This window comes from Aegilops tauschii, chromosome 6, assembly GCF_002575655.3.
Source record: "Aegilops tauschii subsp. strangulata cultivar AL8/78 chromosome 6, Aet v6.0, whole genome shotgun sequence".
NCBI classification, from domain to species: domain Eukaryota; kingdom Viridiplantae; phylum Streptophyta; class Magnoliopsida; order Poales; family Poaceae; genus Aegilops; species Aegilops tauschii.
Genome location: NC_053040.3, coordinates 222,098,988 through 222,243,166, shown reverse-complemented (window position 1 = coordinate 222,243,166; position 144,179 = coordinate 222,098,988). Strand labels below are relative to the sequence as shown.

General features: G+C 44.1%; 1 protein-coding gene across 1 annotated transcript; it reads right to left on the bottom strand.

Moving 5' to 3' along the window:
• Positions 1-114,165: 114,165 nt before the first annotated feature.
• On the bottom strand, positions 114,166-115,436 carry LOC141025979 (uncharacterized). Its single transcript, XM_073501917.1, has 2 exons — positions 115,090-115,436; positions 114,166-114,328 (listed from the first exon to the last, which is right to left on the bottom strand). The coding sequence occupies exons 1-2, from the start codon at positions 115,434-115,436 to the stop codon at positions 114,166-114,168; spliced, it is 510 nt and encodes a 169-aa protein (XP_073358018.1).
• Between the last annotated feature and the right edge of the window lie 28,743 nt (positions 115,437-144,179).

Here is a 144,179-nt window from a genome sequence, read left to right as displayed (position 1 = left end):
TACTTGGTATGTCTTGACTTGACTTGGCTTGGCATAGATCTCCCCGGCAACGGCGCCAGAAATCCTTCTTGCTACCTCTTGAGCACTGCGTTGGTTTTCCCTTGAAGAGGAAAGGGTGATGCAGCAAAGTAGCGTAAGTATTTCCCTCAGTTTTTGAGAACCAAGGAATCAGTCCAGTAGGAGACTACACGCAAGTCGCCTCGTACCTACACAAACAAATAGGAACCTTGCAACCAACGCGATAAAGGGGCTATCAATCCCTTCACGGCCACTTGCAAAAGTGAGATCTGGTAGAGATAATAAGAAAAATATTTTTGGTATTTTTTATGATATAGATTGAAAGTAAAGATTGCAAAGTAAAATAGATTGGAAACTTATATGATGGAAAATAGACCCGGGGGCCATAGGTTTCACTAGTGGCACTCTCAAGATAGCATAAGTATTACGGTGGGTGAACAAATTACTGTCGAGCAATTAAAAGAAAAGTGCATAGTTATGAGAATATCTAGGCATGATCATGTATATAGGCATCACGTCCGCGACAAGTAGACCGAAAAGATTCTGCATCTACTACTATTACTCCACACATCGACTGCTATCCAGCATGCATCCAGAGTATTAAGTTCATAAGAACAGAGTAACGCATTACGCAAGATGACATGATGTAGAGGGATAAACTCAAGAAATATGATATAAACACCATCTTTTTATCCTCGATGGCAACAATACAATACGTGCCTTGCTGCCCCTGCTGTCACTGGGAAAGGACACCACAAGACTGAACCCAAAGCTAAGCACTTCTCCCATTGCAAGAAAGATCAACCTAGTAGGCCAAACCAACCTAATAATTCGAAGAGACTTGCAAAGATAACAAATCATACATAAAAGAATTCAAAGGAGATTCAAATATTGTTCATAGATGATCTTGATAATAAACCCACAATTCATCGGATCTCGACAAACACACTGCAAAAATAATTACATCGAATAGGTCTCCAAGAGAATCGAGGAGAACTTTGTATTGAGATCCAAAGAGAGAGAAGAAGCCATCTAGCTAATAACTATGGACCCGAAGGTCTGTGGTAAACTACTCACACATCATCGGAGAGGCTATGGTGTTGATGTAGAAGCCCTCCGTGATCGATTCCCCCTCCGGAGGAGCACCGGAAAAGGCCCCAAGATGGGATCTCACGGGTACAGAAGGTTGCGGCGGTGGAATAGGGTTTCGTGGTGCTCCTGGATGTTTTGGGGTATACAGGTATATATAGGAGGAAGAAGTAGGTCGGTGGAGCTGCGAGGGGCCCACAAGGGTGGGGGGCGCGCCCAGGGGGGCAGGCGCACCTCCCTGCCTCGTGGCCTCCTCACTTCTTTCTTGACGTCCACTCCAAGTCCTCTGGATCATGTTTGTTCCAAAAATAACTCTCCCAAACGTTTCATTCCGTTTGGACTCTGTTTGATATTCCTTTTTTGCGAAACACTGAAATATTCAAGAAAACAACAATTTGCACTGGGCCTTCGGTTAATAGGTTAGTCCCAAAAATAATATAAAAGTGCTTAGTAAAGCCCATTAACTCCAAAACAGATAATATAATAGCATGGAACAATCAAAAATTATAGATACGTTGGAGACGTATCAGCAACCTTGCTAGGCTTGCCTTCGTTGCATACCCCGTTGATACTTGCATTGTTCATTACTCTATCCTTGTTTAGAGTTGTGTTGGTGGGTTGTAGAAATATGCTATAGTAGTTGGCTATGCAAAACGGGTTAGAGTTATACATAGAAAGAAACAAGTGTGGTTTGAAATACTTGCAGCTGGCCCTAATGGGTGCCAATAATGCCCCTGGGAGATGATGACGAACTAGGTCACTACTTGGTGGAGGTAGTGTACCGAGGCTTGGTGAAAGTGTTGTTTACAGAGACGGATTAGATTTAAGATTTGTTGACCGTCCCAACCCTACATGCGCGACCACTCTGCCCTTATATGGGAAACGTCATTATGATTACCTAGTTCGTGCTAACATCGATGCCCGCATTACTAGTGACGGGAGTGGTGTGGTCACTCTCGGGACGAGGTCGTGCCAGGTAGGGCGGCCATGACTGTTTTTATAGGGCACCGGACACACCGTTGGTACCACGTGCTTGTGTTATATGATGAATATGGGAGTATGAGTCCACAAAAAATTATTATGTGAAAATGTTGGCACGGGGGCTGCTACCAATCGAGTGGACTCCTTGTTAGTCACGGCTAGAGAAAGGTAGTGATCGAGTGCTTACCCCGAGTACTTGAGGTACGGCGGGTCGTGGATGACACGGAAGCTTCCCGGATCTTGTGTGTAAAGTGTGCAACCTCTGCGGAGTGTCAAACTATTCGAATAGCCATGTCCACGGTCAAGGACAGTTGGGTGGTACTACTTAGACTATGTCCATATGTTTCTGACAAACAACACGGTTTGGTAATATTGTTAATGTGATTCATGAGGAAGTCACGATGAGCTTGAGCATGAGTTGTTCATAACTCTTTCTCGATCTTGATGTTTGTAACCTCCTGATACTTGTTGGAGACACATTCATGTCCTTGACAAATGTTGATCATACTTTCATGAGAAAAACTAGCTTTCCGCAAAAATGCCAATTTAGTAGTAGTGCCTTGCATAATTATTCTGTTATTACTCTTGGGTTGCTTGTGAGTACATTCAAAGTACTCATTGGCTTGCCACCGGTTATTTTATTGGCCAGGCATGAAACAACATCATATAATGAATAGTACCTTGGTGATGAACATGCGAGCTAAGACGCTTCCCATCCAGAATGCCTGTAGGGTTAAGGCACATGGCATGGGTCCAAGTTGTTGACGAAGATTTCCGCTGCGATGATATACTCAAGACCTGACCATAATGGTCATAATTTGTATAAACCGGTATGTATGGATGTAAGACTCTTGTTATTCAGCTTATGTGTGTTTAGTGAGCATTGATCTCTGGGATCACTATACACATGCATTCAGTGATCGCGACTTACGAGTCAGGGTCCCCACAATCAACCTCGGGCATCTGCAGCATGAGCGCGCCCGTGCGGAGGCCGTGGTGTCCCTCGCAGCTTCTCGTGAGGCCTGTGCTCGCGCTCTGGAGGAAGCTAGGGCCACAGACTGCCACCATGAGGCGGCCAAGGAGTGGGAGAGGGAGCTTCCAGCTTCAAACGCCGCCCTTGAGCAGCAGGTCCAAGCGCATAGGTCCACCCTGGCGGCACCGCTGAGCGAGGCCCCCTTCGATGAGAAGGAGGTCCAAGCGTGTGAGGACGCGCTGGCGCTTGAGGTCTTGGAACACAGCATGGAGCTCGAGTGGCTGGAGGTGAGGGAGCGCCATGCAGCCACGGCTGAGGGCGCCGTTGACGCTCGGGAAGCCAGGGTCCAGCAGGAGATTGAGCAAAAGGTGGTGAAGATTTGCGCGGCTCTTGCCGACAAGCACCGCCAAGAGTCGAGGCTCCAGGAGACCTGCTTTCAACTGCAGCAGGTCGAGCTGTAGGGCAGGATCGACGCCCTCAGGGTGAAGCTAGCCGTGGCAGAGCAATGCGAGACGGCCGCCAAGGAGGCTCTGGCCTCCGCCCAGGCCGACTTGTCCTCACTTAAGTAGCAGGTCGCGGGAGTCACGTATCTTGTGGAGAATGCCACGAACGAAGCAAGCCACCGTTGGACGATGCAGCGCGAGCGTTCCTCGATGCTTGAGGACCTCATGGTCAGGGCCAACTAGGCCTTAGACACCATATGCGAAGAGAGCATATCCCGCCCACACGAGGATGATGACGCCGGCTACCTCCACTTCTTCACTGAAGTCGTGACCCGCCTGGAAGACCGGGCGACGAGGGCTCGCCAGCTTGACGAAGAGAGAAGCCGGGGCCTTCTTGGGCACATGTTCTCGCGCGTCTTCGGCTAACTTCTCAGCCTTGACCCCGACTTTGACTTCAATGCTGCGATAGCCCCCGTGCCCAGGGTTACCCAGGGCGATCTAGCGAGCTGGGTGAATGACCATGTGGATGAACTGGTCACGGAGTTTGCCCTCGAAGACGGCGTGGATGTGCTTGTAGCCGAAGAGGGCGGTGCGGATGGTGATGATGAAGACGATGACACCGACGACAGCGCGTCTCGCTAGGCTTCCATTTCCTTTCCTGTTCTGACCTGCATGCCAAAATTTTCGGATGCGGCCCTCTGGGGCGTGAAAGCATTTTTGAGGGGGCTCCCTTATAATGTATGAAATGATGATGTGCTTTTGAGATAGATATTGGAAAGTGCTGCCGTGAGCCAGAAGGCTCCCGACTAAAGTACCTATCGCGACTTATCTTTGGTGCTGGTGGTCTTGAATGGGTTCTTGTATCGCGGAGGCACTCCTCTCCCGTGGCGGGTCCTCCGGGGGCTCATGAGGGTTTAAGCTTCTTGGGGAGCCTGCGGACCCGCCCGAGAGCGTCGCGCGAGGAGCCGATTGCCGAGTTAAGCCCAGGTGTGCGTGCAGTGGTCCTGCGGCAGTTGTGTTCTTGGCCCTGAGGGGGCCGTGGCGTCATCCGGGCTAGCCCAAATGCGTGCATAGCACGCACACCACGCCCAGCCCCTGCTCGCGGGGCACTCACGGGCTAGAAAGCAGGCATGAGCCCTGCTTTTCAACACAAACCAAAGGGCAAGAAAACGCCATGAATCGAAAAAAATCCCCCTTTTTTCTTTGATAAGCACACGAAACTCCAAATCTCATTCCAAAAGACGGTAAATTGGGTTACAAAAAGAGGGCCAAAACGAACAGCCGCGTCCGGCACCTAGTCTAGTCTTCTCACCAGTGCGGAGCTAGGTGCTTCCACTGGGCGTGGGCATAGTCATTGGGGGACAATGTCGACGGCCGGAGCAGAGCATGGTGCTTCCACTTGGACGTGGGTGGGAGCCCCGTGAGGCTCGAGGGCGGCACTCAGGGGACTCTGAGGCATGTACAACCCCAACTCATTATTACATGAGAGTGTCACGAGGGAGATATTCACGGGTGTCCCCGGCGTCCTTAGCGCCTGGCGAGGGCCCCGCCCGGCGCCTCCCCCGACCACCGATGGGGCGTCTAGAAACCAGGACGAGACCAAGGGGCAAGGGGGTAAGCTGGCGGTGCCCTCCTCTGGGGGAAGGGCTTGTCGGTGCCTTCCCCGGTGGAGGACCTACGTCCATGCGGCGCGCGTCGCTGTCGTGGCGGCGCCTTGCTCCACGCGGCGTGGGGGAGGACCTAGTGTTGGGTTCCCCCTGCGCAGCATCCAGCGCATTCCGTCCGCTCGCGGCGGGGCCATCATCCTGAGGTCCACGGCTGTTGTCGTGGCTTGGTTCACCTGCAGTCCATGCTTAGCGTAATCGTGCCCCAGAGATATTGGTTATGCCTGGTGGCTGTTGTTGTCGAAGACGTCGGTGAAGCTCCGGGATGGCTCGTGAAGAGCCTCGGCTTCGCGCGGCCTCGATGCGCAGGCTGACGAGGGGGCGAGCAAGGGCTTCTTCTCGGCGCATACAGTAAGCATGTTGGTGGAGGCACAGGGGTGCCTGAACCCGCCATCCCTGAGTCGTCGCCCGGCCACCCGGCGCCATTGCTCGCCATCCTTGCCGCCGGGTTATGATGACCGTAGGTAGCATCTCGGCATGGTCCCGGGAGGGGCCGCCCGGCCCCGCCGCACCCGGAGGTAGCGTATCCTAGGCAGAGTAAGCGGCGTCATGGGTCGGGTTGGCGTCGCGAGGTCCTCCGGGCCCCCCGAGGGAGGGCAGGTGGGTGTAGCAGGAGGCGGCGCGCGCCCCCGGGAGTGCTTGCGACGTAGGCAAGGTGCAGAAGGGTGTTGCACCCTCGCAGGCGGCATTGAGCAGCTTGGCGACCAGGTCTTGCAAGGCGTCGTGGCCGCCTTCTGCCAGCCTGCATTGTAGCAGCTCCCGCGCCATGATGAGTGCGGCTCACGTGTTCGCCTGCTCTCAGCGGGTGTGTAGCGTCATCGCTGCGGAGTAGCCCGAAGATCATGCGGTGGCGCGGTTGCGGCGCAGTGTGGGAGTAGGCAGAGGTGGTCCGTACCACCCACGGCCGACGGCCCTGGCCGCCGTGCAGGCTGTGAGGAGCACGGAGTGGAGAGGTTCTTGGGCGGGAGGCGCTGCCCGAGCGGACCGAGCGGCTCAGTGCTCAGGTAAGCTTGAGGATCTCCCGCCATGGTGGTGATGGAGCAAGTGGGGGTAAGAGACTTCGACACGCCCCTACCCGGCGCGCCAAATGTCGGATTCGGGGCTCCGAAGACCCAAGAAAGATTCAAACTCTGGGATGCATGCGAAGAACTCAATCTTCCCAGTCTGCCAATTCTTCGATCTCATGACCTAGCTCAATGAACTGGAAAGGAATGGGACACGACAGTTTACCCAGGTTCAGGCCACCTTGCGGTATAAAACCCTACTCTTGCTTTGTGGTGGATTAGCCTCGAGGTGGGCTGAGGATGAACTAGTACAGGGGAAGAACAACCTCGGGAGGTGTGTTCTTTGGTTGGTGTGAGCTGGTGAGGGTGCGGATGGTCTGATCGATCCGTCCCGCCTATGGTGGTGGCTAACCTATATTTATAGTGGCCTTGGTCCTCTTCCCCCAAAATGTAGGCAAGAAGCGATCCCACAGCGGCCAAATTTGAAGGGAGACAACTAGTACATCTTATCTTGAGGAAAGGTGGTCTTTGCCTGCAAAGCTTCTGGCCGTGACGCTGTGGTGGGCTTGACGATGACCTCCGTCTTGTAGCACAGAAGTGGAAACCTTTGGCAGACTCCCCGGGACTCCACGCCTACGCTTGCCTTAGCACCAAAGAGGAAACCTGTTGTACTGCGCCCGCTGGCGCCCGCCTGGCCTTGGTCGTCATGGCTTGCGTCACCTTAACCTCAAGAGGTGAGCTCTTGCATAGGAATCTCCACTCCTCAGGAGCCAGCGTAGTGAGACCGCTCCCTTTAGAGGTCTTGGCGTCGTCCGCCTCGCGAGGGTCTTGTGTTGTTGATGCTGAAGACGGGCCGTACCAGGCCGTTGATGGAGCGACACCGTGGGCCGCAGGCAGGCAAGTCTAGGTACCCCAGTTCCCAGAACGCCGACACATTCGCACCCAGACTATGAGCGAAGAGGAACATCTGAGAAACCCATTGGAAACCTTTCCCTTGTTTCCCGTCGAAGATGGCCCGAATGGTCCGGCCTTTAACGAGTAGTTTCATCATTCGAAACTTGCATTCTTTGGAACTACCCCATATGATGGAGAAAGAACTTCCTTGTCACCAAGATTCTGGACAAAGGAAAAGGCCGTATACTATGCTCGTATTCTGTATGGCAAGAATCGCATTTTCAAGCACAAGATTCTGTATTCCGCAGAGCTCGAAAGTCTACCCTGCTTCCACCATACCATCGAGCAGATGGAACTAGTCTTACTGAAGAGCTTCCTTCGATTCAATCATGGCTGGAATTGTGAAGTGATTCTTCAGTTCTATGCCACTCTTTGTATCTCAGGGGACCTTGCAAATAGCATTACTTGGATCCTTGAATGGATGACGAGAGAAGAAAACATCAAATCTTGGGCTGAGCAGTTCTTATCACTGTTGAATCTTCCTCAGTGCGAATTTGATGCTACTCACGAACATAGACAAGACTACTGGGATGTATCCGAAGCTCAACTTCATCTGCTGATGGACCGCAAGCTTGTTGGAGATGAATGTACAGAGGCAAATCCAAAGAATTTGGCTCATGAGAACAAAGTGTTTTTCTATATCCTCTATAGCTCCCTCACGCCAACAAACAGGCCAGGAACCATCCATGGCATCATGGCAAATGCTCTTCTTGCCATAGCTCAGGGTATTCGTTTTGACATTCCGAATGTTTTTATCTTGCAACCTGGCCTATGCGGCTGATAGCCCTCAAGATTTGAAGCCATGTGCACCTTGGGTCATGTTTTCCATTGAGCAGCTTATTGAGGAAAAGTTTTTCTGCCCACATATCCTGAAAGTTTATATGCCAACAGTCTGCGACACACTCCAGATTGTGAAGGACATCGGCAAAGGGAAGATATCGATTGATGCTACTGTTTCTGGTTTCGGTGTGACCAATTCACTCTTACTCGGACTCACCAAAATCGTCTGATTGATCTAGGTTTTCAATCTCGGTGCTATCAATTAGACCAACTAGGCGTCATCGATTTGTTCTAACTGCATGCAGTTACATGTCTCAGTGCCACCAATTTGTTCCATTCTGTGCCACTGACAACAGTTGGGTATAATTTTTTCAAACGTCACGTTCCCTCACCCCACTGCTGCCGTCGCCCTCGTCTCTAGACTTCTCCATCGTGTCTAGAGCGCTCTCGCCATTGGACTCTGCCGCTGTCAACGTAAATCCCTCCCACCATTGCCGACGTAGGGGATTTGTGCCATGTTAGGGTAAAATCCCACCCCCTTTTGCTTCACTTTTTCCGATTCAATGCACTAGGGATTTTCCATGTATCTTGCTACGTTTGAAACACGTCTATCCACCTGATCGATTCCGCAGATTAGATGCGAGTTCAAATTTTAGGTTTAGGTTTCCGCCGAAAGCATCTCGAATTGACCAAATTGAAACTTTCGGTGCCACCGATTTGGCCCTGGCCATTGCACTAGTACGTCTCGGTGCCACCGGGAAGTACGAATTGGTGAGACCGAAAGTAACATTTCTATGAAACCCTAGCAACTCGGAGACACCGAATCACATCTCGGTCTGACAAAAACGATGTGTTTAGGTTCTATTGAGTGCTTTGGTATCATCGAGATTATCAACTCGATGGATCCGAAATGCAGTCTATGAAAACTTAACACTAGGCTTTGAACTCAATTTTCATAAAAACTATCTAATTTTTGTGATGACTCTTCTACAGTCCCTAGACCTATCTGTTCACAGGGTCTGCTTGCAAGATGTCTAGTGCTAGTGATAGCCAAAACATGTCAGAGTAGCATGAGAATCTCGGTGAAGGATCAAGTCCAGCTGAAAGTTTTCATGGAGGCAGCAGGAGCACTCCTAGCAATTTGCCTAAGGCTGCCAAGACAACAAGGAAAAAAAAGGGCTCGGAGATAGAAGATGAGGCCTTCCAACCTGAGGAAGTGACCTCTGTTGGTGCAATATTTGCCCTATTGTGTTTTGAAGATTGTTGACAGAAACACACATGGACTGATTTTTTGCTAGTGCACACAAAGAGAAATACTCCATGCAAAACTGAAGAGAATGTTGTCTTCGGTGTCAAGTTCGAGGAACTTTACCACAGAATATCTGCGTTGTAGAGACCAGTGAGCTACATCTATTGAAAACATGTAGGCAAGAAGATTGATGTGAAGTAGTTAACTCCTCGAAAATTTATTGCTGATGTGAAGCAATTGGTTCAGAGATTCTGTTCACAGAAAATTGACTGCAGCGAATGGAAGTCGAAGACAAAGTGAAGACGTAGTATTCATTTTGTTGTTCTTCTTTTATTCATTTTGAGTCATAGGACCTCCTTACTATTAAGAGGGGTATAGGTTCTCGAAGCTTAGATCCACTGTGACACTTACCCCAAAACCTATGCGAGACGCGGAGAAATCTCTTTCTGTTTCCAATGATTACTACCCAGCAGTAGATGTTGTTCTTCTTGCTACAGGAGATATCTTTCGAACTGAGGAGGTACCATTACTTGCTCCGAGAGGAATGTTACTGTTGTGCTCAATTTCTGACCGTTGGACTCGTGTCGTTCGGCCATTGGCTGCTCCACATGACCAATTTGGTCTTTTTCCCATTAGGGAAGGCTGCTACTATATATAGCCACCCAGCTCCAACGTTGCCCGTTGGCTGCTCCGCTTAAGATTTCTGAAAAGATTAATTGAGCATCCCCTCTCTGAGTGATTTGAGTTTAAGATCCACCAAGAGAAAAATCAAGAGCTGAAATTTAGACAGTGGTTGAGCATCACAATAGTTCTGAGTTAAGAGTTCTTCTACCTATTACTCTTGAGAGATGCGCACTCTCTAGACCGAGTGTTGAAGAGTTATTGTCTTCACCAAGCAAGATCTTCAGCAACATAGAGTCATTGTGGTTCGCGAAGAGGTCTATCGAAGGTTTCGACAGACCCGACAAGTATCTATGGCAAGTGAAATCAACTGGAGTCTGATCAGCTCCGAGTTGAAGGAGAATAGGGTGAAGAGAGTTTATCTTGTATGTTAAATTGCAACCCCTCCAACGAAATGTAGTCGTTTGGCAGAAGGGCGAACTGGTCTTCCAAATCCATATGTCGCCATCGAGCACCACTCATTCACTTTACATTACTGCATTACCTTCAGCAGTTTACTTTCGTGCTCTATGAAGATGGTTTATCTGATCATTCATTGACTGGTGCATATAATTCGTTTTTGTCATCTCTGTCGTTCCCATCTGTTAAAGTTCATTGCTTACCATGTTGCATTCTCATCATTCAGTTTAGTCATCCCAGTCGTATAATTCTCTCCGCGCACTTATCTTATTAAGACTAGCGTGATTTTCTTCTGTCGCTTTCTTGCACCTTGTGTTCTTGTTTTGTGCTTTTCCTCCGTAGTTCATACCTAGTTTTTCTCTCATGCTACTACATATGTTTGCATATTGCATTACCATCATTATTGTCAGACCTGTGATATCCTATGCTCAAACTATTGTTGCTTCCTACTTCGCTAGATTCGTTCCTAAAGAACGTACTTGATTAAGTTCATTTATACTGAACCTTATTTCTGCTGCTGCGTTTGGGATCAGTTCATATCACTCGCAAGAACTGTGCATCTCCCATTCACCCCCTCTGGTCGATATACTCTCGGTCCTACCAACAACAAGAAGAAGGTGCTTGCCGAGGAGTATGGCACAACAGCCAACACCAGGTCTTCAGGAAGTGCCAAGGAGAGATCGGCTGTGAGGAAGGTCCCAATCTCCAAGGTAGACAAAGCCACAGCTCCTAAAGAAACCATGACATTCACTCTTGAGGAGCCAAGTGATACAGAGGCTGATGCAGGCAAGAAGAATAAAAGTCCAAGGAAGAAAACTACTCGTGTTGTTGGCAAACCTCCATGGTTGCAGATGAGCATGATGTTGATGATGATGAGGAGGAACCAACTGCTGATGCACCTCCAGCCAAGACTCAAAATCTTATGTCAGATGCAATGAAGTTTGCTGCTACCTCCAAGCCCAACTCCAAGCCCAAAGCTCCAACACCTAAGAGGTCTACCAGGAATATCTCTGCCATTGAGAAGAACAAGGCCCCATGGATTGAGGCTGAAATTGATGATGAGCCATTAGTGCTCAGGAAGTTAAAGCCAAAGATTTTAGACCATGACAACTCTCATCCAATAGAAGAAAACATGTTGCTCAGGAAGGACAAAGGTCTGCGTCGGTGGAGGATGTCTGATCCATATTCTATCAGGAGGAGGACTGCATATGACTATCGCTTTCACACACGAGAGAAACATGATTTCTATGAGACCGTTCTGCTTGATAAGAAGCCCATAGTCAGTGAGATGAAGTGGGTAGACTGGAAGTACATTGATGCCAATGAGGAACACTTTCCCCATGTACATGAGAGCTTCAAGCTTGTAGGAGTTGACGCATTTGTTGTGAAGAAGCTCACCAAATGGAATGATGAGATGATCATGCAATTCTATTCCACGACACATTTCCATCCAGATGGCAAAATTGTATGGATGACTAATGGATACAAATACCAGTCAACCATCTCAGAATGGGCTGAATTTCTTGGTGCCCCAAGGGAAGAGCAAAATGACATTGATGTATGTGGCAAGCCCAGGATGGATCATAACTCTATGGCAAACATGTACAAGCCTATTCCCAAGAAAGATCTTGACATGCATAAGCTTGGTTCAATGAAGCATCTGCTTGCTCGTTTGGCCACCACCAACACAATCTTGAGGCACACTCTTTTGCGCAAGTCTAGAGATGACAACATGATCCGTGGCCACTCCATCAACTTGCTACATTTGTTTCACACTCCGCAAAAGTACAAAGTAATGAGCCTGATAGTCGAGACAATCAAGAGAACCGCAGCCGACCAAAAGAGATCATGGATTTGCTCCGCACATTCAGTTGCTCATCAAGTCCAAGGTTGGAACGAGCACTTATCTAATTGATAGTGAGCATCTCCCATTGCATCCCGAGTTTGAGGAAAATGTTGTTGTCGATGCAACAAACCCTGGGTCTGTTGCCTGGACCGTGCACATGCCTAAGAGCAAGATTGCAACATCCAAGACCAGACCAAGCACAAGTGATCAGCTCTTTGAAGAGTTAGAGTGCAGATCAAGAAGACCAAGTCAAAGCCAAAAGTGCAAGACACCACTAAGGGAAAACCTCCCTTGCCGGGCAGGCGAGCCTGGCAAGGTCAAGGTTACCCGGAAGCAAGCCTCAAGACCGTCCTGGCAGGCTTGTTGTGCCCTACGGAGGCGAACTACCCCGCCAAGGCTCCACCGCACCACCACACAGCCATGCAAGTTATCGATCGATGCGGTGTCAAGCCCAAAGTGACTAAGTGGCTGTTTTTTTTCCCACATGGCAGCCACTTCCTATGGAAATCACCTCCAAATAACAACTGTCCAGCGACGTGTCATGCAGGCAGGAGGGAAGGTGGCCGAGCAGCCCGGCAAGGCTTGCCGGGCAGGCCATGATGTGACACTAAGCGGCGCATTTAATGCGCTCTGCCCTGTCTGTAGAGTTAGGTATGATAGCACTGTTTGCTATCTAATCAGTATGCAGTGACTGATTTGCTACTGTGATGACCTCTTTATCTATAAGAGGAGGCCCATGGCAACCATAGAAAGGATCCAAACCCTTGTACACTCATACGTGTGTAGCTGCTCTTGCCCCGAGGCAACCCTACCGGGCTAGAGCGTTGCATTGCCACCACAATCCACCATCAATCCACATTAGCAGGAATACGGTTTTGCGCCTCGCGGGGGCCCAAACCTGGGTAAAACTGCCCATGTGATCTCTGTCGTGCTGCGCGACGCTCTCCGCTCTTTGTGCAACGCGCTTATCCCCCCTGCCGAACCACAAGGGGCTCATGGACCCATAGGTGGCCATGGTTTCCCATGACATCTTTGGCACGCCAGGTAGGGGGAAGCCCTTGCGCGAATATGAGAAGCGTATGTAGCGCGTCATCTTCATTGTTATTTTCTTCATCGACGGCTCCATCGTCCATGGCGCCCAAGAAGAAGCCCGGTGTCGCAGCTCACCCATCCACCTCGAAGGCCCCGCCGCACGCGACCACCGACGCCGCGAGGGCTACGGGGTCGCCTGGGGATGTGGACGATGCGGGGGATGTGGTTGACGCAGACGGCATCATCAGCACCTCACCTGTGGCCGAAACAGGAGTAGGAGGCACCAGAGAAGGACAACGCCAACAACATCCCAGCGGCCACACTCTACAAGGTACGGGTGGAGAGATCATTCCTTCTGCACCTCTCCGCATGGCCGAAGGGCACAGCCACAGCGGTGACACTCGCTCTAGGGTGAATCACAACCCTCCGGCCGCCCCCGTTGAGGGCGCAACCGTAGGGCATGCACCACCCTCGCAACAAGCTGACCCATCCAATGCACCAAACGGAGCCGCTTGTCCACAAGCGCCTCCAACCCATCACCAGGCCATCTTGGCGACTAGCTCACGGCGTCGAGAGTACGGTGCGACCACTACCGGCACCATCAGGAGCCGGGCGACATTACGATCTTCATCGACATCCATGCCAAGCACCGATTCGGAGGCCATGGCGTGGGCCCAACTAGTGTTGAGATTTCCGTGGGCAGCCGATCAGATGGATGAGTGGAGAGCCACCATTCAGAGCCTGATTGGTTTCGCCGAGGTGGGAGGATTGCAGCGAGCTGGCCCGCCACGGCCTCCCCAGGCCACGACAATGGCCCACGCTGCTGGTCGTGCGGAAGGGGCCACCCCTACGGTGCATTCCCCTCCATGGTAGCCAGCACGGGAGCTGCGCAACCAAGAACCCAGCAACGTCTCTATGGCTTCATCCGACCCTCGAGTGCATCAAGGCCAACGGCGAGTCCCGGAGGACAGGCACAGGGAAGGCGCGCATGTCACCATTGAGCGACGCCGCGACACCCACCGCGAGTCCGACAGGAGCGATGTCCCCAACGTCGACGAGCCCGCACTCGCCGAAGACGGTACCTGCCTTTCGAGGCTGGGTGCCCCGCCTTCACCCGGGAGTTACGGCAAGTCCATTAGCCATCCACTCACACGTTCAAGACAGAGATACCATAGAAGTATGATGGGAGACTGAACCCAACAGAGTTCTTGAGCATCTACACAATCGATGTTCAGCTGCTGGAGGAAGAGATGAGAAGATGTTCGCCAGCTACTTCCCTTTGGCACTCAAGCGAAATGTGAGGTCTTGGCTGATGCACCTACCGGAGAACTCCATTTTGACCTAGGCTGACCTATGGCATGAGTTCGTTGGTGCCTCCATGGGCGGCCATCAAGAACCAGGGCGGCCCATCGACTTGCAGCTCCTCCCGCAGAAAGAAGGAGAGACTCTGCGGAAGTACATGCAGAGGTTCAGCCGAATCCACAGAAATATTCTAGACATCCACCCTGCAGCTGCAATAGCTGCGTTCCAGTCCAACATGCGCAATTGTCGGATACGTTTCCAAGATGAATGTTCGATTGCCCAAGACTGTGAAGGAGCTTTACACTCTAGTGGATAAGTGTGCTTGAGTAGAGGAGGGGAGGAGGCTCCCTGGAGAAGAGGATGGCATCGACATCGACTCATAGGATGATGATGAGGCCACCAGTCAGAAGAAGAACAACAACAAGAAGCGCAATAAAAGGTGCAAGGATAAGGTAGTGATGACCGTTGAGGGATCAGGCACGCCTCGTACCAGCAAGGAGGCCAATACATAGGTACCCGGCAAGGAATTTTTTGCGTGCACTGCTTGCCGGGAAGCTGCGGTTGCCGAGACGGCTGGGAAAAGTTATGGGCCATATTGCAAGATCTATCGGACCATGGGCCACGATCTCCAGGAGTGTCATCAGGTTGAGCAGCTCGTCAAGAAACAGAGGGCTAAATATGAGAAGCGTGATAAGGAAAAAGGTCAGAATGGCGCTGGCGGGAAGAGCCACGGCGGCGGAGCAAGCCGCCCCGACAATGCTCCTCGGAATCAAGGAAAAACCGTTAGAGGCCGTGAGAAGGAGGATTGCAATGATGAGAGGGATGGAGGGGATGAAGAGGAAACCAGCGAGCAGGAATTCCAGAAAGCCACTGACGTCCTATGCATTGACGAGGGTGCGTCTCGGCACTCCTCTCACCGACAACTTAAACAGTGGGTGCGTGAATTCAATGCCGTGGAGCCAGCGGCAGAGTCTCGAAGGCCGCTCAAGTGGCCCTGCACGCCCATCATCTTCAATGACGAGGACCACCCTTACTGCACCACCGCGGTAGGGTGCTTGCCGTTGTTTGTCTCACCAAAAATCCGCAACCTCAAAGTGACAAAGAAGTTTGTTGACGGCGGGGCCGGGTTGAATCTGTTTTCTCCAAAGGTTATCAACAAACTTCAGATAGCAGAGGAAGAGCTCAAGGTTACTAGTATGTTTCAAGGGATCAACCCCGGCAGGAGTCTTCCTAAGGGGAAGATCACGTTACCGGTGACATTCGGGGGAGAGTTGAATTATCGGACTGAGAAGATTGTGTTTGATGTGGTCGACCTCCCCCTGCCGTACAATGGAATCCTTGGTCCCCAGCTCAGGACTAATTCATGGCGGCATCCCACTATGCCTAGAACACCTTGAAGATGCTAGGGCCGATAGGCGTCATTTCCATTCAATTAGACGAGAAGGACGCAATCATTTGCGTGGACAAGATGCACCAGGAAGGATTCGCGCCTGAGGCCGCTGAAGCCGCTGTTCCCTCCAAGGAAGGTAAAGGAAAGGAGAAAGCTAACAGGGACGCCAACAAGGAATCCAGGAAGCGTGCCTCTTTGGAGTATGCTACGCCTGTTGATGACTTGTCAGAGAGTTCCAATAGCAAGAGATCCAAGGATGCTATACCCGCTATGGAAAAGGTCCTGGCAGGGTTGGCTGGCGTTGATGGTACCTTCACTATCAGTGCCACCCTCGATGACAAATAGGAAAGCATGCTCGTTGCCTTCCTGCAAGCGAATATCTATGTGTTTACGTGGCAACCATCTGATATCCCCGATGTTCCCAGGGAGGTAATCGAGCACCACCTTGTTGTCTGCCCACATGCTAGACCCATCAAGCAGAAGGTCCGAAAGCAAGCCTTGGAGTGGCAGAAGTTCATTGCCGAGGAGATCAAGAAACTTGAGGCAGCTGGTCTGGTCAGAGGAGTAGTGCATCCAACGTGGTTAGCAAATCCTATGGTGGTATGCAAGGCTAATGGGAAATGGAGGCTTTGCATAGATTTTACGGATTTGAACAAGGCATGCCCGAAGGACCCATTTCCCTTGCTGCCCATCGACCAGATTGTGGATTCAACCTACATGAGTGACTTGCTCTCTTTTTTGGATGCATACTCTGGATACCATCAGATCACTATGTCCAAGGAAGACCAAGAGAAAACTGCGTTCATCACCCCGTGTGGCACATACTGCTTCGTACGGATGCCTTTTGGGTTGAAGAGCGCCGGATCCACTTTTGCAAGGGCAGTCCAGATTGGTTTTGAGTCACAGTTGCACAGAAACATTGAAGCTTACATGGATGATATTGTGGTCAAGACCAAGGACGAATTAACCCTCATCCAGGATTTAGAAGATACGTTTGCTAATCCGCGCAAGATCAACCTGAAGCTGAAACCGGAGAAGTGTGTGTTTGGCGTTCCTTCCGCCAAGCTACTTGGCTTTTTTGTGTCCCACCGGGGGATAGAGGCCAACCCCGATAAGATCAAGGCTATCGAACAGATTCAAGCACCCAAGACAGTTAAGGACGTAAGGCATTTGACTGGATGTGTTGCCTCGCTTGGCAGATTCATTTCCAAGTCTGCCGAGTGTGCCTTGCCGTTCTTCAAAATCTTGAAGAAGGCAGGACCCGTGGAGTGGACTCTAGAGGCAGACGCTGCACTGCAATTTTTGAAGGCCTATCTTTCCTCTGTGCCCACTTTGGTCGCTCCCAAACCACAAGAGCCGTTGCTGCTATACTTGGCGGCAACTAATCAAGTGGTTTGTGCAGCACTAGTGGTGCAGCGAGAAGTGGAAGAAGCGGGAGCCACAACCAATGTCCCCTTCGGAGAGGAAACTAAGCACACTCCGATAAGCTCATATGGAGATCAAGACACAGAATAGCAAGGCAGCGGAGGCAGCCCCAAGGTTGCCGCAAGGAAGAAGGTGGTGCAGCGCCCAGTATACTTTGTCAGCTCCCTGTAGCAGGGGGCTAGATCCAGGTACTCTGGCATGCAAAAGTTGATTTTTGGACTTATGATGGCCTCAAGGAAATTGCGCCACTACTTCCAAGACCATGAGATCACGGTTGTCACCTGTTTTCCTTTGCAACAGATACTCCGAAACCCTGACGGTACCGGCAGGATAGTGGAGTGGGCCTTGGAGTTATCCAACTTTGGTTTGAAGTTTGAGAGCACATCAACTATTCAGAGCAGAGCATTGGTAGAGTTTATTGCAAAATGGACATCAACTCCTGATGAATAAGTGTTGGAGACAGTTATTCCCGGCAAGGAAGCGCCCCAAGAATGGATGATGTATTTCGATGGTGCCTTCTCCCTACAAGGTGCAAGGGCTGGCGTGCTTCTCATTGCTCCCACTGGGGAACACCTGAAGTACGTCATCAAGATGCATTTTCCCCAGGAGAAGGCTACCAACAATACTGCAGAGTACGAAGGGCTCCTCGCCAGGCTCAAGATTGCAACAGAACTGGGGATCAAGAAGCTGATCATCCATGGAGAGTCGCAACTTGTGGTGAGACAAGTCAACAAGGATTACCAAAGTCCATTGATGGAGGCATACGTTGAGGAAGTGAGAAAGTTGGAGGAGCGTTTTGACTGATTGCAAACAGAGCACGTACCCCGTGCGGAAAAGAGCATTGCTGATCATCTGTCGAAGTGCACTGCGCAAAAGCTCCATGTGGAACTAGGAACTTTTGTTCTCCATCTGACTCAGCCCTCCGTATCCCCGGAAACAATGGCCAGAAAGTGTAGGAAACTGGACTCCGGTAGGCCTCTCCCGGTAGAACCTCTCGAGGCTCCCGGCAGAGAGCTTGTCGGGAACAACTCCCCTTCGGTCGCTGAGCTGCATCCTCCCGCCAGACCACCGGTCCATGCGGTTGTGGAATGCACTCCCACGAATGAGGAGGTGCCGCTAGTCCTCATTGCCGAGCCTCAGGCTCCAACATGGGCGCGGCAGATAGTCCGTTTCCTCCAAACTGGAGAACTTCCTGAAGACCAAGAAGAAGCTAAAAGAGTAGCCCGGAGGGCCAATATGGAAATTGCAGTGGCATTTCTCAGAAACACCAGATTTGGAGTGGCATTTATCAAATTATCCCAAAACAAAAATAACTGGGCGAGCTACTGGGTCCCTGGTGTCAGCCGCTCGTTGTGCAATTCTCTCGTTTATTGACTACGTTGACAATGGTATGGGACCTAGATGTCAGAAATCCATTAGGAGGAGCCATTTTTTTATTGGCTTGAAATAAGGAGGCACTTGCTGCGTACTGCCATGACCTTGGCGGGTCCCTGCTGTCATCCTCTCCACGTACAATCATCTCCTGATTGTGTACGCGTCAACTTGGTAGGCCCACAAGTCAGCCTCTAAACCCGTGGAGGACAAATACAACCCATTTAAAAAAAATAACAGGCCATTCCATACGGTCAAACGGAAAGTTCAACATTCAGAGCAAAGTAACAGGTCTGATCCACATATAGAGTACTGAACTTCCACATTGACAACCATCATAGCCAAGTTAACTATCTACTCCCACCAATACTCTAGTAGTGTACAAGTACTAACTTACTCTTAGCTAACTAGATGATGCCGGCCGCCATCTGTGGCACACGCTAAACGCCGGCACCAGCGTCCTCTGCCTCGCCTAGGACTTGCCAGAGGTGCGATAGGGCACGTTGCTCGCGCGCATTGGCCCTTTCCATGCCGGCGTGGTCCACCGAAGCTTCGGCTTCTAAGCGGGAAACCCACTCGGCGTCGCAAACGCATGTGTGCCCGATAGCCTCCAGGGCTATTTGCCGGGTGCCGGCCTCCATGTAGTCGGCCCAGTTGTGGGCGCTCTGCTCGCGACTCAGAGCGTCGGTGCTCTGCTGCGCCATGTCCCGCTGGCGCCGCAAATCGGCGATACGCTGCTCCTCCGCCAAGCGGTCGCGCTCCAACAACTCCTGCTCCTCCGCCAGGCGGTCGCGCTCCAACAAGTCCTCGATCCCCGCATTGCCATCTAAAGACCGATAGAATGCCGCCTCCCTCCGTCCGCCTTCCGGTGAAAAACCGAACACTAGTTCTGGCGCTGACCGCCTCTGGTGTCGCCTATCATGGACGGGCGGGGGCATGGCGGACGTGGCGAGAGCGAGGATAAGTGGCGAGCGACGTCGGGCCGGTGGGGGCTTATGAGGATAGGGCGAGTTGGGTGATGGTGCCACCGGAGAAGTCCGGGAAACAGTAATTATAGGCGGAAGGTAGGCGAACTAGGGTGTCGCGGGAAACGCGACGGTCATCGCGATCATCAGAATTCAATGCATAGGCAGGCATGGCTTAGCGCGCCGGCATGACGGTCAAACGAGTGCACTCGAATCATCTCCCTCCTTGTCAATAATGATTTCACGGATTTAAAAGGCCCGCAACAATTAAAGCGCATCTTTTTTCGCATCAGTTAGCTGCCTTAATTACGGTCGGCTGCATGCAGGCACTCAAAATCGCCCGCAGCCAGTACGGGGAGCAGCATGCAACGAGTCGCAGCCGAGGGCATTAGTTGATCAACTTTACCTGGGAGATAAGGCATTTGCGAAGATTTTCGCTGGCAGTTTCTTCAGATTCGCATGGCATTTTCTTCAGAGCAGCTTGTCATTTTCTTCAGAGGTAGGCATTTTTATTCAAAAAACTGCCACTTCGGATCTTGCGTCGTAACTAAAATTGCCAAGAGCGCATTAGTAGGCTAGCTAGTGATCGATCAGTAACTTGTAAACACTGAGCGAACAGAAATAAAGAACTGTTAATGCATCTCAATGATTCACAGATCATATACAAATATGTAGCTCCAAAAGCAAAGATCAGCCACTTCAGATCTTGCGTTGCAACTAAAACCAACTAGTACGATTCCCGTACATAAGATCAACATGTTAATGCATCTCAATAATTCACAGATCATATACAAATATGTGGCTCCAAAAGCAAAGATCTAGAAAAAACATCTGTTCTGCCTACTAACATGGATGCTTCTCTTGGCACAATCAGTACAGACTGAAAGACAAATTTGTTTGTGAAGTCTACAATTCCTCTTGCAAACGTAAGTGGTTTCACCAACAACTGGAACCATGAGAATGAACCACACATGATGGAGGAACATCCACTGCAATATGAGTTGGTCTTCTCTCGATCACATGGCGAGACTATTTTCGGAATACAAACTTTAACTTAGGCAAAATGATGCCCATTGTATAATCAGACCAAAGCAATGAAGCACCTAGTGTTGGCCAATAAATAGTACAGTACTACTTTTCTGCAGTCCATGAAGTGACTATCCAATGTTTCTGTGTCTATTTTCAAATGGCACTACATGTAGTGACTATACTATTCTCTTGTGCAGTTCAACCAAAATTGCGGTCACTTTGTGTGTTTGCCAAATAGCAACGGGCAGACATCTCTGTCTGCACAAATATCAAGCAGCTAGTAAACATATACCCCACCTTGTATTTTCGGTTTAAACATGTCTCTTCCACTTGGCATCTGTCATGTTTTGCACTGGACAATTTGATACAGTCATGTTTTGCCCTGGACAATTTCATACTGAATTGATTTGCTGGTTCAGAGCAGAAAATAGCGCCTACTCTTCATCAGACCAAGGATATCCATGTTCGCAGTGATGGAAGAGGTGAAATCGATACAACCGAAATTGAGCATCCAATCATTGAATCATGTCCTGCACCTCCAATGTAGGTCCACCCTGCCAATAAATTCACATGCAAACCACTAGTATTACTATCTAATGACATTACAAAAAGAGTAGCAAGATAGTAGCAAACCATGTACCTTCGTAATGAATAGCTCATAGTGCCACCAATTGGATATAAAGGTTTGGAAGAAAACATGCTCCTAATGTTGAACCAGTTGGACTTTTTGTGCAGTTCCACTAAAATCGAGCATCCCTGTTTGCATAGATATTGAAAGTGTGATTACTATAAAAGTGGCACTAGTTGAAGCATAGACTCACAAATATAAGCATTCCAATTTCTTAATGGGAAAAGGTAGCAAGACTGTTTCTAACCACCTGTTTGAAGGAATAAGTAAGGCAACAGCGGGTGATGTCAGAAAGGCATATATAGTTCTTTCTGAAAGAATGATCGATTCCTGACCATTCCTCTTCTTTTAAGCATATTTTGTGCAGTTCAACTAAAATAAAATGCCATCACCGCCTTGACAATTCAGTGACACTGTACAAAAGGAAATGACTTAACATTACATCATGATGTCAGGTATGTAGTCGACAGGCATTAGAGACAAACTTACAGACCTCCTCCAATAACATAATGAACATTAATTTTAAGAAAGGTGTGACTAGCGTTACCGGGATAATTTGAGTGAACTCTACACCCTCTGTTCCTTAATATAAGACGTTTTCGCGGTTCAATTTAAAGTACCCAAACGTCTAGTATTTAGAAAAACAGGTAGTAGTTTTCTTGAGCACATATCTGGGAAAGCTTGCCACACTTTATTTATGTCCATACGCTAATGCAACACCATTCAAAATTTTGAATACTACAAATATACACTAATCCAGTGGCTAGTGCAACACTAGAGTAGTTATTTTATTACAGGGTATAGTACAATGGTTTTACTGAACAGATTTCAATAAACTCTAGCACTGGAAGATTTCTATAAGAATTAACAATACAAAATGTAAAGGTAACACGTTTTAGCATTGGTATACTAGCTGTGCATGAGCATTAAACCAAATACAAAAGTCTGAAGGTAACTAGCATTATTAACTAATGACAGTATAAAAAAATTGCAGACCATGTACCTCCAAGGTAAAAAAATTAACTTATCTCATGAAAGTGAGGTATGTAATCTATAAGCATTAACAGTGCAAAAATCTGAAGGGAGTAACAAGTTTCATCGTTGGTATACTGGCTGTGCAACATCATTAGAATGCCTTAGCTGAAAAATCTTTAATACATCCACAATCAACAGCTAACCCTGAAATAATCCAGTGACATTAAATGGCATTGCTTAAATTTATCGGTGGCATTAGACTGAGTGCAGCATTAGTTAAATGTGGCATCACTTTAGAAGTAGCATTGCTTGACTTGACTGCTGGCGTTATACTAATAGCAAAAAAGTGACAACAAGAGCATGGGAGGCCCATTCGGACAGTGGGCGCACCAGTACGATGTACCTCCACGGACGCATAGAGTGGTGAGTCAGGTATGGTTGCCCAGAGCAACAAATATCCAGGCAGCATATGTGGATTACGTCCCATTTTTGTTATGTTTAGCCACCTTTTTCCTATGTGAGGACAACAAACCGATCGACCTAGTCATTCTCTATTGCGTTGTCATGCCTTTCTACCCTTCTTCAACCAAGAGACACGAGACTCGTTCCTTAGCTACTGATTTTTCCCTTTTCAACCTAGATGCGGGTTCGATGACTACTCTCTTGGACAGTATAGTCTCCCTTCCTTTCCTTATTCAACCCGGACATGGATTAGTCTGCATGAAGTAGGATTTCCTTTAATAGTGCAAATTAAGGTTTTCTTCTGCGTGACCAGCAGAGCAGAGGATAGCAAATTGGGAAGATGGTGGAGTGGAAAAATATCCACATGCAGCGACATGGCAGATGGGGCAATAGAACAAGGGTATGGTTCGAAAAGAGGTAGCATACCTGAGGGTCGGCGGGAAGTGGCTTCGCTCGTGGTCGTCGTCGTCCGCACGTACTACGACAGCGAGCTTGGGGACGGAGGCCATCCCGCGCAGGCGCTAGGTCTGAGAGGACGGCCTTGTCGTCAGTGCGTGACCTCGCTCGCCGACGACGAGTGCGTCAACGCTGCACGTCCTTTTCTTCCCCGGCGGATCTATGACCACCTGTGAGGAGGGAGAGAGAGGCCGTCTTTTTTAGATCCTGTGAACATGGGTGATAGTGTGAGAAGCAAGTGGGCAGCCCTTAGCAAGAAAGCTCTGAGGCTCCAGCCTATATATCTTTTTTATACTACTAGTACTAGAGGTGGAGTAGTGGTAGAGTAGTTTATATTTTCTCTGCAAACAGTACCAGTTAGTCGTGCTTCAAAACTGAATGGCACGCCATTAAAAAAATTAAAGTCGAGAAATAATACGACACTTCTGGCCAACGCGACCAGATCGCATTTTGCACGAGAAATTACACACCATGTTTCGTTGACATGTGGTCCCATTCCAACATGTCAGTGAGACGACGGCGACTCCTTTTGTACAATTTCCGAAAGGACGTGTAGGTCGGGGCGCCTCTTCGTGTACCATGGCAAACTGGCAACCGTCCACCGACTCTTCGCCTTTCCCTCTCGATTTGGAACTGCTGTCACATGCTCTTCCTCCCTCCTCCATTTGCCTTCACCCTTCCTTTTGCCATTGTTCGATCGTCTTCTCCATGGAGGGAAAAAGCTGGAAACGACCCCGTTATTCTTGCCTCGATCTGAAAGATGACGTGGTGGGGGAACTCATTGATCGGTGCGACGTCATCACCTCGGCTAGCATGGCAGGTTCGTTCAAGAACATTCTCGACCCAACTAATAACATCATTACAAGGAACCCAAGGGTCCAGGAGCGGTTTGATCTCCCTTATCTTCTTCGCTATAAGCCTGTTCGCATGGGCGGGGACGACGGAGGCCTCGCCTTGTGCAAGTTGATGCCGCTTGATAATGATACGTGTGATGTCAAGATGCCATCGCTTAAGGATAAGGCCTGGGCTGGCGCAAATGGAGATTGGGTTGTTTATATTGGGTACAATTGCGAGTGGGAACTTGTGAATGTGTACATTCGTCAGCGGATTCCACTTCCAAAATCTCAGAGTGCCCTGAGGTTGAGCACACAGATGATCTACATATGTTCAAATACGATCATGGTGGATGTCGTCTACGGAAGATAGCAATTTGTCGAGTTCCCAACCGCTCTTGGAATTACGAGAACTATGAAGTTGTTGCTATATTCAACAAGCTTGTTGCCGTCGTTACTGATTCCATGGTTCGTCCATGGATATTGCTCAAAAAATCAGTTTCTGTACACGGATGATGAGTAATATGATGCAATTAAATACGAGGATCTTGTGTTTTCTTACCCCACTCGTGGCATTGTTTTTGCATGGGATCCTCGTTGTTTCGGTACGTTTGTCTTCCACCGTAATTATAATTGTTTCATCCACATGCATGCGGGTTAGCAAGTTTCCATTTACTAATTAACCTTCTTCTTGTGTTTCCAAGGTGCTGTGAACATTCCACCACCTATACTTGAAATTTTTTATAACCAAGGCGGAGATGACGATGGTGATGATCACGATCATGAGGACGAGCAGGACTTATATACTCAGTGGCGGCTGGCAACTAATTCCGATGGATCACCTCTTCTTGTCTGTATACAGTGCACTGAGATTGTTACTACTGAGGGAGCACGTGTTGTCTCCCATGGTCGCACTCTCCGGACCTATTCCAACACCCGTTGCAGGGTATTCGGGATGGATACAGGTGTGCTAGCGCCAACACCTTCTCCCTGGTACAGTATTGATAGTCTTGGAGCAAACTCGCTCTTCCTTGGACCAAACTATCCAATGATGGTTAAAGGCGATCCAGCTGCTGTTGACACAACATTACTACCATTTATGAGAAGCAACTGTATCTATACCTCGGGCATTGCGGTGGTTCCCTACCCTACTCCTGATATATGCCGCTTCAGCCTGGATGATCAGTCCTGCGTTGCTCTCGATATTGACAATAGCTGGCCCTTCCCAGAGCACCTATGGTTCAAAGGAAGCGCTTCCAACGCCAAGGATTGGTCGAGTTGAAGTTCATTTCATTGCTTGTTATTTGTTGTGTGATGAAAACTTCAGTATTTACTAGAATGTTTTGTTGGAAATAATCTATAATCCAACATGTATCATCGTTGTCGTTCTGTGTTGATGACTTGTTGTATGTAATGAATGGTACATTTGCAAATGCGTGTCATAGACTCAATTTATGAATGGTTTTCGAGTCACTTCTTGGAGTGTGAGTACCGTAGTAGTATGGCCAGCATCCGGTTAATATATGAAGTTGCCACATCACATAGAGCCAACCTAATATTGGAGTACCAGATCTGAGATGCCACCTGTACCAGATGAATGACTCCAAGTTCGACCACCGTGATGCTAGGTGTGAGCCAAGGAACACTGTTGGAGAGACCCCCTCATAATTTTCCTACATTGGTTGTTTGATTCATAGGATAGAATGCTATAGGATTTTTTCCTATGTAATCATGTTTTAATTGGCAATCCAGCATCCACTCCAACTTTTGTTTCACTTACTTTATCCTACGAAGAGAGTACTTGCTCTAAATGATGTGTCGCTGCAAGAGGCGCCTATATTAATTAACCATGCTCTAAAAAGGTGGACCAGCTTTGGCTATAGTAGTATTGTACTAGGTTAGTAGGTGACCTTGCGCTTGGCTCTTTTGCTCTTTTGGAAGTCAAACAATAATGATGGTACTACTTCTGGTAATCTGACACCAAATGAACTGCTGCACGTCCACCGCTTGTAAGCAAAAGTTTCTCCTCGTGCTGCGAGCCACCGCGCATGCGTTGGCGAGGGAGAAGGCGTAGTAAGCAAGCTTCTCGTTGTTCTGCGAGTTGACAGAACACATCAAAGTTACGTATTTATTAGTACTCTCTTCAAAAAGGGCCGACCATGTCCATGGCTACCATCCCGTGCTCTGTCATTGAGTACGTGAACTATTCACGTGCCATCGAGAAGAAAAAATATTGCGTAGTACTAGGTGCCATCGAAGTGCACGACTCACTTACGCACTGCATATCTCCATTTTCTTGCATGACACACCACCTTGATGCTAGATGTCCCGCGTGTCATGGAGGCATATAGTATGATTTTGTAAAATGGAGGCATATAGATGTCCCGCCTGCCGGCAACAGGATGAACAAAGCTCATGTCTTAAACGAAAGAGTGGAAGAACATAGATTCCCGACGACCGAGAAGGAGCTACAAACCTCGGGGTGGAACGTCTGCACTCATAATATTTTATATTATTCAGCGATATAAAATCAACCAAATCTCTCCACGTTCCTATACCATTCTATAGTATGAGAATAACTTTGAACATAAGCCATTGATTCACTCTATTCAATGGTCATAGTTGGAAAATCCAAACAAAACCAAGCATTGGATCAACTCCTTTTTCGAGATCAACTCTTTTAGCACTTAGATTGTTGCCGCCTGCCTACCTAGCCCACCTATATATCCGCTCACGTGTGATGACCACATGAGCTATCCATTCAGATTGTATGCTAAAAAAATAAAGGTCGATAACTAATGCGGCACATCGGGCCAACGCGGCCAGATCGCATTTTGCACGAGAAATTACACACCATGTTTTGTTGACATGTGGTCCCGTTCCAACATGTCAGTGAGACGACGGCGACTCCTTTTGTACAATTTCCGAAAGGACGTGTAGGCCGGGGCCTCTTCGTGTACCGTGGCAAACTGGCAACCGTCCATCGACTCTTCGCCTTTCCCTCTCGATTTTGAACTCCTGTCGCACGCTCTTTCTCCCTCCTCCATTTGCCTTCACCCTTCCTTCTGCCATTGTTCGATCGTCTTCTCCATGGAGGGAACAAGCCGGAAACGACCCGTTATTCTTGCCCCGATCTGAAAGATGACGTGGTGGGGGAACTCATTGATCGGTGCAGCGTCATCACCTCCGCTAGCATGGCAGGTTCATTCAAGAACATTCTCGACTCAACTAATAACATCATTATAAGGAACCCAAGGGTCCAGGAGTGGTTTGATCTCCCCTATCTTCTTCGCCGTGACCCTGCTGACTGGCGCGGGGACGAGGGAAGCCTCGCCTTGTGCAAGTCATGCCGCTTGATAATGATACGTATGATGTTAAGATGCCATCGCTTGAGGGCAAGGCTTGGGTAGGCGCAAATGGAGATTGGGTTGTTTATATTGGGCACAACTGCGAGTGGGAACTTGTGAATGTGTACACTCATCACCGGGTTCCACTTCCAAAAATCTCAGACCGCCCAGAGGTTGAGCACACCGATATTCCACGCACGTTCAAATACGATCATGGTGACTGTCTTCTACGGAAGATAGCAATTTGTCGAGTTCCCAACCGCTCTTGGAATTACAGGAACTATGGAGTTGTTGCTGTCTTCGACAAGCTTGTTGCCGTCCTTCGTGGTTCGACTGGATGGATATTGCTCAAAAAAAGTTTCTATACACGGATGTGTACTGTGATGCAATTGAATACGAGGGTCTTGTGTTTGCTGCCACCACTCGTGGCACTGTTTTCGCATGGGATCCTCGTAGTTTCGGTACGTTTGTCTTCCACCGTAATTATAATTGTTTCATCCACGTGCATGCGAGTTAGCAAATTTCCCTTCTCTACTAATTAACCTTCTTCTTGTGTTTCCCAGGTCCTGTGAACATTCCACCACCTATACTTGAAAAAATTTATAACCAAGGGGGAGATGACGATTGTAACATCCCAAATTTTCAATTTGGAATGTTATGCATTAGATCATCATTGCATATCATATTTTATTGCATTTTGGCTTGATCCTAGAAGTTCTACGCAACTCAAGGACCCACGGAGAGAGTTGGGAATTTCGTTATTTTCAAATTTGAGTTTTTCTCAAATTTTGAAAAGAGGATCGTTTGATTTTAATTATTTTCTCTTCGAATATTTCTTTTACGAAAATAACAGAGAGATGATAAAATGACTTCCTCAAAATAAAGAAATATTGGAGATTTAATATTAAAATCAAATAAGAATTTTATTCAGAGTTTTATCGCTATTTTATTTGAATTAGGAAAAATATGCGTCTTCCAAAATTGCATTAGAGTCCCAAATAAATGTTCACCTTGTCCGGTAGATTTTTAGAGGATGGGGAAAATTTATTTCAAGATTTTTGGAGTTTGTTTAGTATTTCTTTTACTCGATTTTCTGCGTGGAATAATTAAAAAAAAGGAAACCGACTTTGGGCCGTATCCGCCCGAGACTCCGCCCGGGGGAGGCTTTATAAGCCGCGCCGCCCGAGGCTGCAACCCACCAGCCCGCCACCGCCCGCGCCAGCCCGCCGCCACCGCCGCCGCCCGCACCATGTGCCGCTGCTGCCGACGCCGCCCGCTGCTGCCGACGCCCCGCCGCCTGTCGCCGCCTGACCCCGCCGCCTGTCGCCGCCTGACCCCGCCGCCGCCGGCGCTATTCGCCGGATCTCGCCGGAGGTAGCCGCCGTCGCCCGGTTTTCACAAGAAAACTGATCGGTTTTTTCGAAACCCTAGATGCGTTTTTTTATTTTAGATCATTTTTTTATTTAGTTATTTAGCGAATGCCCGTTCGTTCGTTCGTTTTAACGAACGGTTTTCACCGTTTAGCCGCAGACAGCGAACGTTCGTTCGTTAGTCTGTTCGTCAGTTTTTCTTTTTCTCGGATTTTCCGCGATTATTTTCGATCGCGATTTCTGATCCGATTTTCGTTTTAGTTTATCTTTTCGCTCGTTTATCGGAATCAAGCGATGCAAGTGCCAAGAGTTTCTTCTCGAAGCCCTCTTCTGTTTAATCAACTTAAACAAGCTTTTGCTACTGTAAAAATTGACTTTAGTCCAGAATAGTAAACGAAGCTTGTTTCTTTCGCCGTTTGAGTTTTGTTGCTTCATTTGATTTGATTCTTTTTGCAAACCAGAGTTCTTAAGTTGAACTTTCTGGTTAGATCTATTATTTGAGTTTTACCCGTGCCCATGCTTGATTGCTTATTGTATGCTTGTTTGTTTGCGATAGAGTACCCGGAGTGCGAAGCGTGCTACTACGAGTCTCTAGTTTTCGCGGATCATCAGCAAGGCAAGTAACACTTTGATCATACCTCTTTACTACCTAGTTTTATTGCATTAGATCAATCCTCAAACAATTGCATGGTTAGGATCTGATTAAATTGTGGGTTTGGGAAGTAGTTGAGGTAGTACCTATTCAGCTGTTTATTATCAAACCTTTGGGAGTTACTTCTACGTTGCTTATATTGCTATGTTATGCTCGTAGACGTGGATTGGGTTTGAGCGCATTCATGACAGATGTGAGAATTGTTACTTAATGGTTAACTTAAGGTGTCAACTTTAATACACATCTGGGTGGATTGAGGCACCTGGGGAACCCAGTGTTGCCTGTATTTTTGGAAATCCCGAGGTACCGTGTGATTCTCCTATGGACTGCCACCCAGGCTCAAAGGGATCATAAGATTATTCATGCTAGAAACTTTCGCGTGCAGCCACATGCCATTATGGGCTCTGGCATGGTTGAGTAAGTTGTGGGAAACCTTTCCATGATGGGCTAGCAGATGTAGGAGATCGTAGGTGTACAGGCCTATCTATCGGTTAAGGGGACCTCTTCGGAAAGACTGTGTCTCGGTCATTCGTTTCTCAAACACCTTGTAGTGTGAGAAATCCAATGGAGGAGATCGATTCTTGCGGGTAAAAGTGCACAAACCTCTGCAGAGTGTACAAACTAATCATGGTTAGCCGTGTCCCCGTTTATGGACATCTTGAGTATCTGGTTCTTGGATTATCATGTGGATCTCATCAATCTAAATTAATTTTATTGGGTTATTAATTACCTTTTAATTGGGATTGAGATGGGGTTTACCATTCTCAATGTTTTCAACCAACTTTGTAGTTAAATAAAATTTATTCCTTTGTTGTAGGGAAAAATTGGCTTTTCGCAAAACATATTAACCATACAGCCTCCACCAGCCATATATGCATCTAGTGATAGCTTTATTCTATGCATTACTCTCTTGTGTTACATTGCCAGCATATGCCATGTGCTGACCCATTTTCGGGCTGCAATGTATCATGTTGCAGACTTTTCAGACGACGAGTAAGGAGCCTTGGGTCGTGGTCTTTCACTCAGTGATGTCGTTGGAGTTGATGGACTCACTTTATCTTCCAAGCCTTCCGCTGTTATCGTATTAGATGGCCTTAATCCATATTTATTGTAATAAGTTCTCTTCTGAGACATTCGATGTAATAAGTGTGTGATTGCTACTCTGTTATAAATCCTTCAAGTACTGTGCGTGTCAGCATTACCGATCTAGCGATGACACTGATGCACAGAGATCAGACTGTTTGAGGTCTGGTCGCTACAAGATGGTATCAGAGCACACGCTGACTGTAGGACACGGCCACTAAGCTAAAGCCCTAGATCACTACTCTCTTCTCATTTCTAACACCTCTCCATTTTCTACTCTTTAGGATGGCGGATGCAAGGATCAAGTTCACGCAAACGGATGAAGACACCCCTTTTGGACGCCACTTGAAGGAAGTTACTAAGTACCTGAACATCGGAATACCAAGCTTCACCGGGACTTACAACGCCACTTTACGAGAAGAGGAGCGCTGGATGATTCAAGTTCAAGTTCCAGGAAGGACAATCACGCCAGTCACTGAGCCCATAGAGTTTTCCTTTGATGCACCAACCTGGAGTCTAGGAAAGAGTATGGCAGCCCACATCACCATGGGACGCATTGGAGAAGTTTACCACAAGGATCTCAAGGATACTATCTACCAGATTTGTGGGCACCGAGATAAGCAATGGGAGATGATCAGCACCAGGCAGGATAGATCAATTGCAGCTTTCATCCAGGAGTTAAACTAGCACATTCGACGCCGGGAGAACCAGATGTGCACAGGCATGAGGAGGAAATCGTCATACTAGTGGAGAAGAATGACGACCTAACGAGGAAGATCGGAGTATTCATGGGAGACCCTGCGCTAGGAGGAGAAGATGATGGTTCCACTTGCCCGGAGAACTACATCATCATCGACGACACCGACTCGGACCCTGACGATAGCGATGATGACTGTGTAGATGAAGCTGGAGCGGATATCATGGAGTCTTCGACCAATCAATTTTTCTAGTCGACCACCATATCAGTAGTAGCATTCCACCATGTATATAGTATAGTCCGAGCACTTTTGTAACGATAGTTCTAGGCCGATTGTATGCCCTTGCTTGATTGATTGAGTGATATGTTTGTGTTTGTCTCATGTGCATACGGGTAGTGTTTTCTCCTAGACCTCATTCTATTCCGTTTTCTCACCTTTTCTAAATCCAGCAGATGCCTCTGAGATGCGACAATGGATTTGCTTTCCCACCGGAGCTCACTCAGTTGATCCAGCAGCAGAATGCATTGATGCAGATACTAGTCCAGAATCAGAACCAGGGGAACAACAACAACAACAACAACCCACCACCACCACCACCTGTTGATCACTTAGCCCATTTTCTAAGGCTGAAGCCGCCGGTGTTCTCCAGTAGCACCGAGCCGATAGTTGCAGATGATTGGCTCCGCAAGATTGGAAGGGAGTTGACCACTGCAGGATGCACAGATGCAGAGAGAGTGCATTTCGCTGCACATCAGCTTGATGGACCCGCAGCATCATGGTGGGAGAATTTCACAGCCACTTACCCAATCGACACTGTTACATGGGACCAGTTCTAGCAGGCTTTTCGTACTGCCCATGTATCAACAGGAGCTATGGCCATGAAGAAGCATGAGTTTCGCAACTTACACCAAGGAGGGCGCACTGTTGGCCAGTATGTGGATGACTTTAGTAAGCTAGCACGTTATGCCCTAGATGACGTTGCTACGGATGCAGCTAAGCAGGAGAAGTTTCTGGAAGGACTGAATGATGAGCTGAGCATGCAGTTGATGGTGGCAAATTTCAATAACTACCAGGAGTTGGTAGATAGAGCTCTCATGATTGAAGGGAAGCAGCAGCAGATTGATGATACGTCTCCAACGTATCTATAATTTTTGATTGCTCCATGCTATATAATCTACTGTTTTGGACATTATTGGGCTTTATTATTAACTTTTATATTATTTTTGGGACTAAGCTATTAACCGGAGGCCCAGCCCAGAATTGTTGTTTTTTGCCTATTTCAGAGTTCCGCAGAAAAGGAATATCAAACGGAGTCCAAACGGAATGAAACCTTCGGGAACGTGATTTTTAGGAAGAATATGATCCAGGAGACTTGGACCCTACGCCAAGAAACAAAAGAGGAGGCCACGAGGTAGGGGGCGCGCCCACCCCCCCAGGGCGCGCCCTCGACCCTCGTGGGCCCCCTGTTGCTCCACCGACGTACTCCTTCCTCCTATATATACCTACGTACCCCCAAACGATCAGATACAGAGCCAAAAACCTAATTCCACCGCTGCAACCTTCTGTACCCACGAGATCCCATCTTGGGGCCTGTTCCAGAGCTCCGCCGGAGGGGGAATCCATCATGGAGGGCTTCTACATCATCACCATAGCCTCTCCGATGAAGTGTGAGTAGTTTACCTCAAACCTTCGGGTCCATAGTTAGTAGCTAAATGGCTTCTTCTCTCTTTTTGGATCTCAATACAATGTTCTCCCCCTCTCTTGTGGAGATCTATTCGATGTAATCTTCTTTTTGCGGTGTGTTTGCTGAGATCGATGAATTGTGGGTTTATGATCAAGTTTACTATGAACAATATTTGAATCTTCTGAATTCTTTTATGCATGATTGGTTATCTTTGCAAGTCTCTTCGAATTATCAGTTTCGTTTGGCCTACTAGATTGATCTTTCTTGCAACAGGGAGAAGTGCTTAGCTTTGGGTTCAATCTTGCAGTGTCCTTTCCCAGTGACAGTAGGGGCAGCAAGGCACGTATTGTATTGTTGCCATCGAGGATAACAAGATGGGGTTTTTATCATATTGCATGAATTTATCCCTCTACATCATTCTTAAGGCGTTACTCTGTTTTCATGAACTTAATACTCTAGATGCATGCTGGATAGCGGTCAATGAGTGGAGTAATAGTAGTAGATGCAGGCAGGAGTCAGTCTACTTGTCTCGGACGTGATGCCTATATACATGATCATACCTAGATATTCTCATAACTATGCTCAATTCTGTCAATTGCTCAACAGTAATTCGTTCACCCACCGTAAAATACTTATGCTCTCGAGAGAAGCCACTAGTGAAAGCTATGGCCCCCGGGTCTACCTTCATCATATCAATCTTCCAACACTTAGTTATTTCCTTTGCTTTTTACTTTGCTTTTATTTTACTTTGCATCTTTATTATAAAAATACCAGAAATATTATCCTATCACATCTATCAGATCTCACTCTCGTAAGTGACCGTGAAGGGATTGACAACCCCTTATCGCGTTGGTTGCGAGGAGTTATTTGTTTTGTGTAGGTACGAGGGACTCGCGCGTAGCCTCCTACTGGATTGATACCTTGGTTCTCAAAAACTGAGGGAAATACTTACGCTACTTTGCTGCATCACCCTTTCCTCTTCAAGGGAAAACCAATGCAGTGCTTAAGAGGTAGCAAGAAGGATTTCTGGCGCCGTTGCCAAGGAGGTCTACGCAAAAGTCAACATACCAAGTACCCATCACAATCCCTTATCTCCCGCATTACATTATTTGCCATTTGCCTCTCGTTTTCCTCTCCCCCACTTCACCCTTGCCGTTTTATTCGCCCTCTCTTTTCCGTTCGCCTCTTTTTCGCTTGCTTTTTGTTTGCTCGTGTGTTGGATTGCTTGTTCGTCACGATGGCTCAAGATAACACCAAATTGTGTGACTTTACCAATACCAACAATAATGATTTCCTTAGCACTCCGATTGCTCCTCTTACCAATACTGAATCTTGTGAAATCAATGCTGCTTTGTTGAATCTTGTCATGAAAGATCAATTCGTCGGCCTTCCTAGTGAAGATGCCACTACTCATCTAAATAGCTTCGTTGATTTATGTGATATGCAAAAGAAGAAAGATGTTGACAATGATTTTGTTAAATTGAAGCTATTTCCCTTTTCGCTTAGAGATCGTGCTAAACCTTGGTTTTCGTCTTTGCCTAAAAATAGTATTGATTCTTGGAACAAGTGCAAAGATGCTTTTATCACTAAGTATTTCCCTCCTGCTAAGATCATCTCTCTTAGAAACGATATTATGAATTTTAAGCAACTTGATCATGAACATGTTGCACAATCTTGGGAGAGGATGAAATTAATGATACGTAATTGCCCTACTCATGGTTTGAATTTGTGGATGATTATACAAAAATTTTATGCCGGATTGAATTTTGCTTCTAGAAATCTTTTAGATTCGGCCGCGGGAGGCACTTTTATGGAAATCACTTTAGGAGAAGCTACTAAGCTCCTAGATAATATTATGGTTAATTATTGTCAATGGCACACTGAAAGATCTACTAATAAAAAAGTGCATGCGATAGAAGAAATTAATGTTTTGAGTGGAAAGATGGATGAAATTATGAAATTATTTGCTACTAAGAGTGTTTCTTCTGATCCTAATGATATGCCTTTGTCTACTTTGATTGAGAATAATAATGAATCTATGGATGTGAATTTTGTTGGTAGGAATAATTTTGGTAACAACGCGTATAGAGGAAACTTTAATCCTAGGCCTTATCCTAGTAATTCCTCTAATAATTATGGTAATTCCTACAACAACTCTTATGGAAATTTTAATAATATGCCCTCTGAATTTGAGACTAGTGTTAAAGAGTTTATGAATTCGCAAAAGAATTTCAATGCTTTGCTTGAAGAGAAATTGCTTAAAGTTGATGAATTGGCTAGGAACATTGATAGAATTTCTCTTGATGTTGATTCTTTAAAGCTTATATCTATTCCTCCTATGCATGATATCAATGAGTCTCTCAAAGCCATGAGAATTTCCATTGATGAGTGCAAAGAAAGAACCGCTAGGATGCGTGCTAAGAAAGATTGCTTTATGAAAGCATGTTCTTCAAATTTCTATGAAAATAAAGATGAAGATCTAAAAGTTATTGATGTGTCCCCCATTAAATCTTTGTTTTGCAATATGAATCTTGATAATGATGGGACTGAACACGATCCACCTTTACCTAGAAGGCGTTCCAAAAATTCAGAGTTTTTAGATCTTGATGCTAAAATTTATAAAAGTGGGATTGAAGAAATCAAAACCCTAGATGCTAATAAACCCACTATTTTGGATTTCAAGGAATTTAATTATGAAAATTGCTCTTTGATAGATTGTATTTCCTTGTTGGAATCCGTGCTAAATTCTCCTCATGCTTATAGTCAAAATAAAGCGTTTACTAAATATATCGTTGATGCTTTAATGCAGTCTTATGAAGAAAAACTTGAGTTGGAAGTTTCTATCCCTAGAAAACTTTATGATGAGTGGGAACCTACTATTAAAATTAAGATTAAACATCATGATTTCTATGCTTTATGTGATTTGGGTGCTAGTGTTTCCACTATTCCCAAAACTTTGTGCGATTTGCTAGATTTCCGTGATTTTGATGATTGCTCTCTAAACTTGCACCTTGCAGATTCCATTATTAAGAAACCTATGGGAAGAATTAATGATGTTCTTATTGTTGCAAATAGGAATTATGTGCCCTTATATTTTATCGTTCTTGATATAGATTGCAATCCTTCATGTCCTATTATTCTTGGTAGACCTTTCCTTAGAACGATTGGTGTAATTATTGATATGAAGGAAGGGAATATTAGATTCCAATTTACATTAAAGAAAGGCATGGAACACTTCCCTAGGAAGAAAATACAATTACCATATGAATCTATCATTAGAGCCACTTATGTATTGCCTTCCAAAGATGGCAGTACCTAGATCTATCCTTGCTTTTATGCCTAGCTAGGGGCGTTAAACGATAGCGCTTGTTGGGAGGCAACCCAATTATATTTTTAGTTTTTTTCTTTTTGCTTATGTTTAGGAATAAATATTTGTTATAGCCTCTGGTTAGATGTGTTTCTATGTTTTAATTAGTGTTTGTGCCAAGTTAAACCTATAGGATCTTCTTGGATGATAGTTATTTGATCTTGCTGTAATTTCCAGAAACTTTCTGTTCACACAAACAATTGTTAAAAATCACCAGAACGTGATAAAATACTGATTCCAATTGCTGCTGATCAATCAACAAATTGTCTAGGTCGTCCTATTTTGGCAGATTTTTTGGAGTTCCAGAAGTTTGCGTTAGTCACAGATTTCTCCATACTGTTCTGTTTTTGACAGATTCTGTTTTTCGTGTGCTGTTTGCTTATTTTGATGAATCTATGGCTAGTAAAAGAGTTTATAAACCATAGAGAAGTTGGAATACAGTAGGTTTAACACAAATATAAATAAAGAATGAGTTCATTACAGTACCTTGAAGTGGTCTTTTGTTTTCTTTCGCTAACGGAGCTCATGAGATTTTCTGTTAAGTTTTGTGTTGTGAAGTTTTCAAGTTTTGGGTGAAAGATTTTGATGGATTATGGAACAAGGAGTGGCAAGAGCCTAAGCTTGGGGATGCCCATGGCACCCCCAAGATAATGTAAGGACACCATAAAGCCAAAGCTTGGGGATGCCCCGGAAGGCATCCCCTCTTTCGTCTACTTCCATCGGTAACTTTACTTGGAGCTATATTTTTATTCACCACATGATATGTGTTTTGCTTGGAGCGTCTTGTATGATTTCAGTATTTGTTTGTTAGTTAACAAAATCATCCTTGCTGTACACACCTTTTGAGAGAGCCATACATGATTTGGAATTTGTTAGAATACTCTATGTGCTTCTCTTATATCTTTTGAGTTATATAGTTTTGCTCTAGTGCTTCACTTATATCTTTTAGAGCACGATGGTGGATTTGTTTTATAGAAACTATTGATCTCTCATGCTTCACTTAGATTATTTTGAGAGTCTTAAATAGCATGGTAATTTTCTTAAATAATCCTAGTATGCTTGGTATTCAAGATTTGTAGAAACTTTCTTATGAGTGTGTTGAATACTATGAGAAGTTTGATGCTTGATAAATGTTTTGAGATATAAAGATGGTGATATTAGAGTCATGCTAGTTGAGTAGTTGTGAATTTGAGAAATACTTGTGTTAAAGTTTGTGATTCCCGTAGCATGCACGTATGGTGAACCGTTATGTGATGAAGTCGGAGCATGATTTATTTATTGATTGTCTTCCTTATGAGTGGCGGTCGGGGACGAGCGATGGTCTTTTCCTACCAATCTATCCCCCAAGGAGCATGCGCGTAATACTTTGCTTTGATAACTTGTAGATTTTTGCAACAAGTATATGAGTTCTTTATGACTAATGTTGAGTCCATGGACTATACGCACCCTTCTTCCTTCCACCATTGCTAGCCTCTCTAATATCGCACACTTTTCGCCGGTATCATACACCCACCATAAACCTTCCTCAAAACAGCCACCATACCTACCTATGATGGCATTTCCATAGCCATTCGGAGATATATTGCCATGCAACTTTCCACCGTTCCGTTTATTATGACATGCACCATCATTGTCATATTGCTTTGCATGATCATGTAGTTGACATCGTATTTGTGGCAAAGCCACCATTCATAAGTCTTTCATACATGTCACTCTTGATTCATTGCATATCCCGGTACACCGCTGGAGGCATTCATATAGAGTCATATTTTGTTCTAAGTATCGAGTTGTAATTGTTGAGTTGTAAGAAAATAAAAGTGTGATGATTTTCATTTTTAGAGCATTGTCCCAAGTGAGGAAAAGGATGATGGAGACTATGAGTCCCCCACAAGTCGGGATGAGACTCCGGACGAAAAAAAAGAGGCCATAAAAAAAAGAGAGAGAAAAGGCCAAATAAAAAAATGAGAGAAAAAGAGAGAAGGGACAATGTTACTATCCTTTTACCACACTTGTGCTTCAAAGTAGCACCATGATCTTCATGATAGAGAGTCTCTCATTTTGTCACTTTCATATACTAGTGGGAATTTTTCATTATAGAACTTGGCTTGTATATTCCAATGATGGGCTTCCTCAAAATGCCCTAGGTCTTCGTGAGCAAGCGAGTTGGATGCACACCACTTAGTTTCTTTTGTTGAGCTTTCATATACTTATAGCTCTAGTGCATCCGTTGCATGGCAATCCCTACTCACTCACATTGATATCTATTGATTGGCATCTCCATAGCCCGTTGATACGCCTAGTTGATGTGAGACTATCTTCTCCCCTTTTTTGTCTTCTCCACAACCACCATTCTATTCCACATATACTGCTATGTCCATGGCTCACGCTCATGTATTGCGTGAAGATTAAAAAAGTTTGAAAACGTCAAAAGTATGAAACAATTGCTTGGCTTGTCATCGGGGTTGTGCATGATTTAAATACTTTGTGTGGTGAAGATAGAGCATAGCCAGACTATATGATTTTGTAGGGATAACTTTCTTTGGCCATGTTATTTTGAGAAGACATGATTGCTTAGTTGGTATGCTTGAAGTATTATTATTTTTATGTCAATATTAAACTTTTTTCTTGAATCTTTCGGATCTGAATATTCATACCACAATTAAGAAGAATTACATTGAAATTATGCTAAGTAGCACTCCACATAAAAAATTATGTTTTTATCATTTACCTACTCGAGGACGAGCAGGAATTAAGCTTCGGGATGCATGATACGTCTCCAACGTATCTATAATTTTTGATTGCTCCATGCTATATTATCTACTGTTTTGGACATTATTGGGCTTTATTATTCACTTTTATATTATTTTTGGGACTAACCTATTAACCGGAGGCCCAGCCCGGAATTGTTGTTTTGTTGCCTATTTCAGAGTTTCGCAGAAAAGGAATATCAAACGGAGTCCAAACGGAATGAAACCTTCGGTAACGTGATTTTTAGGAAGAATATGATCCAGGAGACTTGGACCCCACGTCAAGAAACAAAATAGGAGGCCACGAGGTAGGGGGGCGCGCCCTCCATCGTCGTGGGCCCCCTGTTGCTCCACCGACGTACTTCTTCCTCCTATATATACCTACGTACTCCCAAACGATCAGATACGGAGCCACAAACCTAATTCCACCGCCGCAACCTTCTGTACCCACGAGATCCCATCTTGGGGCGTGTTTCAGAGCTCCGCCGGAGGGGGCATCCATCACGGAGGGCTTCTACATCATCACCATAGCCTCTCCGATGAAGTGTGAGTAGTTTACCTCAGACCTTCGGGTCCATAGTTAGTAGCTAGATGGCTTCTTCTCTCTTTTTGGATCTCAATACAATGTTCTCCCCCTCTCTCGTGGAGATCTATTCGATGTAATCTTGTTTTTGCGGTGTGTTTGTTGAGACCGATGAATCGTGGGTTTATGATCAAGTTTATCTATGAACAATATTTGAATCTTCTGAATTCTTTTATGTATGATTGGTTATCTTTGCAAGTCTCTTCGAATTATCAGTTTGGTTTGGCCTACTAGATTGATCTTTCTTGCAATGGGAGAAGTGCTTAGCTTTGGGTTCAATCTTGCGGTGTCCTTTCCCAGTGACAGTAGGGGCAGCAAGGCACGTATTGTATTGTTGCCATCGAGGATAACAAGATGGTTTTTTTATCATATTGCATGAATTTATCCCTCTACATCATGTCATCTTGCTTAAGGCGTTACTCTATTTTCATGAACTTAATACTCTAGATGCATGCTGGATAGCAGTCGATGAGTGGAGTAATAGTAGTAGATGCAGGCAGGAGTCGGTCTACTTGTCTCGGACGTGATGCCTATATACATGATCATACCTAGATATTCTCATAACTATGCTCAATTCTGTCAATTGCTCAATAGTAATTCGTTCACCCACCGTAAAATACTTATGCTCTCGAGAGAAGCCACTAGTGAAACCTATGGCCCCCGGGTCTATCTTCATCATATCAATCTTCCAACACTTAATTATTTCCTTTGCTTTTTACTTTGCTTTTATTTTACTTTGCATCTTTATCATAAAAATACCAAAAATATTATCCTATCATATCTATCAAATCTCACTCTCGTAAGTGACCGTGAAGGGATTGACAACCCCTTATCGCGTTGGTTGCGAGGAGTTATTTGTTTTGTGTAGGTACGAGGGACTCGCGTGTAGCCTCCTACTGGATTGATACCTTGGTTCTCAAAAATTGAGGGAAATACTTACTCTACTTTGCTGCATCACCCTTTCCTCTTCAAGGGAAAACCAACACAGTGCTCAAGAGGTAGCAATTGACAACTGCAAGAGGAAGTATGGACAAGGGAAGTATAATTCTGGAGCCCAGCACAGACCCCGTTTCACCCCGAACCCGGGAGGACCCCATCAGCATAACCATGGAGGTCACAATCACACTGGAGGAAGTTCGCACAACCATAGTGGCTCCAAGAACGGGAATGGTAATGGAGGAAGCAACGGATAGAACCATTCCAACCCGGCAACGCCCGCTAAGAAAGACCTAAGCCACCTTACTTGCTACAAGTGCCGGAAGACCGGACATTACGCTAATGAATGTCCTGAAGCTAAGAATGGAAACGGCAATGGAAGCTCTGGGAAGAAGCCCAACCCTTTCAACAGGGGACAAGTGAACCACGTTAACGTGGAGGAGGTTGAAGCCCAACCAGATGCAGTAATAGGTAAGTTTTTGGTTAAGTCATTTACTGCAGTCGTTCTTTTTGATACTGGTGCATCGCATTCATACATATCAAGGGGATTTGTCGATAAGTATAAACTGCCCACCAAAGTTCTTAGTACACCTATGTTAGTAAGCTCGCCAGGAGCAGAGTATATGGCAAGCCAAGGATGTTTTCAGATGCCATTGACCATATGTAGGCATGTTTTCCCCTCAGACCTCATAATTTTGGAGTTGCAAGGTTTGGATGTGATTCTGGGTATGGATTGGCTATCGATGTATGGAGGAAACATCGATTGCGCCACTAAGACGATTTTGCTCACTACCCCAGAAGGAAGAAGGAAGAAGGATCAAGTATGTATCCTGGCATGTGCCGAATAGGACTCAAGTAAATTCCTTATCAGGAGTTGTACAGGAGGAAGTACCAGTCGTGAAGGATTTTCCGGACGTATTTCCAGAAGAGTTGCCAGGCATGCCACCGGATAGAGACATTGAGTTTTTGATTGAGCTTTTGCCAGGTACAGGGCCAATATCTAAGAGACCGTACAGAATGCCCGCAAAGGATTTGGAGGAAATTAAGAAGCAAATTAAGGAGTTACTGGATAAGGTTATATTTGCCCAAGTTCGTCACCTTGGGGATCGCCAGTGCTTCTAGTGGAGAAGAAGGATGGATCATTGAGGATGGTTGTTGATTATCAAGGATTGAATGAGGTGACGATCAAGAACAAGTACCCACTGCCGATGATCAATGATTTGTTTCACCAACTGCAAGGAGCTAAGGTGTTTTCTAAGATCGATCTGCGATCAGGGTACCACCAGCTAAAGATTCGAGAGCAGGATATACCTAAGACAACTTTTACCACGAGGTACGGGCTATATGAGTATACCGTTATGTCATTTGGCCTGACTAACGCACCTGCCTATTTTATGAACATGATGAACAAGGTGTTTATGGAGTTTTTGGATAAGTTCGTCGTGGTATTCATTGATGATATTCTGGTCTACTCGAAGAATGAAGAGGAGCATAAAGAGCATTTGCGTTTAGTACTTGGGAAGCTCAGAGAACATCAGCTATACGCCAAGTTCAGCAAGTGTGAGTTTTGGTTGAAGAAAGTTGGATTCCTTGGACATATTATATCCGGAGAAGGAATAGCGGTAGACCCCACCAAAGTTGTCATTGTGACAAATTGGGAAGCACCCACGTCAGTTGGAGAGATCCGGAGTTTTCTTGGACTCGCAGGATACTACCGGAGGTTCATTGAGAATTTCTCGAAGATTGCAAAGCCTATGACGGAGTTGTTAAAGAAGGACACCAAGTTCAAATGGACTGAGGAATGTGAGGCCAGTTTTCAGGAGTTGAAGAAACGCTTGGTTACATCACCAGTGTTGATTCTGCCAGATCAACGCAAGGATTATGAAGTGTATTGTGACGCTTCTCATCGAGGACTTGGAGCCGTGCTTATGCAGGAAGGGAGAGTTGTTTCATATGCCTCACGACATCTTAAACCCCATGAGTTGAATTATGGTACACATGATTTGGAGTTAGCAGCCGTAGTGCATGCGTTGAAGACTTGGAGACATTTTCTCATCGGAAACCATTATGAGGTATACACGGATCACAAGAGTTTGAAGTATATCTTCACGCAGAAGGAGTTGAATCTCAGGCAGAGGAGATGGTTGGAACTCGTTAAGGATTATGATATGAGATTGCATTATCATCCCGGAAAGGCTAACATGGTAGCCGATGCGTTGAGCCGCAAGAGTCATGTCAATACACTCATGACCGGAGAGTTACCCAAGGAGTTAGCAGAGGATCTTCGCGAGCTATGTTTGGAGATAGTTCCGAGAGGCTATATAGCAGCATTGGAGATTCAATCTACTTTGATGGATAAGATCAGAGAAGCTCAGAAGACGGACAAGGAGATAGCCGAGATAAAGGAAAGGATGAGCAAAGGAAAGGCTAAAGGATTTCGTGAGGATGAGCACGATACCTTATGGTTTGAGGACCGCGTATATGTGCCAAATGATCAGGAGATCAGGAAGTTGATTCTGCAAGAGGCCCATGATTCGTCATATTCGATTCACCCAGGTAATACCAAGATGTATCTGGATTTGAAGGATAGTTTCTTGTGGACCGGAATGAAGAAGGATATTGCGGAGTATGTAGCAGTTTGTGATGTATGTCAGAGAGTGAATGCAGAGCATCAGAAGCCAGCAGGATTGCTACAACCATTGCCGATACCCGAATGGAAGTGGGATAAGCTAGACATGGATTTTATCACGGGATTGCCCAGGACTCGTTCAAGCTATGATTCGATACGGGTTGTAGTCGATCGTTTGACGAAAGTAGCTCATTTCATCCCAGTGAAGACCACTTACACCAGTGCTAAGTTGGCAAAGATATACATGACCAGGATCGTATGTCTACATGGAGTTCCGAGGACCATTGTATCAGATAGAGGAACCCAGTTTACCTCAAAGTTTTGGAATCAGTTGCATGAAACTTTCGGAACCAGGCTAGAGTTTAGTACAACTTTTCACCCGCAGATGGATGGACAGACTGAGAGAGTCAATCAGATTCTGGAGGACACGTTGAGAGCTTGTGCATTAGACTATGGATCTAGTTGGGACGACAATTTGCCTTATGCAGAGTTCTCTTACAACAACAGCTATCAAGACAGTTTGAAGATGGCCCCTCTCGAAGCTTTGTATGGAAGGAGGTGCAGGACACCGTTGTTGTGGGATGAAGTTGGAGACCATCATTTGTTTGGACCAGATTTGATTAAAGAGTCTGAGGAGAAGGTTAAGCTGATTCGTGATAGACTCAAGGTAGCCCAGTCCAGGCAGAAGAGTTATGCGGATTCTAAACGCAAGGAGACAGTTTACAAAGTTGGAGACAGAGTGTATCTTCGTGTATCCCCACTTCGAGGAGTGAAGCGCTTTGGAGTTAAGGGAAAGTTAGCACCACGTTTTGTGGGACCATACAAAGTTTTGGAACATATGGGAGAAGTTGATTACAAATTGGAATTGCCCGAAGGATTGTCCGGAGTTCACGATGTGTTCCACGTTTCTCAGTCTAAGAAGTGCCATGCAGAGATGGTTGATATTCCTCTGAGAGATATAGTGCTGCTGGAAGCGATATAGTTGGATAGCGATTTGACCTACGAGGAGAAGCCAGTCAAGATTCTCGAGTTTGCCAGCCGAGTCACACGCAACAAAGTTATCAAGTTCTGCAAGGTTCAGTGGAGCCACCATACCGAAGATGAAGCCACCTGGGAACGAGAGGAAGACCTACGGAAGGATCACCCTCACCTATTTTCTAGCCAACCCGAATCTCGAGGGCGAGATTCATCTTAAGGGGGGTAGGTTTGTAACAACCCAAATTTTCAATTTGGAATGTTATGTGTTAGATCATCATTGCATATCATATTTTATTGCATTTTGGCTTGATCCTAGAAGTTCTACGCAACTCAAGGACCCACTGAGAGAGTTGGGAATTTCGTTATTTTCATATTTGAGTTTTTCCCAAATTTTGAAAAGAGGATCGTTTGATTTTAATTATTTTCTCTTCAAATATTTCTTTTACAAAAATAACAGAGAGAGGATAAAATGACTTCCTCAAAATAAAGAAATATTGGAGATTTAATATTAAAATCAAATAAGAATTTTATTCGGAGTTTTATCGCTATTTTATTTGAATTAGGAAAAATATGCGTTTTTCAAAATTTCATTAGAGTCGCAAATAAATGTTCACCTTGTCCGGTAGATTTTTGGAGTTAGTTTAGTATTTCTTTTATTTGTTTTTCTGCGCGAAATAATTTAAATAAAAGGAAACCGACTTTTGGCCGTATCCGCCCGGGACTCTGCCGGGGGGAGGCTTTATAAGCCGCGCCGCCCGAGGCCGCAGCCCACCAGCCCGCCGCCGCCGACGCCGCCCGCTGCCGCCGCACCGCCGCCCGCCGCCACCCACCGGCGCCGCGCCGCTGGAGCCGCCGTCGCCCCGCCGCCTGTCGCTGCCCGACCCCACCGCCGGAGCCGCCGGAGCCGCTGCCGCCGTTCGCTGGACCTCGCCGGAGGTAGCCGCCGCCACCTCAGTTTTCGCGAGAAAACAGATCGGTTTTTTCGAAACCCTAGATGCGTTTTTTTTTATTTTAGATCATTTTTTTTTGGTTTAGTTATTTAGCGAACGCCCGTTTGTTCGTTCGTTTTAACGAAGATTTTCACCGTTTAGCCGCAGACAGCGAGCGTTCGTTCCTTAGTCTGTTCGTCAGTTTTTCTTTTTCTCGGGTTTTTCCGCGATTATTTTCGATCGAGATTTCTGATCCGATTTTCGTTTTAGTTTATCTTTTCGCTCGTTTATCGGAATCAGGCGATTCAACTGCCTAGAGTTTCGTCTCGAAGCCTCTTTTTGTTTAATCAACTTAAACAAGTTTTTGTTATTGTAAAAATTGACTTTAGTCCAGAATAGTAAATGAAGCTTGTTTCTTTCACCGTTTGGGTTTTGTTGCTTCGTTTGATTTGATTCTTTTTGTAAACCTTAGTTCTTAAGTTGAAATTTCTGGTTAGATCTCTTATTTGAGTTTTACCCGTGCCCTTGCTTGATTGCTTATTGTATGCTTGTTTGTTTGCGATAGAGTACCCGGAGAGCGAAGCGTGCTACTACGAGTCTCTAGTTTTCGCGGATCATCAGCAAGGCAAGTAACACTTTGATCATACCTCTTTACTACCCAGTTTTATTGTATTAGATCAATCCTCAAACAATTGCATGGTTAGGATCTGATTAAATTGTGGGTTTGGGAAATAGTTGAGGTAGTACCTATTCACCTGTTTATTATCAAACCTTTGGGAGTTACTTCTACGTTGCTTATATTGCTATGCTATGCTCGTAGACGTGGAGTGGGTTTGAGCGCATTCATGACAGATAAGAGAATTGTTAATTAATGGTTAACTTAAGGTGGCAACTTTAATACACATCTGGGTGGATTGAGGCACCTGGGGAACCCAGTGCTGTCTGTATTTTTGGAAATCCCGGGGTACCGTGTGATTCTCCTATGGGCTGCCACCCAGGCTCAAAGGGATCATAAGATTATTCATGCTAGGAACTTCCGTGTGTAGCCACATGCCATAATGGGCTCTAGCATGGTTGAGTATGTTGTTGGAAACCTTTCCATGATGGGCTAGCAGATGTAGGGGATTGTAGGTGTACAGGCCTATCTATCGGTTAAGGGGACCTCTTCGGAAAGACTGTGTCTCGGTCATCCGTTTCTCAAACACCTTGTAGTGCAAGAAATCCAACGGAGGAGATCGAGTCTTGTGGGGAAAAGTGCACAAACCTCTGCAGAGTGTACAAACTAATCATGGTTAGCCGTGTCCCCGGTTATGGACATCTTGAGTATCTGGTTCTTGGATTATCATGTGGATCTCATCACTCTAAATTAATTTTGTTGGGTTATTAATTACCTTTTAATTGGCATTGAGATGGGGTTTTCCATTCTCAATGTTTTCAACCAACTTTGTAGTTAAATAAAATTTATTCCTTTGTTGTGGGGAAAAATTGGCTTTTCGCAAAACATATTAACCATAGAGCCTCCACCAGCCATATATGCATGTAGTGATAGCTTTATTCTGTGCATTACTCTCTTGTCTTACATTGCCAGCATATTCCATGTGCTGACCCGTTTTTGGGCTGCAACGTATCATGTTACAGACTTTTCAAACGACGAGTAAGGAGCCTTGGGTCGTGGTCTTTCACTCAGTGATGCCGTTGGAGTTGACGGACACACTTTATCTTCCAAGCCTTCCGCTGTTATCGTATTAGATGGCCTTAAGACATATTTATTGTAATAAGTTCTCTTCTGAGACATTCAATGTAATAAGTGTGTGATTGCTACTCTGTTATAAATCCTTCAAGTACTGTGCGTGTCGCCATTACCGATCCAGGGATGACACTGATGCACAGAGATCAGACTGTTGGAGGTCTGGTCGCTACAACGATGGTGATGATCACGCGCATGAGGACGAGGAGGGCCCATATACTTAGTGGCGCCTGGCAACTTCCGATGGATCACCCCTTCTTGTTTGTATACAGCCCACTTCTGATGTTACTACTAAGGAAGCAGGTGTTGTCTCCCATGTTCGCACTCTCCGGACCTATTCCAACACCCGTTGCATGGTATTCGGGATGGATACTACTATGCTAGCGCCAACACCTCCTCCCTGGTACAATGTTGATAGTCTTGGAGCAAACTCGCTCTTCCTTGGACAAAACTATCCAATGATGGTTAAAGGCGATCCAACTGCTGTTGACACAACGTTACTACCATTTATGAGAAGCAACTGTATCTATACGCCGGACATGGCGGTGGTTCCCTACCCTGGTCGTGATATAGTAGGTTGCTTCAGCCTGGATGATTTGTCCTGCGTTGGTCTCGAGATTGACAGTAGCTGGCCATTCCCAGAGAATCACTTGTGGTTCAAAGCAAGCATTTCCAACGCCGAGGATTGGTTGAGTTGAAGTTCATTTCATTGCTTGTTATTTGTTGTGTGATGATAACTTTAGTATTTATAATGTATCCTCGTTGTCGTTGTGGGTTGATGACCTATTGTATGTAATAAAATGATATGCCTGTGATGAACTTACTAAATTTATGAATGGCTTTCGAGTCGCTTCTCTGAGTGGGTGCTGCGACGAGGCAAAAAATATTTTCCGAATACATAATTGTATGTGCATTGCAACAGGTTATCGGATGAGGCCAATCAACAATAGTACACTATTTGTACTAGCTTCACATGCTGCACTATCTCTACGTCTACGTACGTAATACAACAAGTTTTAAACTTGAGACCAGCCACCCATCCTCACAAAGAACACTTTCTTAACCTAGCACAGACTCCAGGAAATTTGGCCACAGTGTGAGGTGGGCCATATGTTAATGTGTTCGCTGTACGGAACCAGCACCTTGAATCCTCGATACTACTACTATAAGTAGTAGAAGTAGTAGGGTGGCATGGGCCAGAACAAGCATTCACGTCCAGGAGTACGGCACACGCCACCAGCACGACTTCCATCTGACACCATATTTGTTGGAGTCCGTGCTACATCAATCTCTTCAACCTCGTCGTTTCTCTAACTCAGCCATCGCGCGGCGGGCGAGGTGTGGGTTTGCCAATAGTCGGTTTCCTCAACTGCGGTCCCACTTGTAAGGCCAACTCCAACGCATGACCCCAAACGGACCTCCGTTTTGCCCGGATTCTGTCAGTTTGGGTAGGGCAATGGGGTCGTGTCCGAGCCATTTCTCGGATGCGGTGGCCGTGCGCCGAATGCGTGGACGCATCCCGGACGCGTACATTTTTCTTTGCAAGCACATATCTTTTTTTCATCATTGATTTTTTGGTACATGGAAATACATCACCAAAATTTTGACTAGAAAAACAAGAACCACAAGAATACATTTTAGAAGATATCCAACTTGCATAACTGCTCCTGTAAGTTGGATTAGTGCCTTCTCGATGCATTCATTGTTGATCTGCGGAGGCTCGATCCCGCGTGCTTCTTTCTTCTTCGAGTGGAAATATGTAGACGTGTTTAGCCTCTATTCTATCAACAAGTGCACTAGTCTCATCTCTAGCCTCTATGCTAGCTAAAAGTGCTAGAACATCTACGAAATTGCGCTCTATCAATATACCATTGTACTCTTCTTCCCAATACCAAAACTTGCGTCCATTCTACACAATAAAATTTTAAGTTAGCACAACTAGTCTAATCCGAGAGCACAACCGAAGATTTGGTCGAGTTCTTCCTCCTTTTGCTGACACGTGGGACATCCAGCATCCAGGTCGTGTCATGCAAGAAAATAGAGTGGTAGTTGAAGCCACGCGATGTGCTTCTTGGGTTAAACTGTAAATAGAATCTTTCTACTCTTGAGTAACTCCAAAAGCGTCCACCGAAGAACTTTATTGGATTTGTTTTTCATCACCAGCATGTCGAGGTGAAAGATGTGCAGGTTTAGTGGGTCCTCTTGCGTTTTCACTAACATGTGGGACCGCATATGAGCAAACAGACGATGGGCTCCGCGCGTCTGCTGGCAGGCTGAGAAGAGAGATAGAGGAGGGCTGAGCACAGACTCCAGGAAATTTGTTCTACGTAACCAGCACCTCGATATAGTGGAGTGGCATGGGCCCTAACTAGCATTCATGTCTAGCAGTACGGCACACGCCACCCACACGAGTCCCATCTGACACCAATTTTCTTGGAGTCCGTGCTACAACCATCTCTTCTCCCTCCTGTTTTCTCAGCCATCGCACGGTGGGCGGGGTGGGGGTTTGCCGATAGTCGGTTTGCTCAACTGTGGTCCCACTTGTAAGTGAAAATGCAACACAGCACGCATTCCCCCTTGAGGGTCGTGCCGGACCAACCGTGTCGGGGTGCGACGCGAACACGGCAGGCTTTTCCTTTTGAACTTGTAACTTGTAAAATTTGGTTCTACTCCATGGCGCGACCGATAGATAGAAATAACGATTTTCCCTAGAGTAATGAGAAGTTTGGTTCTGGCGCGGTTCATGCATGGAGTACGTTGGAAAATTATGAAGTTGATGCGAAAGGTAAGATAATTACTAGTAGTACCATATACTACTACATGGATTTGACGGAAAGATAAAGATACATACGGATCCATCAATGACATCCTCACGCCCTAGTGCATCGGGTTACCAACCGACGTGTGAGGAGCAGCGGCGTTGGCGGCAAGCTCAATGTGCTTCTGAACAATGCCGTCCATGGTTGCCCTGCGGTCCAAGAAGGCCAGCGTCCTATCATCCTCCTCTTGCATGTAGTAGTCCTTGTGGAAAATTTGCGCGTAGATGTGGGTGATTATGTCGATGGTGTCTTGCTGCGCCAGGCGCTGCGCGACAAGCGTGACCTCGAGGTGGACATTCTCCGGCGCGACGGCGGGCAGTCGCAGGGCCACCAGTGCGTCGAAGAGGTTGTCACCATAGAGGTCGTTGAGGGTGACAGGCATCGCAGGGCCTAGGCACGTGGGCTGGAGGCGTACGTTAAGGTCGTCCGCGAGCTTCTTGACGACAGTGAACTTGTCGAGGAAGCCGACGAGGACCTCGTCGAACAAGGAGACGAAGTTGTCATTCAAGCGGCCCCTCGCCCTGGCGGCCTCAAGCACTACTTGGAGACGTTCCTCGGTTCAGGGCCGCAGGCCGGTGTCGTGGACCATCTGGCACAGCCGGCTGATGCTCGCGCTCATCGCCTCCATGGGTCTAGCTTCTAGTCAACTAATCTTGCGATTGGAGTGATCACTCTTGCCCTTGGGTGCGTAGGTGCGTAGGATTTCGTAGATTGGACTGGCGGGAGCCTTTATATGAGAAGTGCAGACTGCGTTGAATTCACGTGCATGTTGGCCATCTACTCCTCGCCCCTCTACTGCACCTGCCTTTGGCTGTATGACAGGTTGGCTAGCCACCCGTTGGGCCCACGTGTCATACACCCAAAGGCAGGTGCAGTAAGTCAATGAAGCTGCGTCCCCCTCCGTGCCCGTGCATGCTTTCAATGACTTGAGACTACGAAACACCACATGCAGTGGTTAGTTCATTGCATGTAATCCTATTAAGTAGCAAAAAGACATTAAGTTATCTCGCCGATAGGAATAAAACAATACACCATGTATTTATTTGCAGAGGGAGTAGTACATTTTTTGTGACATGCATTACTAGATATTGCTAGTCAAATACTAAATCCAGATGGACGTGCTAGTACTACTAAATCCAGACGGTGGTGCTAGTACTAGTAGTACTAGTACTACCAATGTAGTAGCACTATACTACCCGTTGGTCAAATTATTACGTGCTGCTCCTCATAGTGAAGTGACAAGACCCTACGCCGGAGATGACACCTGAGTATAGGCGCCGTGTTCGGCATACCATAGTCAGCCTCACCGTCTGCAGTCACTATCATCATGGCTGTAGACTTAGCCTGCTTACAACTAGCCGTGTTCGACATAATTTCCCGTGCGTAGATGCCCGTGCATTGCACAAAACACCAAGATTGGGGGGTGGACGGCGCCGACAGCAGCCATCGCGCCAGATTTTTCCATGGCCTTCTAGATGTGGTGGGGAGGAGATAAGGCTGATTGTGAGAGACAAGGAGTTGTTTGTAAATAGGGAACACGTGCGGGCATCTTTTTGCAAAGCTGGAGAAGTTTGGTTTGTATGCGTCAGATCTAGATCCGACGGCTATTGGTGACAGATGGCAGGCACAACATCATCACCAACTCAGGACCTGTTTGATTCGTAGGATTTTGAAAACGCAAGAATAGGACACGGCAATATTACAAGTTTTAAACTGATATTACAAATGTTAGGAGTAATGTTGCACCTATGAAGAGGGAATTACTAGGAAGTTTATGTAAGAACTTTCGTTACTTTAGCAGGATGCAGCATTATCGTACAAACTAAAATCCACCGCACTGACAAGTCACTAATGGGCAAATAAGTTTTCGAGTCTCTGGCCACTTGATAATTCAAAAACAAATTCAGCTTCTGCAAAGGCTTTGTCATTTAGGCTTAGACCCTTGCGGTGATCAGCACGCCATTCATTGTTGCGCCAGAGAACGCCAAACCTCATTACCTTGAACACACTTGCCTCCAGAACAAAGAACCTAGCCAATTTAATCTCAGATGTGCTGCCTCGGTAGTCGATCAAATCAATTTCTATAAGATGGAGATCAAGGCATTCGATGAGATTGTTATAGTGCCGTGCATTTTTCACTTTCGGGTTTTTTTATCTGCAAAAGAAGAGAACATATTAGAGCAGCTGGCTGTATAAGATTGCCGTGTTATCAAGAGGTACCAATATCATTCGCTCATACGATAGGGTTGGCTGGCTAGTGATATTTTTTCACTCTCTCTCTCTCTCTCTCTCTCTCTCTTTCCTCTCTTTTACCTAGGAGTACGTGAAGATCTTGGGCATTTGTTACCTTCCACTATGTGGCCGATGCCATATTTCGCAAAAGTATGCCACATAATACGCACCGATGTCAAATCAAAAGATTTTGGCACCGCTCTCGCGATGTGAGAGAGTTGGCACCGCTGTGCACACAGACCCACATGTATAAACAAATCAATCAAACCAACTACACCAACCTCTCACTCTCCCAAACAAGTGTTTTTTATTGCCTTGGTCCTATCTCTCTCCCACGCAAGTGTTTTTTCATTGCGTGAGTTAATTTGGCACCGGAACAAAGTAGGTGATCCAGATTGGGGCACCAGGTGAGCAATGGAGGGGCATCAATGCCAAATGCATCACAAGTGAGTTTGGCACGTGTTTTGGCCTACATAGTGGAGGGCCGTTATAGCCCACTTTTGTACTACCTCTTATTTAGTATAAAATTTTGACCATATATTTATGTAAGAAAATGCCAATGCATGTCACTAAAAATTACACCATTTGAAATTATGTTCAAATACAAATCCAACGATATATTTCTTAGTGACATGCATTAACATTTTGTCAGTGAAATCTATGGTCAAATCTTGATACTACAAAATAGGAAGAGTAAACCAGGACGGAGGTAGTGCTTGCTCTTAGGGTAACCATAGAGTTACCGGAGTAGTCTAAGTTACTTTCCACTATGACTAGCCTAGGCTACTATAGTAGTACAACAAAAAAACGATGCAGGTGATCACGTGAGAAAAAAATACTAAAAACATTTCTTTTGGTGCAGTGCGTAGATGCAGTTTTGAACACTACACTTGTCATCGTAATTTGGGAAAATTACGAAAAATTTGAGCTACGTTGTGATTACTGTTTACTAATAGGAAAGAAGTTTCACCTCGATGAGTAGCTTCTCCGTGCACGGAAAGCATGTAAGGAATCCAACAACTTGATCCAGATTGGGCCGATAGATTTTATTGCCAAGATCTTCACTGTGCGCATAGACTGGGTCAAGTGTGTGGGAATCATTTTCTGGAAGACGGTCGTAAATACATCAAGAAGAAATTTAGAAATGTGAATTTCAAGAATACGGAGAAGAAGTTGAGTGCCGTACCTGAACGATTACGGATCCAATAAAGAGTTCGGAGAATTTGGCAGACGAGTGCACCAATGCCGTCGCGTCAATGACCCTGATTTTTGTTGGACATTCTAGATCCGATACAAGCAATCTCTCAAGGAAAGGCGCATTCTCAAAGACCATAACTTGGAACAGCTGGAGTGATCTCTTCCCAATTGATGTCTTGTTGCGGGGCCAGCAAGACACATAAATCCATCAAAGATTCGTCGAGGCGATGTGGAGGCTAATGAACCCGTGGATCTGCTCAAGACGAAGGTACTCGAGCGCAGTACAGCTGCGGAGCAGGTGCTCCATAGCATTCTTTGAGATGACAACATCAAAGAGGTCGAGCTGCTTGAGTTGAGGGAGAAGAAGGGCGGGCGCGACATTAATCTCGGGAAGATAGCAGGAGCTGAAGCTGGCGCGGCGCACCGTTGGCGCGAGGTGGAGCGCGGACGGCGGCATAGAGCGACATCGTCCAGCTTCAAAGCTGAGCTCCTCGAGCTGATCTAGGGCGGGGGATAAGAACCACTCGTCGAACTTCTGTTGGACCTTGTAGTTGGTACTGAACATGTGGATGTCAAGGCGTCTGGCTGTCCCAGGGTGCGATGAAAGGATCTTGGAGACTGCGGCCATGCGTTTGCAATCCCCGTCGCAGAGGCAGCTATCGACGGTGAGAATGACGGGACGCGGCGCCAGAGGGGGCGCCACCGCTGGGAGAGCAGGGCGGTCCGCACGGTAGATTTGGTGGGGAGGAGGCCGATGATGACGAGCAGCATGTCGTCGGGGAGGCTGCTGATGAAGTCCAGGCTCACAGGATGCGGTTTTGGCTCGAGCCGCCTCTGCTTGTTGGCCGCCTCGCTGTCCATCTCAACCGGCGGCGACGCCGGTGTACACGTGTGCTGGTGTGTGTTGTGTGCTGGGTGTGCGCGAGTGCGTCCTTCTGTGCATGCCGCCGTGCAGTGGTGAATTGTGCGCGAGTGCGTCCTCCACGCGAAAGAAGTGTGTCCCCAATGCGCCCTCAATTTACTAGCGTGCGGGGTGCTACCCCGAGTGGTTTCAACTTTGTTTACTTCACCGCGTGTAAGATGGGCCTCTAGTTTACTTATTTTTACCCACTGCCACATGGGCCATCACACGAAGATATAGAACACGAGCTGACAAGGCAGCATGTGGACTGGTTGACCGGTCAACTAAAGAATATACGGAGCTATACGCTGACACAGTGAGCGTATAATCCGTCGGTATAGAGTGTTCGTGTGAGAGGGGAGGCCCGTGAGAGATAGCAGAGAGAGGGGGAGAAAGAGCTACTCCCTCCGTTCGATAATGTAGTTCCAACATTTTTTTAAAAGTCAAACTTTTGAAACTTTGACCAAGTTTATAAAGAAATTACTTATATCTACAATACCAAAGATAAATGATAGTATGAAGTAAGTACATGTTGTGATGAATCTAATGATCTTTCCAGATGTAAATGTTTTTCTCCACATATACCTGGTCAAACTTTTCTGAGGTTTGACTTTTCAAAACATCCATATGCTTATGGACGTGAGAGAGTCCCTAACTAGAGAGAGGGAGAGAGAGAGTGAAATAGAAAGAGTGAGTTAAAAAAGTGTGTGTGCGTGTGTGAAAGAGACATGGACTACACTCTATAAAAGTCGAGAAAAAACGTGTGTGTCTTATGCAAACATATGACACATGCATCTTCGACAATGGAAGCAAGGTCAGGAGATAGTGTGTGGTTGTTTGCAACTGAGAGAGCAAGACCCCTAGCACGTGGCCAAGAGGGGTCTGACAAACAAGGGAGAGAGGTCGAGAGAGATGTATGGAGAAAATGCAGACATGGGGAGGAGAGAGTGTATGTTTGTCATAGAGAGATCCCCTGGAGATCGTGATGGGACTACATGGGTGGGAGATCGAGTGACAAGGTGTGTGCGCGATAGAAGATACCCCGAGAGATATCGAGATAGACGTATGGATGGAAGGAGACAATACGTGTGTTCCTGATGGCTAGTGAGAGATAATCATACTTAGGGGGGGAGTGCTTGCACCTATGATGGAGTGAGGGATTATGGTACTTATTAGGGGGTGCGTGTCACATAGAGAGAGAGAACAAGGGCGGAGAGTGTTGGATGGGTCTATATGTATAGCGCGAGCGAGACATGTGTATGTGTGAACCAGGGAGATATAAATTTGATAGAGATTGAGGAGCCCCGATAAGGCTGAGTGGTGCGTCAGATAGCTGAGAGGGGGAAAGAGATATTCCATCCGCTCGATAATGCAGTGCATGTATTTTTTTAGAAGTCAAACTTTGGAAACTTTGATCAGGTTTACACCAATGTTATTTATATCTTCAATACCAAAGATATATCATACAAAACTACATCTCATGGTGAATGTAATGGTATATGTTTGCCGTTCCAGATGTAATTGTTTTTCTCCACGTACATGGTCAAACTTTGTGATGTTTGACTTTTCAATAAATCAATATGCTATGGACCAAGGAGAGTGCCTAAGTCGAGAGGGATCAAGTGCGTGTGAAGGAGAATGAGTAAGTGTGCAAAAAGAGTATGTGTGTGAAAGAGAAAGTGACAACAAACGATAAATTAGAGAGAGAGTATGTTTTTTCGCTTCGTAGGCGAACATATCACGCATGCATCTCTGAGGTAGAAAAGCGAGGCGAGGAGATACACGAAGATAGCTAGTGTGTGATTGTTTGCAACGGAGAGAGACACCCCTATATCACATGTCCAATAGAGGTCTGGCCAACAAGGAACAAAGGTCAAGAGGGACACATGGAGAACATGGACGCATGGGGAGGGCGAGAGGGTGTGTTTGTGATAGAGAGACCCCCTAGAGATCGTGAGGGGACTATATGGGTGGGAGATCGAGGGAGGTGCATGCGCGATAGAAAGATGCCCCGAGAGAAATCGAGATAGACCATGCACAGTTTGTGATGGAGACTAAGATTAGCTAGTCATATACATATAGGGGGGACTGCGTGTGCCTACAATTGAGTGAGACACCATCATACTTGGCTAGCTAGGCATGAGATTGTGTGTGTGTGCGTGTGAGATGGAGAGAGAACAAGGGAGAGAGATAGAGTTTTAGATGGGCCTATCGAGTGCGAGTGAGATATGCATGTGTATGTGTGACCCACGTAGATGGAGAGTTTGAGAGAGAGGGGGAAGAGCTCCGAGACGATAGAGTGGTGCGTGAGAGAGTTACGGGCAACGAGCCAAGGAATTTGTGTGCGTACGATGAGTGCACCCAAGATATCTAGCTTGGACTAGAGAATCATACATAGTGTGCGAGAGAGACCTATAGATGGAGTATATATGCATGCGAACTAGAAAGACCCCCCCCCCACGCACACAAACAAAGAGAGAGAGAGAGAGAGAGAGAGAGATGGAGAGAAAGAGAGAGGACCAACAAGGTTTGTGTGTTGGATGCGTGCGACAGAATTGAAGATTGTCGGCGAGAGAGAGAGAGAGAGAGGACAGGAGTCCAGGAGAGGGGGAGGTCGCGTTTTATGCATCAAAGACTGATATAAACCATGTTTCGATATAAACTTGCATTCAAATATTTAAATTGGAGAACATGTTGTCTGCAATCCACACATGAACAGATATATGCGTATATCAAACAAGTTCATTAATTTGACCTTCAACATGTTCATGGAGTACTATAATACTGTACAACATGCTATTCGATTGAGGTGTTCAATTTTGGATTTAGTTCACTATTTTGACCTGGTGAACGAGCTATTTCATTGAATCGAGATATTTCATTTTGGGTTTGATTCCCATTTTTGAGAGGGTCAACTATTTGCCATATAGTAAATCGCTAGCAACGAGCATGTAAAAACACATTACTGCCGAGCATCATCTCTCCATCTAAAAAAGAAGTGGCAAGCTAATATTTGAAAATTTGATTCGAATCGACTTGGTAAGGTAGACGTGGATGCTCGTTCTCCCAAATTTTGAACGAACTGTTAAACATACTCTGCTCGGTGGAATTGGCCCGAGCAAATAAATGGGAGACGCGAAATTACCCTCCTATGTGGGAGACGCATTAATTGGCCCGTTGTGCATCGAGGGTAGGTTCGTAACTTCATCCAAGCGCGCCTTCTCCTCGGCCGAAATGACATGTGCCGAATAATTCATAAACCATTGTCGGCAAAACACGCTCTCCTCGCCCGAAATAGCTCGCGCCCACTATTTCAAAACACGCTCTCCTCGCCCGAAATCACTCTTGCCAACTATATTTCAAAACACGCCATCCTCGCCCGAAATCGCTCCCGCCCACTATTTGGGGAGAAGCAAAGTTACTCTACTATCGCCGACCCTCAGTACACAGACCCAAGCCGAGAAGCCTAAAGGCAGGGGTAGAACTATAACTCCCCCTCACATTTCAGACAAATGCGTCCGTAAAACATGGTTCCACTCCCCTCCCAATCCCCCCCCCCATTCATATCTCGTGGGCGCCAAATCACCTTCTCCCCGGAAGCTCCCTTCTCCCGAGCCCCGAAACCTCAGCCCCTCCTCCATGGCGCCCCCACCGCACCAATTTCACAGCCGCCCTCCTCCCTAATGCAGGAGAAGCTGTCCATTTGCCGTCGTGCACTGGGCCGTGTGCCTCTTACTACGTGTTGCTGGAGCTGCCTCGACGACGGCCGCGTCAACCGTACCGGAGCCGATTCACCCCCGCCATTCTTCACGGCGCCGGAGCGGCTCCAACTTCGGATCCGTCCGGAGTCCCGGCTGCTTCCCCGTAGCCGTCGACCGTCGCGACATCGCTGTTTCCCTGCCGCCGGTGGCCACCGCAACCGCGCCGGCCTCACCGACTCGGCAGCTGGACCTGCCTACTTCACCATGCCGCTAGATAGGTCGCACCCTCATCTCAAATCACTTTATTTAGGCATCCGTTGTCTGAATTTCTATTCTGGGCCAATCGATTCCCAATGGGAAGCAGCATCCCTCGAGGCGGCGGAGCTCCTAGGCTGCCGGTTGGCTGGTGCCTAACGTAAGGGTGCGGGGCCGCAAGTTCGCCGCGGAAGCAGCGCTTAGATGGCTATCTTAGAGTTTTGTGGGTTGAAGGTACTGCCGTCGCCGGATCTCGATGACGGGGAGTCTTTGTGGACTGGCCCGGGGGCGGCGCAACCACGGCAGTGCGGTGGGGCGGGGAGCGGGGTTTTGGCCGGGGCCACGGATGGTGGAGGCAAGCTGCTCTGCCGTTGGTCGCTAGCTCTTCCGGGAAGATTCCTAACAGTGTCAGCCGGGAGGCACAAGACGGCCATCAAGCCATCCGGCGTAGATCGGACAGTACCAAAATAAAATAAAATCGTGTGACCCCAATTTAGTCTCAGTCAACAGACGTGTGACCACTCTCGTACCTTGCTGTTGATCTCTTAGTGTATTTCTTCAGATCAAAGAGATGTGTCGTTCTTAACATTACGCGTTATCTGCATCTTCAGTCACACCGTCTTTCGACTCACCGCAGCTGCTCCAACAAGGGAAGCATACACCAGAAGGGAGCTATAGTCCCCACTCAACAGTTCCCTGCATCGAATGCGTGTGCCCGACATGGACAGCCACAACAACTGCAGGCCCATCGACAAGTCAGCACATGATGCTCACTCCTAAGGATGGCGGCCAGATAGGTTGTACCCTCATCTTACTTGTGTGCAAAATTTATGGCTTTGTTATCCATCTAAGCATGGAAAATAGATTATCACATTTCACTGTATATACATGCTGATCTCTTACGGGTCTTGTTCAGGAGTTAACGTTGTTCCATAGTTCAGCTAAGATACTTGTTCTTTAGGTAACGCTGTTCCATAGTTATCATACATTAGCCAATGCTATCCCACAGGCTGGTGATTATAGTATTATACCACTTCTAGTATTACCTATGTTGTTCTTTAATACTTTTGTGTGCCATCTAGTTAATCTCGAGTACAAACGATACATTTTCTGTAGCTTTCATCTGTGTTCTCCCTTTAGTTTTTGAGACCTTTTGCTGCTAGTTAACCCCAGTCCTACTATTTATGTCGTCTCCTACAGGGACTCATTACATAAATCTAACTACTAGTTGTCTTCCATGCATGTCAGATATAATTGCACACACTGATATATCCACAAGAACCTCACGGAGCAATGTAAAGGCCAATAAACTTGATGCCAATGATACCCAATATGATGGAACATGTAAAGGCAGTTCTTCAGAAGACTTGCAAAAAGATGTTGAATCCTCTTCACCCCACAAGGTCCTTGCTCTAACTTGGCCCGTGATATGGGTACAACATGCATATAATGTCCTAGAGTGTATCTACTCTGTTGCAATGCCATGTGCTTAGCATGCTGATCATGCATGTAAATATGTCATGCCTTCCTATTTTTCAGTACCTATTCCATTCATGATAACATGTTTTCAAATTCAAGTACTGTCATTCTACTCTATCGCAATGCCATCTGCTTAATTTGGACATCATGCTTCTGAATATCTTATGCATTGTTATTCATCAGTATGTACATCATATGTCTACCATACCATGTTTTTTTACATTGAAGTGTTGTTCTAGTGCTCTGTTGCAATGCCATCTTAGTTTCCCAATCATACACGTGTATGTTGCCTTAGTTTTTTTTTCTGTACGTATTCCGCTAGCATATAGTTTTACATTCAAATAGTGTTTTTTTACTGTGTTGTCCTGTCGTATCCCTAGCTCTTACACCATACTCCCTCTGTCCGGATTACATGTTGCCGAAATGGATAAAAAAGGATGTATCTAGAATTGAAGTACGCCTAGACCCATCCATTTTTTTCCGGATTGAGGGAATACATGTCAATGTGTCATGCCTTTCTATTCTTCGGTACCTATTCCATCTCTTTGCTGTAGCATGTTTTATAATTGAAGCACCATTCTTCTATACAAGGCATGTAAGGGGAAGACGACTATGTTAGAATCTGAAGGGTTACAAACCAGGTCTTTGCAAAAGATCCAAACGCCAGGAGATAATAGACCAACTCCAGTTTTTATAGATACTGCTCCAGCACAGAGAAACCCAACTCCTACTGATAATAAGCAGATTTGAGTGGCCAAAGAACTAATCCGCTCCAGTCCAGCAAAAATATGTCAACTCCATTCTAAGAAGCGTGTGTGTATCCTTGCATCATGAAATTTTATAGCATGCTGATCATATTTTCTACATGTTTCTTACCCATCTCTCTTTTAGAAAATAAGCTTAACAGATAGAAGAATTTCTGCACTGGTATCGTCTGTGAGGAAAGATTCTTGCAGGAATTCTCTGTACTCCAATGCAGATGTAAGTACCTCTTGTATATCATTATATTTTTACATCAGCATGTATTTTGTTAATCGGCGTGAATCCAACCTTTATCTGATCTAAATTTAGTTGTAGCAAAATGTATGATTATAGGCCACAATGTTGATTTTTGTAAGGAAAACTGCCTGGTAGTTTTGCATCCTAAGCTGCATGAGTGTACTATCTCATATCAGTGGGTTTGATTACTTTGGTTCTGCAGTGGGTTTTCAATGTTTTTTTATTGTGTTGTCCTGTCGTATCCCTAGCTCTTACATCATACTCCCTCCGTCCGGATTACATGTCGCAGAAATGGATAAAACTGGATGTATCTAGAACTTAAATATGCCTAGACCCATCCATTTATTTCCGGATGGAGGGAATACATGTCAATATGTCATGCCTTTCTATTCTTCAGTACCTATTCCATCTCTGCTATAGCATGTTTTATAATTGAAGCACCATTCTTCTATATAAGGCATGCAAGGGGAAGACGGCTATGTTAGAATCTGAAGGGTTACAAACCAGGTCTTTGCAAAAGATCCAAACGCCAGGAGATAATAAACCAACTCCATTTTTCATAGATACTGCTCCAGCACAGAGAAACCCAACTCCCACTGATAATAAGCAGATTCCAGTGGCCAAAGAACTAGTCCGCTCCAGTCCAGCAAAAGAATGTCAACTCCATTCTAAGAAGCGTGTGCGTATCCTTGCATCATGAAATTTTATAGCATTCTGATCATATTTTCTACATGTTTCTTACCCATATCTCTTTTGGAAAATAAGGTTAAATGATAGAAGACTTCCTTCATTGGGATTGTATTCGAGGAAAATATCTTGCGGGAATTCTCTGTGCTCCAATGTTGATGTAAGTACCTGTTGTATATCACTATATTTTTACATCAGCATGTATTTTGTTAATTGGCGTGAATCTAACCTTTGTCTGATCTAAAATTAGTTGGAACAAAATGTTGAAGGCGCCAATGTTGATTTTTGTAAAGAAAACTGCCTGGTAGTTTTGCATACTGAGCTGCATGAGTGTACTATCTCATATCATGCACATTACTGAATTGTAGTGCTGCTCTGGTTGCTCATTCATTCATTGTGTCAATGTTGCTTTCGTATTACCTTACCTGGCTGATGATAGCTGTGCCATATTGTGTTAATTTGGTGTTGGCTAGTTGCCCAAACCTTCGTTGTGCCAATGTTGCTTTCCTATTATCGGACTTGGCCAATGATGGCAATGCTGGTGTCTTAATTTGGTGCAGGCTGCTGAAGATAAGAAGACAAACTCTGATAACAGCAAGGCAACCCCATTGTTTCTTTCCAATAAATTTAGGCCAGGTAATATGCCAATAACTCATGATTAATCTGTTTGGTTCCCCTCCTAATTTATGTTATGATGCAGTGGTCGAGACACTCTCCACTATCAATAATACAAGCCTGCCAAAATCGCCATCTGAATCTGTTCAGTATCCTCTGTCTCGAATGCAACGGAAAAAATGTATGTTTGTGAACCAATTAATGGCTGAAGGAATGATGGAAATGGTGGAGCAATCAGAGGTGCAGAGTCGTGCGAGACAACAACTGATCAATGTTTTCAGAGACAGTGTAGCAAAGCAGCAAGAACTTGCCCACATGCTTATGGGTGTCATCCGTGCTGAGGTTGCAGATTGTGACGTTGTAGATCGTTAGGTTCTGTTCATTTATTTGCACTGGCATCAACCTTTGATTGCCGAGTGGATGTAATTTCCTGTAATATATGTTGGATGTGCAACATTTTTTCCTGTATGCCGTACCTTTGCTTGATCGGTTTTGGTCCTGTGCATAATTGCTCATCGTAATGGGCTCAAATTATCTAATTTGGCCTAAAGACATGTACGAACTTTAGTGGGCCCATTAAGTTAATGGGCCGTTACCAGGCCGAAAGTTAATGGTCGGCCCTCTTAACTCCCGGGTCGTTAACAGGCTGACATCGAAGAGGGCAACAGGTGGGCCCAATTGATTTCACGGGCCGTTAACAGGCCGTTACTAAGTTCGGGCTACATATGGCCCAACTATACCGTGGGCCTTTAGCAGGCCGAAAGAGACAGCGGGCTTGTACTGGACCATGAAGAGCATGGGCCGCTAAGAGGCCGAAAGTCAGGTCATATTGTAAATGGCCCAACTGTGTTGTGGGCCTTTAGCAGGCCGACAGAGAAACCGGGCTGGTATTGGACCATGAAGGGCATGGGCCGTTAAAAGGCCAAAACTCAGGTCCGACTACAAATGGCCCAACTCATTTATGGTCCGTTAACAGGCTGAAACACAGGGCCAGGAATAGGCCCAACACTTAAATGGGTCGCTAAAAGGCCAAAACTCAGGTCCGACTACAAATGGCCCAACAGATATATGGGTCGTCACCAGGCTGAAAGACACACCGGGCCGGAAATTGGCCCAACACTTAAATGGTCTCTAAAAGGCCGAAACTCAGGTCCGACTACAAATGGCCCAATTGATTTATGGGCTGTCAATAGGCTGAAAGACACACCGGGCCGAAAATTAGCCCAATATTTAAATGGGTCGCTAAAAGGCTGAAAAATGTACATCGTGAAAATTGGCCCATCCACTGAATGGGTCGTTAACAGGCGAAAATCTGATCGGGCCGATATTGAGCCCAAATATATAGCGGGCTGTTAACAGGCTCGAACTGACGATGGGCTGCAATGGTGTCAAATCTTTAACGGGTCGTTGACGGGCCGAATTGGCACATCTCGTATGGGCCGTGGGCTTAAATGGACCTGACACAAGTAGGCCTTATATGGGCCGGCCTGCTATTTTTTACCAGGCCGGCCTTTTTCACCGGAATGGGCCATTGTTGGGCCGTGCCACGTGTCGACCTATCATAGGCGCCTCCTGTCCAATGAGTGGATGACATCTGTCCCAACGGTGAGGCAACACGTGTTTCCTCCGGCCAATGATGATTTTACACGTGGAAAATCCCCATTGGTCCGGGCTGTTAACGGGTTATCGGATCCAAAACCGGACCCGATAGCTTAACGGCGTTCCGTTACGGTGGATGCCACGTGTCCGTCACCCTTGACGAAAGCACTTCTGTGACACGTGATTTATCGTCATGGAAGTGGACACTTCCGTGATGATAATTTTGGTAATGTCATGGAACACTTCTACGACAGCACATGTATGACTATCTTGATTCTGTCATAAATTTGTCATGGATGTACAAGCATGACAGAAAACGTGACCTACTGTGACAAACACGTATCATCACGGAAGTGTATTTTTTTGTAGTGCTAGGGCAACCAGATCTGCTGCCGTGCCAGTTGTAGACAAGAGGACCACTCACTCTGCACCTGCTGCCACTGCCACTGTACCACCTCCACTATCTACGCCACCAGCTCAACACACATCAGTCAAAGCCTTTGCGGATGCACTTCTCTCCATGCCATATACGCACACTGGAGCCACCATCCAGAAGTCACCTTCAGGAGCTGCTGAGGATTGTGCCTAGAGAGACGTATAGATCTATACCTATTCGAACTTTTTGGTACTTGTTGCCAAAGGGAAAGAATTTGTATAGATCATTAGGCTTCGAGAGAGAGAGTGTGTCTCGCTTTTATTCGTTGGTTTCTCTTTGAGTTCTTGCTACTATTTATGTTTGATTTGTGCTACTTTGTTCATTATGTGTGTGAGATACTATGTTTGTTACGTGTGATTGATCATACTATGCTCCATGTGATGCTTAATGCTTATACCGACCATTATTTGGTCAAGTAGTCTAATCAGCCCCCTCTAACATACTTTTGATCCTACACCTTGCAGTTGTGACTGAGGAACATATGTATGATATGGAGCCATTGGTGGTGCGAACGCCTCAGACAGTGGAAGAAAACAAGATAAATCCAAGGTCCAAGCCTTTAATATATCCAGGGCTGGTGTTCAGCTCAATGCTAGATACGAAGACATGGCTACAAGAGTACGCAGTGTGACACTATCGGCCTTACATAGTCCGCAAGTCAGACAAAAGAAAGAGATTCGTGGTGTGGTGTGAGAATAGGGAACATGGTTGTCCCTAGAAGGTCTGCGCCAGGAAGCACAACCAACACAACTTCATCAGCGAGGCCGAGCCAGGAACAATCCCTAGCAGGCGACGACGCGGCGTGCCACGGAGTCGCATGCGGAGGCGAGTCCGTAACATGACTTGCCCCCATTATCTTATCTTTTTAGGGGAAAACCAGCACCGCACCGAGGGGCATAGTTGTATTGACACAGCTTCCTTGTATGGACTTACCCCCATTATCTATCTTAGGGTTTGTAGGTGCATGGGGGGGATAGAATAACCGCACTACGCCTATCAAACGAGCGCACTGCCGCGTTAGCGCGAGGCCGAGCTGGGGGGAGGGGGGTCGGGACCCCCTTCCCCCATCCTGGCAAGGCCGAGCCAGGAACGAGCCATAGCAGGCGACGACGCGGCGTGCCGCGGAGTCGCATGCGAAGGCGAGTCCGTAACATGACTTGCCCCCATTATCTTATCTTTATTTAGGTGAAAAACCAGCACCGTTAAGAACTATTATTTCAATTGTACTTTTTTGATAATTTTTATTGTACTGTTATGAGTTATTATTTGTACTTTAGTTGTTTGTTTTCTCCTTCTATATTAATTTTTTATTGTAAATTTTTGCTGTTATCTTTAGTAACTGCCCAGAGATAGTGGGATTTTCCTTCTTTTATTTTTCTTCCACGATTGTGGGCTTTAACCGTCGGTTTTCCCCCACTCACCTTTTAACCTCCGCTCTTCCCCGTTCCACTCCCCTCCCCTCCACAAATCGATCCCTTCTTTATTCCCCTCCTCTCCTCTTCTCGCATAGAAGTTGCTTCTCCTATTTCGCCGCGGGACCGTCGGCCGGCGGGTTGAACTCCAGGGGTGGAGGTCTGGGTGCTTTGTTTGCTACTTTTGCTCTGCCATCGACTCCCCTTGCGTCCCCTTATGTACAGATTTTTCCTGTATTTCTAAGTTATTGCTCTCGTGCTGTCTCAGGCTGGATTCACTAGGGTTCCATTTCTCTTGAACGAGCGGTTCGCATCAGTGATACTGGATTCGGTGGTGGATTTTGTGTTTTCTGGTAAGAGTTTTGCTTTGTTTGTCGTGCTTCATTTCTGAAATAGGTAAGGACCCTAATTTTTGTTCATGTGTCTTGCAGTTCTGGTTCGACAGATTTTAGGTCTGTAGATCTCAATGGGTACATCATCCAATCCAGAAAAGTTGAATGCATGTAATTTTTCCAGTAATTCGGTTGATGTTTTATTAGATCTGGTGCTTAATAGGTTTTTAGTTGTATAGGTGTTGTCATATGGACTTTACAAGTTGTATGGATTTTTATAGTTGTTAATTTTTGCCCTAGAATGTGTGGTGTGTCTAGTTTTTTGGTTGCTGTGACCTGCAGACGGGTTGGAGTACTGATCACCATGTGTAGTTTGAACTGTTGTCCACGCATTTTAATAGTTTGTAGCAGTCTGAGAAGAACTACTACGATCTTGAAAGAGTTGTCATTTTGAAGTTTGGTGTGCCAGTGGTGGGGTGATATTGTTTTATTGTTTGCACTTGTATTGTTCATAGTTCAACTGATTGCTTGTTCATGTATTTTTCTTTTTTTTACTTTTTTGCTGATTATGATGTTGTTGCAGATGTTGGAATGCAGGTGCCTCCTGATTCTGACAAACCAAAATGCTTTCAAGATCTTGTGAATGTTATTTTTGAGATACCAAATCCTCTAGAAGAACTTGTGAGTGTTGTTGGTGTTTCACTTATATTTGCTCTTTTTTAACTGCCTTGCTTACATAAATGTGTTTAGTTACATCAATTGTTCCTTTTATTTGTGTCTGATGCTATGCGCCTTATTTATGTTGTCGCCGCAATGTTAATTGTGTTTTAATTTTATATGTGTGTGCATATGTTATTGGTTTATGCACTTAATGACAGCCATGCTGCTGCTGAGGACATTGCTGATGTTGTCAAAGATATTAATGATGGAATTTATTCTCTTAACTTTGGTGATGGTGATGGGAGCTTGCAGTAGTCTATTACTCAGTCACAGAGTGTTGATGGCACTGAGCCTATTACTCAGGCTGAGGATGTTCCTATGCAGTTACAGCTCGAGGATGAAAGGATAAGAAAGAAGTAGTGTGATTTCCAGGGGAGAAAGGAGTTGGAACGGCGTCAAAAGGCTGCTTGCGTGCAACGAAGTGATGAGGATGTTGCTCAACTCCTAAAGGTGTAGGTGATGAAGGTGGTGACGCGGCCTTTTCAACTGTTGATGTTGGATCTCATGGAACTGACATGCCTGTGAAGACAAACCTGTTGCAGACTCGTTTGACGCAAGTGTTTACTCGTGATGAAGTTAAGGAAAAGAAAGCTGTTTTGAAGAGGAAGATGTCAGATCCAAATCCTGATGGCACACAGAGGCGTAGCCCACGTGTGAAAGCTGGTTCCCAACCTGGTAATAGCAAAGCTGATGGAGATAGTGTTGCTGTGAAGATTGGTCCAAGCACACTTGGTGGCTCTCCTGTTCGTCGGAGTCCACGAGTTTTGTCAAATAAGAAGCCTTCTTCGTCTGCTCTTCCAGAGCGCTCTTTGCTGAAGGAAAATAAGAAGCGTAAAGTTGCTCCTGCGAAGGTGAACAAAGTTGTGAAGAAGCGTGCTCGTGTCGAAGCTGAAGATCCTGTATATGAAGAAGATGATATCGAAGTTGATTCTGAAGATGAATATGTAGTGGTACGTGTTTGTACTGTATATGACTAACTAGTTGTACTTGCAATGATTTAATTGTGTCTGGGTTGGTATGCTGGCCAGGTGAGGGCTGATCATTGTTTGCATCAATTGAGGGTGGTACTGATGTTGTTTTAAGAGTTGAACTTGTGCAATCTTTCTTTTTTCTTCTTCATATGTTTGTTTTGTTTTCTATATTCATTTAATTAAGCCGTGCCTTCTTTATTTTCATTTACAGCCTGTTAGCGTTATGGGTCGGGTCAAGCCGGTGAGAGGCAATGCCGGAAAAGTTGCTTTGGATGAAGGTGACCTACATCGATTGAACATAACTGTGCGATGCTCGTTGAGAGAGATTGATGCTTGTGCTAAATTGCTTGAGAGTCGCCATGTGGCTAGGGTTCATGCAGCTAGTTTTGGTTCTATCTTCAAGTGGAAGGTCAAGTCTAACATTTCCCGCCCTCTGATGGGAGTTTTGTACCTGAAGATAGATCCTGATACAATGACTCTTGACATGGGTGAGGCTAATAAGAAGCTTCACATCACTAGCTTTGGTATACAGCAACTATTTGGGTTCCCTCGTGGTGGTCGTTCTGCACCAAGGCCATCAGAGGACAGATATGACGATGCTCTGATGAAGTTAAGATCAGAGCTTGACATTAGCAGGAACAAAGATATCAAGACAAAGGATTTGAGGGATAGGCTCAAGGTGCTTGTCAAGGATCCTAGCAAAGATGACCTTGCTCTCAAAGTGTTCTTCATTACTGTGTTTATGAAGGTTGTGTTGCCTGGTGCCGCCCCGCGTGTTTCCAGAGAGGCAGCAATGTTTGAGGATCTCGTCATTGAGGACATGGCTAATATGGTTTATTGCCAGCTGATGGTTGATGAGCTTGGAAGGGCTATTGTCTGGTACCAAGATGGTGTTACCCTTGGGAAGGCAATCACAGGCTGTGTTATAGGGCATGTACTAATGTACCTTGACTGCCTTATCCGTGGCAAGACTGCGGATCCTGACATGCGAGTCCCCCGCATATGTTTCATGGATCCTGATAAGCTTTCCGATCTGGCAGATGCAGATTTGATAAGAAAAGGCAACGCAGATCCAAAGACTTGGGTGTTTGGGAAGCTCCCAGTGAGTTTTATTTCTATTGTGTCTTGCAGACATTTTTTTAGGTATAGCTATTTTTGCTGGAGTGAACATGTGTACTGCAGAGTTACCTGTTTAGATTTTGTCATTTCTTAAGCTTTGTGAGGTTTAGTTATGATTTTTAGTACTGCTGTGTCATGTGTGGTTGAATTGCATCTCTTTTTTAACTGAACTGTTTGTATATACTAATGAATTGGCACTGATAGTGAAAGGTCGTTAGTACTGTGGATTTAAATCTATTAATATTGTTTATTTTTTCCTGTGTGTTGCATTGATTAATTAACTCTTTTCCCCTTGTTTGTAGTGGAAAACTCAAGAGGAGGTTGTCTTTTTCGAGTGTATAAACAGCCAGTCCTGGAGATGCCATCTCAGGTTCCGAAGATTTCATCTCTGCACGATGAGTTTTGAGATGGTCGTGGTGTTGAGGGTGCTGGTTATGTTCCCCTGGCCCTAGTAAGGCTAGTACTTCACAGAGGCAGGGTTTTGGTATTGATGTAGCTGTTTCTGTGTTGGAGCATGCTGAGCATATTTTTAGTAATGTGTGTTCTAAGATGCAAAAGGTCCCAACTACAGTTGAGCGTCTGAGCTGTATCAATGGTATGCTTCCTGAAGGTCATCAATTTAATGCTGAGGAAGCAGCGGACTATATTGAGATGGAGAGAATTTTAATTAGTGATATGCATGATGGTGCTGCTCAACTAATTTAGAGCTCGGTTCATCTGTTGAACAACATGAAGCATTTCAAAACTATGCAAGACTCTCGCTGCAAGCCATATGAAGAAAGTGCCAATGTTGTTATCAGGCAGATTGAGCAGGATGAGGCTGTTGCCACCGATAGCATGGCTGGTGATGGTACTGAGGCTAATTTTTCTGACCACCATACGAATGATGCTGGCTTGGAGCCCCCTGTTGTTGATGTGAGTTAGTCCTTGATGTTTGCATTTTTTTACTATGTTGTTCTGCTGTCAGTATTGTAGTTGAACTTTATCATGTTCATCCGTTTATTAATTTTTCTTTCATGTAGGAGACCAGTCATGATGTTGAGGCTGCTTTTAACTATGGAGTTAATGATCCATCTACTGATAAGTGCAAGGTTATTTTTATTTTTATTATGTTTGTATATATTCTTGAATTTTCATGCACACCAATGTGCCTTACATGTTCATTTTTCTATCCCATACCTTTAATAGTTTGTAGGTGATACCTACGTTTTGTTAGTGTAGTTTAATTCCTTGTGTTTATTGTTGCTAATAATAGCATTGGCTTTTGCTTCAGTACTATGAATCAGGGTCCTGTTGTTGGGACGAGCCTTGTTCGACCATTGGTGATGTTCCTTTGAATGTTAGTAGTACCAAGATCGGTGATGTTGCTGTGAATGCTGCTAAGGTTTGTTTTTCTGTGCTTGCATTAATTTTATATGCAGTTTTCGCTGCTGTTTCTTTTTAGCTGTAATAGTTAGCCTGTGAACATCTTGCTAGCTTTTTTTGATTGTTAGTTTTGCTTATATTATTCACTTTTTCTGACTTTGTATTTTTTCAGATGACTGATGTTGAGTGTGAGGCTGCCGTTAGTGTTGGAGATGATGCTTGTGGTGTTCCATTAAGTAGTGGGCGCGATGTTGGTAGCAAAGTTGCTGATGAGGATGTTGGTGCTGCCAGCATACTTGATGCCAAATCATCTGGTGTTGGTATTGCTGAGAATGAAAATCTTTCTGATTATGAAGATTTGCCGCCGGAAAATTTCCCGCGTGGAGGGCTTGATTACGGTGATGCATTGCAAGATGCCGATGTGTCTTAGCGTGGAGGTGGTGCCATCTGAGGATGATGATTTACTTATGTCGATTTCTTTTGGCCCCTTGACGTAGGAGGCACTCCTGTCATCCCAGGATATTCTTTCTTCAGACCCTGAAAGTGCAACCATATTGCTGTCCTCACAAGATCCTCCATCATCAAACCGTAAAACTAGAGGCATATTGGTGACATCATAGGAACTCCCGTCGTCAAACGCTGATAGTGCTGGTAAGGACATGTAAATGAGGCGTACTTCTAATTTATGGCATTTTGGACATGTTCACTTGTAGTGCTTGAACTTATTATTTTTCTTCTTTTTCTGCAAGCAGAAGGTGCTAATGTTGCTAAGGTTGATTAGTTTTTCTTCGCTGTTACGAGGTTGCACATGAACCGTGGGAAACGGTTAGTTAGGGATTTTGCTTGTATCATTTCCGTCTCTTTTTCTTTCTCTCATATGACTATTGTTGTTATTGCAGTAGTTTTAATCCAGGTCATCTTTTGTGTTTTCCTAGTGAAAAGACGATGTTTCAAAATAGCGAATGTGATGCCAGTGTTGGTTCTGTTGCTAAAGTGTTTGTCCCCACTAGCATGCTCAACTCAGACACTGCTGACGTTGTTTTATATTCTCTACGTCAGAAGTACCGAGACACTGACAAGTTGATAGTTCCCAGATGGGTGACGGTCAGTATTTTGCTTTCTACATAGGATGATAAGTTATTTTGGCAATTTTCTAACTGTTGTTGTTCTTTTTGTACAACAGACCATGATTCGTGATGGAAATATCACTACTACAGGATGCTGCTAACGCGACACTACGATCAGAAACCCTTCGACAAAACTGTGTGCGATGCAATAATAGCAAACGGTGGTGTAGAAAAACCGTCAAAAAAGGTGCAAAACGTTTGCAATGACGGATGCATCAAACACGGTTCAGATTTTAGTTGCGTGTGCGATTCAAGGCATACGATTCAGTTCAATTAACCATTTTCGATGAGGAGCAACAAAATAAACGGGCAGCCAGATGAAGGTGTGTGTGATGTACAACATAGGGTTCACTCGGATGAACTGTTTGTGATTAGGCAACACAAAAGAAACGGTCAGCCGGATCAAGGTGTGTGCGATGTACAGCATACAATTCACTCGGATGAACTGTTTGTGATTAGGCAACACAAAAGAAACGGTCAGCCAGATCAAGGTGTGTGCGATGTACGACATGCGGTTCACCTGGATGAGCTGTTTGCCTTGAGACAAGTGAACAGAAACGGTTCAATATAACAAGTACCATAAATATTGCAAGGTTCAAATTCAAAGATTACAACGCCCAAATTAAAACATTGCAAGCTGCGTCATTTCTGAAAAGGGATCAGCCGCTGACAAGTCATGTATGGGTTTGACACAATGACTTCCAATTGCTTTGCCATATGCTCTTCCAATACGAAGTTTGGCATTTTTGGAGGCACTTCCATTCCACAATACCTGCCGGCTCTGATAATCATACCATTGATCTTTCCTAATTAAATGTGTGTTCAACCTCAGTACCATCAGCACCTTTGCTCTGGCAAGAAAGAACCTGGCGAGTGTAATCTCCAGTAAGGTCCCTCGGTAGGATTTCAAAGTAATATTTGAGAGATGCAAATCCAGGCATTCGATGTGATTGTCGTTATAAACATTATCCACCTCCGGTCCTATTATTATCTGCAAAAGAAGAGAATGTGTTAGTGCCTACATGCAGTTTTGAACACTGCTACACGCCCATTTGGTTTGCAGGATTTGTAAAATGCACCAACGTGCCATCTTCGATCTGGTATGATTAATATGGGCATTTGATTACAATCTACAAACATGCAGCCTTCTTCACCAGAGGTTCGATTGGATGAAATTTTCCCTAAGAAAACTAGTACAAATGAATCCAAAGGAGAAATGCTTATGGACGATTGTAACCATATGAATGAAGCAACCAATATGGGGTGGGGGTGTATGTCCTAAAATCCTCCAAAATTCCTTCAGAAATCGTAGTACATTGTCATTGTAAACTTGGGAAAAGGTGCAAAAAATTGAACTCCCTTCTGGTTAACATTTAATAGGAAAGGAACATCACCTCAATATACAACTTCTTCGGGCACGGAAAGCATCTCAGGCAACTAACAACTTGGTCCAGGTTGGGGCTGGCAGATTCTAGTGCCAAGATCTTCATTGTGCCCAAAGTCTGGGTGAAGCTTCGCTGGATGACGTTCGAACATACATCTTCAAAACTAAAAATAACGTTGATATCAAGAAGGAGAGGTATATAAGGTGACTGTTGTACCTGAAAGTTGTAGTATTGTACAGATGAGTGGCCCACCACTTTCAATTTCGGTGCAGAAATGACATTGATTCTTGTTGGACCTTGTTGATCAACTACAAGTAATCTCTCAAGTGAAGGTGTGTCCTGGATGACCATATTGTGGTCCACCTTTTGTGATCTCTCGTTGCAGCACTAGCAACACACATAAATAGTCCGGAGAGTCTTGGAGGTGATGTGCAAGGTACTCGACCAATTCATCGCCTGAAGATGAAGGAACTCGAGTGCAGTACAGCCGCGGAGCAGGCACTCCATGTCATCCTTTGGGATGCGGACGGCGACGAGCTCGAGGTGCTTTAGTAGTGGTAGAAAAAGAGCGGGCACGACATTAAGGGGGGGGGGGGTAATGGCAGTTCATGAACTTGGCGAGGCGCAGTGTGGGCGCGAAGCGGAGCACGGACGTTGGCAGCAAGCGCATATGCCCATCATTATAAATTAGCTTCTCGAGCTGATCTATGGCGGGGGATCGGAACCACTCGTCAAGCTTGGCTCGGTCCTTGCCATTGGAATGGAACTTGCCCGTGATAAGGCCTTTGATTGGGCATCGTGACTGCCGAGGATCTGGGAGGACACATCCAAGCTTTGGCGATAGCCATGGCAGAGCTCGTGGGCGTCGAGGAGGTCGACAGGGTGCGGAGCCATAGGGGGCGCCAGCGCCGGGAAGGGCGGTTGTCCTCGCCCAATATTTGATTGGGAGGAGGGATATGATGACTATCAACATATCATCGGGGAGGTTGTTGATGAAGTCTAGACCTGCTGGAGTCGATTGCGGTTCTTTCTCGACCCGCCTCTGCTTGTTGGCAGCCTCGTTCTCCACCTCGTCGGCGGCGACGGAAACCTCTGTCTCCATATTCACGCCGTGCTTCGGCGCTTCAGCAGCCCCAGCGTCGCCACTCCCTCCGATGGGTCGCTTCGGTGGCATCCTCGTACACTGACGGCTTTGAGGACTCAGAGCGGCGTCAAGGATGCGCGCGGAGAGAGACGAATTGTGTGTGTGGCGAGGATGGGGGTTGCGGCCGCTCGGCGGCGCCATTAATATAGACCAGTGGGAGCGAGGCGAGCAGCGGTCCAAGGCTGTCTCGCTTCCCGGTGAGAACAACTGCTTAATCTCCAGTATGAATGAAATCTATGCTTAATTACTGAATTTTAGTTGCAAACAATAGATAGTTCAATTGATTTGTAGCTGCATATTTTGAGAAATCGTATTGTCTCTTGGCTTAGCACCGAAGTCTGGCTTTAATTTGCATACCGTAATCTGAACCGTTTGCGTTGAAGAGATGCACAGATCCTGCGATGAACAGCTTGTACGCTTCCCGGTGAGCCTGCGCAACGGACTGCGCTCGCACGCCTCCGGTTCAGTCAAGCAGCTGTCCACACGGCACCTCCTATAGCCATTAAAACCAAGACATGTGGCCTCACGTGAATGGTTAACAGAACGCACACGGTTTGAATTATACAAAGGTTTGAGATATAAAAGTGGCGGCTATTTTTTCAAAATGCCTTCGTTGGCTGTCATTATTCGAGTGCGCGTTCTCTCATAATGGACACGAAAAATATCACAGCATGTCCGGTGCCCTTCCATGATAGCATGTCAAGTTTCATGAATTTCAGACGAGTTATAGATTCACTAGAAAAAACAAAGTATCTCAACGTTTTGCCGGCAATCAACAGTGCCCTGGTGTTTGAAATTCATTCCCATTTCTTGCATGCACCCAAGGAAACAAATTTGATTTTTCAACCAATTTATATGCACTGGGCATGTGCATGTAGTTCAAATTTGAATTATGCACATAAATGCATTAAAAACCCAGTTAATGCATAAAAATGTCCAAAGGAACACCGAAAAATCACAAAAATTGACACAACACTCCTGTTGTTCTATGTTGACTCGAGAAGAAATTTGAAAGCAATAAGAGGCAATGGATATCATTTCATCCCCAAAGGTGGGATGTTCCCTATCGAAACCACCATGCTTGTTGTGAGAAGCTCTGGTTCCTGAGAAGCATATACCCAAACCTGCCCCAAATGGGACAAAAAATATACCACGACATGTTCATGCCGCACCATGAGCATGCCAAGTTTCATGAATTTCAGACGAGTTTTGGATTTACTAGAATTAAAAAAAGGTATCTCAATGTTTGCGGACGAGTGACGGCAGCAGGGTGTTTGACATTCACTCCCATTTCTTCCATGGGACCTAAGCATGCACCCAAGGACAATGATTTGATTTTCAACCAATTTATATGCACTGGAGCATGTGCATGTAGTTCAAATTTGAATGATACACATAAATGCATTGAAAAGTCACTTAATGCATAAAAATGTCCAAACGAACCCCGAAAAATCTCAAAAAATAACACAACACTCATGTTGTTCTATGTTGACACGAGAAATTTTTTGAAAGCAATAAAAGGCAATGGATATTGTTTTGTCCCCAAAGGTGGGGCGTTCCCTACAGAAACCATCATGCTTGTTGTGAGAAGCTCTGGTTTGTGCGAAGCATATACCAAAACCTGCCCCAAATGGGACAAAAAAATTACCACGACATGTTGATGCCGCTCCATGATAGCATGACAAGTTTCATGAATTTCAGACGAGTTTTGGATTTACTAGAATTGGAAAACCGGGCATCTCAATGTTTTGCCGGCAAATAACGGTGCCCTAGTGTTTGAAATTCATTCCCATTTCTTACATGGGACCTAAGCATGCAACCAAGGACACATATTCGATTTTTCAACCAATTTATATGCATTGAAGCATGCATGTTGTTCAAATTTTAATTATGCACATAAATGCATTGAAAACTCAGTTAATGCATAAAAATATCCAAACGAACCCCGAAAAATCACAAAAACTAACACAACACTCATGTTGTTCTATGTTGACACGAGAAATTTTTTGAAAGCAATAAGAGGCAATGGATATCATTTCGTCCCCAAAGGTGGGGCGTTCCCTACCAAAACCATCATGCTTGTTGTGAGAAGCTCTGGTTTGTGAGAAGCATATACCCAAACCTGCCCCAAATGGGACAAAAAAAATTACCACGACATGTTGATGCCGCTCCATGATAGCATGCCAAGTTTCATGAATTTCAGAGTAGTTTTGGATTTACTAGAATTTAAAAACCTGGTATCTCAATGTTTGCGGCTAAGTGACGGTGGCAGGTTGTTTAAAGTTCATTCCCATTTCTTGCATGGGACCTAAGCATGCACCCAAGGACAAAAGCTTTGATTTTTCAACCAATTTATATGAAGTGGAGCATGTGCATGTAGTTCAAATTTGAATTATGCACATAAATGCGTTGAAAACTCAGTTAATGCCTAAAAATGTCCAAACGAACGCCAAAAAATCACAAAAAATAACACAACACTCCTTTTGTTCTATGTTGACACGAGAAAATGTTTGAAAGCAAAAAGAGGTAGTGGATATCGTTTCGTCCCCAAAGGTGGGGCGTTCCCTACCGAAACCATCATGCTTGTTGTGAGAAGCTCTGGTTTGTGAGAAGCATATACCCAAACCTGCCCCAAATGGGACAAAAAAAATTACCACGACATGTTGATGCCGCTCCATGATAGCTTGCCAAGTTTCATGAATTTCAGAGTAGTTTTGGATTTACTAGAATTTAAAAACCTGGTATCTCAATGTTTGCGGCCGAGTGACGGTGGCAGGGTGTTTAAAGTTCATTTACATTTCTTGCATGGGACCTAAGCATGCACCCAAGGACAAAAGCTTTAATTTTTCAACCAATTTATATGCAGTGGAGCATGTGCATGTAGTTCAAATTTGGATTATGCACATAAATGCATTGAAAACTCAGTTAATGCGTAAAAATGTCCAAACGAAGCCCGAAAAATCACAGAAAATTGACACAGCACTCCTGTTGTTCTATGTTGACACGAGAAAAAAAATTGACAGCAATAAGAGGCAATGGATATCATTTCATCCCCAAAGGTGGGATGTTCCCTATCGAAACCATCATCTTGTTGTGAGAAGCTCTAGTTTGTGAGAAGCATATACCCAAACCTGCCCCAAATGGGACAAAAAATTTACCACGTCATCTTGATGCCGCTCCATGAGCATGCCATGTTTCATGAATTTCAGACGAGTTTTGGGTTTACTGGAATTTAAAAACAAGCAATCTCAATGTTTCCGGACGAGTAGCAGCGGCAAGGTTTTTGACATTCACTCCCATTTCTTGCATGGGACCTAAATATGCACCCAAGGACAAAGATTTGATTTTCAACCAATTTATATGCGTTGGAGCATGTGCATGTAGTTCAAATTTAATTATGCACATAAATGCATTGAAAAGTCACTTAATGCATAAAAATGTCCAAACGAACCCCGAAAAATCACAAAAAATAACACAACACTCCTGTTGTTCTATGTTGACATGAGAAAATTTTTGAAAGCAATAAGAGGCAATGGATATCGTTTCGTCCCCAAAGGTGGGGCATTCCCTACCGAAACCATCATGCTTGTTGTGAGAAGCTCTGGTTTGTGAGAAGCATATCCCCAAACCTGCCCCAAATGGGACAAAAAAAATTACCACGACATGTTGATGCCGCTCCATGATAGCATGCCAAGTTTCATGAATTTCAGAGTAGTTTTGGATTTACTAGAATTTAAAAACCTGGTATCTCAATGTTTGCGGCTGAGTGACGGTGGCAGGTTGTTTAAAGTTCACTCCCATTTCTTGCATGGGACCTAAGCATGCACCCAAGGACAAAAGCTTTGAATTTTCAACCAATTTATATGAAGTGGAGCATGTGCATGTAGTTCAAATTTGAATTATGCACATAAATGCGTTGAAAACTCAGTTAATGCCTAAAAATGTCCAAACGAACGCCAAAAAATCACAAAAAATAACACAACACTCCTTTTGTTCTATGTTGGCACGAGAAAATGTTTGAAAGCAAAAAGAGGTAGTGGATATCGTTTCGTCCCCAAAGGTGGGGCGTTCCCTACCGAAACCATCATCCTTGTTGTGAGAAGCTCTGGTTTGTGAGAAGCATATACCCAAACCTGCCCCAAATGGGACAAAAAAAATTACCACAACATGTTGATGCCGCTCCATGATAGCTTGCCAAGTTTCATGAATTTCAGAGTAGTTTTGGATTTACTAGAATTTAAAAACCTGGTATCTCAATGTTTGCGGCCGAGTGACGGTGGCAGGGTGTTTAAAGTTCATTTCCATTTCTTGCATGGGACCTAAGCATGCACCCAAGGACAAAAGCTTTAATTTTTCAACCAATTTATATGCAGTGGAGCATGTGCATGTAGTTCAAATTTGAATTATGCACATAAATGCATTGAAAACTCAGTTAATGCGTAAAAATGTCCAAACGAACCCCGAAAAATCACAGAAAATTGACAAAGCACTCCTATTGTTCTATGTTGACACGAGAAAAAAATTTGACAGCAATAAGAGGCAATGGATATCGTTTCATCCCCAAAGGTGGGATGTTCCCTATCGAAACCATCATCTTGTTGTGAGAAGCTCTAGTTTGTGAGAAGCATATACCCAAACCTGCCCCAAATGGGACAAAAAATTTACCACGTCATCTTGATGCCGCTCCATGAGCATGCCATGTTTCATGAATTTCAGACGAGTTTTGGGTTTACTGGAATTTAAAAACAAGCAATCTCAATGTTTCCGGACGAGTAGCAGCGGCAAGGTTTTTGACATTCACTCCCATTTCTTGCATGGGACCTAAATATGCACCCAAGGACAAAGATTTGATTTTCAACCAATTTATATGCGTTGGAGCATGTGCATGTAGTTCAAATTTAATTATGCACATAAATGCATTGAAAAGTCACTTAATGCATTAAAATGTCCAAACGAACCCCGAAAAATCACAAAAAATAACACAACACTCCTGTTGTTCTATGTTGACATGAGAAAATTTTTGAAAGCAATAAGAGGCAATGGATATCGTTTCGTCCCCAAAGGTGGGGCATTCCCTACCGAAACCATCATGCTTGTTGTGAGAAGCTCTGGTTTGTGAGAAGGATATACCCAAACCTGCCCCAAATGGGACAAAAAATTTACCACGGCAGGTTGATACCGCTCCATGATAGCATGCCAAGTTTCATGAATTTCAGAGTAGTTTTGGATTTACTAGAATTTAAAAACCTGGTATCTCAATGTTTGCGGCTGAGTGACGATGGCAGGGTGTTTAAAGTTCATTCCCATTTCTTGCATGGGACCTAAGCATGCAACCAAGGACAAAAGCTTTGATTTTTCAACCAATTTATATGGAGTGGAGCATGTGCATGTAGTTCAAATTTGAATTATGCACATAAATGCATTGAAAACTCAGTTAATGCATAAAAATGTCCAAACGAACCCCGAAAAATCACAGAAAATTGACACAACACTCCTGTTGTTCTATGTTGACACGAGAAAAAATTTGACAGCAATAAGAGGCAATGGATATCGTTTCATCCCCAAAGGTGGGATGTTCCCTATCGAAACCATCATGCTTGTTGTGAGAAGCTCTAGTTTGTGAGAAGCATATACCCAAACCTGCCCAAATGGGACAAAAAAATTACCACGTCATCTTGATGCCGCTCCATGAGCATGCCAAGTTTCATGAATTTCAGACGAGTTTTGGGTTTACTGGAAATTAAAAACAAGGTATCTCAATGTTTCCAAACGAGTAGCGGCGACAAGGTTTTTGACATTCACTCCCATTTCTTGCATGGGACCTAAATATGCACCCAAGGACGAAGATTTGATTTTCAACCAATTTATATGCGTTGGAGCATGTGCATGTAATTCAAATTTAATTATGCACATAAATGCATTGAAAAGTCACTTAATGCATAAAAATGTCCAAACGAACCCCGAAAAATCACAAAAAATACCACAACACTCCTGTTGTTCTATGTTGACATGAGAAAATTTTTGAAAGCAATAATGGGCAATGGATATCGTTTCGTCCCCAAAGGTGGGGCATTCCCTACCGAAACCATCATGCTTGTTGTGAGAAGCTCTGGTTTGTGAGAAGCATATCCCCAAACCTGCCCCAAATGGGACAAAAAAATTACCACGACATGTTGATGCCGCTCCCTGATAGCATGCCAAGTTTCATGAATTTCAGATGAGTTTTGGATTTACTAGAATTTAAAAACCTGGTATCTCAATGTTTGCGGCCGAGTGACGGTGACAGGGTGTTTAAAATTCATTTCCATTTCTTGCATGGGACCTAAGCATGCACCCAAGGACAAAAGCTTTGATTTTTCAACAAATTTATATGCAGTGGAGCATGTGCATGTAGTTCAAATTTGAATTATGCACATAAATGCATTGAAAACTCAGTTAATGCGTAAAAATGTCCAAACCAACCCCGAAAAATCACAGAAAATTGACACAGCACTCCTGTTGTTCTATGTTGACACGAGAAAAAATTTGACAGCAAAAAGAGGCAATGGATATCATTTCATCCCCAAAGGTGGGATGTTCCCTATCGAAACCATCATCTTGTTGTGAGAAGCTCTAGTTTGTGAGAAGCATATAGCCAAACCTGCCCCAAATGGGACAAAAAATTTACCACGTCATCTTGATGCCGCTCCATGAGCATGCCAAGTTTCATGAATTTCACACGAGTTTTGGGTTTACTGGAATTTAAAAACAAGGTATCTCAATGTTTCCGGACGAGTAGCGGCGGCAAGGTTTTTGACATTCACTCCCATTTCTTGCATGGGACCTAAATATGCACCCAAGGACAAAGATTTTATTTTCAACCAATTTATATGCGTTGGAGCATGTGCATGTAGTTCAAATTTAATTATGCACATAAATGCATTGAAAAGTCACTTAATGCATAAAAATGTCCAAACGAACCCCGAAAAATCACAAAAAATAACACAACACTCCTGTTGTTCTATGTTGACATGAGAAATTTTTTGAAAGCAATAAGAGGCAATGGATATTGTTTCGTCCCCAAAGGTGGGGCATTCCCTACCGAAACCATCATGCTTGTTGTGAGAAGCTCTGGTTTGTGAGAAGCATATCCCCAAACCTGCCCCAAATGGGACAAAAAAATTACCACGACATGTTGATGCCGCTCCCTGATAGCATGCCAAGTTTCATGAATTTCAGATGAGTTTTGGATTTACTAGAATTTAAAAACCTGGTATCTCAATGTTTGCGGCCGAGTGACGGTGACAGGGTGTTTAAAATTCATTTCCATTTCTTGCATGGGACCTAAGCATGCACCCAAGGACAAAAGCTTTGATTTTTCAACAAATTTATATGCAGTGGAGCATGTGCATGTAGTTCAAATTTGAATTATGCACATAAATGCATTGAAAACTCAGTTAATGCGTAAAAATGTCCAAACCAACCCCGAAAAATCATAGAAACTTGACACAGCACTCCTGTTGTTCTATGTTGACACGAGAAAAAATTTGACAGCAAAAAGAGGCAATGGATATCATTTCATCCCCAAAGGTGGGATGTTCCCTATCGAAACCATCATCTTGTTGTGAGAAGCTCTAGTTTGTGAGAAGCATATAGCCAAACCTGCCCCAAATGGGACAAAAAATTTACCACGTCATCTTGATGCCGCTCCATGAGCATGCCAAGTTTCATGAATTTCACACGAGTTTTGGGTTTACTGGAATTTAAAAACAAGGTATCTCAATGTTTCCGGACGAGTAGCGGCGGCAAGGTTTTTGACATTCACTCCCATTTCTTGCATGGGACCTAAATATGCACCCAAGGACAAAGATTTTATTTTCAACCAATTTATATGCGTTGGAGCATGTGCATGTAGTTCAAATTTAATTATGCACATAAATGCATTGAAAAGTCACTTAATGCATAAAAATGTCCAAACGAACCCCGAAAAATCACAAAAAATAACACAACACTCCTGTTGTTCTATGTTGACATGAGAAATTTTTTGAAAGCAATAAGAGGCAATGGATATCGTTTCGTCCCCAAAGGTGGGGCATTCCCTACCGAAACCATCATGCTTGTTGTGAGAAGCTCTGGTTTGTGAGAAGCATATCCCCAAACCTGCCCCAAATGGGACAAAAAAATTACCACGACATGTTGATGCCGCTCCCTGATAGCATGCCAAGTTTCATGAATTTCAGATGAGTTTTGGATTTACTAGAATTTAAAAACCTGGTATCTCAATGTTTGCGGCCGAGTGACGGTGACAGGGTGTCTAAAATTCATTTCCATTTCTTGCATGGGACCTAAGCATGCACCCAAGGACAAAATCTTTGATTTTTCAACCAATTTACATGCAGTGGAGCATGTGCATGTAGTTCAAATTTGAATTATGCACATAAATGCATTGAAAACTCAGTTAATGCGTAAAAATGTCCAAACCAACCCCGAAAAATCACAGAAAATTGACACAGCACTCCTGTTGTTCTATGTTGACACGAGAAAAAATTTGACAGCAAAAAGAGGCAATTGATATCATTTCGTCCCCAAAGGTGGGATGTTCCCTATCGAAACCATCATCTTGTTGTGAGAAGCTCTAGTTTGTGAGAAGCATATAGCCAAACCTGCCCCAAATGGGACATAAAATTTACCACGTCATCTTGATGCCGCTCCATGAGCATGCCAAGTTTCATGAATTTCAGACGAGTTTTGGGTTTAATGGAATTTAAAAACAAGGTATCTCAATGTTTCCGGACGAGTAGCCGCGGCAAGGTTTTTGACATTCACTCCCATTTCTTGCATGGGACCTAAATATGCACCCAAGGACAAAGATTTGATTTTCAACCAATTTATATGCGTTGGAGCATGTGCATGTAGTTCAAATTTAATTATGCACATAAATGCATTGAAAAGTCACTTAATGCATAAAAATGTCCAAACGAACCCTGGAAAATCACAAAAAATAACACAACACTCCTGTTGTTCTATCTTGACATGAGAAAATTTTTGAAAGCAATAAGAGGCAATGGATATCGTTTCGTCCCCAAAGGTGGGGCATTCCCTACCGAAACCATCATGCTTGTTGTGAGAAGCTCTGGTTTGTGAGAAGCATATACCCAAACCAGCCCCAAATGGGACAAAAAAATTTACCACGACATGTTGATGCCGCTCCGTGATAGCATGCCAAGTTTCATGAATTTCAGATGAGTTTTGGATTTACTAGAATTTAAAAACCTGGTATCTCAATGTTTGCGGCCGAGTGACGGTGGCACGGTGTTTAAAATTCATTCCCATTTCTTGCATGGGACCTAAGCATGCACCCAAGGACAAAAGCTTTGATTTTTCAACCAATTTATATGCAGTGGAGCATGTGCATGTAGTTCAAATTTGAATTATGCACATAAATGCGTTGAAAACTCAGTTAATGCCTAAAAATGTCCAAACGAACGCCAAAAAATCACAAAAAATAACACAACACTCCTTTTGTTCTATGTTGACACGAGAAAATGTTTGAAAGCAAAAAGAGGTAGTGGATATCGTTTCGTCCCCAAAGGTGGGGCGTTCCCTACCGAAACCATCATGCTTGTTGTGAGAAGCTCTGGTTTGTGAGAAGCATATACCCAAACCTGCCCCAAATGGGACAAAAAAAATTACCACGACATGTTGATGCCGCTCCATGATAGCTTGCCAAGTTTCATGAATTTCAGAGTAGTTTTGGATTTACTAGAATTTAAAAACCTGGTATCTCAATGTTTGCGGCCGAGTGACGGTGGCAGGGTGTTTAAAGTTCATTTCCATTTCTTGCATGGGACCTAAGCATGCACCCAAGGACAAAAGCTTTAATTTTTCAACCAATTTATATGCAGTGGAGCATGTGCATGTAGTTCAAATTTGAATTATGCACATAAATGCATTGAAAACTCAGTTAATGCGTAAAAATGTCCAAACGAACCCCAAAAATCACAGAAAATTGACACAGCACTCCTGTTGTTCTATGTTGACACGAGAAAAAAATTTGACAGCAATAAGAGGCAATGGATATCGTTTCATCCCCAAAGGTGGGATGTTCCCTATCGAAACCATCATCTTGTTGTGAGAAGCTCTAGTTTGTGAGAAGCATATACCCAAACCTGCCCCAAATGGGACAAAAAATTTACCACGTCATCTTGATGCCGCTCCATGAGCATGCCAAGTTTCATGAATTTCAGACGAGTTTTGGGTTTACTGGAATTTAAAAACAAGCAATCTCAATGTTTCCGGACGAGTAGCAGCGACAAGGTTTTTGACATTCACTCCCATTTCTTGCATGGGACCTAATATGCACCCAAGGACAAAGATTTGATTTTCAACCAATTTATATGCGTTGGAGCATGTGCATGTAGTTCAAATTTAATTATGCACATAAATGCATTGAAAAGTCACTTAATGCATAAAAATGTCCAAACGAACCCCGAAAAATCACAAAAAATAACACAACACTCCTGTTGTTCTATGTTGACATGAGAAAATTTTTGAAAGCAATAAGAGGCAATGGATATCGTTTCGTCCCCAAAGGTGGGGCATTCCCTACCGAAACCATCATGCTTGTTGTGAGAAGCTCTGGTTTGTGAGAAGGATATACCCAAACCTGCCCCAAATGGGACAAAAAATTTACCACGGCATGTTGATACCGCTCCATGATAGCATGCCAAGTTTCATGAATTTCAGAGTAGTTTTGGATTTACTAGAATTTAAAAACCTGGTATCTCAATGTTTGCGGCTGAGTGACGATGGCAGGGTGTTTAAAGTTCATTCCCATTTCTTGCATGGGACCTAAGCATGCAACCAAGGACAAAAGCTTTGATTTTTCAACCAATTTATATGCAGTGGAGCATGTGCATGTAGTTCAAATTTGAATTATGCACATAAATGCATTGAAAACTCAGTTAATGCATAAAAATGTCCAAACGAACCCCGAAAAATCACAGAAAATTGACACAACACTCCTGTTGTTCTATGTTGACACGATAAAAAATTTGACAGCAATAAGAGGCAATGGATATCGTTTCATCCCCAAAGGTGGGATGTTCCCTATCGAAACCATCATGCTTGTTGTGAGAAGCTCTAGTTTGTGAGAAGCATATACCCAAACCTGCCCAAATGGGACAAAAAATTTACCACGTCATCTTGATGCCGATCCATGAGCATGCCAAGTTTCATGAATTTCAGACGAGTTTTGGGTTTACTGGAAATTAAAAACAAGGTATCTCAATGTTTCCAGACGAGTAGCGGCGACAAGGTTTTTGACATTCACTCCCATTTCTTGCATGGGACCTAAATATGCACCCAAGGACGAAGATTTGATTTTCAACCAATTTATATGCGTTGGAGCATGTGCATGTAGTTCAAATTTAATTATGCACATAAATGCATTGAAAAGTCACTTAATGCATAAAAATGTCCAAACGAACCCCGAAAAATCACAAAAAATACCACAACACTCCTGTTGTTCTATGTTGACATGAGAAAATTTTTGAAAGCAATAAGAGGCAATGGATATCATTTCGTCCCCAAAGGTGCGGCGTTCCCTACCGAAACCATCATGCTTGTTGTGAGAAGCTCTGGTTTGTGAGAAGCATATCCCCAAACCTGCCCCAAATGGGACAAAAAAATTACCACGACATGTTGATGCCGCTCCCTGATAGCATGCCAAGTTTCATGAATTTCAGATGAGTTTTGGATTTACTAGAATTTAAAAACCTGGTATCTCAATGTTTGCGGCCGAGTGACGGTGACAGGGTGTTTAAAATTCATTTCCATTTCTTGCATGGGACCTAAGCATGCACCCAAGGACAAAAGCTTTGATTTTTCAACCAATTTATATGCAGTGGAGCATGTGCATGTAGTTCAAATTTGAATTATGCACATAAATGCATTGAAAACTCAGTTAATGCGTAAAAATGTCCAAACCAACCCCGAAAAATCACAGAAAATTGACACAGCACTCCTGTTGTTCTATGTTGACACGAGAAAAAATTTGACAGCAAAAAGAGGCAATGGATATCATTTCATCCCCAAAGGTGGGATGTTCCCTATCGAAACCATCATCTTGTTGTGAGAAGCTCTAGTTTGTGAGAAGCATATAGCCAAACCTGCCCCAAATGGGACAAAAAATTTACCACGTCATCTTGATGCCGCTCCATGAGCATGCCATGTTTCATGAATTTCAGACGAGTTTTGGGTTTACTGGAATTTAAAAACAAGGTATCTCAATGTTTCCGGACGTGTAGCGGCGGCAAGGTTTTTGACATTCGCTCCCATTTCTTGCATGGGACCTAAATATGCACCCAAGGACAAAGATTTGATTTTCAACCAATTTATATGCGTTGGAGCATGTGCATGTAGTTCAAATTTAATTATGCACATAAATGCATTGAAAAGTCACTTAATGCATAAAAATGTCCAAACGAACCCTGGAAAATCACAAAAAATAACACAACACTCCTGTTGTTCTATCTTGACATGAGAAAATTTTTGAAAGCAATAAGAGGCAATGGATATCGTTTCGTCCCCAAAGGTGGGGCATTCCCTACCGAAACCATCATGCTTGTTGTGAGAAGCTCTGGTTTGTGAGAAGCATATACCCAAACCTGCCCCAAATGGGACAAAAAAAATTACCACGACATGTTGATGCCGCTCCGTGATAGCATGCCAAGTTTCATGAATTTCAGATGAGTTTTGGATTTACTAGAATTTAAAAACCTGGTATCTCAATGTTTGCAACCGAGTGACGGTGGCAGGGTGTTTAAACTTCATTCCCATTTCTTGCATGGGACCTAAGCATGCACCCAAGGACAAAAGCTTTGATTTTTCAACCAATTTATATGCAATGGAGCATGTGCATGTAGTTCAAATTTGAATTATGCACATAAATGCGTTGAAAACTCAGTTAATGCCTAAAAATGTCCAAACGAACGCCAAAAAATCACAAAAAATAACACACCACTCCTTTTGTTCTATGTTGACACGAGAAAATGTTTGAAAGCAAAAAGAGGTAGTGGATATCGTTTCGTCCCCAAAGGTGGGGCGTTCCCTACCGAAACCATCATGCTTGTTGTGAGAAGCTCTGGTTTGTGAGAAGCATATACCCAAACCTGCCCCAAATGGGACAAAAAAATTACCACGACATGTTGATGCCGCTCCATGATAGCTTGCCAAGTTTCATGAATTTCAGAGTAGTTTTGGATTTACTAGAATTTAAAAACCTGGTATCTCAATGTTTGCGGCCGAGTGACGGTGGCAGGGTGTTTAAAGTTCATTCCCATTTCTTGCATGGGACCTAAGCATGCACCCAAGGACAAAAGCTTTAATTTTTCAACCAATTTATATGCAATGGAGCATGTGCATGTAGTTCAAATTTGAATTATGCACATAAATGCATTGAAAACTCAGTTAATGCGTAAAAATGTCCAAACGAACCCCGAAAAATCTCAGAAAATTGACACAGCACTCCTGTTGTTCTATGTTGACACGAGAAAAAAATTTGACAGCAATAAGAGGCAATGGATATCGTTTCATCCCCAAAGGTGGGATGTTCCCTATCGAAACCATCATCTTGTTGTGTGAAGCTCTAGTTTGTGAGAAGCATATACCCAAACCTGCCCCAAATGGGACAAAAAATTTACCACGTCATCTTGATGCCGCTCCATGAGCATGCCAAGTTTCATGAATTTCAGACGAGTTTTGGGTTTACTGGAATTTAAAAACAAGCAATCTCAATGTTTCCGGACGAGTAGCAGCGGCAAGGTTTTTGACATTCACTCCCATTTCTTGCATGGGACCTAAATATGCACCCAAGGACAAAGATTTGATTTTCAACCAATTTATATGCGTTGGAGCATGTGCATGTAGTTCAAATTTAATTATGCACATAAATGCATTGAAAAGTCACTTAATGCATAAAAATGTCCAAACGAACCCCGAAAAATCACAAAAAATAACACAACACTCCTGTTGTTCTATGTTGACATGAGAAAATTTTTGAAAGCAATAAGAGGCAATGGATATCGTTTCGTCCCCAAAGGTGGGGCATTCCCTACCGAAACCATCATGCTTGTTGTGAGAAGCTCTGGTTTGTGAGAAGGATATACCCAAACCTGCCCCAAATGGGACAAAAAATTTACCACGGCATGTTGATACCGCTCCATGATAGCATGCCAAGTTTCATGAATTTCAGAGTAGTTTTGGATTTACTAGAATTTAAAAACCTGGTATCTCAATGTTTGCGGCTGAGTGACGATGGCAGGGTGTTTAAAGTTCATTCCCATTTCTTGCATGGGACCTAAGCATGCACCCAAGGACAAAAGCTTTGATTTTTCAACCAATTAATATGCAGTGGAGCATGTGCATGTAGTTCAAATTTGAATTATGCACATAAATGCATTGAAAACTCAGCTAATGCATAAAAATGTCCAAACGAACCCCGAAAAATCACAGAAAATTGACACAACACTCCTGTTGTTCTATGTTGACACGAGAAAAAATTTGACAGCAAGAAGAGGCAATGGATATCGTTTCATCCCCAAAGGTGGGATGTTCCCTATCGGAACCATCATGGTTGTTGTGAGAAGCTCTAGTTTGTGAGAAGCATATACCCAAACCTGCCCAAATGGGACAAAAAATTTACCACATCATCTTGATGCCGCTCCATGAGCATGCCAAGTTTCATGAATTTCAGACGAGTTTTGGGTTTACTGGAAATTAAAAACAAGGTATCTCAATGTTTCCAGACGAGTAGCGGCGACAAGGTTTTTGACATTCACTCCCATTTCTTGCATGGGACCTAAATATGCACCCAAGGACAAAGATTTGATTTTCAACCAATTTATATGCGTTGGAGCATGTGCATGTAATTCAAATTTAATTATGCACATAAATGCATTGAAAAGTCACTTAATGCATAAAAATGTCCAAACGAACCCCGAAAAATCACAAAAAATACCACAACACTCCTGTTGTTCTATGTTGACATGAGAAATTTTTTGAAAGCAATAAGAGGCAATGGATATCGTTTCGTCCCCAAAGGTGGGGCATTCCCTACCGTAACCATCATGCTTGTTGTGAGAAGCTCTGGTTTGTGAGAAGCATATCCCCAAACCTGCCCCAAATGGGACAAAAAAATTACCACGACATGTTGATGCCACTCCCTGATAGCATGCCAAGTTTCATGAATTTCAGATGAGTTTTGGATTTACTAGAATTTAAAAACCTGGTATATCAATGTTTGCGGCCGAGTGACGGTGACAGGGTGTTTAAAATTCATTTCCATTTCTTGCATGGGACCTAAGCATGCACCCAAGGACAAAAGCTTTGATTTTTCAACCAATTTATATGCAGTGGAGCATGTGCATGTAGTTCAAATTTGAATTAAGCACATAAATGCATTGAAAACTCAGTTAATGCGTAAAAATGTCCAAACCAACCCCAAAAAATCACAGAAAATTGACACAGCACTCCTGTTGTTCTATGTTGACACGAGAAAAAATTTGACAGCAAAAAGAGGCAATGGATATCATTTCATCCCCAAAGGTGGGATGTTCCCTATCGAAACCATCATCTTGTTGTGAGAAGCTCTAGTTTGTGAGAAGCATATAGCCAAACCTGCCCCAAATGGGACAAAAAATTTACCACGTCATCTTGATGCCGCTCCATGAGCATGCCAAGTTTCATGAATTTCAGACGAGTTTTGGGTTTACTGGAATTTAAAAACAAGGTATCTCAATGTTTCCGGACGAGTAGCGGCGGCAAGGTTTTTGACATTCACTCCCATTTCTTGCATGGGACCTAAATATGCACCCAAGGACAAAGATTTGATTTTCAACCAATTTATATGCGTTGGAGCATGTGCATGTAATTCAAATTTAATTATGCACATAAATGCATTGAAAAGTCACTTAATGCATAAAAATGTCCAAACGAACCCCGAAAAATCACAAAAAATACCACAACACTCCTGTTGTTCTATGTTGACATGAGAAATTTTTTGAAAGCAATAAGAGGCAATGGATATCGTTTCGTCCCCAAAGGTGGGGCATTCCCTACCGTAACCATCATGCTTGTTGTGAGAAGCTCTGGTTTGTGAGAAGCATATCCCCAAACCTGCCCCAAATGGGACAAAAAAATTACCACGACATGTTGATGCCACTCCCTGATAGCATGCCAAGTTTCATGAATTTCAGATGAGTTTTGGATTTACTAGAATTTAAAAACCTGGTATATCAATGTTTGCGGCCGAGTGACGGTGACAGGGTGTTTAAAATTCATTTCCATTTCTTGCATGGGACCTAAGCATGCACCCAAGGACAAAAGCTTTGATTTTTCAACCAATTTATATGCAGTGGAGCATGTGCATGTAGTTCAAATTTGAATTAAGCACATAAATGCATTGAAAACTCAGTTAATGCGTAAAAATGTCCAAACCAACCCCGAAAAATCACAGAAAATTGACACAGCACTCCTGTTGTTCTATGTTGACACGAGAAAAAATTTGACAGCAAAAAGAGGCAATGGATATCATTTCATCCCCAAAGGTGGGATGTTCCCTATCGAAACCATCATCTTGTTGTGAGAAGCTCTAGTTTGTGAGAAGCATATAGCCAAACCTGCCCCAAATGGGACAAAAAATTTACCACGTCATCTTGATGCCGCTCCATGAGCATGCCAAGTTTCATGAATTTCAGACGAGTTTTGGGTTTACTGGAATTTAAAAACAAGGTATCTCAATGTTTCCGGACGAGTAGCGGCGGCAAGGTTTTTGACATTCACTCCCATTTCTTGCATGGGACCTAAATATGCACCCAAGGACAAAGATTTGATTTTCGACCAATTTATATGCGTTGGAGCATGTGCATGTAGTTCAAATTTAATTATGCACATAAATGCATTGAAAAGTCACTTAATGCATAAAAATGTCCAAACGAACCCTGGAAAATCACAAAAAATAACACAACACTCCTGTTGTTCAAGAAAAAATTTGAAAGCAATAAGAGGCAATGGATATCGTTTCGTCCCCAAAGTTGGGGCATTCCCTACCGAAACCATCATGCTTGTTGTGAGAAGCTCTGGTTTGTGAGAAGCATATACCCAAACCTGCCCCAAATGGGACAAAAAAATTTACCACGACATGTTGATGCCGCTCCATGATAGCATGCCAAGTTTCATGAATTTCAGATGAGTTTTGGATTTACTAGAATTTAAAAACCTGGTATCTCAATGTTTGCGGCCGAGTGACGGTGGCAGGGTGTTTAAAATTCATTCCCGTTTCTTGCATGGGACCTAAGCATGCACCCGAGGACAAAAACTTTGATTTTTCAACCAATTTATTTGCAGTGGAGCATGTGCATGTAGTTCAAATTTGAATTATGCACATAAGTGCATTGAAAACTCAGTTAATGCGTAACAATGTCCAAACGAACCCTGAAAAATCACAGAAAATTGACACAACACTCCTGTTGTTCTATGTTGACACAAGAAACAATTTGACAGCAATTAGAGGCAATTGATATCGTTTCATCGCCAAAGGTGGGGCGTTCCCTCCCAAAACCATCATGATTGTTGTGAGAAGCTCTGGTTTGTGAGAAGCATATACCCAAACCTACACCAAATGGGGCAAAAAAAATACCACGACATGTTGATTCCGCTCCATGATAGCATACCAAGTTTCATGAATTTAAGATGAGTTTTGGATTTACTAGAATTTAAAAACCAGGTATCTCAATGTTTGCGGCCGAGTGACGGTGGCAGGGTGTTCGACATTCATTCCCATTTCTTGCATGGGACCTAAGCATGCACCCACGGACAAAAGATTTGATTTTTCAACCAATTTATATCCACTGGAGCATGTGCATGTAGTTCAAATTTGAATTATGCAGATAAATGCATTGAAAACTCACTTAATGCATAAAAATGTCCAAACGAACCTCGAAAAATCACAAAAAATAACACAACACTCCTGTTGTTCAAGAAAATTTTTCAAAGCAATAAGAGGCAATGGATATCGTTTCGTCCCCAAAGGTGGGGCATTCCCTACCGAAACCATCATGCTTGTTGTGAGAAGCTCTGGTTTGTGAGAAGGATATACCCAAACCTGCCCCAAATGGGACAAAAAAATTTACCACGACATGTTGATGCCGCTCCATGATAGCATCCCAAGTTTCATGAATTTCCGATGAGTTTTGGATTTACTAGAATTTAAAAACCTGGTATATCAATGTTTGCGGCCGAGTGACGGTGACAGGTGTTTAAAATTCATTTCCATTTCTTGCATGGGACCTAAGCATGCACCCAAGGACAAAAGCTTTGATTTTTCAACCAATTTATATGCAGTGGAGCATGTGCATGTAGTTCAAATTTGAATTAAGCACATAAATGCATTGAAAACTCAGTTAATGCGTAAAAATGTCCAAACCAACCCCGAAAAATCACAGAAAATTGACACAGCACTCCTGTTGTTCTATGTTGACACGAGAAAAAATTTGACAGCAAAAAGAGGCAATGGATATCATTTCATCCCCAAAGGTGGGATGTTCCCTATCGAAACCATCATCTTGTTGTGAGAAGCTCAAGTTTGTGAGAAGCATATAGCCAAACCTGCCCCAAATGGGACAAAAAATTTACCACGTCATCTTGATGCCGCTCCATGAGCATGCCAAGTTTCATGAATTTCAAACGAGTTTTGGGTTTACTGGAATTTAAAAACAAGGTATCTCAATGTTTCCGGACGAGTAGCGGCGGCAAGGTTTTTGACATTCACTCCCATTTCTTGCATGGGACCTAAATATGCACCCAAGGACAAAGATTTGATTTTCGACCAATTTATATGCGTTGGAGCATGTGCATGTAGTTCAAATTTAATTATGCACATAAATGCATTGAAAAGTCACTTAATGCATAAAAATGTCCAAACGAACCCTGGAAAATCACAAAAAATAACACAACACTCCTGTTGTTCAAGAAAAAATTTGAAAGCAATAAGAGGCAATGGATATCGTTTCGTCCCCAAAGGTGGGGCATTCCCTACCGAAACCATCATGCTTGTTGTGAGAAGCTCTGGTTTGTGAGAAGCATATACCCAAACCTGCCCCAAATGGGACAAAAAAATTTACCACGACATGTTGATGCCGCTCCATGATAGCATGCCAAGTTTCATGAATTTCAGATGAGTTTTGGATTTACTAGAATTTAAAAACCTGGTATCTCAATGTTTGCGGCCGAGTGACGGTGGCAGGGTGTTTAAAATTCATTCCCGTTTCTTGCATGGGACCTAAGCATGCACCCGAGGACAAAAACTTTGATTTTTCAACCAATTTATTTGAAGTGGAGCATGTGCATGTAGTTCAAATTTGAATTATGCACATAAGTGCATTGAAAACTCAGTTAATGCGTAACAATGTCCAAACGAACCCCGAAAAATCACAGAAAATTGACACAACACTCCTGTTGTTCTATGTTGACACAAGAAACAATTTGACAGCAATTAGAGGCAATTGATATCGTTTCATCGCCAAAGGTGGGGCGTTCCCTCCCGAAACCATCATGATTGTTGTGAGAAGCTCTGGTTTGTGAGAAGCATATACCCAAACCTACACCAAATGGGGCAAAAAAAATACCACGACATGTTGATTCCGCTCCATGATAGCATACCAAGTTTCATGAATTTAAGATGAGTTTTGGATTTACTAGAATTTAAAAACCAGGTATCTCAATGTTTGCGGCCGAGTGACGGTGGCAGGGTGTTCGACATTCATTCCCATTTCTTGCATGGGACCTAAGCATGCACCCACGGACAAAAGATTTGATTTTTCAACCAATTTATATGCACTGGAGCATGTGCATGTAGTTCAAATTTGAATTATGCAGATAAATGCATTGAAAACTCACTTAATGCATAAAAATGTCCAAACGAACCTCGAAAAATCACAAAAAATAACACAACACTCCTGTTGTTCAAGAAAATTTTTCAAAGCAATAAGAGGCAATGGATATCGTTTCGTCCCCAAAGGTGGGGCATTCCCTACCGAAACCATCATGCTTGTTGTGAGAAGCTCTGGTTTGTGAGAAGGATATACCCAAACCTGCCCCAAATGGGACAAAAAAATTTACCACGACATGTTGATGCCGCTCCATGATAGCATGCCAAGTTTCATGAATTTCCGATGAGTTTTGGATTTACTAGAATTTAAAAACCTGGTATCTCAATGTTTGCGGCCGAGTGACTGTGGCAGGGTGTTTAAACTTCATCCCATTTCTTGCATGGGACCTAAGCATGCACCCAAGGAAAAAACCTTTGATTTTTCAACCAATTAATATGCAGTGGAGCATGTGCATGTAGTTCAAATTTGACTTATGCACATAAATGCATTGAAAACTCAGTTAATGCATAAAAATGTCCAAACGAACCCCGAAAAATCACAGAAAATTGACACAACACTCCTGTTGTTCTATGTTGACACGAGAAACAATTTGACAGCAATAAGAGGCAATGGATATCGTTTCATCCCCAAAGCTGGGATGTTCTCTATCGAAACCATCATGGTTGTTGTGAGAAGCTCTAGTTTGTGAGAAGCATATACCCAAACCTTCCCCAAATGGGACAAATAATTTACCACGTCATCTTGATGACGCTCCATGAGCATGCCAAGTTTCATGAATTTCAGACGAGTTTTGGGTTTGCTGGAATTTAAAAACAAGGTATCTCAATGTTTCCGGACGAGTAGCGGCGACAAGGTTTTTGACATTCACTCCCATTTCTTGCATGGGACCTAAATATGCACCCAAGGACAAAGATTTGATTTTCAACCAATTTATATGCATTGGAGCATGTGCATGTAGTTTAAATTTAATTATGCACATAAATGCATTGAAAAGTCACTTACTGCATAAAAATGTCCAAACGAACCCCGAAAAATCACAAAAAATAAGACAACACTCCTGTTGTTCTATGTTGACATGAGAAAAAATTTGAAAGCAATAAGAGGCAATGGATATCATTTCGTCCCCAAAGGTGGGGCATTCCCTACCGAAACCATCATGCTTGCTGTGAGAAGCTCTGGTTTGTGAGAAGCATATACCCAAACCTGCCCCAAATAGGACAAAACAATTACCATGGCATGTTGATGCCGCTCCATGATAGCATGCCAAGTTTCATGAATTTCAGACGAGTTTTGGATTTACTAGTATTTTAAAACCAGGCATCTCAATGTTTTGCCGGCAAACAACGGTGCCCTCGTGTTTGAAATTTAGTCCCATTTCTTGCATGGGACCTAAGCATGCACCCAAGGACACATATTTGATTTTTCAACCAATTTATATGCATTGGAGCTTGTGCATATAGTTCAAATTTGAATTATACACATAAATGCATTGAAAACTCAGTTAATGCATTAAAATGTCCAAACGAACCCAAAAAAATCACAAAAAATAACACAACACTCCTGTTGTTCTATGTTGACATGAGAATTTTTTTGAAAGCAATAAGAGGAAATGGATTTCGTTTCGTCCCCAAAGGTGGGGCGTTTCCTACCGAAACCATCATGCTTGTTGTGAGAAGCTCTGGTTTGTGAGAAGCATATACCCAAACATACACCAAATGGGGCCAAAAAATACCACGACATGTTGATTCCGCTCCATGATAGCATACCAAGTTTCATGAATTTAAGATGAGTTTTGGATTTACTAGAATTTAAAAACCAGGTATCTCAATGTTTGCGGCCGAGTGACGGTTGCAGGGTGTTTGACATTTATCTTTATATTCCCATTTCTTGCATGGGACCTAAGCATGCACCCATGGACAAAAGATTTCATTTTTCAACCAATTTATATGCACTGGAGCAAGTGCATGTTGTTCAAATTTGAATTATGCAGATAAATGCATTGAAAACTCACTTAATGCATAAAAATGTCCAAACGAACGCCGAAAAATCACAAAGAGTAACACAACACTCCTGTTGTTCTGTGTTGACACAAGAATTTTTTTTGAAAGCAGTAAGAGGCAATGGATATCGTTTCGTCCCCAAAGGTGGGGCGTTCCCTACCGAAACCATCATGCTTGTTGTGAGAAGCTCTGGTTTATGAGAAGCATATACCCAAACCTGCCCAAATGGGAAAAAAATTACCACGGCATGTTGATGCCGCTCCATGATAGCATGCCAAGTTTCATGAATTTCGGACGAGTTTTGGATTTACTAGAATTTAAAAACCAGGCATCTCAATGTTTTGCCGGCAAACAACGGTGCCCTGGTATTTGAAATTCATTCCCATTTCATGAATGGGACCTAAGCATGCACCCAAGGACACATATTTGATTTTTCAACCAATTTATATGCACTAGAGCATGTGCGTGTAGTTTAAAATATAATTGTGCACATAAATGCATTGAAAACACAGTTAATTCATAAAAATGTCCAAACAAACCCCGAAAAATCACAAAAATAACCCAACACTCCTGTTGTTCTATTTTGACACGAGAATTTTTTTGAAAGCAATAAGAGGCAATGGATATTGTTTCGTCCCCAAAGGTGGGGCGTTCCCTACCGAAACCATCATGCTTGTTGTGAGAAGCTCTAGTTTGTGAGAAGCATATAACCAAACCTGCCCCAAATGGGACAAAAAATTTACCACGACATGTTGATGCCACTCCATGATAGCATGCCAAGTTTCATGAATTTCAAACGAATTTTGGATTTACTAGAATTTGAAAACCAGGTATCTCAATGTTTGCGGCCAGTGACGGTGGCAGGGTGTTTGACATTCATTCTAAAGGAAATATGCCCTAGAGGCAATAATAAAGTTATTATTTATTTCCTCATATCATGACAAATTTTTATTATTCATACTAGAATTGTATTAACCGGAAACATAAGACATGTGTGAATACATAGACAAAAATAGTGTCACTAGTATGCCTCTACTTGACTAGCTCGTTGATCAAAGATGGTTGAGTTTCCTAACTATAGACATGAGTTGTCATTTGATTAACGGGATCACATCATTAGGAGAATGATGTGATTGACTTGACCCATTCCGTTAGCTTAGCACTTGATCGTTTAGTATATTGCTATTGCTTTCTTCATGACTTACACATGTTCCTATGACTATGAGATCATGCAACTCCCGAATACCGGAGGAATACTTTGTGTGCTACCAAACGTCACAATGTAACTGGGTGATTATAAAGGTGCTCTACAGGTGTCTCCGATGATGTTTGTTGAGTTGGCATATATTGAGATTAGGATTTGTCACTCCAATTGTCGGAGAGGTATCTCTCGGCCCTCTCGGTAATGCACATCACTATAAGCCTTGCAAGCAATGTGACTAATGAGTTAGTTGCGGGATGATGCATTACGGAACGAGTAAAGAGACTTGCCGGTAACGAGATCGAACTAGGTATTGAGATACCGACAATCAAATCTCGGACAAGTAACATACCGATGACAAAGGGAACAACGTATGATGTTATGCGGTTCGACCGATAAACATCTTCGTAGAATATGTAGGAGCCAATATGGGCATCTAGGTTCCTCTATTGGTTATTGACCGGAGAGGTGTCTCGGTCACGTCTACATAGTTCTCGAACCCGTAGGGTCCGCACGCTTAACGTTTATTGATGATATAGTATTATATGAGTTATGTATGTTGGTGACCGAATGTTGTTTGGAGTTCGGGATGAGACCACGGACATGACGAGGAACTCCGGAATGGTCCGGAGATAAAGTTTGATATATGGGATAATAGTGTTTGGTCACCGGAAGGGTTCCGGAATTCACCGGAACGGGTTCCGGATGTTTCCCAAAATGTTTGGGTACGAGAACACTTTATTTGGGCCAAAGGGGAAAGCCCACAAGGTTTTTGGAAAGTGCAAAAGGATGTTTTGCGGAGTCCAGGGGCCAGACGCCAGGGTCCCTGGTGTCTGGGTCCAGACGCCGGGAACCCTGGCGTCTGGCCCTGGAGTCCGAGAAGGACTCTTGCCTTTCGGGTGAAACCGACTTTGTGTAGGCTTTTACTCCAAGTTTTGACCCCAAGGATCAACATATAAATAGAGGGGCAGGGCTAGCACAAAAGACACATCAAGAAACACCAAGCCGTGTGCCGGCAACCCCGTCCCCTCTAGTTTATCCTCCGTCATAGTTTTCGTAGTGCTTAGGTGAAGCCCTGCGGAGATTGTTCTTCACCAACACCATCACCACGCCGTCGTGCTGCCGGAACTCATCTACTACTTCGCCCCTCTTGCTGGATCAAGAAGGTGAGGACGTCATCGAGCTAAACGTGTGCTGAACGCGGAGATGCCGTACGTTCGATACTTGATCGGGACGGATTGTGAAGGTGTACAACTACATCAACCGCGTTGATAAACGCTTCCGCTTACGGTCTACGAGGGTACGTAGACAACACTCTCCCCTCTCGTTGCTATGCATCACCATGATCTTGCGTGTGCGTAGGAAACTTTTGAAATTACTACGTTCCCCAACACTGGCATCCGAGCCAGGTTTATGCGTAGATGTTATATGCACAAGTAGAACACAAGTGAGTTGTGGGCGATACAAGTCATACTGCTTACCAGCATGTCATACTTTGGATCGGTGGTATTGTTGGATGAAGTGGCCCGGACCGATATTATGCGTACGCTTGCGCGAGACTGGTTCTACCGACGTGCTTTGCACAGAGGTGGCTGGCGGGTGTCAGTTTCTCCAACTTTAGTTGAACCGAGTGTGACTACACCCGGTCCTTGAGAAAGTTAAAAATCACTAACTTGACGAACTATCGTTGTGGTTTTGATGCGTAGGTAAGAACAGTTCTTGCTCAGCCCGTAGCAGCCACGTAAAACTTGCAACAACATAGAGGACGTCTAACTTGTTTTTGCAGGGCATGTTGTGATGTGATATGGTCAAGACATGATGCTATATTTATTGTATGAGATGATCATGTTTTCTAACCGATTTATCGGCAACTGGCAGGAGCCATATGGTTGTCGCTTTATTGTATGCAATGCAATTGCCCTGTAATTGCTTTACTTTATCACTAAGCGGTAGCGAAGCAATAGTTGGCGAGACGACAATGATGCTACGATGGAGATCAAGGTGTCGCGCCGGTGATGATGGTGATCATGACGGTGCTTTGGAGATGGAGATCAATGGCACAAGATGATGATGGCCATATCATATCACTTATACTGATTGCATGTGATGTTTATCCTTTATGCATCTTATTCTGCTTTGATTGACGGTAGCATTATAAGATGATCTCTCACTAAATTTCAAGGTAAAAGTGTTCTCCCTGAGTATGCACCATTGACAAAGTTCGTCGTGCCGAGACACCACGTGATGATCGGGTGTGCTAAGCTCAACGTTCATCTACAACGGGTGTAAGACAGTTTTACACACGCAGAATACTCGGGTTAAACTTGACGAGCCTAGCATATGCAGATATGGCCTCGGAACACTGAGACCGAAAGGTCGAGCGTGAATCATATAGTAGATATCATCAACATAGTGATGTTCACCATTGAAAACTACTCCATCTCACGTGATGATCGGACATGGTTTAGTTGATTTGGATCACGTGATCACTTAGATGATTATAGGGATGTCTATCTAAGTGGGAGTTCTTAAGTAATATGATTAATGGAACTTTTAATTTATCATGAACTTAGTCCTGGTAGTATTAGCATATCTATGTTGTAGATCAATAGCTCACGTTTAGCTCCCCTATTTTATTTTTTGATATGTTCCTAGAGAAAACTAAGTTGAAAGATGTTAGTAGCAATGATGCGGATTGGATCCGTGATCTGAGGATTATCCTCATTGCTGTACAGAAGAATTATGTCCTTGATGCACCGCTAGGTGATAGACCGACTGCAGGAGCAGATGCACACGTTATGAACGTTTAGCAAGCTCGATATGATGACTACTTGATAGTTTAGTGCACCATGCTTTACGTCTTAGAATCGGGGCTTCAAAGACGTTTTGAACGCCACGGAACATATGAGATGTTCCAAGAGTTGAAATTAGTATTTCAGACTCATGCCCATGTCGAAAGGTATGAGACCTTTGACAAACACTTTGCCTACGAGATGGAGGAGAATTGCTCAGCTAGTGAGCATGTGCTCAGAATGTCTGAGTACTACAATCACTTGAATCAAGTGGGAGTTAATCTTCTAGATAAGATAGTGATTGACAGAGTTCTCTAGTCACTATCACCAAGTTACTAGAACTTTGTGATGAAGTATAATATGCAAGGGATAACGGAAACGATTCCCAAGCTCTTCGTGATGCTAAAATCGACGAAGGTAGAAATCAAGAAAAGCATCAAGTGTTGATGGTTGACAAGACCACTAGTTTCAAGAAAAGGGCAAAGGGAAGAAAGGGTCCTTCAAGAAGAATTGCAAGCAAGTTGTTGCTCAAGTGAAGAAGCCCAAGTCTGGACCTAAGCCTGAAACTGAGTGCTTCTACTGCAAAGAAAATGGTCACTGGAAGTGGAACTGCCCCAAGTATTTGGCGGATAAGAAGGATGGCAAAGTGAACAAAGTTATATTTGATATACATGTTATTGATGTGTACTTTACTAGTGTTTATAGCAACCCCTCAGTATTTGATACTAGTTCGGTTGCTAAGATTAGTAACTCGAAACGGGAATTGCAGAATAAACAGATACTAGTTAAGGGTGAAGTGACGATGTGTGTTGGAAGTGGTTCCAAGATTGATATGATCATCATCGCACACTCCCTATACTTTCGGGATTAGTGTTGAACCTAAATAAATGTTATTTGGTGTTTGCGTTAAGCATGAATATGATTTGATCATGTTTATTGCAATATGATTATTCATTTAAAATCAGAGAATAATTGTTGTTCTATTTACATGAATAAAACCTTCAATGGCCATACACCCAAGGTGAATGGTTTATTGGATCTCGATCGTAGTGATACACATATTCATAATATTGAAGCCAAAAGATGCAAAGTTAATAATGATAGTGCAACTTATTTGTGGCACAGTCGTTTAAGTCATATTGGTGTAAAGCGCATGAAGAAAAATCCATGCTGATGGGCTTTTGGAATCACTTGATTATGAATCAGTTGATTCTTGCGAACCATGCCTCATGGGCAAGATGACTAAGACTCCTTTCTCCGGAACAATGGACCGAGCAACTGACTTATTGGAAATAATACATACTGATGTATGCGATCCAATGAGTGTTGAGGCTCGCGGCGGGTATCGTTATTTTCTGACCTTCACCGATGATTTGAGCAGATATGGGTATATCTACTTGATGAAACATAAGTCTGAAATATTTGAAAAGTTCATATAAATTCCGAGTGAAGTGGAAAATCATCGTAACAAGAAAATAAAGTTTCTATGATCTGATCGTGGATGAGAATATTTGAGTTACGAGTTTGGTCTTCATTTGAAACAACGCGGAATAGTTTCGCAACTCACGCCACCTGGAACACCACATCGTAATGGTGTGTCCGAACATCGTAACCGTACTTTATTAGATATGGTGCAATCTATGATGTCTCTTACCGATTTACCACTATCGTTTTGGGGTTATGCATTAGAGATAGCTGCATTCACGTTAAATAGGGCACCATCTAAATCCGTTGAGACGACACTATATGAACTGTGGTTTGGCAAGAAACCAATGTTGTCGTTTCTTAAAGTTTGGGGTTGCAATGCTTATGTGAAAAAGTTTCATCCTGATAAGCTGAAACCCAAATCGGAGAAATGTGTCTTCATAGGATACCCAAAGGAGATTGTTGGGTACACCTTCTATCACAGATCTGAAGGCAAGATATTCGTTGCTGAGAATGGATCCTTTCTAGAGAAGTAGCTTCTCTCGAAAGAATTGTGTGGGAGGAAAGTAGAACTTGATGAGGTAATTGTACCTTCTCTCGAATTGAAAAGTAGCTCATCACTGAAATCAGTTCTAGTGATGTCTACACGAATTAGTGAGGAAGTTAATGATGATGATCATGAAACTTCAGATCAAGTTTCTACCGAACCTCGTAGGTCAACCAGAGTAAGATCCGCACCAGAGTGGTACGGTAATCATGTTCTGGAAGTCATGTTACTAGATCATGACGAACCTGCAAACTATGAGGAAGCGATGATGAGCCCAGATTCCGCGAAATGGTTTGAGGCCATGAAATCTGAGATAGGATCCATGTATGAGAACAAAGTGTGGACTTTGGTTGACTTGCCCGATGATCAGCAAGCCATAGAAAATAAATGGATCTTCAAGAGGAAGATGGACGCTGATAGTAGTGTTACTATCTAGAAAGCTAGACTTGTCGAAAATGGTTTTGACAAAGTTCAAGGTGTTGCCTACGATGAGATTTTCTCACTCGTAGCGATGCTTAAGTCTGTCCGAATCATGTTAGCAAATTGCCACATTTTATGAAATCTGGCAAATGGATGTCAAAACTACATTCCTTAATGGATTTCTTAAAGAAAGAGTTGTATATGATGCAACCAGAAGGTTTTGTCGATCCTAAAGGTGCTAACAAAATGTGCAAGCTCCAGTGATCCATCTATGGACTGGTGCAAGCATCTCGGAGTTGGAATATAAGCTTTGATGAGTTGATCAAAGCATATAGTTTTATACAGACTTGTGGTAAAGCTTGTATTTACAAGGAAGTGAGTGGGAGCACTACAACATTTCTGATAAATATATGTGAATGACATATTGTTGATCGGAAATAATGTAGAATTTTCTGGAAAGCATAAAGGAGTATTTGAAAGGAGTTTTTCGAAGAAAGACCTCGGTGAAGCTGCTTACAGATTGAGCATCAAGATCTATAGAGATATATCAAGACGCTTGATAACTTTTTCAATGAGTACATACCTTGACAAGATTTGAAGTAGTTCAAAATGGAATAGTCAAAGAAAGAGTTCTTGCCTGTGTTACAAGATGTAAAATTGAGTAAGACTCAAAGCCCGATCACGGCAGAAGATAGAAAGAGAATGAAAGCCATTCCCTATGCCTCAGCCATAGGTTCTATAAAGTATGCCATGCTGTGTACTAGATCTATTGTATACCCTACACTGAGTTTAGCAAGGGAGTACAATAGTGATCTAGGAGTAGATCACTGGACAGCGGTCAAAATTATCCTTAGTGGAATAAGGATATGTTTCTCGATTATGGAGGTGACAAAAGGTTCGTCGTAAGGGGTTACGTCGATGCAAGTTTTGACACTAATCCATCCAGATGACTCTAAGTCTCAATCTGGATACATATTCAAAGTGGGAGCAATGAGCTAGAATAGATCCGTGCAGAGCATTGTTGACATAGAAATATGCAAAATACATACGGATCTGAATGTGGCAGACCCGTTGACTAAACTTCTCTCACAAGAAAATCATGATCACACCTTAGTACTCTTTGAGTGTTAATCACATAGCGATGTGAACTAGAATATTGACTCTAGTGAACTCTTTTGGTGTTGGTCACATGACGATGTGAACTATGGGTGTTAATAACATGGTGATGTGAACTATTCGTGTTAAATCACATGGCGATGTGAACTAGATTATTGACTCTAGTGCAAGTGGGAGACCAAAGGAAATATGCCCTAGAGGCAATAATAAAGTTATTATTTATTTCCTCATATCATGATAAATGTTTATTATCATGCTAGAATTGTATTAACCGGAAACATAATACATGTGTGAATACATAGACAAACATAGTGTCACTAGTATGCCTCTACTTGACTAGCTCGTTGATCTAAGATGGTTGAGTTTCCTAACTATAGACATGAGTTGTCATTTGATTAACGGGATCACATCATTAGGAGAATGATGTGATTGACTTGACCCGTTCCGTTAGCTTAGCATTTGATCGTTTAGTATATTGCTATTGCTTTCTTCATGACTTATACATGTTCCTATGACTATGAGATTATGCAACTCCCGAATACCGGAGGAACACTTTGTGTGCTACCAAACGTCACAACGTAACTGGGTGATTATAAAGGTGCTCTACAGGTGTCTCCGATGGTGTTTGTTGAGTTGGCATAGATCGAGATTAGGATTTGTCACTCCGATTGTCGGAGAGGTATCTCTGGGCCCTCTTGGTAATGCACATCACTATAAGCCTTGCAAGCAATGTGACTAATGAGTTAGTTGCAGGATGATGCATTACAGAACGAGTAAAGAGAATTGCCGGTAACGAGATTGAACTAGGTATTGAGATACCGACGATCGAATCTCGGACAAGTTTCATACCGATGACAAAGGGAACAACGTATGTTGTTATGCGGTTCGACCGATAAAGATCTTCGTAGAATATGTAGGAGCCAATATGGGAATCCAGGTTCCGCTATTAGTTATTGACCAGAGAGGTGTCTCGGTCATGTCTACATAGTTCTCAAACCCGTAGGGTCCGCACGCTTAACGTTCGTTGACGATATAGTATTATATGAGTTATGTATGTTGGTGACCGAATGTTGTTCGGAGTTCCGGATGAGATCACGGACATGAAGAGGAACTCCGGAATGGTCCGGAGATAAAGTTTGATATATGGAATAATAGTGTTTGGTCGCCGGAAGGGGTTCCGAATGTTTCGCCGGAAGGGGAAAGCCCACACGGTTTTTGGAAAGCGCAAAAGGATGTTTTGCGGAGTCCAGGGGCCAGACATCAGGGTCCCTGGCGTCTGGGTCCAGACACCGGGAACCCTTGCATCTGGCCCTGGAGTGCGAGAAGGACTCTTGCCTTTCGGGTGAAACCGACTTTGTGGAGACTTTTACTCCAAGTTTCAACCCAAAGGGTCAACATATAAATAGAGGGGCAGGGCTAGCGCAAAAGACACATCAAGAAACACCAAGCCGTGTGCTGGCAACCCCGTCCCCTCCAGTTTATCCTCCGTCATAGTTTTCGTAGTGCTTAGGTGAAGCCCCGCGGAGATTGTTCTTCACCAACACCGTCACCACGCCGTCGTGCTGCCAGAACTCATCTACTACTTCGCCCCTCTTGCGGGATCCAGAAGGCGAGGACGTCATCGAGCTGAACGCGGAGATGTCATACGTTCGGTACTTGATCTGGACGGATCGTGAAGGTGTACGACTACATCAACCGCATTGATAAACGCTTCCGCTTACGGTCTACGAGGGTACGTAGACAACACTCTCCCCTTCGTTGCTATGCATCACCATGATCTTGCGTGTGTGTAAGAAACTTTTGAAATTACTACATTCCCCAACACATTCCTATTTCTTGCATGGGACCTAGGGATGCACCCAAGGACAAAAGATTTGATTTTTCAACCAATTTATATGTACTGGAGCATGTGCATGTAGTTCAAATTTAATTATGCACATAAATGCATTGAAAACTCAGTTAATGCATAAAAATGTCAAAACGAACCGGAAAATTTTCAAAAAATAACACAACACTCTTGTTGTTCTATGTTGACACGAGAATTTTTTTGAAAGGAATGAGGCAATGGAAATCATTTCGTCCCCGAAGGTGGGGCGTTCCCTACCGAAACCATCATGCTTGTTGTGAGAAGCTCTGGTTTGTGAGAAGCATATACCGAAACCTGCCCCAAATGGGACAAAAAATTTACCATGACATGTTGATGCCGCTCCATGATAGCATGCCAAGTTTCATGAATTTCAGACGAGTTTTAGATTTACTAGAATTTAAAAACCAGGTATCTCAATGTTTGCGGCTGAGTGACGGTGGCAGGGTGTTAGACATTCTTTCCCATTTCTTGCATGGGACCTAAGCATGCACCCAAGGACAAAAGATTTGATTTTTCTACCAATTTATATGCACTCTAGCATGTGCGTGTAGTTCAAATTTGAATTATGCACATAAATGAATTGAAAACTCAGTTAATGCATAAAAATGTCCAAAAGAACTCCAAAAATCACAAAAATTGACACAACACTCCTGTTGTTCTATGTTGACACGAGAAAAAATTTGAAAGCAATAAGATGAAACGGATATCGTTTCGTCCCCAAAGGTGGGATGTTCCCTGTTGAAACCATCATGCTTGTTGTGAGAAGCTCTGGTTTGTGAGAAGCATATACCCAAACCTGCCAAAATGGGATGAAATATTTACCACGGCATGTTGATGCCACTCCATGATAGAATGCCAAGTTTCATGAATTTCAGATGAGTTTTGGATTTACTAGAATTTAAAAACCAGGTATCTCAATGTTTGCGGCCGAGTGACGGTGGCAGCGTGTTTGACATTCATTCCCATTTCTTGGATGGGAACTAAGCATGCTCCCAAGGACAAAATATTTGATTTTTCAACCAATTTATATGCACTTGAGCATGTGCATGTAGTTCAAATTTGAATTATGCACATAAATGCATTGAAAACTCACTTAATGCATAAAAATGTCCAAACAAACCCCGAAAAATCACAAAAAATAACACAACACTCCCGTCGTTCTATGTTGACACAAGAAATTTTTTGAAAGCAATAAGAGGCAATGGAAATCGTTTCACACCAGGAGGTGGGGCGTTCCCTACCGAAACCATCATGCTTGTTGTGAGAAGCTCTGGTCTGTGAGAAGCATATACCCAAACCTGCCCCAAATAGGACAAAAAATTAAAACGACATGTTCATGCCGCTCAATGATAGCATGCCAAGTTTCATGAATTTCAGACGAGTTTTCGATTTACTAGAATTTATAAACCAGGTATCTCAATGTTTGCAGCCGAGTGACGGTGGCAGGGTGTTTGACATTCATTCCCATTTCTTGCATGGGTCCTAAGCATGCTCCCAAGGACAAAATATTTGATTTTTCAACCAATTTATATGCACTTGAGCATGTGCATGTAGTTCAAATTTGAATTATGCACATAAATGCATTGAAAACTCACTTAATGCATAAAAATGTCCAAACGAACCGCGAGAAATCACAAAAAATAACACAACACTCCTGTTGTTCTATGTTGACACGAGAATTTTTTTGAAAGCAATAAGAGGCAATGGATATCATTTCGTCCCCAAAGGTGGGGCGTTCCCTACCGAAACCATCATGCTTGTTGTGAGAAGCTCTGGTTTGTGTGAAGCATATACCCAAACCTGCCCCAAATGGGACAAAAAATTTACCACGACATGTTGATGCTGCTCCATGATAGCATGCCAAGTTTCATGAATTTCAGACAAATTTTGGATTTACTAGATTTAAAAACTAGGTATCTCAATGTTTGCGACTGAGTGACGGTGGTAGGGTGTTTGACATTCATTCCCATTTCTTGCATGGGACCTAAGCATGCATCCAAGGACAAAAGATTTGATTTTTCAACCAATTTATATGCACTGGAGCATGTGCATCTACTTCAAATTTGAGTTATGCACATAAATGCATTGAAAACTCGCTTAATGCATAAAAATGTCCAAACGAACCCTGAATAATTCCAATTCTTTTATGATCACTGCAGATAAAAGGTCTAGCAATTCAAACACCGTCCATGGCCGATGTGACCCCATTATGTAATTCAAATCAAGACAAAAAATCTAGTAGATCCCACATAGTTTATTATAACCAACCGTGTGAGATGCAGCAGAAAATATCTTCGCGCACCGTCGGAGTATAGTACGCATACGGCTTAAGCGAGAAGGTGCGATGGCTACAGTCCACAGCTCGCTCTGAATAAGGGACCGTGTCTGATGACACTTTGCGTGCCAGTTTTTTTGCTGAAGCGCTTCCAAATTTTCGACTTCCGCGGAAATATCAACCTCCCCGCCCCCTCCCCCTTACCAAAAGCCACATTTCCCCAGTTTCCGCCTTCCTTTCCAAGTTGAACCTTCACTCATTGCTTGCATCACCGCCTCCTCGCCGGCGACCCTCCTTCACGCTGCTCGACCTCGCCTATCCAGGCAGGTAATCCACACCAGACCACCATACTCCTCCTCCTTCCACATCCCACAATCCCCGACCGCCGGCGCGAGCGCGACCACTTCCACCAAAATCACCGACCCCTCCACCAAATAAGTGCCGCCCTAAGCCATGATGCACGCACTATGCCAGGATCTCAAGGAGCATTTGACAGCGGAGAAGCAAATCGCGGCCGCACGCGCGGATGAGGTCGTGATGGCTGCCATTCGTGCCGACCCCTAGATCTTCGAGGAGCACCTCGCTGTCGAGGCCACCGTTGACGCCTCGTGCGCCAACGCCGCGACGCGGTTGGATGCTTTAAATGATAGTTCGTGGCATTTTCTCGAGGCCACCGTCGGTGCCTTCGACGAAGACTACGAGGTGTTTTCTTAGCGTGCATGTGCTTAACTCATCTCGAGAGCCAGCGGGTTGGTGCCCAAAGCGGCTCAGGCAACTCACCACTACAACAAGGGCACCCACGATGCAGAGGCCTCGCCCTCTTCCATGTCCAAGGAGCCAATCGTCATCGATATCTCGGACAATGAGGAGTAGCTTGTCTTATTAGCTCACTATAAGGACCCATGTTCTGTTTGCTAGCTACTGCCTTTCCTTCACAAATTCTAGTGAATTGGTGCTATCTACTTTTACCATGCAATCTTCTGGTATAGTGTATATGTTCTATATGTCGTGTAATGTGGTGTTCAGTTAACTGCTTGGTTCCTCTGCAAATGTGATGTTCAATTCTTTAGGGTGCAATATTTCCAAGTTGTTAAGCATCCTTGGTTTGGTTAACTGTCTGATCTTCTATTAGGAGTATGTTATATTGTGCAATGTGTTCCTTAGTTAACATTTGGTTCATTTGTTCTGGTGTTTAGTTAGCTGCTTGGTTCAATTCTGCAATGCGATGTTCAATTGTTGTGGCTGCATCTGTTATTGTATACCATGTGAGGAATAAATCGAATTTGGCTATACTAAATACATGAGAAACAAATACAATTGCTATATTTCCAAGTTGTTAAGCATGCTTGGTTTGGTTAACTATCTGATCTTCTATTAGAAGTATGGTATATTGTGCAATGTGGTGCTCAGTTAATGTTTGGTTCATTTGTTGTGTTGTTTAGTTAACTGCTTGGTTCAGTTCTGCAATGTGATGTTCAATTGTTGTGGCTGCATTCTCTTATTGTATAACATGTGAGGAATAAATCGAATTTGGCTGCACTTAATACATGAGAAACATATACAAGTGCTATATTTCCTAGTTCTTAATCATGATTGGTTTGGATAAATGGGTTTTCCATGTGGCTTGAATTAATCTGATGAATCTGCAATGTGCTTATTTTTCATCGACATATTTTACTGATACCATGCGAACCTTTACTTAACCTGATGACTAACTACCTTATATGTGTTGCAGGGAAACAATGGGAAGCACTGAGGTTTACAAGGTGGTACTAACTATTATACCTTGCCTTTTTTTATTCCTTTGCCCCATTTCCAATATAGAGAAGATATTTATGCACATCCTTGTTTTCAGGCTTCACTGATGATTACCTCTCAAACCACCTCTGTGGTCAGGAGGCGAGGAAAATTTTCATACAACACCCACGGTTCAATATTGAAGTGTTCCTGAAGAGGTCAAAGGATGGATGGTCAATCATTCACAGGCACTGGCCTAAAGTGGCAAAGACATTCAACATGAATGAAGGCTCAATATTCACCTTCCACTTCAGCTGTTTTCCAGATGAGATGCATCTCTCTATGTACCGTCTATGATGCTAATTTCGAAAGGTTCTAGATGTTGCATGTGAAACTTGCTGCTGGTGCAGTTGTGTAATGGGGTAGCTAAGTGCTGAAGCTATATCATGTTGTACTCCGATGTATTTCAATTATGAAATCCTGCTTCCTTAATATGGAAACAGAATATACTATGTGCTTAATATAAATGTCAATTAGATTAGTAAATGGATTATTAATAATAGGGTAATTAGCCCACTAATTGGGCAATTAGCTTGCTAATTGCATTTTCCTATTGCAAATGGTTAATGAGAAAACACCGTGGGCCATGACCTCAGGCAAGGCACACAGATTCCAGGAATAAACCGTGTTGGATCAATGAACAATCACACATGACATTCTCTTGAAAACTGTTTGCGTTACGCCACCTTGTGCAAACGTTTTCCTTGGAGTGACTCTGTGGGATGTATATACGAACGGAAACATTTAGCGGTGACTGACTGTGTGTGATATACTTACGACTGAAATGATTTCACCTGTATAATTGTATTTTTTTAGCACTACTATACGTATTTCTGTATTTGAGTGCTCGCTGGTCGCACACGACCTCATTTTGCCAAGCGTGTGTGCCAGGAGGGCATATCCCTAACGGTTTCTGGGTCATGTGGGAAGGACCCCCCTATAGCCCACACTCACTTGGCGACGGTTCCGAATGCCGTCGTGGAAAGGCGTTAAAAACCGTTTGTTTAGCACCAACGCGTACTAGTGTATTGATGCCAATGTGCTACAGTGCTTCACGAGATCAAGGGCTGATGGTTTTAGCCAAGTAGGTGAACTTGAACTTATTGTACTCGTGAACTAGAACTGTCATGTTTTCTTGCAAGTTTGGGAGGTGGGAATGAACTTGAGTAGCCTGCTTTTTTGCCCCTATACTTATGAATGATGTGTGCTTCTTTTTTTAAAGTTGCACTTATTGTCGCAAGGAAATTGAACTGATATGTTTGTTGTAAGTTTGGGCGGTGGATATAAACTTGAGTAGCATTTATTTTTTGTAGTGGGTTGCTTACTCAATTAGAGCTTGTGATTATCTGATTTGTTTGTACTTCTTAATTACAAATTACCTCTTTTATTTTGTTGTTTTGGAGGCTGAATTTTTTGTTTCATTATGATTTGTTAAATTCATTTTTCCTCTGTGATTTTTTGTCAGGTTCTTTTTCCTACTTTTGATCCGCCGTCATTTGCGGCTGCCATGAAGCCTAGTGAAGAATCTGGGCATTGGTGCTTGATTGTTCTGAATTTGAGGTTCCGTCGTTTCGAGTGTCTTGATTCACTCCGCGATGAAACTTGGAGTGTTGTAGTTAGATTCTTAAGGACCATGACAGATAACATAAAGAAGCTTTGGAGGGAGTCCAGCGTAGACATGGCCAAACCGTTCTCGCCGGCGCATATTAATGGTTTCTCTTGCGAGTTTGTGCGGATGCCGCAGCAGCAAAACACATGAGTATCCGCTTTTAATGATTTTTATTAGTTGTTTTTGTTGCTGGAAAGCGTGGCTTTGCAATTTTTGGTTGTGTTCCTGTATTTCGAATTTGCGATGTACCCTTTTGTCTTTTCTTTTGTTAACAAGCATGATTGTGGCTTCTTTATGCTACAAAACTGCAAGACCTATCATTGCTGGGAGGATGGTGTGATTGAAATGTTGGATTACAGCCACGAAGACATTGTTGACATTAGAAAGACTTTGATGTGTACCTGCGCAACTAGCGATGTGTTTGATGTTGACTTATGGGGTTTCTTTGGCATCGAACCCTGTACGTATGCATGACCTTTTGTAATTTTTTGCAGCTTGTACTTCTTGATTAGTACTGTCATGAATTATTTATTTGAACTTTACCCTTGATGCGCTCCTTCTTTTTTTATTTGCAGGTGAGTGGCTGGATCTTGGTGAGCATGACTACATGATCTTTGGCAGCCATTTCTCGGAGCTCGAGCGTGTAGCTATTGATTTTAGCCAGGGGCGTTCTCCCGAAAAGACAAGACCTGGTGTTATGAAGGGACGGTTGGGAGCTCTGAAAGGTTCTACGGCTGATTGTGCAGAGAGCCCCTCTACACCCAAGAATCCCATTGTGGAATTGGTAGACAGTGATGATGATGCGTTTGACAAGATTGCTGGCATGGGAAGAGTCACCAGGAGCGCTGCTGCCAAGGGTGTATCTCCCCTTGCTGGAATAGTGGGCCGTAGAGCTAGTGTTGCTAGGAAGGATCCTGCTTTGAATTCTGACAATGTTGTAAGCACGAAGCGTGCACCCAGAGCTCCTATAAAGTTTTGCTCCCCTGTGTAGCAGCTTCACCCTCATAAATTCCCTCACCTGGATAAGGCTCGCAAGTTGTATAATCTATTGCTTACTGATGAAGGACGTGAGAAGTATGTCAAGTGAGTATATATCATTGTGTTTCCTCTTCTTTTCTTCTGCTGTTTCTAACTGCTAGATAAATATGACCTGAACTGCTCTTTTTTATACAACTTGAACTGCTATGAATGCCTTATCTTGCTCCCGCTACTTTTTGTTCTTGTGTGTGCTGCAGGACTGCATTCTCAATGATACCTCAGCCCGATGATAACGTAACTATCTTCACTGGGAAACTCATCTGGAAGTTTTTGCACCTGGGCAAATGATGGAGGGTGATGTAATGGACTTCCTCATTGATGATTTGAAGCGAGATCCCGAGAGAAATGTTGATTTCACATCTGGAAAAAGGATATTACTGAGTCCATATTTCATCACGGTAATCAATCAGATTGTTTGTTTCTGTGAAACAAGACTGCCTATTGTTTTACGAGTTTTAATAATACTTTGCTTGTTGATCCTTTTCCCATGTCTTTTTGGCTTTTTGCATGTTGTGCTTGACTGTACGTCTTACGGTGATGAAGATACAGAGTTTAATGTGGAGAGTGCAACGAGGGATTTCAAGAGCTATGTTAAAGTGAGGAAGACTTGCTCAGTGCCGACCTTGTGAGATCTACTAGCTGATTTTTGGGTTTATTTGTTTGTTGTGATGCTGGTTTTTATTTTGAATATCTCTTTTTTGTTCATTTGTTTTTAGATCATGATATATCTATTCAAACCTATGGTTTTATCAAAGGATTTGAAAGTGAACCACTTTTCCTTATATGTCATGAATCGGTACCGAAGTAGAATTGACATCCTTGACCCTTTACCTTATAAGAAGAACCATCGTCCTTCAAAGAACACCTATCATAAAGACTGCGAGAAGATTGTGAGTGATATTTATTATCTGTACAGGATTAATTTTTCTGCCTCTTTGTTTTTGCTTTTCTGAGACCTGAAATTGTGTAGTTTCTTTTCTTTTTTTACAGATCTCTAGATTGGTCCAAGTAATGAAGGCTGTGTATGGTGATGCTCAGTATAATGCGAGCAAGCAGCCCAAATGGGAGGTTTTTGCAAAGAAACCAACGTTTGTCAAGGTTCCACTTCAAGAGTCGAATGAATGTGGCCATTATACTCTGAAGTATGCGGGAACCTATGATGGTGAAAAGATCATTGAGAACATTCAAAATAATGACGTGGGTTCTAGTTGAGATTTTCACTTTCTGTGTGTGGGTGATCTATTCTTTTTTTATGTGTCATGATTTTTGATAATTTGTTTTATTGTTTTACAACCTCGTATTTTGATTTGAACGCTGAGGATCTGCATACAGTTGTGTTCAACCAGAATAACGAGGTTATGGTGGTGGAGCTTCCCGAGGAGGTTTAGGCTTTGGCTCCTGGTGCATAGAAGAAATGGTCATCATTTGCGTAGTGAATGGGATACTTGTGTGATATATCTCTTGAAAGCATTGTAGGCTTTGTTTGTAGTGTTTGATGTCGTGTCAACTACTATGTAATAACTGGTATATTTTGTGATGTGTTTAAGTGTGGCACAACATTTAACAAACTTTTTTTCCATGATGATAATGTGGTTGAATAGTTGTTTCACCTATGTCTGTTTCATCGGGAATACCTTTTGGTTAAGTTTTATTTTTTGTACTGAAGTCTTATACACTAGCTGAACTGAAAACACCTTTTTTCAAGTGCATTGCAAGTTGTTTTTTCAGTGAATTTTTGTCCTTGGTTGAACTACAATCTATTTGGTTGAGTCTTGGCCTTCTTTCTCAAGGCATTAATTGGTATCATCATAGAACTTACCAAATAAACTAAGTTTTACTGAGATTTCAATTGTGCTAGTACTGTGATCATTTTATTTTTTTGTGTTGTTTGGAACTAGTACCTCACTGGTCAAGATGGGCTTATGCTTCTATTGTCTTTCTTGTGATTTTCTCCTTGGTCAAACTGATATCTTATTGATTTAGTTTTGGACTTATTTTTTCTAGGTTGTGGTTATTCTCAAGGCAATATTTGTTATCATCATAGTACTTGCCATATAGACTAAGTTGTACTGAGATTTCAATTGTACTATTATGGTTATTCTTAGTGTGTCGCTGTTTTAGGGAATGTGAACTAAAGCTTCCCGTTCCTTTTTATTTTTGTAGAATGGATGTATTGTGTGTTCAAGTGTACTAGTACTTTCAATCCTAGTATGCTAGTGACTAGGAAATACGTACTGATGGTTCTTTGCTTTTCCTGTTGCAGTACTTAGTAATTTTATAACTACTATTAGCATGATGCTGTTAGTACTGAATGTTGACCTCGGCTGTAACTTAGTCTTTTTAGTGTTCTTCTGAAACTAAAAACTGATTTTAGTGTGATAGTACTACTGTACAGGACTAAGCTATACCGAGTGTACAAGGCTACTATTTGCTGTTGTCCTTAGTCTGCCATTGTTTTTTGTGAAAATATCCATGTGTGATTTGTTGCTCCATGACTAGTGCTGGATAGCAGCCATCAAGTTTCATTCACAACCCACTTCAACTTCAAATGATGGATAAACAAAATAGGAAGCTAGCAAACTTGTTTAACGACATAAGCAAACGATGTACTTGATGACATAAGCAAACTTGTTCAAACCCTGACACACATGATATAAGCAAGCTGGTTCAGCCTAACAAAAGCAAACTACAAATTTGAAACAACAAGATAAAGGACAAGCACAAGCGCAAGCAACACAAAGGCAGACTTTCATGTCTCTTGATCCCACGAAGTGGCAGTGGTAGTAGGGGTTAGCCTTTTGCTCTTTTGGAATTTCCAAACCTGTTGTGATGTTGTCGGTTATCTTCCATGACTTGTACGTGGCGTACGCATCTATTCCCGCGTACTCGATGAGCTTGTCTGGCAGCGGGCTGATCCCCCACAGTTTGTAGTCTTCCTCCCTGTCGATCCTTTTCTTCATGCCTTTGCAGATGGGTGGATGACGATGGCTGCAACATCGGCCAAGGAGTCGTACTCTTTTCTGGTGGTTGGAACTCTCCAGTTGCGCTGAATGTCGATGAAGTTCTTGGGGTTGATCTCCAAACCAGACTTCTTCAGCATCCGCTTGTCACCTTCAATGCTAAAACCGGCAAATGTGTACTATTTCTGCTCCTGCAGGAACTCTTTGAGGCGCTTGGGCTTGCAAGGGGGAGACACATACTAAATATTAGTGTTCTTTTTTGAAGATTTTATTCTTCTGTTTTTTTGGTTTACAAGTGATAATCTATGAGGTAGATGCTTATATAGTATAAGTCATGGATCAATGTAGTTCAGAAACTAGTACACAAAGTTCTGAAATTAAATTCAAGTAACACCGTGTCATTTTTCTTTTTTGGTATCTTCAGTGCTTCACCAAATGCTTCACCAAGTTCAAGAACCTATAACCAGAGTAAATGATATATGTGCTGCTTACTTCAAGTTTAGTTTTCTTTTTGTTGAATAAAAGACCTATACCAGTGCTTCACCAAGTTCTTACTTTATTTCTTGCTGCTGAAAATTACATCAGACCAGGTTCAGAAACTACTTGTGTACATCAAGTTTAGAAACATCTTTTAATACATCAACTCTATAAACTACACTAGTGCATCAAGATCAGAATCTATGCTAGTACATCAAGTTCAGAAATTAATCTGTGAAACAATTTTCAGATGCTAATCCAGTGCATCAGTTTTAGATGCTAATCTGGTGAAACAATTTTAGAAATGCATCTAACTTGAGAAACATGTACTCGTGCATCAACTTCACAAACTATAGTTCTTCATCTAGTTGGGAAACAAGTTTAATGAAATTTTTAGGGAGTAGTACTAGTAGAATAGATGAATGAACAGTAGTATGGGTTACCATTTTGTGGCCGCTGTGATGTGGTACACCAAGCAGAGTTCCTCCATGCACAACTGCAGGATTGCTGCCATTTGGGGAGGTTCATCTTTGCTGGTGTACTCCACATCAACTCCGATGAAGCTAGGATACAAGCCGCCGTCCTTCATCCTGAGACTGCTCACAATCTCGTCGGCCTTGTCTGGTTCGCTGGTGCAGACGATCTCCAGTGTCTCCTTGCCATGGAGCTCAACCCCTGTGAGGGTTTTGGTGTACTCATGCTTCTCGCCGGGGACGTTAACATCGTCGAGGCAGCTGCTCTTGTCGGATGTCTCTCCACGATGACGCTTGGCAGACGATTCTTTCGACATTGCCCTCATCCGGCGACTGTGGGCTTGAAAGAGAGAAGTTTCTGGTTTGTCTGCAGTGGAGATGAAGCGGCAATGGTGGTTTTGGTGATGTGGCAGGGATGGAGTCAATTTTGGGGCTTTTTCAGGGCGTGGGGGAGGCGGCTCTTCCCGGTCGTGGGGGTAGTGGTCGTGGGGTCGCCGTTTGCAGTCCCTTGTGGCAACCGCACAGTGGGTGGCGCGGGTGGTGGCCTGGAAGAACCAACCGTCCAAGCCAAGGGTTTTTATTGTCGCACTGATCTGTCTTGTCAAGCTGTACTATCAGCCACTTATCCCACTTGCACGTCTCAGGGTTCGTGATAATGGAATTTTGTACTGTTTAAGCGACGTATGCTTTGTGATGTTTTTCGTGTGGAGGTCAAGTCTTGTTTTTTCACTGAAGTCTTATACACTAGTTGATCTCAAAACTCTTTTCAGTGCCCTATGAGTTGTTGCTCAAAACTGGGACTTATTTTATTTTCATCTGTCCCTACCTAAGTTAGGCCTTTATAGTTTTTGTACTCTCTTTTTAGTGTACTTATGGTTTAGTGCTGTGTGTACTGAATTTAATTTCATACAACGTATGGTTTTGAAAATTGTGTCACAGTGGTGTGAGTGGCCCGACCTTTCCTGCTTTTTTAGTACAGATGTCATATGTATGTTTGAACTGAGTTTTTTTTGGGATTGAGATTATTTACGACGAAATTGTTAGTTGAACTCTAGACAGATTTTATATAAATAAGAAATTTAGCAGAATTGACAAATAATATTTATTTGAACTTCTTGCATTTTAGTAGTTGAACTAGTCAGATTTTGTATAAATAAGAAATTTAGCAGAATTGACAAACAATACCTATTTGAACTTCTTGCATTTTAGTAGTTGAACTTGAAAGTAATATTTAATTCGCTGGTTTAAATTATGTACATTTAACAGATAGCCTATTAAGTTCCCTGCTTTTTAGAGTTTCCTTGTTTTTGTATCATATTTTTTCCTTTTTTATCATCTGTGGTGCAGAGCTAAAATTATTGTTATTTTTATTTTTGTATTTAAAATTATTGCCTGCGAACTAGTATTTCAACTTTTCTATTTTCAGTTTTCGAACATTTTTTTGTAGTTTATATTTCTTTGCCCCGCACTCCGCTTTGTTTAAGTGGCCTTATTGGTGGGGTGTTTGGAGACGATGGAGGCTATTGGGCAGTTTTCTGGCCCAAATGGCCCGTGCGGGCGATTTGACGACTGCTGGATGTGCGTGTGCTCTAGGTTTAGTCCCACCTCGCTAAGGGAGGGGGCTCTTGACCTGTCTATAAGCGCGAACGAGTCCTACTGGTTGAACTCCTCTAATACTTACCTAAGTGCTTATACACAGCGCTCGCTCTCTCTCATGACCTATGGGCCCTGGTCGGTTGGCCTTGCGTTGTGCGGATTATTATGGATTCGCCGACAGTTCCGTCGTGGGCTCGAGTTCAAGTATCTAGCTGTGTCAGGGCCTACCTATCTTCGGGCGGTCAAATTTTACTTTTTTTTGGTTTGAATCTAGTACTTGACTCCACCAGTAATGTGCACTGATACTTTTTGTTCTAGTTCTTGTGAGTTTTGTGGAAGTGTTATCTTTTCATTTGAGTTTTTGCCTTCTTTTTGTGTTTGTTTTTGTGATTATTCTCTAGGGTGTTCTGGTATCATTTTTAGCACTATGGTACTTGCGTGTAGACTAAGTTGTACTGATAGTTCATTCATAGTAGCACTTATGTTCTTAGTCTAACATTTATTATTTTGAGGGATTATGAACTGATGCTTCTTTGTACTTTTTATATTAGTAAGTATGTACTGTCCGTTCAAGTGTGCACTGATGCTTCTTACCTTTTTCTATTCTTGTACTTGTTAATTTTCTAGCAGCTACATATGAATGAGAACACTACATGAAGTACTAAGAATTTTTGCTTCAACTTTTGAAGCGTTGTTAAGCAACTCAAATTGTACTGATTGTTTTCAACGTTATGTTTTCAATACAATACTGAATCGAAACTACACATGGAACATCATTGTGTGATTTGTTGCTTCATAACTAGTACCGAAGAGCAGGCACAAAGTTCCATTCAGAAGCTACTTTGAATTTGAAATGATGGATTAACAAAATACGAAGCTATCAAACTTATATAATGAGATAAGCAAAACTATGTACTTGATGACATAAGCAAACTTGTTCAAACTTGACAAGCATGACATAAGCAGACTGGTTCAACCCTGACACACAACACATAAGCAAGCTGGTTCAACCCAACAAGAGCAAACTACGAATTTGAAACAACAAGATAAAAGGCAAGCACAAGTGCAAGCAAAACGAAGGCCGACTTTGATGTATCTTCATCCCGCATAGTGGCAGTGGTAGTAGGGACCAGCCTCCTGCTCTTTTAAAATTTCCCACCCTGTTGTGATGTTGTTGATTATCTTCCATGACTTGTATGTGGCGTACACATCTACTCCTGCATACTCGATGAGGTTGTCTGACAGTGGGCTGATCCCCCACAGTTTGTGGTCTTCCTGCGTGTCAATCTTCTTCTTCATGCCTTTGTAGAATGGGTGGATGACGCTAGCTGCAACCTCGGCCAAGGAGTCATACTTTTTTCGATGTATGGAACTCTCCAGTTGCGCTGAATGTCGATGTACTCGTTGGGGTTAATCTCCAAACCAGACATCTTCATCTTCTCTTTGTCGCCTGCAATGCTGAAACCGGCAAATGTGAACAACTTCTCATGCTTCAACATCTCGTTGAGGCGCTTAAGCCTGCAAGGGGAGATACATTTTGCAGATTAGCATTACTTTGATGTTTGAATTCTTCATTTTTGTTTTGTTTTACAAGTGATGAATCCATGAAGTAGATGCTTATATAGTATAATTAATGGATGAATGTACTTTAGAAACTAGTAAACAAAGTTCTGAAATTAAATTCAAGTACACCATGTTATTTTTCTTTTTGGATTATACATAGTTTGAGTCAATGATTTATGTGCTACTTTAGTACTCGTTTAGTTTACTTTTGTTGAATAGGACAACACATACCAGTGCTTCACCAATTTCTTAGTTCTTTTTCTTATGAAAATAACATCAGACCAAATTCAGAAACTACTTCACTACATCATGTTCAGAAAGATCTTTGTAATACATCGAGTACAGAACCTACACTATCGGATCAAGATCAGAAACTACACTAGTACATCAACTTCAGAAATTAATCTTCTGCAAGATTTTCAAATAGTAATCCAGTGCATCAGGTTCAAAAATACATTTATAGTGCATGTACTTGAGAAAATGCAGTAGTGCATCCACTTTCAGAAACTACACTAGTACATCTAGTTGGGAAACAAGTTTGATGAAATTTCCAGGATACAGTACTAATTAAACAGATGAACCAAACAGGGCAAATGAGTACGATGGGTCACCATTTTGTGGCCGCTGCGATGTGGTACACCAGGCAGAGTTCCTCCACGCACAACTGCAGGACTGCTACCATCTAGGGAGGTTCGTCTTCCCTCGTGTACTCCACACCAACGCCGACGAACCTAGGATACAACCCGCCGGCCATCTTCTAGAGCCTAGTGATCATCTCATCGGCCTTGTCTGGTTCACTGGAGAAGACGATCTCCAGCATCTCCTTGCCGTGGAGCTCAACCCCTGTGAGGGTTCGGGTGTACTCGCGCTTCTCGCCGGGGATATGAACGTTGACGAGGTTGCTACTCTGGTCGGACGTCTCGCCATGATGACGCTTGGTCGATGGTTCCTCCGCCATTGCCCTCCTCCGGCGACTGTGCGCTTGGAAGAGAGAAGTTTCTGGTTTGTCTGCAGTGGAGATGGAAGCGGCAATGGTGGTTCTGGGAATGAGGCAGAGATGGAAGAAAACGGGTTATTCCAATGCGTGGACGGGGATGTGTGGGAGGCGGTTCGTTGGGGACGTGGGTGTAGTGGTCATGGGAAGCAGTTGTAGTCCATCGTGGCACCCGCCCAGTGGGTGGCACGGGCGGTGGCCTGGAAGAACCAACCGTCCAGGCCAATTTCTTTGCCAGGGTATAAATCTGGTCGCACTGAGTAGTCTTGTCAAGCTGTACTTATCAGTTGCTTATCCCACTTGCTCGTCTGAGGGTCGGTGATGATGCCATTTTACTGTCGAACTGATCTGTCTTGTCAAGACATACTTATCAGCTACTTATCCCACTTGCACGTGTCAGGGTTGGTGATGATGGAGGTTTGTACTCCTCTACCGTGGGTATTTGGACTGGTGATTGAAGTGTAATTGAACTTACCAAATACCAGTCAGACTATGTGTGTCATGCTAATCTTTTTTAAAACATTTTTGTTTTTTTGAAAGGATTGTTTATATCAACATAATATTTGAAAGTATTTTTATAGATAAATTAGTTTTTCATCAGTACAGGTGTATTATATTTGCACTTTCAATTTTTTCTGTTTGCTTGAGGTAATTATTTTTATGTACTGATGGAGTTTCTGAACTATGACTGGCAAAACCAGACATAGCTTGTTTTGACATAGCTTGTTTTTGAAATGATGTATTTTGAGGTGTTCACGGGTGTGTTTGGTTACTCTGCCTTGTACTGAATAGTGAGAATTATCAGTACTGATGTACTATAAGAGTTTAAATTTTCCTTAACATATTTTTGCTGAGTTACTGGTCGACAGTAGTGTTGACGTTTGCATAAATCCAGATAAGGTTTTTGAAATATATTTGTGACTGCATTCAAAAGGATTATCAAATGGTTTACATAATAATGTCACTTGTCCAGCGGGCACAAATCACAAATTGTATCTTAACTATAGTGCTGATCGAGAAATCGATGATAAAGCTAAATAAGTTTTGGTAACGACAGTGTTTCTGTTATGATTCCTCATTGTGTACCGAGTCAACCGAGAGTACAAGCTTATTTACAGTTGACGTAGCAGCATAACCACTATGGATTCTTCAGTCTTGAGCTCCTCCTAACTGGCCCCGAATGTTGTCCCTTGCCGGCACCCTTTCTTGGCTGAGCCATGGCAGCTTCATCGTCAGTTTCAGTTTCCTCATCCCCAATACTGTCATCTTCATTGTCTTCATCTGATTGGTCGTCATTCTCATCAAACTCTTCTTCTTCATCCTCTTCTTTTGATTTCTTGGAACTCTGGACCTTGCCCTATTTCTGTTTAGCGCCACCGACCTCCTTGCCCACTTTGCATGTGCGGGCATTATGTCCGTCAGTTCCCCCACACTTGCGGCAAGTGTAGCTGCTACGTGTGTCGTCTCCATTGATAGAAACCTGGGCGGCTCCAATCTGCTTCTACAGCTTTTGCTTGTTGATAGTGGCATCTGTGCGGAGTGGGCATGTGCGGTAATTTGATTGGTCACCACGTTGCAGAATTTACATGCCCTTTCCCGAGAGGTTTGCGGTCCAGGACAAATTACACGCGTCTAATGGGGCGTGGCGGCTATTTGGCTACTGAGGGAGTCCTGGATTAAGGGGTCCTCGGGCGTCCGGACTATGGTACGTGGGCCGAACTAATGGGCTGTGAAGATACAAGATTCAGGACTCTCTCCCGTGTCCGGATGGGACTCTCCATGGCGTGGAAGGCAAGCTTGGTGCCCTGATACGAATATTCCTTTCTCTGTAACCGACTTTGTACAAACCTAGTCCCCTCCGGTGTCTATATAAACCGGAGGGCTTAGTCCATAGAGGTAATCATAATCATAGTCATACGGGCTAGACTTTTAGGGTTTTAGCCATTCCGATCTCGAGGTAGATCAACTCTTGTAATACTCATATTCATCAAGATCAATCAAGCAGGAAGTAGGGTATTACCTCCATAGAGAGGGCCTGAACCTGGGTAAAACATTCTGTCCCTCGTCTCCTGTTACCATCAACCTTAGACGCACAGTTCGGGACCCCCTACCCGAGATCTGCCGGTTTTGACACCGACATTGGTGCTTTCATTGAGAGTTCCGCTGTGACGTCAAACATAGGATTGATGGCTCGCCTTGTTGTCAAGGACAGTGTCACCTCCGGAGGAGCACTGGCCCCAGGCCAAACCCTCCGGCTGGGCGGCTTTACCATGACCGCCCGTTCGGCCATTAAACCGACGATGACTTCTCAAGTCATCGCAAATCCCCTCCGTCTTGACTCCGAATACTCCAATCAGATGGATCCGGCGGAGTTGTTGTCTTTGAACGAACTCCTAGATCGCATCACCGCCCTGGGGGTCGCTACAGACTACGATCGGATTGGGCTTAAACCCGATCAGAGAGAAATTAAACCTCCACCGATCAACCACCAGGTAGCGGTAGTAGAGGAGCAAGACAACAACTCTTCCTCTATACTAAGGACGAACTATGTACGGATCTCCGAGCTCGAAGAGCCGGATACCTGCCTTTGGAAAGATACGCCCCGCCCTCTGAACCTAGAATCGGACGATGGACCTGAAAAATCAGTTGATATCCTGGAGCCCGAGCTATTAAGTTCGGAAGTTTTTCAAACTCCAGATCCCAAATTAGGTCAGAGTTCGGATCTAAAGGGCTATGGCCCCGTCCGGACAACAAGGATGCACCCTTGTGGGGCGCTTGACCCAACAGTAAAGAGATCTAAGCTCATTACGGGGCGCGGAACCGTTCTGGAGGGATGGCTCGATAGGCCATGTAAAATACACACAACACCGGATACCATACCAACCCACAGCCTTACAGCATGTTGGATACACCGGCAAGTGGCCAAGAGCGGTGAGGAACTCCTCACTACAAATACCTCAGATCAACACCCCCCGGAAGACGACGACCTCAGAGTATTGACGGTCTTCGAAACCTTCACTTCAAATAACAGGCGCAAAAGGGCACTCCGTGACCTCGCCGAAGTCTGCCAAGTCGCAGCAATAAACCCCTGGAACGACACGGCCATAACTTTCAACGCCGGTGACGAACCAAAATTCAGGATAGTCCGGGCACCAGCCACCTTGGTCCTTAGTCCAATCATGGACGGCTTTCGGCTTACCAAAGTGCTCATGGACGGCGGCAGCGGATTAAACCTCATCTACGAGGGCACACTCAACAAAATGGAAATAGACAGGAGCCGCATCGAGCAAAGTAGCACGACCTTCCGAGGAATTATTCCCAGCCGGGAAGCGCGATGCGCGGGAAAAATTGCACTCGATGTGGTATCCGGCACGCCGGAGAATTATCGGTCCGAAGAAATAACCTTCCAAGTGGCCCCTTTCAACAGTGGATATCAGGCCCTATTGGGTGAGATGCGTTTACACGCTTCCAAGCTATACCTCACTATGGGTACATGAAGCTCAAGATGCCCGGGCCCAATGGTATAATCACTCTCGCCAGTGATCCGGACATAGCACTCCGCGCCGAAAATAAAACCGCATCCCTGGCCCTCGAGGCATTGCCCGAAGCCCTCACGGCCGAAGAATTAACCGCACTACGCTCCATGGTGGATAGGGACGATGTAATCCTGGACAAACGACCCAAATCCACCTCCTTTAAACTAGCAGATGAAATAGTCAAATTTCAAGTCCACCGAACGGACCCCAAGAAGATAACATCCATCGGGGCATAGCTGGACCCAACGGTTGACGCCGCTCTACGAGAGTTCCTGCGCGAAAACTGGGACATATTCGCCTGGCACCTTTCTGATATGCCAGGAATCGCACGCAGGTTGGCCGAACACAGCCTCAATATATTGAGGGGATATAAACCGGTCAAGCCAACACTACGGCGCTTCTCCGAACCCAAACATCAAGCTATGGGGGAGGAGCTAGCCAAGTTAATCGAAGCCGGATTCATTAGAGAAATAAAACACCCGGACTGGCAAGCAAACCTGGTGATGGTGCTAAAGAAGGATAAATCCTGGTGCTTGTGCATCGATTTCAAAGACCTTAATAAGGCCTGCCCTAAGGATCCCTTCCCCCTCCCCCGCATCGACCAGATTATCGATGCTACCGCAGGACACAACTCACTATGTTTCCTCGACGCATATTCTGGATACCATCAAATCGAAATGAAGGAGTCCGACCAAGCCACAACGTCATTCATTACGCCATATGGGCCATTCTGTTTCAACACTATGCCCTTCGGGCTCAAAAACACTGGGGCCACCTACCAACGCATGATTCAAACATGCCTGGAGAAACAGATCGGCAAGACAGTTGAAGCGTACGTGGATGACGTCATCATCAAAACTAGGCACGTCGAGTCATTAATAGACGATCTACGTCTCACATTCGACAACCTCCATACATATGACATCAAGCTCAATCCAAAAAAGTGTATTTTCGGTGTTCCCGCAGGAAAACTGCTGGGCTTCATCGTCTCCAGTAGAGGAATTGAGGCAAATCCAACGAAAATCTGAGCTTTCTCACAATTGGCTACACCAACAGACCTTAAACAGGTTCAAAAACTAGCCGGATGTGTGGCAGCTTTAAGCCGCTTTATCTCCAGATTAGGAGAAAAAGCATTGCCACTTTATCGCCTTCTCCGATGCACCGAACACTTTGAGTGGACGGAGGCGGCAACGGCCGGACTAGAAGAAATAAAGGCCCTTTTAGCGAGCAACCCAATCCTGGCCATGCCGAACATCGGTGAACCCATGTTATTATACATATTGGCGACACACCAGGTGGTGAGTGCCGTGCTGGTCGTCGAGCGAGAGCAGGACGGACACAAGTTCCCGCTCTAGAAACAAGTATACTACGTATCCACCATTCACACACCATACAAATCCCGATACCCTCATTACCAAAAGATAGCATACGCGGTCTTCATGGCATCCCGGAAGCTGCGACACTACTTTCAAGAGTGCTCGATCACGGTGGCTTCTGAGGTACCACTCAACGACATAATAAACAACCGCGATGCCACGGGCCGGATTGCCAAGTGGGCCATTGAGCTCCTTCTATTCGACATAACATACAAACCGCGCCGAGCCATTAAATCCCAAGTACTGGCTGACTTCGTCGCCGAATGGATAGAGGCCGAACTCCCTAAAGAGTACGACGCATATTCCAACTGGGTTATGCACTTTGATGGTTCCAAAATGCTGGCGGGATTAGGGGCGGGCGTTCTCTTAACGTCCCCCACTGGAGACGCAGTTCAGGACATACTCCAAATATTATACACAGACTCCAACAATACAGCCGAATATGAGGTCTGATTACATGGTCTTCGGATGGCTGTCTCCATGGGCATACGACGCCTGGAAGTGCGTGGGGACTCAAACCTCGCAATATCTAAAATAAATGGAGATTTCTATTCCAAAGATCTGAAGATGGCAGCTTACTTAATGCCGTTCTCAAAATGTCAGCTCGGTTCGAGGGGCTCGAGTTTCATCATGTGGCTCGGGAAAGCAACCAAGCGACGGATGTACTTGCTCGCATCGGCGCCAAGCGCGACCCCGTCCCACCTAACATATTTCTGGAAAGGCTTTTCAAGCCATCCGTGGTGTGGAAAGGGGAGAGCGGCAACACCAGTCCGGATCTGACCATAACCCCAGATTCCGAACACACCGATATCATCGGGAGCTCAGCCACTGAAATAACATCGTCGGCCCATCTTATCATGGCAGTCATTGCCCCATGGACCGAACCCTTCTTGGCCTACCTTAATAGGCGAGAACTCCCAGAGGATCAGAATGAGGCTCGCAGCATTGTCCGACGCTCGAAAGCCTACAAGGTTCACGACGGAGAACTCTACAAGAAAAGCGCTACCGGAGTACTTCAAAGATGTATCTCTGAGGAAGAGGGGCGGCAGCTCTTGGCTGAAATTCATGCCGGTCTCGGTGGTCACCACGCCGCGGCTCGGGCCCTTGTAAGCAAGGCCTTCCGTAGAGGTTTCTATTTGCCGACGGCCCGAGCAGATGCACAGGACCTTGTCCAACATTGTGTCGGATGCCAGCTTTTCGCCAACCAAAGCCACATGCCACCCACTGCTCTACAAACAATCCCCATCACTTGGCCTTTCACGGTCTGGGGGCTTGATATGGTCGGACCCCTTAAAGGAGGAAGCCATAAGAAAAAGTATCTGCTGGTCATGGTGGATAAATTCACTATGTGGATAGAGGCCAAACCAGTTAAAACGGCCGAAGCCGGACCAGCGATAGAATTCATATCCAGTGTTGTGCACCGTTATGGTGTTCCACACAACATCATCACCTATAACGGCTCCAATTTCACAGCCGATGAGGCGAAAACCTGGTGTGCTACTCTGGGCATTAAGGTCGATTACGCCTCTGTCTATCACCCGCAAAAAACGGTCCAGTCGAACGAGTCAATGGTCTTATTATGAGCGGCATTAAGCCCAGACTAGTGCGGTCTTTGAAAGAATCAGACAAGCACTGGGTTGAGGAGCTCGACTCCATACTCTGGGGGCTGCGGACCACGCCGAATCGTACTACCGGATATATACCTTTCTTCATACGGCGCAGAGGCTGTGTTACCCTGCGATATTATTCATGACTCACCTCGAGTGCGCATGTACAAAGAGAGAGAGGCCGAGCTTGATTGGCAGGATAGCCTAGATGCCCTGGAGGAGGAGCGCGATGTTGCAAAAGCCCGTTCCGGAATTTATCAACAATAGGCCCGCAGATATCAAAGCAGAGAAGTGCAGGCCAAGACTTATAATGTTGGCGAACTCGTTCTACGCTTGCCGGAGAAGAAAAAGGACAAACTCAAGCCCAAGTGGGAGGGTCCCTTCATCATCAATGAAGTTCTCACTAGAGGAGCGTACCGCCTATGCGATTCATCAGACAATCGCCTAGAGCCGAACCCCTGGAACGCGGCCAGACTCTGAAGATTCTATGCCTAGCGCCGAACTCTCTTCGGCACGACCGGTCAGCATACCTACAGACAGAACTCTGTCAGTTCCTTTCCTCACCGAATTACACGGAGGCAAGTTTGAACACATACTAAATATGTCGCCTCGCAGCCTCTTATTTTCCTTCACAGAGTCAGCCAGCTGGGCCCGCACATCTTTCGGTTCTTCGCCCAACTGGGTATTGGAATACTGGAGTTTGTTTTTCTACTCCCTGGCCCGTGTCAGTATACGTTCGCCCGCGGGCCGTTTCCTTTTGGCTTCTTGTTCACCTGCTTGCGCGACTTCTAGTGCCTCCTTTAGTTTATCTGACGATCATGCCATGGGATATGCAACACTATTAGCATTACTTGTATATAATTGTAGTTTCTCGATGGAGGGGAATATTACTAGGCGATGCCTTCTTGGATTGTTCCAGTTGGACGGTAGCAGCATTTAGCTCAGTCCGACACTTTTCCAGTTCTCGAGACAACAGGTTGTTCCTCTCCGTAAGCACCTGGTTATACAATGATCCTTAAATCAGTTGTATCAACTGCTTCAAGTCTCGGGGGCTACTGGTATACAATTATCATATTTGGACAATGTAAACTTACCCGCATATCTTTCAAATGCTGGTCTATGGCTCTATTAAGCCCGTCTCGAGCAGCTCGGATGTATGCATCAGCCAACCTGAAGGCATTGAATGCCTCTTTTGTAAAGCTGGGGTCGTGAAGAGCGGCCCTCCGGCGTCGATGATTCATGCCGCTCTCCACTTCCGAGTTTGTGACGGATACATCATCTGAATCCTCTGCCAAAGGACAATCCGGCGTCACTCCCGTATCAGGCCCCGTCTTTACGGCATGGTCTGGAACCTGGCTGTTGGGAGTATGACCGGCAGGACCGCCGGACATAGTCCGGCGAACGCTTTTCCTGATAAGGCACAAACGGAAAATGTCACAGTTGGGTGTGACTGCCAAGGGGCATATTTACAAAGCCATACCTCTTCGATGAAGGCTCGGCCGTGTCTTTGTTTGCCTTCCTCTTCGAAGGCTTGCCCGGCGTGGGTGCCGCTCTCTTTGGAGTTGCCTCTGGTGTAGCATGGCGCACCGAACACCTCCCCTTTGGAGCACGAGACAGTGCGGTGGGTGAGGCAGAACAAGGAAGCTCTTTCGGAGGAGATGTCCCCTGATTACTTACATGTGAGGCAGGGAGAAGACCGGGATAGTCGGTGTTGATGGCCACTTCCGTGCCGTCATAGCTCGCCTGGTAGAACACCCCATCCTTGAGCACCACGAATATGTCCGGATCCTCTTCAAATCCGGGGTCAAGGTCCCGATTGTGGTCCTATGGCTATGGGGCTGGGCTGTGGAGCCCCTTGGTGATCTTTCGCCATTCCTGTTACAAATGGACGGATTAATGTTCATTAAAAGTGACTCAGGGGGTAGAATGAGTAGAGCAGCGGGATTGGAACTCACCCAACTAGGAGGATTGTACATGGAAAATCCATCTCTGCGCTTAATACGAATGAATTCCTCTTCCTCCCCTTTGAATAGTTCGGCCAATATTTTGGCCAAAGCGGCGGGGGTGTCCGGACCCTTCCGACCGCAGCGGGAGGCGTCATCATCCCCATTATAGTGCCACATGGGAAGCCCTCTGTATTGGAGTGACTGAACCCCTCGTACTATGGAAGTCGCCATTACCTCGACCATTGATAATCCGGACTGGGCAAGCGTCTTTATCTTGCTCATCAGTTGACAGACTTCCGCACTATCTTCCTCCTCGAGGCTCCGAGGGCGCCAGCTGTGGCGCTTCTTCAACGGAACACTTGTAAATTCGGGAAGACCCATTCGGATTGGGTCAGGAAGGGCGACATCCTCGATATAGAACCATTCGGAAGGCCACTCTTTGGACGCCTTCTTCGGCGTGCCGGACATGTATCCGGTCCTGGCGATGTGCCATACCTCGGCTCCGCCCACTTCAAATATTGATCCCTCTTGGTTACGAGGGACGAGGCAGAATAGCTTCCTCCACAATTCAAACTGGGCCTCACAACCCAGGAATAACTCGCAAAGAGCAACATAACTCGCGATGTGCAGCATGGAGGCAGGAGTGAAATTGTGCAGTTGAAGGCCATAATACTCCAAAAGTCCTCAGAGGAATGGGTGGATGGGAAAGCCAACGCCTCTCAACAAGTGGGGAATGAAGCACACTCGTTCCTCCCTGGATAGATTGGGGAATTTTCCGCCTGAGCCCCGCCGTTGAAGGAAGTCAATCCTGCTCGAACGGGGACTAGATCCGCGGGGGGAGGGGGGGAGAAATCCCTGTGTCTGCAGCTTCACTAGCCGACCGTGGGATACAGAACATTTTTCCCAATCACCTTTTTCGGGGCCGTGGGGATGGGAGGAAGAGCTGGGAGCTCTAGCCATGTTGGAATGGTTTCTCCTAGCAAGCTCTAAGGATTCCTCGCTTGATGTAGAATGGATCTGAAGATCCCAATCTCTTTAAATAGACGCCTTTCTTACATGGTCAGGGTGATATGTGCAAAAATACCCCGACCTCTCGTATTCGCTCGACACGTGGAAGCTGAAGTCGTGAAGGCGTGGAAGACGATGGGCACGACATTAAGTGGAAAGCCGAATACTGCTCTTTAAGTCAGGTACTTTGAAGTAATCGGAGGAGGTACCCGCCTTGCAATGTCGAAGACAATCTGCGCGCTGGACACCTCGTCATTGAAGCCTGGTTCAGGGGCTACTGAGGGAGTCCTGGATTAAGGGGTCCTCGGGTGTCTGGACTATGGTACGTGGGCCGGACTGATGGGCTGTGAAGATACAAGATTGAGGACTCTCTCCCGTGTCCGGATCAGACTCTCCTTGGCGTGGAAGGCAAGCTTGGTGCCCTGATATGAAGATTCCTTTCTCTGTAACCGACTTTGTACAAACCTAGTCCCCTCCGGTGTCTATATAAACCGGAGGGCTTAGTCCGTAGAGGTAATCATAATCATAGTCATACGGGCTAGACTTTTAGGGATTTAGCCATTACGATCTCGAGGTAGATCAACTATTGTAATACTCATATTCATAAAGATCAATCAAGCAGGAAGTAGGGTATTACCTCCATAGAGAGGGCCCGAACCTGGGTAAAACATTGTGTCCCCCGTCTCCTGTTACCATCAACCTTAGACGCACAGTTCGGGACCCCCTACCCGAGATCCGCCGGTTTTAACACCGACAACTGCTTTTGCTGCTTTCGCTGCTTGCATCTTACTCTTCCTCCCCTTTGTGTTTGAGAATATGGGTGGTTCAATTACCCTTTACTGCTGCTGCTGGTAGGATGTCCTATTGTCATGTCGTTCACCTACAGCACCACCAAGCTCATGATCTTGCACGTGAGCATGTTGCTGCTCTTGATTGTGCACATGGGCAAGCTCTAGTTGTTGTTGCTCCTCTTCCTCGTTGTCGAATGGGTCAATAGCTCCCAGATGGTTCATCTCGGATAAGACTGTAGCAATATCTTGCTCAATGGCTTCGTTGTCCGCAACACCTCCGTTTTTAGCAGAGTGCATGGCGTCGAGTTCTTGTTCAAGTTTGTCCATGACGACCCGTGACCTCGCCATTTGCTCTTGGCTTCTCACGATTTTTCTATGCACCCTCATGTTCAGCTGCAGCAGTGCGCTTTCAATGCAGTATTTATTTGACACTACTATCCTCAAGTCATTTCTGTTGAATGTGGCTGGATGTTCGGGCGTTTGGTGTATCTCCTGAGGATGTATTTCTCTGGAACGCTGGCAGCCTTAATTGTCTGCATCATGCATAGGACATGCACGCAAAAAATACCTGTATTTTTTTAGAAGAGGTGCATGTTTTTTGTCATTACATTCGAACAAAAACTTTGGAAAAATAAGTAGTACAATATGTAACATCTTTTTTAGTCCTCACCTGTGTGGTCCCATAGCTTGCACTCGCAATCATATATTTCTCCCATGGGGTCTGCAACCACCTGGAACGCGTGCTGAGACCACGCAAACGGGTTTTGCGGTTTGTTGTAGTGCACGAGGTACTTTGTGGCTTGTTCCGTCTCTGTCGCCGTGAAGGGTGTGCTCAATTTTAGCATTTTTCTGATCTTGTTGTACATAGCTCGTGATTAAAGCTTTTCCATCTAGGTGTCAAACCCATAGAAGGTCAGCGTGGTTTGTTCCTTCTGCCCAAGCAAGAGTGATGACCAAATTATTAGTTTTCTCGCAGCAAAAACTTGTCTAACTAATCAAGTTTTACTTTAGTAAGCATGTTATTTTTGTCTTACGACAGGTGATAGAGCTATACCCGGTTACCCATTGTCTCATGGTTCTCTGTCTGCCTCCTGGTTTTGACGCTGACAACCCGGTGGAGGTTTTGTCTCTCTGTTACGAAGTTCTTCTAGAGCACATAATTCATGCTCTCACTTTGTTGTGTGGATGTCATTTTGGCACAGAAAATTTCTTTGAAGTAAGCTGATATCCATCTCTCACGCTCATTTCATATTGCCACCATCGTGGTATCATCGTGGAGGTTGTACTTATCCATGAGTCCTTTCCAGGCAGCCTCAAACTCAGTTGGCATGAGGGGCCAGTTGAGGATTGATGTGACTTCATCCTTAAAGTCTTCGTGGAGGTTGTACAGGTATGTGAGGTGTACCCTGTACTTCTTCATAATGTGCCAGCGGCACAACTTGTGTACTATGTTCCTGAAAGCTGCTACCTCTTGAGCACTGCATTGGTTTTCCCTTGAAGAGGAAAGGGTGATGCAGCAAAGTAGCATAAGTATTTCCCTCAGTTTTGAGAACCAAGGTATCAATCTAGTAGGAGACTACATGCAAGTCACCTCGTACCTACACAAACAAATAAGAACCTTGCAACCAACGCGATAAAGGGGTTGTCAATCCCTTCACGGCCACTTGCAAAGTGAGATCTGATAGAGATAATAAGATAAGTATTTTTGGCATTTTTATGATATAGATTGGAAAGTAAAGATTGCAAAATAAAAGAAGGCAGAAATAGCACGTTGGTGGGAGATTAATATAATGGAAAATAGACCCGAGGGCCATAGGTTTCACTAGTGGCTTCTCTCAAGATAGCATAAGTATTACGGTGGGTGAACAAATTACTGTCGAGCAATTGATAGAAAAGTGCATAATTATGAGAATATCTAGGCATGATCATGTATATAGGCATCACGTCCGCGACAAGTAGACCGAAACGATTCTGCATCTACTACTATTACTCCACTCATCGACCGCTATCCAGCATGCATCTAGAGTATTAAGTTCATAAGAACGGAGTAACACATTAGGCAAGATGACATGATGTAGAGGGATAAACTCAAGCAATATGATATAAACCCCATCTTTTTATCCTCGATGGCAACAATACAATACGTGCCTTGCTGCCCCTGCTATCACGGGGAAAAACACCGCAAGATTGAACCCAAAGCTAAGCACTTCTCCATTGCAAGAAAGATCAATCTAGTAGGCCAAACCGAACTGATTATTCGAAGAGACTTGCAAAGATAATTAAATCATGCATAAAAGAATTCATAGAAGATTCAAATATTGTTCATAGATAATCTTGATCATAAACCCACAATTCATCGGATCTCGACAAACACACCGCAAAAAGAATTATATCGAATAGATCTCCAAGAAGATCGAGGAGAAATTTGTATTGAGATCCAAAGAGAGAGAAGAAGCCATCTAGCTAATAACTGTGGACCCGAAGGTCTGTGGTAAACTACTCACACATCATCGGAGAGGCTATGGTGTTGATGTAGAAACCCTCCGTGATCGATTCCCCCTCCGGCGGAGCGCCAGAAAAGGCCCCAAGATGGGATCTCACGGGTACACAAGGTTGCGGCGGTGGAAATAGGGTTTCGTGGTGCTCCTAGATTATTCCGGGGTATATGGGTATATATAGGAGGAAGAAGTAGGTCGGTGGAGCTACGAGGGGGGCACGAGGGTGGGGGCGCGCCCAGGGGGGCAGGCGTGCCTCCGTGCCTCGTGGCCTCCTCGCTTCTTTCTTGACGTCCACTCCAAGTCCTCTGGTTCACGTTTGTTCCAAAAATAACTCTCCCGAAGGTTTCATTCCGTTTGGACTCCATTTGATATTCCTTTTCTGCCAAACACTGAAATAGGCAAAAAAAACAGCAATTTGCACTGGGCCTTTGGTTAGTAGGTTAGTCCCAAAAATAATATAAAAGTTCTTAGTAAAGGCCATTAAACATCCAAAATAGATAATATAATAGCATGGAACAATAAAAAATTATAGATACGTTGGAGACGTATCAAGCATCCCCAAGCTTAATTCCTGCTCGTCCTCAAGTAGGTAAATGATAAAAACGGAATTTTTGATGTGGAATGCTACCTAGCATATTTCTCAATGTAATTTCCTTTATTGTGGCATGAATGTTCAGATCTGAAAGATTCAAGACAAAAGTTCAATATTGACATGAAAATAATAATACTTCAAGCATACTAACAAAGCAATCATGTCTTCTCAATATAACATGGCCAAAGAAAGTTATCCCTACAAAATCATATAGTCTGGCTATGCTCTATCTTCATCACACAAAGTATTTAATCATGCACAACCCCGATGACAAGCCAAGAAATTGTTTCATACTTTTGATGTTCTCAAACTTTTTCAATCTTCACGCAATACATGAGCGTGAGCCATGGACATAACACTATATGTGGAATAGAATGGTGGTTGTGGAGAAGACAAAAAGGAGAAGATAGTCTCACATCAACTAGGCGTATCAATGGGCTATGGAGATGCCCATCAATAGATATCAATGTGAGTGAGTAGGGATTGCCATGCAACGGATGCACTAGAGATATAAGTGTATGAAAGCTCAACAAAAGAAACTAAGTGGGTGTGCATCCAACTCGCTTGCTCACGAAGACCTAGGGCATTTTGAGGAAGCCCATCATTGGAATATACAAGCCACGTTCTATAATGTAAAATTCCCACTAGTATATGAAAGTGACAACATAGGAGACTCTCTATCATGAAGATCATGGTGCTACTTTGTAGCACAAGTGTGGTAAAACGATAGTAACATTGTCCCTTCTCTCTTTTTCTCTCATTTTTTTATTTGGGCGTTTTTTGTCTCTTTTTTATGGCCTCTTTTTCTTCTACTTTTTTTCTTTTCGTCCGGAGTCTCATCCCGACTTGTGGGGTAATCATAGTCTCCATCATCCTTTCCTCACTTGGGACGATGCTCTAATAATGATGATCATCACACTTTTATTTAATTACAACTAAAAAATTACAACTCAATACTTAGAACAAAATATGACTCTATGTGAATGCCTCTGGCGGTGTACCGGGATATGCAATGAATCAAGAGTGACATGTATGAAAGAATTATAAAGGTGGCTTTGCCACAAATACGATGTCAACTACATGATCATGCAAAGCAATATGACAATGATGAAGCGTGTCATAATAAACAGAACGGTGGTAAGTTGCATGGTAATATATCTCGGAATGGCTATGGAAATGCCATAATAGGTAGGTATGGTGGCTGTTTTTAGGAAGGTATATGGTGGGTGTATGATACCAGCGAAAGGTGTGCGGTATTAGAGAGGCTAGCAATGGTGGAAGGGTGAGAGTGCGTATAATCCATGGACTCCACATTAGTCATAAAGAACTCACATAATTATTGCAAAAATCTATTGGTTATCGAGACGAAGTACTACGCGCATGCTCCTAGGGGGATAGATTGGTAGGAAAAGACAATCGCTCGTCCCCGACCGCCACTCATAAGGAAGACAATCAATAAATAAATCATGCTCCGACTTCATCACATAACGGTTCACCATACGTGCATGCTACGGGAATCACAAACTTTAGAACAAGTATTTCTCAAATTCACAACTAGTCAACTAGCATGACTCTAATATCACCATCTTCATATCTCAAAACAATTATCAAGTATCAAACTTCTCATAGTATTCGATGCACTTTATATGATAGTTTTTATTATACCCATCTGGGATGCTCATCATATTAGGACTAATTTTATAGCCAAAGCAAACTGCCATGATTTTCTAAAGGACTCTCAAAATAATATAAGTGAAGCATGAGAGATCAATAATTTCTATAAAATAAAACCACCACCGTGCTCTAAAAGATATAAGTGAAGCACTAGAGCAAAATTATCTAGCTCAAAAGATATAAGTGAAGCACATAGAGTATTCGAATAAATTCCGATTCATGTGTGTCTCTCCCAAAAGGTGTGTACAGCAAGGATGATTGTGGTAAAATAAAAGGAAAAGACTCAAATCATACAATACGCTCCAAGCAAAACACATATCATGTGGTGAATAAAAATATAGCCTCAAGTAAAGTTACCGATAGACGAAGACGAAAGAGGGGATGCCTTTCGGGGCATTCCCAAGCATAGGCTTTTGGTTGTCCTTGAATTTTACCTTGGGGTGCCTTGGGCATCCCCAAGCTTAGGCTCTTGCCACTCCTTATTCCATAATCCATCAAATCTTTACCCAAAACTTGAAAACTTCACAACACAAAACTCAACAGAAAAATCTCATGAGCTCCGTTAGCGAATGAAAACAAACCACCACTTCAAGGTAATGTAATGAACTAATTATTTATTTATATTGGTGTTAAACCTACTCTATTCCAACTTCTCTATGGTTCATACCCTCCGATAATAGTCATAGATTCATCAAAATAAGCAAACAACACACGAAAAATAGAATCTGTCGAAAACAGAACAGTCTGTAGTAATCTGTATCAAACGTATACTTCTGGAACTCCAAAAATTCTGAAATAAATTTCTGGACGTGAGGAATTTATCTTTTAACCATCTGCAAAAATAATCAACTAAATAACACTCTGCAGTAAAAAATGGCAGCTAATCTCGTGAGCGCTAAAATTTCTGTTTTTTACAGCAAGATCATAAAGACTTCACCCAAGTCTTCCCAAAGGTTCTACTTGGCACAAACTAAACATGAAAACACATCTAAAAAAGTCTAGATGAATTATTTATTACTAAACAGAACCAAAAAGCAAGAAACAAAAATAAAATTGGGTTGCCTCCCAACAAGCGCTATCGTTTAATGCCCCTAGCTAGGCATAAAGGCAATTATAGATCTAGGTATTGTCATCTTTCGTAGGCAATTCTTCAATTGAACAATTATAACCCTTAGGAGTTTCCTTCTTTTTATTAATAATCAAACTCCTAGGCAAGAAATCGAGAAAATCATTTGTAGCAAAAGGTTCCTTAATGATAGCGAGAAAGTTGGGGTGAACACTTATGGATTTGAGATCCGCATTTCCCTTACTAGAAGTTTCACCCTTATTCTAAGGAACATACATCAATTTGGCAATTTTAGCATTTAGAGGTTTTTGAGTGTTTTTCAAGGAAGAAAAGGCAGACCCTAAGTTGTTAGTAATATCCACAATTTTAACAATTCTTGTGGAATCTTGATCTATCTTTTCGTTAACTATGGGTTCATTTTCTGTAAAAAATTTAAGAGCAACTCCTACCTTAGATCTGTATTGGGTGATTTGGTTGTAGATCTTTTTATCCAAATTTTCAATCAACTCTACGGTAGCAACTTTATTTTCAATAATTTCAAGTATTTGCATCACATGTTCCAAAGTTAAAATAGTTCCATTAACCAAAAGAGGTGGTGGGCCAAACAAATCTATCATAGCATTATAAGAATCAAAGGTATGGCTACCCAAGAAATTCCCTCTGGTAATGGTATCAAGAATATATCTATTCCAAGGAGTGATGCCTACATAAAAATTGCGAAGAAGAACGGGTTGCTTCCTAGTAGATCTATTTTGAGCATTGCAAACTCTATGCCAAGCATCTTTTATATTTTGTCCCTCCCTTTGTTTGAAATTAAGAACTTCATGATCGGGAATACTGACAATGATAGAAGTACTAGCCATGACGACACACGGCGATACAGGAAGCAAGCGTAAAAGATGTGAATGAAAGAGAGGGCGAATAAAACGGAAAGGGTGAAGTGGGGGAAAGGAAAACGAGAGGCAAATGGCAAATAATGTAATGCGAGGGATAAGAGTTGTGATGGGTACTTGGTATGTCTTGACTTGGCGTAGATCTCCCCGGCAACGGCGCCAGAAATCGCTCGTTGTCGGGAGATCAAATCTTGACTTGACTTGGTGTACACCTCCCCAGCAACGGCGCCAGAAATCCTTCTTGCTACCTCTTGAGCACTGCGTTGGTTTTCCCTTGAAGAGGAAAGGGTGATGCAGCAAAGTAACGTAAGTATTTCCCTCAGTTTTGAGAACCAAGGTATCAATCCAGTAGGAGACTACACGCAAGTCACCTCGTACCTACACAAACAAATAACAACCTTGAAACCAATGCGCTAAAGGGGTTGTCAATCCCTTCATGGCCACTTGCAAAAGTGAGATCTGATAGAGATAATAAGATACATATTTTTGGTATTTTTATGATATAGATTGGAAAGTAAAGATTGCAAAATAAAACAAGGCAGAAATAGCACGTTGGCGGGAGATTAATATAATGGAAAATAGACCTGGGGGCCATAGGTTTCACTAGTGGCTTCTCTCAAGATAGCATAAGTATTACGGTGGGTGAACATATTACTGTCGAGCAATTGATAGAAAAGTGCATAATTATGAGAATATCTAGGCATGATCATGTATATAGGCATCACGTCCGCGACAAGTAAACCGAAACGATTCTGCATCTACTACTATTACTCCACACATCGACCGCTATCCAGCATGCATCTAGAGTATTAAGTTCATAAGAACGGAGTAACGCGTTAGGCAAGATGACATGATCTAGAGGGATAAACTCAAGCAATATGATATAAACCCCATCTTTTTATCCTCGATGGCAACAATACAATACGTGCCTTGCTATCACTGGGAAAGGACACCGCAAGATTGAACCCAAAGCTAAGCACTTCTCCCATTACAAGAAAGATCAATCTAGTAGGCGAAACCAAACTGATAATTCGTAGAGACTTGCAAAGATAATTAAATCATGCATAAAAGAATTCAGTGAAGATTCAAATATTGTTCATAGACAATCTTGATCATAAACCCACAATTCATCGGATCTCAACAAACACACCGCAAAAAGAATTACATCGAATAGATATCCAAGAAGATCAAGGAGAACTTTGTATTGAGATCCAAAGAGAGAGAAGAAGCCATCTAGCTAATAACTGTGGACCCGAAGGTCTGTGGTAAACTACTCACACATCATCAGAGAGGCTATGGTGTTGATGTAGAAGCCCTCCATGGTCGATTCCCCCTCGGGCGGAGAGCCGAAAAAGTCCCCAAGATGGGATCTGACGGGTACAGAAGGTTGCGGCAGTGGAAATAGGGTTTTGTGGTGCTCCTGGATGTTTTCGGGGTATATGGCTATATATAGGAAGAAGAAGTAGGCCGGTGGAGCTGCGAGCGACCCACGAGGGTGGGGGGCGCGCCCAGGGGGGCAGGCGCGCCTCCCTGCCTCGTGGCCTCCTTGCTTCTTTCTTGACGTTCACTCCAAGTCCTCTGGATCACATTTGTTCCAAAAATAACTCTCCTGAAGGTTTCATTCCGTTTGGACTCCGTTCGATATTCCTTTTCTACGGAACACTGATATAGGCAAAAAAACAGCAATTTGCACTGGGCCTTTGGTTAGTAGGTTAGTCCCAAAAATAATATAAAAGTGCTTAGTAAAGCCCATTAAACATCCAAAACAGATAATATAATAGCATAGAACAATAAAAACTTATAGATACGTTGGAGACATATCAAAAGCATCTGGGATCGCCAAAGCCATTGCGGGGCACTGGTCTTGTAATGAGAAAAGAGATGTGGAGTGGTCAGCAGATGGTAGTGCATATATACAAATAGAACTGACACAACATTTTTACTGTGTTATTTTCCTTTTTGGGGTGGGGGTGGGGTGGGGGTGGTTTAGTGGTTGTACCTCTGAGGATGCATGTAGGAGCCTTCCCTCTCATGCAGTTGAACAACCATCTAAATGAATCTGCATCCTCATCTCTTATCAGGGCGAACGGAAAGAATGTAGTCTGTAAGTGGTTGTTAGTACCCACAAACACCCCAAGTGGCATATGGTACTTGTTGGTCTTATATGTGGTGTCAAACGTTAAGCAAAGTCTTGATACACCCCTCGGCAGCTTGCGTTCACCCAGAATACGTTCTTAACTCTGTCAGACTCATCAAGTTGTATGTCGCAGAAGAATTCCCTGTTTATCGCTTTCATCTCCCTAAAGAAGTTGACAGTCTTTAGGACATCGTCCACATCATCCATCCTTGAATTCTTTGCTTTGGTGCATATTAAAAGTGAACAGTCATTCAAAAATGCATGTTGAACTGGCATCAGGTCATGCATTGCATAATATGTTTGTACTGACAGAGGAAAAAAGACGGAGGGGGTTTATGGGAGGGTAACAACTTTGTACTTACATGTTAATAAGGCTTTGGCATTCATTTCGCGGAAGTAGCTACCGGGGTCATCACCGCCCAGTATGCTCATGATTTGCACGTGTTCAATGCCTTTGAACTGCAGGTACTTGATGTACTCCAAGATTGTTTTGCCAATGTTTTTGTGTGAGTGCAAGAAGACAAGCATTTGGGGGGAGAGATGTAGCCTGTGGTTGTGTTCCCATACAATCTCTTTTACGACAAGTGTTCCATCCTTTTCCCTCTTTAGCCTCATTTTAGCCCCGCAGTTAGTCCTGGCTATCGTCTTGTTCCGCTGTCTATTTGCTTCTGACACCTACGATTCATAGACTCCATAGCACGTGCAATAAAGGTAGACTCTGGTGTTAATTTTGGAGCCTTCCCTGACATCAAAACCCGCGTGCTTTGCATAGACGTTGTAGAAGTCCTTTGCTCCTTTGAAAGTTTCAAAACACATATCTAGCCTTTGTAGAACATAGGCTTCAATGTTAGGTGGCTGCACGCAACAGTGAGCAAACAAAAATGCAGTTATGAAAATGTTAGATGGGGTGGTCACAGTACTAGGGTATTGACTGTGCTTGTATGTTATTTTCTTAATGGATACTTACATGTGTATAGATCTGTGCTGCCTCCGGTGTTAGCTGTTCACCCTGGTGTATGGGCGCGGGTGGTTTCACCCTTGGCACATGCAACAATGCATCTCTTGGAGGGAGCAATGTTGATGAAGCTCTCCGTCTCTCATTGTACGGTCGTCTTCCCTCAGATTTGTTGTTAGGTTGCTCCTGTCTATATGGCTCATATCTTCTACTTTGCACCCTACTAGAATGGCCAACATTTATGTCTCTTTGGCCTGGTCTTCCTGTCGCAACTGCTTTTGCAGCACGGATGATTGATGTTGATGGAGCGACTGGTGGAAGCCTATGTGTCCTTGCCTTTCTGCATGCGCTAGGGAAGGAAAACATTTGTTGTTGGGGAAATTGTTGACCTTGCTGCAACCCAGCAGTGGCAAAGCTTGTATTCCCAGATATCAGTGTTTCCTGCATAGAAGAACCGGTCTGTGCTTCTGATGATTCTAGTGTATCCAGGTGCTATTTCTGCTGTTACCCAACCAGGTGGTGCCCCATATCTGCTTCGCTCATCGAACCCTCGCTGTGTGTGCCGCCTTGCATGTTTCTGCAATGACAGTCAACAGTTTTGGGATTAATCTTTTCTACATTTTCTCGTATACATGATATGGGTAACATGTCATGCACTGAAGGCAATGTACAAGTTGAACTTGCATTGCTGGGCGTTATTAAACTTTGTTCTCTATTTTGTATCTGAATTAGTTTCAGTCAAACTGATGAATGGACATGTTCAGCACTGATGTACCGATGTACTGATTTTTAGCACTGATGCATCTGTTAGGGAAAGTTTTTTATCTTCTTTCCTATAACTGATGCATAAACATTTGGTGCATTGCTTGTAAACTGAACATTGAACTTCATAATAGTATACATATGCATATATATAAAACTGATGCATGTCTTCTCTTTTTTTCATCTAGAACTTATGCAACTACACTAGAAGTACTCCTAGTTTATGTATCATTGAACTTATGCTCGTTCGAACTGACGCAACTACACGACATGTACTATTAGAAATAACAACATACAACTTGCAGTGGTAGCTGAACCTTATATAAAGCCTAGTAGCTACTTGGGCTGATGCATAAGTTTATTGTTTTTTACTTGAACTGAAGCTAGCATATTAGAGGTACTGACAGTAAACTTGACATCCAAAATGTGCATCAAGTGGCAGGGGTGTAATGAACTGATGCAAGCATTTGCAATGTACTATCAGCTTCTAGATCACAGGAACATGTGTCACCGATGCAGCACACATGTAGTACTGATGAATCTAATAGTGTAACATGTAGGCAGATCATAGTGTGTGCCTTTCTTAAATTGTATCTTCTACATAGCAGGACTGATGAATTGACGAAACTGACACAAACTTGGTATTTTTCTTTAGGCAAACCCAAACATGAAAACATTTTTTGTACTGATTCAATTTTTGAGGGAAAATTAGTGTGGGAAGCTGACATCACCTCCAGTGGCATGTTCTTGGATCTGACTTCTTCTTCTTCATCTCCTGGGCGGCGTACTGGCATGTTCTTGGAAGGCGGCACCATTGATGCAGGCAAGGAGCTTGGGGAGACGACAGCGCTCCTGCTTGTGGTGGAGGTCCGGCGACGAGGTCCGGGGAGGCAGCGGCTGGTGGCGGGGATCACGGGCCTGGCGAAGGAGCCCCGACGATGGAGGGAGGCAGGAGGCGAGGACCATGGGCCCTGCGAAGGAGCCCCGGTGAGGGAGGGAGGCAGGAGGTGGGGATCACGGCCCCGTCAAAGGAACCCCGGCGAGGGAGGGATGCTAGTGGCAGGGATCATGGCCCCAGCGAAGGAGCCCCGGCGAGGGAGGGAGGCCGGAGGCGGAGTTCACGGCCCGGTCATTGCTTTGCCACCGAGGAAGGGGATGGCGGTGGTGGATCCATCGGAGGACAGTCATGGCACCGCGGGCTCCAGTAGGATAAAATGCACAAGGCACCGAATACCTGCACAAACAAACACCAACTTGCACCCAACGCGATAAAGGGGTTGTCAATCCCTTCACGGTTATTTGCAAAGTGAGATCGGATAGAGATGGATAAACGGTAAAGTAATATTTTTGGTATTTTTGGTTTATGCAATGGAAAGTAAAAGATTGCAAAGGAAGTAAATAGGAACCTAAAATTGTAGATCGGAAACTTATATGATGGAAAGTAGGCCCGGGGGCCATAGGTTTCACTAGAGGCTTCTCTCACGATAGAAAATATTACGGTGGGTGAACAAATTACTGCCGAGCAATTGATAGAAAAGCGCATAATTATGACGATATCTAAGGCAATGATCATGAATATAGGCATCACGTCTGTATCAAGTAGACCGACTCCTGCCTGCATCTACTACTATTACTCCACACATCGACCGACTCTTGCGTGCATCTAGAGTATTAAGTTCATGAAGAATAGAGTAACGCATTAAGTAAGATGACATGATGTAGAGGAATAAACTCAAGCAATATGATGTAAACCCCATCTTTTTATTCTTGATGGCAACAATACAATATGTGCCTTGCTACCCCTACTGTCACTGGGAAAGGACACCGCAAGATTGAACCCAGAGCTAAGCACTTTTCCCATTGCAAGAAAAACCAATCTAGTTGGCCAAACCAAATCGATAGTTCGAAGAGACTTGCAAAGATATCAAATCATGCATATAAGAATTCAGAGGAGATTCAAATAATATTCATAGATAAGCTGATCATAAATCAACAACTCATCAGATCTCGGCAAACACACCGCAAAAGAGTGTTACATCAAATAGATCTCCAAGAACATTGAGGAGAACATGGTATTGAGAATCAAAGAGAGAGAAGAAGCCATCTAGCTACTAGCTATGGACCCGTAGATCTGTGGTAAACTACTCACGCTTCATCAGAAGGGCAATGGTCTTGATGTAGAAGCCCTCCATAATCGAATCCCCCTCCGGCAGGACGCCAGAAAATGCCCCTAGATGGGATCTCACGGGTACAGAAGGTTGCGGCGGTGGAAATGTGTTTTCGTGGCTCTCCTGGTAGGTTTTGGAATATTTGAGAATATATAGGTGGAAGAAATAGGTCGGTGGAGTCACGAGGCGCCCACAAGGGTGGGGGGCGCGCCCTACCCCCTGGGTGCACCCTCCATCCTTGTGGCCGCCTCGTGGCTTCCTTGATGTGTACTCCAAGTCCCCTGGATGTCTTCTGGTCCAAGAAAAATCATCACGAAAGTTTCATTTCGTTTGGACTCCGTTTGATATTCCTTTTCTGCGAAACTCTAAAACAAGGAAAAAACAGGAACTGGCACTGGGCTGTAGGTTAATAGGTTAGTCCCAAAAATAATATAAAATAGCTTATTAATGCATACAAAACATCCAAAACAGATAATATAATAGCATGGAACAATAAAAAATTATAGATATGTTGGAGACGTATCAGCACCCACCTCATGAGGTTGAGGTGATGCCAGCCATGACGACCAAGGCCAAGCGGGCGCCAGCGGGCGCAGGGCGGCAGGTTTCCTCTTTGGTGCTAAGGAGGCAAGCGCAGGCGCGGGGTCCCGAGGAATCAGCCAAAAGTTTCTATTTCCATGCAACAAGACCAAGACCGCCAGGACGGCAGGACGGATGTCACCACCGAGCCCACTGCAGCATCATGACCAGAAGCTTTGTAGACGAAGACCACCTTGCGTCAGGATATGATGTATTCTTGTCCCCCTTCAAAATTAGCCACTATGGGATCCCTTCCCGCCTTCGTTTGGAGGAAGAGGACCAAGGCCACTATAAATATAGCTTAGCCACCACCGTAGGAAGGGATCCAGATCCGGAAGAGACCTCACTAGCTCACACCCACACTAGAATAGACCTCCTGAGGATGTTCTTCCCCTATACCGGTTCATCCTCAGCACCTCGCGAGGCTAATCCACCACAAAGCAGGAGTAGGGTCTTACACCACAAGGTGGCCCGAACCTGGGTAAACTATTGTGTTCCTTTACTTTCTTGTTCATTGATCTAGGCCGTGAGGGTGACGAACAGGTTGGCATGAGAGGTTGAGTTCTTTGCACACGCCCCAGAGTTCGAACCTTTCTTGGGTCTGCGGAGCCCTGAATCCGACATTTGGCATGCCAGGTAGGGACATGTCGGAGGTTTGCCTCTTCATCAGCCGCACTTCGCCGTCACCGCTCGGTTCCCATGGTAGGCATCGCCCACTCGCCGGTCCACCGGGCACGTTCGGAGGCATCGCGGGACTCCGAGCTTTCTGCCCACCTTGCGACAGGTGCAATGGCCGCCGAAGTTCAGGCCGGAGTTGCCACCACCGTACAACGGCGCGGCGGACCCAACGGAGTTCCTCCAGGTGTACGCAGAGGCCGTCTGGGCGCCGGGCGGTGATGACAAGGTCATGGCCAACTGGCTCTGTGTGGCTCTCACAGGCGTGCCCCGCGCTTGGCTGCTCAACCTGCCGCAGTCTTCGGTAGCCTCTTGGGAGGAGCTTGCGACTTGTTCGTCGCGCGCTTCGCGGCTTTGGCACCCCACGCCGTCGCTGCCATCCTTGGCTGGTCCCAGGCGCCCACTTCAAGCCGCCACGCCAATCAGCTCTTCCGGCAGACGGGGGCCGCCCAGTCATGGTGGGGGCTCCTCCAGGTTGGGCGGCGCCCGAGGCCGACCTCGTCTTTGACTCTAGGGACCACCCCAAGACTACGGTCGGCGCCGGTGCGCTCCCCATGCTCTACACCCCCACCATCTGCAAGGTTGCAGTCACCAGGATCCTCATCGACGGCGGCGCCAGTCTCAACGTCCTCTCTATGGAAGCC

Bases quoted from the DNA above. Each gene is read 5' to 3' on its own strand.
- LOC141025979 (XM_073501917.1), bottom strand. From the start codon at position 115,436: ATGTCGAAAGAATCGTCTGCCAAGCGTCATCGTGGAGAGACATCCGAC. The intron at 114,329-115,089 runs GTAACCCATACT...TGCCGGTTTTAG, and splicing joins ATCACAGCGGCCACAAAATG to CATTGAAGGTGACAAGCGGA.